Source organism: Sinohyriopsis cumingii, chromosome 8 (genome assembly GCF_028554795.1).
Source record: "Sinohyriopsis cumingii isolate HCF-2022 chromosome 8, ASM2855479v2, whole genome shotgun sequence".
NCBI lineage: Eukaryota > Metazoa > Mollusca > Bivalvia > Unionida > Unionidae > Sinohyriopsis > Sinohyriopsis cumingii.
The window spans coordinates 7381422-7507959 of NC_142968.1; the positions used below are offsets into that span (position 1 = coordinate 7381422).

Below are 126538 nucleotides of genomic sequence, written 5' to 3' on the forward strand. Positions count from 1 at the left end.
GTTTGCGAGTGTAAGGTTGCGTCCTGGCCGAGGTGCCTCTCTTGCGACTAGTTTTCTTCTGTGGACTTTTCTTTTTCTGGGGACTTTTTCTCTGTTTCTTTTTCTGCGGGCTTCTTGTCTTTTTCCGGGGTGGTGTCTGGTAAGAGGAGGGTCCTGCCACTGGAGAAGTTCTCCTTGGGGACCTGGTCTTTTTCTTCTTGGGGCTTCGTTGGACTTTTGTCTTGGGTATAACTTTGGGGGCATTAGGATCCCATCTTAAGAGTGAGCGAATGATGACCCCTCCTAGAGTACCGCTCCCTCCAGGTTTCAAAATGATTTGTTTTTTGGTTTGAGTGTCGATGCGGGGATCGGCCAGTTGGACCAAGGCGACTTTGTTTTGATCAAAAAAGCGTTTGGTTTGATTAGGAATCTGAATGATTCCTTGGAGTAATTGACGTGCCGTCACCGTGAACCATCGTAAGACTTCTTTGAGACTAGCTTCTAAGACACGAGCTCGTGTTTGTGGATCTTTTTCTCGACTGATGCCATACAAGGCACGAATCAATTTGACGGGAAGATGCGACTGAAGGGACGTCATGTTCGCGCTGAGAGTGAGACAGACGAAAAAGGGTCTGAGGTTTTTATAGATTTTTTTATGTGGAGTGAAATGAAGTCGAGGACGGAGACGTGTACAGGACAGGCCCTCCGTCTTGGCACCAGTGGTGAAACAAGTGGGTACGAAATCGCAAATCCTCGGGGGTGGTAGGTTTCAAATCGACGAGTAAATAGGCGTGTGGAGTTTGAGTGGCATCGTCGTACGCCTGAGTCAGCCAAGGCGTTCCTAACTGTTTGGCTAAGACTTGCACTTGCGATTTATCTCGAGGGCTTTTAAACAAGACCACGTAATGCGCATTGAGACTGATGGTGCGATGGGCTTTACTTTGTTGAAACAAATTTTGGGTGATGTAAACGACACTGGCATTACGGTGATGCCCTTTGCACGTGAACCACAGTTTAATTTCTTCTTCGTCTTCTCCTAACATGTCGTCGAAAATGACCAAATGGGTTTGACGGGAGTCAGAGACGATGCCATCGTCTTCTTTAGGAATGCCTTCCACAAACACGATGGAATCGCCTTGACTTTCTCGCAAGAGGCTGTACGCCGATTGCCACTCTTTGTAACACCACACGATCCATTGAGGTGGCAGATCGATCAAATGATGTTTATGTTCGATCAAACGTTTGACGAATTCGGTTTTGCCTGAACCGCTAGGTCCAGCAATGAGCATGTTAAAGGGATGGCGAAGATACAAAGCCTCCCAACTGGCACGATCTAAGTGTTCGTCGATGACTTTGACAGTAGAGGAAGAGGGAGCAGAGACAGCAGAGGTAGCCATAGTGTGAGAAATGTCACTTGTGACACGAAAACAAACAAGACAAGAGTTTATATACTTTTTTTCAGAACACGTTTATTGAATGTTTTTTTTTTCAAACATGAATACGAAAGACAAAAATACATAAAAGCCAAAGGCTTAAGTACAAGAATAAAAGGCACATGATAACCATGAACGTGGAATAAAAACAAGTGTCTGTACAACAACCACATGTTTTGGGTAAAGTTCTAACCAGTTCTATAGTAGGGGGTAAGGTCACACAAGTGTCCTCCCGAAAGGGCCTTTCAGGCCTGTCCACGACAGTCCTGTCCTGGGTGACGGGTTCTTCTGGCACCGTCACTAACACAGGTTGAAAAGTAACTTTTTTCCTTGAATAACTCTCGTGCATACTGGGCCACCTCTTGTGTCCAAGCCTCAAAACCCTGGTCTCGGTGATGTCCAACATTTGACTCCTAACCAATCTGGTTTCTTCTTCGTCAACGACATGGTAAGTTACTTCAATGAACAATGAACTATCGATCTTGCCTAGGGTTCCTTTTTATATACAGACCAATACCGACGTGACCGTACGGCAACGTAAAGTGATTGGGAAGTCGCACTCGCTTCTGGTATACAATTTGATACACTTTTTGCAAGGGTCGACTGACGATGTGGTGAGTGGGTAAACGTACAATCTTGATCGGTTGATAGGTGGGCACTTTAAAGTTTCCATCCTCTCCGGATTGCAAGGCTTCTTTCAATACCCCAAAGTTGACCACACGACTGGTACGATAATTCAGAGTCAGTCCTTTCACTTTGCACGTCGTGTGCACTTCTCCTTGTTTGTCCCGGTATTCGTAGCCGTAATTTTTGGGACCGCCACTGACGAAACTTAGAATCTTGTCGTCGGGATGCTCGTCTGTCCAGGCTCCTAAACGGTCTCCTTCGATTCAGGGTGCTGTTGACTCGGGTGATGGATGTAAATGCAACTCTCCGTGTCAAAGTACAGGACGCGTTCCCCTAACAGTTCTAAAGCTTCGTACAATTTTAAACGAGCATGAGCTGTCACGTAAGCCGCAATGATGACATTTCCAAAAGGGTCGTCTTGTACAAAGTCCAGATCTTCTTCGTAATTGACCAAGATCAAATCCTCTCGAACGACGTCCACGTGTTTCATGTATTTGGTTTTGTCGTGAATCATCTGGAAGTAGCGGGAAGGTTCTGTCAAATATTCCGTCTTGGGTAAACACGGTCGTTGTGCCATTTTACCCCACAAGCAATTTAACATCACTTTGGCAAACGATCGCCTGCCTTCGTTTTTTTCGATGTGGTCTAAAGAGATGCCTTCTTGTTCGTAGTATTTCTCTTTGAATTTTATTTGGTCTTCGGGAGTGTGACACCAGGAAGGATAGCCGCTGGCTTCTTGTTTCAGTTTCAAAAAGGCATCCACGTAGTCGGCGAAAATGCCTTTCTTAGTAGGGTCACCCTTGTGGTACTGTTGTGTCTTGGGAAAGTGGCAAATTTCGTACACTTCTAACAGTTGGTATCCCATGTCCAGAGCTTTGAACAATTCCACGCTGACCCAGGTTCCCGTCAAGGCACGTTCTTCCTGGCTGTGATGGCAAGGTTGGTCCTGGTTGCACGTTTCGGCACAAGTACGGCACAAGGGAAACATCAGTTTGCTTTGACAATGGTGAGGTAAGACGGGATGGTATAGGTTCGTGGGAGGCAAAACTTTACACTTGATCAAGCCTTCGTATTGTCGAATGTTTTTCAGGTCGATGTGTTCCGTTAACAATTGCGGGTGCCCTACAGGAAAGCGACAATATTTGCACACGTAGGGATAGAGCGAACACACGTCCAAGTATTTGATTTCTTCTCCTTTCTCTTCGTCGGCTTGGTACAGCAAACAGGTGGCATTGGTCCTTCCTCCGTACAAACTATCCCTCGGGTTCAGCGGGTCCATGAACTGGTAACCTTCCACGAGGCGTTTAAACTCGGGATCGGTTTTCATACGGCGATCGTACTCGTGTTCCCACATTTCCACCACTTGGTATCCTTCCTGTTCTAACTTTAGGCGCCGCTTACAAGTGTCCTGTTACAAGTCTTCCATGGTTCGTTGCAAAAACTGATTTTTAGTGCCACGGTCAGGGTAACAGACGGGACATCCGTGAAATAAGCAACCGTTAAACTCGTACACGATCTTGGGGTTTTCTAAGTCCCAGCCATCGACCGAATACGTTCCGATGGTCTTTTCGCCCCCTCCGTTGCGGGCATGCTGAATCCACTTGTCTTCCTTGTCGCACAAGTAATGTAACCAACGTAGGGCTTTGACCGAGTATTGACGTTTGACAAAGTGGGTCGTTTGAGGACTGATGACAGCCACAGTGTTTTCAGGCATGAATCGTTGTCGATACACTAAGGAATACGCTTTGGCAATGGTGCAAGCTTCTTTCAAAGGATCGACCCCTCCGTGTTCCATGAACAGTTCTCGAAATTTTCCACAGCAACGCCGTAAAATGTCCACGTCGGAACGACAATACTTTAGCATTTCTTCCTGAAAGTCGAAAGGGTCCGAGGCGTGAGCTTGGTACCAAGCGTAGAAAGCTTCTCGTTGTTCGGTACGCATGTTGTCGGGGTCGTAATAGTGAGCCTCAGGTAAATGGGGTAGAACGGCATGTTGATTGGCTTCCGTATTGAAAAAGTGAGGAAAGTACCCTTTAGCCATTTCTGTCATTCCAAACGTTTTAGGCATTCGACTCAAAGGCATGGCCAAGTAACTCATCGAATCTTTAAACTGCACTTGTCCCACTTGCATGAAAATGATTTTGGCTCCGTTCAAAGTCACTTTAGGACGCTCGGTGCCTTGTTCCGTATAGTATCTGAGAAGAAACTGTCCATCGCATCCGGAGAAATTGTGAGCCATCACTGTGGCATGACGATGACAATCTCCGTAACGTTCGATGTCCTCTTGGCTCCACGTCTTGTCGATGGGATCTAAGATCCATTGGGCAAAATCGGCTAGCGTGTTCGGTCCTCGAAAGATTTTTTCACGCCCTCCAGGAATCTTGCTGCAGTGAGGGCAATGACTGAAGATAGGTTCTTGAATGCACTTCTCGCACGCTCGATGAGCCACGCAGAAATTAGGAATGTGAATGCCGGTCTCTTGCATGCATTCGAAATCGAAAAAGATGAAATTGCTTTTCTTCTTGTGACCGTCCTCTTTCTCTGGTGGGGGTTGGTATTTTTGCACGTAGCATTGGTGTTCCAAGTCGACGATGTGGTGACAAATGTGACATTCTTTCTTTCCTCGACATACGTGTGCCTTGGTACTGTTGGTACGTATGCCTTGTCTACACGTATGGCACAATCTCAGGAGTTGACAAGCACATTTCTTCTGTGAACCTTGTGTTTTCAAATGTTGTTGGTAACAGGTAGGGCTGACAAACGTGCGCAGACAAGTCGAACAAGGCACTGGTTCTTCGCTCAGACAGGGTGGAGAGGCCAAACATCATGGGCATTTCCATCCACAATGCTTGTGTTGCTCTCGATTGTTATAACCATAATCACATTTCTCACAGTAATATCTGTATCCCAGGAATCCGGTGATAGTGGTAATGGTATCGAAATGGTCATCGTGATAATAAACATGAATGTATTTTCCGTCCTTAATGTCTTGGCCTCGAAACAACAGAGGTCCGCGCATTTCTTGAGGGTGCACTTTCAAGGTGTAGCCTGGAGCTAGGGCATCTTGCAATTTTTGCATCTCAGGAATGCCACAGGGTGTGTCTTTGGACAGACCAGCTTGTTGCAACAGGAGTTCTGCTTCGTTTCGTTGTTTGGCTCGGTCCGATTGTCGAATAGTTTTCCAGGCTCTTTTCCATTCTACCGTGTCGTTCTTGTTGGCATAGGTTCGTCCCACCACGATGGCTCGAGCTAAACACATCTGGTCTTGAGGGTTGTTAATTCGGACGAGACTTGTTTTGGTGTTGCGAAGGTCGTCCACCAATAACATCTTTTTGCGTCCAGTCCCTCGAGGAGGAGAGACGTGGGCCATTTTCAGTGTGGCTTTACCATCGGTGATGTCAAACTGGTCATTAGATTGTTGTACGTGTTGAACCTTGTCCATGACTTTGGAAGGGGTTAGTTCTGCGGGTCTGCTAAACTCGATCCAAACAGGGGATTTCAAACCGTCGTGATCTATGGATAGTGTCAAGCGATCGTCTTCTTTGGGTTGACATTGTCGCTTGAGTGCGGTGAGCAAAGAATCCCACATCTCGGTGATAAACCCTTCTGCTTTCTCCAAGGGTACGTCGGCCTTGAAATCTTTAAACTTCACTGTGTAGGTGTAAGCCGTGGTTCTAAATTTTCTAGAGGAGCGGTTTTCCGTCTCTCGAATGGAATAGTATTTTTCAGGGTTGACTAAGCGTGGTGAACTTGGTTTAGAGGGTTCTGATTCTGTTCACTCATGTCCTCTTCAAAATCACTGGCATGAATTTGTGCCAAGATTTCAGCCCTGGTACGAGGCGATAGATCACGTTTCTGCCTCTTACTTTCTTCTTCTTCTTCTTTCTTCTCGAATGAATAGGATCGTTTCATCTTGAGTGAAAAACGTGAAATGACTAAAGTTTAAACACCATAGACTAATTTATAGTCATGACAAACCAGCGTATATAAAAGGGTGTGTGTCTTGTCCTTTCACTATTCATTTCATGGAAGAGACTAACCAGATGGAACGTTTCGTCAGAGCTTTGCGAGGGGTCATTAGAAAATTCTCTTCAGACCAGCCTACGGACTACTCTCCTTCCTTTCGAGATAAAAGTCAGGATACTTGCTATATCTGTCAGAAGAAAGGGCATTGGTCTTCAGAGTGTCCAGACCGTCAAAAAAGAAAAAAAACAGGGGCTAAAAAAGACAAAAGTCAAGATACCTGTTATTATTGTAAAGAAAAAGGACATTGGTCTCCAGATTGCCCAAAAAAGAAACAAGAGGAGTCAGAAGAAAAGAAGGATTCTTCAGAAGAAGAGTAGGATTCTTCGGAAGAAGAGAGGGATTCTTCGAAAGAAGAGAGGGATTCTTGAGAGGAAGAAGAGGAAGAAAGAAGACAATTCTATTTAAAAGAGGCAAAGAAACAGGAGAAGAAAAGAAGAAGGGAAGAAAATGAGGAAAAAAGGGTGAAGAAATTCAAAAAACAGAGAGACTAAACAAGGAGAAAGAAGAAGTCAATGAACTTTTAATTAAAGTGTTCTGTTGTGAATTGTGAATTGGATTGTAACTATGGAGAAAAGAATACATTAATGATATAAGGTAAGTGTCTTTGAGTTTTGATTTTAAAATAAGAAGCTACACTCACGCACTCATACACAGAGACGTACTATAAGGGTAAAATGGGTGGGGTTTATTTTTGAGTTATTGGCAAATTGAAATTGTATTTCTTTTCGAGAAATGTGGGTGGCCCTGAAAAGGGCCTTTTTTCTGTATGGTGTAGGAGTGAGTTTAACCAATCAACTTTAACTGCCTTAAGCCTTTGCCACGGCCAAGGCCTACTTCTGATGATTGGGTTGAAATCACTAAGGATGGTACGATAGGCTTAGTCACAGGGTTGGCGTGTTTAGCTCGGGAAGGTCGTATTCTCTTCGGTCGTGATAAAGAAGTCTGATACGTTTGTTTCAGACGTCTTAACTCCGCTAAAATGTCCAACAGTACCGTAGCCGTTTGATTTTCACCCTCTTGTTTCTTTGCTGCTACTATTTCTTGCTGTTGTTGCTGTTGTTTTTTTCTTACCTCTTCTTGTTGCTGTTGCTGTTGCTGTAGGAGAAAAGCTTGTTCCGCTTCCTTTTGTCGTTGCATAAATTTCTCCAATTCTTCTTTCTGTCTCTGTCTAAAATTCTCCACTTGCGGTAATGAAGAATGAGACGAAGGTTCCGGAACAAATTCTTGCGAGGTAAGAAAATCCACAAAATCCCAATGTACCTCTTCTGAAAGTAAGTCCGGGTTCCCTTGGGCGGTCTCCCCTGCTGGTGCACCCCAATGGATCGTTTTCTGAATTTCCGTCATGTTGAATCACTGTCGCATAGATTGACTGCACACAAGCGCTAGCGAATCTATATAGACCAACTGACGTCACAGACTAATCTCTTCGGATTGGATGCGGGCTGACTGAATTTTGTAACGCGTGTTTGGATTGGTGAATGAACTCAATCCGTTTCAATCCTACCTCTACCTATAAATAAGCGCAGTTCAGTGCATTGATTCACTTGTTCTCGTCGCTTCAAGATGTGGACCGATGTGCAATCTTCTACGCTTGTGTCTTCCATGATGTTCCGGACGGACACACCCATGTATGTCCGATCCAAGTGGACCGTTGTCCACAGGACAAACACCAGTCTGTGGATACGTAGGATCTACGTAGAAAGACAAGGATGCCTCAAAAGAGTCCTGATTTACGGTCCTACAGTGAAACGCAGCCTAAGGACAAGAAGAAGACCAATGCGTGCCCTTTATGTTAATGGATACATTAATATAAACCCAAAGGCCCTTTTCAGGGCCAGCCATATTTCTCGAAAAGAGAATGACTTTAATCAATTGCCTACCCTTTTTTTAAATTTAAATTTAAATTTAAATTTAAAAAAATTAAAAAAAAAAAATCCCATGTTCAATTCCCCTTGAGGCTAGAGTGGCCCAGGGTTTTTTCTCCATGTTCAATTCCCCTTGAGGCTAGAGTAGCCCAAGACTATTTCCCATGTTAAATTCCCCTTGAGGCTAGAGTGGCCCACGATTTTTCTCCATGTTAATTTTCCATTGAGGCTAGAGTGGCCCAGGGGTCTCTGTAATGATAATTCCCATTGAGGCTAGGGTGGCCCCATTCACTACTGGCGAAACACGAGCAGATATACAAATCATGATTATAACATGCACACTTGCTATTTGACCTTAGAGTCAGGCCTTTAACACACTTAAACTTGCCTTGATACCCGTTATGCGCTTCAGAAATAATCATGATATTGAACAGAAGGAATAGAGACACCGAGAGTCGGCTCAAGCCATCCAACAGACTGAATTCATTGTTAACAAACGTCTCCGCTGTATACTCAATGACCAGAAACGATGAACATTATAAAATCCTAGAAACTATCCAATCAGCCACCAATCACGGTTGAGATGGAAATGGAAAGAGGAGGTGGATATAACACATACTGAAGAAGCCAACATCACTCATCAATCTTTAGAATGGAACCACCAATGCAGTAGGAAAGTGGTCAGGCCCCAAAACACGAGGAAGATATAAAGATGGCGGGAAACACACGAGGAGAGGCCCAGAAGGTATGCAAAAGGCCTTTTTTATATAAAATAGTATGGTGGAGAAGTGTTACCGTCGCCCTAGGGCGTGATAATAATGAAAATTATACTTTATTTTGGAGAAGAACTAAACTGACTTGATAACATTAGATGTCTCTACCTTACTCACTTTCCACGTCCAAGTCTCACTCCTGATGAGGTGATAGTAGCTGTAGTTTCCGCTGACGCTTACATCTTGGTAGCGGTGGTTTGTTTCTCTTAAGTTTTTCCAAATAAATTTTATTCATTTATCATCTCGTGTATGGATACTACACACGCATTGACACACGCATACACACACGCACACACACACACACACGCACGCACGCACACACACACACTTTAGTGATTCAGTTTTTGTTAAATATGTCAATCAGCTGAACAGTATCCCTTTTCAGAACGCTGAATCTAAAAATGGCTGTGCATGACTGTGTTCCACAAAAATTAAAATTTAAACCATACACCTTTATTGCGTTGACATGACAGTTAGCTGTAACTACCTTACACTTTTTCCACGTGAAAGTATAAACACTTCCTATAAGATACATTAAGTTTTATTGTTTCCAAACAGATCTCTCTCTCTCTCTCTCTCTCTCAAATGGTCAGTCTATGAACTAAACATTTGGATTTGAAACATTTATTACCCAAAATTGGAAAGCCTAATCTGTCTGACTTGATACTGGATGTTAGTTTTGGTAATAAACCTTTCTGCCTTATCAAACAACGACTACGACTGAATTATCACGTCGTAGATCTATCTATCTATCTATAAATACGTTGACACAGTCACACTTGACTATTAAGCAACGGGTGGTACGTGGTCAAAGATAAAGTAAAGATGGAAGTGATAGGACAGTCAGAAGAGTAATGATAGGAAAGGCAGAAATAAGTAAAAGTGTGTCAGTGTACGTTTTCGTCCCTTCATACTCATACCAATCCGGCTACCGTAACGGCAATGAGATATGGAACCTCAACCGGCATAGCCCTGAGAATCACTAGGTCTTACTTGTAGCTGACTAGTTCATTAGAATGTGATTTTGGAAAGCTCCTGCTTGTGAGATACCAAGTCAGGAGCTTCTGCAATTATTGATGGTAATTTGTTCCAAGTCCCTATTGTACATGGGAAGAAGCTGAACTTGAAACAATTTGTCGATGCTGACTTTAATTGTAACTTTTTCCTGTGGTTTGACCTAGTTTGGCTATATGCCAGGGTCAGGTATTTGTCCGCTGGTATGTCCACTAGGTTGTTCGCAATCTTGTACATCATGGTTAGCTGGGCCTTGGTTCGCCTGGATTCGAGTGATTCCCACTGGAGATGGTTGGGCATTGCACTGACACTGCTAGTGTTACGATATTTATTTGTGGTAAACCTAGCCGCTCTCCTCTGAACCATCTTTATCTTATTTGTTAGATCTTTACTATGTGGGTTCCACACAGTCGAGCAATACTCAAAACCTGGTCGAACCAGAGTGAAATATGCCGCACTTTTTACTTCTTCATTGTTGATTTGGAGGTTGCGGCGCAGAAACCAAGGTTACTGTTCCCTTTTTTCACTATCTTGTATATGTGCCTTTTCCAAGAGAGGTCTCTAAACAATTCCACCCCTAGATATTATGTTGCCTGCTCATTGGCTAACTTGTGCCCCTTAAGAGTATATTGGGATTGGTGATTTTTTCCTGTAAACTCTTAGGATGCTGCATTTTTCTGGATGGAACGACATACCCCAAGTTCTTTCCCAGAGGGCCAGTTGGTTCAGGTCTTCTTGAAGGATCTCACAGTCCTTGGAGACATTTATTTCCCGGTAGAGCATAGGTCCTCGGCAATGCTTCTTCACCGTAGTCTTATAGTAAAAATGTTAAACTGTAGTTTGTTTGACACAGGCATTCTAAGTTCATTAACATTGTAACCAGTATAATTCTCTCATCAAGCAGCAATATTGTCAATCAGCAACAAGGAAATCCGGAATATGGCCCCAAACTGCAATCAATGTTAAAAAAACAAGTATAAGTAAACACTTGGAACCTAATCTTTTAAAATCTTTATGTATGCGGGATGAAAAACCTCGATATTATCTTGTTAAATCTGTATTCTACATTAAATTTAATTTGAAACACTTTTGAATATTTTTAAAATATTTTTGATCGTTTGTTAGTTTATTTTTTCTTCTGTTTTCTCATTGTACCGGGTCTTGAACAAGTAGCCCGCATTACAAAAACTACTGGCGTGCTCGATTTCGATATTAGGTTTACTTCCGGCTGCTAAGTGAAGAGTGTTGAAAATTTGCTGCTTGAAATCAGTAGTTTGCCAGTGTGAGTACAAATATACCTTTATTTGCCTATCCTTATGATAGAAGAAGCGTATTTTTATACAACAATATTACATGCTAACGCACAACATGTTGGTTTTAACCATCGTTATGACACAAAATCCCGGTAGATGCATTGTAACGTAATTTCGTGTTTACAGGAGTAACGTATTTTCGATACTTTGTAAATAATTACAGCATTTCAAACCTAAAATCAGGTGTTTCTAACATATTTCGTGATCAGGTATTTAAATTTAAGACCAGGGAGCATTAGAAGCGCGTCTGTTACTATGCACTTTTCTTTATTGATACTTAAGTTCGTGTTAACACCTGCTTTCTATTGTTGATACATTACGTTTGGACTTTGAAAAAAAAGGTGCTGGAATTGATCCAGGCCTTGGTGTTATCTTGGGTATAAAATTATTTTTTTATAAAAAAGATAAAATGTAAACGTTGATGACCTCTGTATTTTAGTACAGTATACCACCTCCTTGATTCATCATTTTTGTATATGTTAATTATTGACACTGGCTGACATGGAACATCTCTGTATGTTAGTTATATATTGTCCGCGTCAAAAGATATGTTGTACTAATATTGTCCACATCAAAACATCTTATTTGTGACCATATTGAACATGATGCTGCCAATAATTGTGACCATATTGAACATGATGCTGCCAATAATTGCGACCATATTGAACATCACACTAGTAATGATTGTGAGGTTATTGAACATCACACTGCTAACAGAATAAGGTCAGCTAGTTTAATGTTATAAGTATAATATACCATAATAAGCATAGAGTGTGTTACCCAATAACAAAAATGTTAGAAATTATCATGTTATACAAGTATAAGCATAGAGTATATTACCCTATATAAGAGTAAGCTTAGATATAATACTAGGGTGTCTTTCTCTGTACCAGAATAAGCATTTGTGTCTTACTTTATATGATAATAATTTTAGATAGTATAATGTTATGTAAATAGGGTGTCTTAGTCTGTACCAAGAATAAGCATAGAGTGTATTACCCAATAAAAAAAATGTTAGAAAGTATCATGTTATACAAGTATAAGCATAGATTATATATTACCCTATACAAGAGTAAGCTTTGATAGAATCTTATGGGTTGTTTTCAGACGTCATGATTGAGTACACAAATACCCACAATGCAATTTGTGCACACCTTGCGCTGCCATTTTGAGTCTCTAACAAACCTTTGTCAACATTAGTCATCATGTATATTCAAGATAATAATTTGATTTAACTGTCGATAAGGACATTTACTTCACTGAAATGATACATAGATTATACTTGAAATTAAGTGCCCTATAGCACGAAAATAAAAATAAAGCTGGAAGTTCCCTTGCTTATTTCAAGAGACAGAATAGTGAAGTTGAACCATAATCGTGCATATTGCTATCAAATAGAATTGCAGTTATTTTTATTTTTTTACAGACAGACAATATTTACATTTTTAAAAAGTGTTTAGCATTATATCCCTAAGCTTATCATCATAAAAGAGTGTTTTCGGACAATGATTTTTGCGATACAATATCAGTCATGAATTAAAAGTTTGTAACGTGTGTTTTATGCCAGAACTTTTATGTACAAATACTTTTCATGACAACAGTTTTTGTGCCTAAGACAGCTGACAAATCAATTTAATTAGTATGGTCAAATATTGTATAGTAATACCTCGTGCATTCGCGTTTCTGGATTCGCGAATTCACAGATTTGCGAAATTTTCATTGGTACCCTCGACGTACATGTTTTCTTTATTTTATTGAATTGTACCTTCGTTATATGACTTCTGTGACATATGAAGTTTACCTAGTTTACCTTCCAGACAATGACAAAGAAAACGTCAGTCATTAAGTTTAAGTTTACAGTCCCATTCGTTACTTGGTTTTACCTTACTGTGAGTGCAAAAGAAAACGGCAGCCAATGAATTAGTATAGGGGTAATATTAGTATACATGTACCTTACTGTAAATGCACTAGTGTGGCAAATGCCCATTAGGCGATACTGTACTCTATTTTTACGTCAACCATTTATTTCTCATTTTAAGGGTAATGTATTAAGCTAACTTTTAGATGAAATTAAAGTGCTTTGGGAGCATGATTTGGGTCATATTTATGGTTTAAACCCTAGAAATAAGCATTTATTAGCATTTTTAGTGACTCGTACCAAACATTTGCGATTCCTCCTGATCCGCGACTGGTTCTGGAACCTAACCTCGCGAATGTTCGAGGTATTACTGTATTTGTGGTGGAGACGTTGGACATAGGATGATACTGAATGAAAGCTAAAACCGTTCAAAGAAGTTGCATCTTGAGTGTATTCAAACGAAACACGTGCCAAACGGAACACGACTTTGTGTCAAATGTCAAAAAGAAGTATTCCTGAAATGCTTTTTGAAATATGAAGTTATATATTAACAATTAGCCTTTTTAACTTGAACGATAACCAGATGATTGATTTCAGCTCATGAAAATTGAAAATCATTACATGTTTCTACTTGTTTGTGTATCCATTTGTTTACGCATTGGTTTATTGATCGATCTATTTTGTTTATGAAAGAATAACAAAGATGGTTGAAGTTTCAATGTTTTACTTGAAGAAAACAAGTAGAAAAGTCATGCATTCAGCCTCGTGCGGTTGACATGCACAACAGAATGTGATGTATTATTGTATTCTTACGCACAAAATGAGACATGCCATTGTAATTATGCGGGAAAAACAATGTTATTAGGTGCAGGGCTAGGGGCTCAAAATGGCGGATATGTATGTACACACGTTTTGTGACGTCACATGAAAACAATGGATACAAGTATAAGCATACAGTGTTTTACCTTTACCCATTACTTCATGTAAGTGCCTTGGATGCCATACCCCATTCTCATGGAAGTGCCTTTGGATGCCTCTACCTGATTTGCATGGAAGTGAGTTTGGACGCCTTTATGCCATTTTCATAGAAGCGTATTTGGACACCTGCTGTAAGCATCAGCCACTTTGAACAGGTTTTGTTAGTACCACCTTCGGGGAAAACTCCTTACTAGATACTACAGGGCTGAGCAAATCCCATAGCCCGACGTCCCTGACTAGTCATTTTTGAAGTCGGACAAGTAAAATGTTCCAAGTTGCTAGTCCGGGACAAGTGCTTTTTAAAAAAGTCGGGCTAGTCCTTATTTTCGTGCTTTAATCACTATATCTGCCTTTATTTGGCCAATCATGCCCTCTGTGCGTACTAATACTTGATTCTACCCCTCTTCGTGTATACATTTACGTCCTTTTACCGCTTGACTGCAATTTGAGCTAAGCAACCAAATTATTGGCAAATCAAAACATGTAAAACAAAAGAAAGCCAGTATGATCAATTAGCAGTGTTGTAAGTGGTTTTGTTGCAATGAGTTTACTCAATATAGATCATAATGAGCGGCTCACTATGATTTTAATCCAGCGAGTCAGTGTAATTACATTAATGAAAGGTACTTTACCGACATCAGTGTTGGTTTCCTTTACGAACTGATTAAATGACAGTAATGATTCTTTAATTAAAATTGATTATACAGATGATTAACTTCCACGTGCAATATTGTGTTTGAAGTGAAACAATTATGCTAATTAATGAGCTGTTTCAGTTCATATTTAAAAGAGAAAATTGATGTTATGATCACTTTAGAAGTAGTTGGTCAAGCAAGCTGATAGTTACTCTGTGGATAAAATGGGTTTGCTAAATTATTTTCACAAGTAAGGTAATAACGGCGATTCAGCGAAGGGAAATTTGTTTGAAAATGGATAAAACGTAAGACGGATACTGAGTGTGCGGTAGCTATTTCTGAGTGTGAACAAGGATTTAGTTCAGTGAACTTAATCAAGCTTCTTTAAAGAATTCCTTAAACCAAAAGAGTTTACAAATGCTAATCAACATTTCTGCAAATGGACCAGAGCTTGAGGACTTTAACCCAGACACAGCTATCAACTGCTGGCTTAGTACTGGTGCAGGTGGCAGACATATACATGGGCATATTTTGAAATAGATCAGCTAAAACATATATGAACCTGAAGAAGCCAAATGTGTAACAACCAATGTTTTTGAAAAATTAAATTCTTTTAAGAAATAATTTTGTTGTGTATGGTTTTTTTTCTACTTTTTTTCTATGGATTAAGCACATACGTCTCATCAAATATTGGCAAGTGATTGCCATTTTGGGACCAGTGAAAAATAAGGTGGGACTAGTGACGAGTAAGGTGGGACTAGTGAAGAGAAAGGTGGGACTAGTGAATTTTCTGAAACCACTTGTCCTGGACTAGTGGTTTTAAAAAAAATTTGCTCAGCCCTGTACTACATTCATTGATGTGAAGAACCATTACGTCAGATCATGTGGTCCCTGTTTTAAGCTCTTGTCATAATCTGCTATTTAGAGTAACTGGGTCGGATTTTCCACTCTCCAAAATGGAGGCTGAGGATTTCATTCAGTACTCTCTGGAGTTTGCCTAATTAGAATCATAACTATTAAAGCTTCAGAAACATAGATAAAGGCTCTGGTTTTTTTGTTGTTGGCATCAGAGTTTGTATAATTTATCAAATTCAGGTGATTTAGTGATGTGAATGCAAAGAACTGGTAAATTTCAGGTATGAGAAATGGCAGCTACGGTTGGTCACACACCTTCACTGGCTAGACAATGAATGAATGCTCTCAAGATTTTGAAGCACATAAAAAAATCTTCTATAAAAAATAATGATACAACTATAATGATCAGATTTGACTCTTAAATCTTTCTATACATAATAGATGTGTACCAAAAATGTAAAATGGTTAAAATTGATGTTGAACGTAAAATGTACTACACTGCTGTCATAGGTATCGGAAGCACTTAATCATGAGTATTTGGACATAATAACACAGAAAATTACTTCGGCACGAGTCCTCTTTATCCATGTCATAAGTGGGCTGTAAAGTTCAAATAATTGCCAGTACTGCTTCAGCTACCTGGTTAGTGGGAAAACGTGTTAATCAGTTAGCTGCACTGATATTTACAGTGACATAATTCAGTGACTGAAAGACACACTGATGTACATGTTGCCATTATAAGACTACATCAAAAGAACATGATGCAATAGTTGGGAGGCAAGTTCAAAGATTGACTTGCTCCTTGGTTTGAATAAATATGTTGGGGTTAAGCAGCAAATTGACAAAGATTGCAATGAGATTCAGAAGAGAGCTAAAGTTGCTATGACTGATAATTTGGATGGAACAGGAGCCACTCTCACTCTGATGAACTATATGTCAGTGTTATGAAGAATGTAGAAATTAAACTCATTGGCAACCAATAGTTCTTCTAATCTGCAAAGTTTTCTGCAAGCAGACTGCAACTTTTCCTGGTGGGATTCCTAATTTTACCAAAGTAGGAGTCCTGAACTCCAAGTTTTAAAATCCTGGTATAACCTCTGGCTATAATGGTTAACTGGCAGGCCTGTGTGTATGGAGTCAAATAGGTAACAGGTGTTGTGTTTATAGAGCACTGCAGTGTGTAACTCTGGTACATGTATATTAACCACCTACAAAGCCATACACTCTATGCCGTAAAGGGTTATACAACAAAGTTAGAATGTATCATTATAACATGCAGTATGGAACTTGTAATATCTATACAACTGTTTATTTGATGTTGAAAAATTTAAAATCCCCCCACCAATAATTTCCAAATGTATTTAATACAATGTTTTTAACATGATGTTGATTTTGCTGCATTAAACCACTCTTCTGAACTTTTTAAATGAATGTTTTCCATGTCAGCTATAGCAGTACATGATAATTGGTATACCTTATTGAAAATTGGTAAAATTTGTGGAAAAATATCGACTGCCATACTGAGAATGTCTTTTTAGGGTTGGCAGGTTGAGAGTTTGGGACTCAAATGCTTTAAAATCCGAGTGAGAACCCAGCTATACATCTGTTCTTTGAAATCAATGGACTCTTTCCCACCAAATGAATTTTGCCAACAGTAAATAAACAAGCTGAATTAAATTCCCAATTTGCTTATTGGATTAACCAGTTAAATTTTATTGCAAGCCATACATCATTTTTCTCACATCTTTCTGGCTGTCATATTGTTTTGAAAATGTTTCTGTCTTTCAGAGTAAAGCATTGATGGGTCCTTAGTTAAGGAACTCCACTTTCCAGACCCAAACTGTAAGGATGCAGTTTTTCAGCGATACAGGGTTTGAGGACATGGAAATTCTCCAGGTCCCTGAGTACAGACAGATCTACAAGGCGGTCCTCAAATATGAAATACAAACTTTGGTATGTGTAGAAAGAGAACACCATCCACTCTGTATAATACACACATTGTTTTTTTTAATTAGTGATGGTCATATGCATGTTTTTATGGGGCCTGATAATGCAACACTAGCATGATTGCTTTCCACCTTTGGATTTCTGTGTTTGATAAGGGGAGTCCAGCATGTAGGTGGTTTCCTCTAGATTAAACTTTTGCTGTGTGCTTTTTGTCATTGTAAAGTATAATAATTAATAATATTGAAACTTTTTTTTATACATATTGACTATATTGAAGAGCATAATAATGATTTAGACCATATTGAACATGACAATACTAATGGTTTAGACCATATTAAACATGACACTGCCAATGAATTAGACCATATTGAACATGACACTACTAATGGTTTAGACCAGTGCTGTCCAACCCGTGGCCCGCGGGCTGATTTTAAATGTCCCGCCAGAGCTCAAGCAGCTATATAGTCATTACTTTTCAGTTTTCTGCTGTTGCCCTCGGCTTGAAGAAAAACATTTTTCAGTGGCCCATGGTGTCAAAAAGGTTGGACAGCACTGGTTTAGACCATATTGAACATGACACTGCTAATGATTTACACCATATTGAACATGACACTACTAATGATTTAGACCATATTGAACATGACACTACTAATGATTTAGACCATATTGAACATGACACTGCTAATGATTTACACCATATTGAACATGACACTACTAATGATTTACACCATATTGAACATGACACTGCTAATGATTTACACCATATTGAACATGACACTGCTAATAATTTAGACCATATTGAACATGACACTTTTGATTGAGACCATATTGAACATGACACTACTAATGATTTTGACCATATTGAACATGACACTGCTGATGATTTAGACCATATTGAACATGACACTACTAATGATTTAGACCATATTTAACATGACACTATTAATGATTTAGACCATATTAAACATGACACTATTAATGATTTAGACCATATTGAACATGACACTACTAATGATTTAGACCATATTAAACATGACACTATTAATGATTTAGACCATATTAAACATGACACTATTAATGATTTAGACCATATTGAACATGACACTACTAATGATTTAGACCATATTGAACATGACACTATTAATGATTTAAACCACATTGAACATGACTACTAATAATTTAGACCATATTCAGGGTGCTCAGTAGATTTCCAAACTGAAGAATCAGTTGACCCTTGACCACAAAATCTCAAGAGTCAAAACTGAAATTTCAGAGTCAGTTTGTTTGGTCGATCATTAGCCCATATTTGTGATTCCTCATTGTTGGTGGAAACAAATAATGTTTAAGATTTCTTGTCGCATTCTGAATAATGAGAAACACTTGTACAGTATTTTGAAAGAAACATACAATCTCATTTTTATAAAAGTGTTTCTCTTTCAAACTATGTGTCACTGTGTGTATATTTGTATACAAAACAGATAGAGGATTGTTTTATACTTTATTATATTTTAAACTTCTCAACGTATTAATTATCAACTGCTCAAATCATCTTATATGCAAAAATATATCCATGCAGCTACGAATGTTATATATTATTCAGATATTAATGATGTACATCAAAGAATTGTCAGTTCATTTTCCACTCATCCATACATTTTCTAACAAATTTCGGAGATTGAGTCTTCTTCTCCTCCTCCTCCTCTGAGTTGACACTATCTGTCTGTTACTTTGGAGTCTGACAGTCAGAAATTCATCACCAGTAGGTTGTTTCCTTGACTGAGACAGAAAAGAAAATGTACTTCTTTATGCCATTGTGATTTTAAAGTTCAGATGTAATCAATTTTTTCTGAATGATCCATTTTAAATGTTTTGTGGATTGAAGCAAATTAATCACCAATATAACACAATCCCATGCTATAAACTGGCTTCACGAGAAGCCATATATTCACATTTTGTCCAACTGGTTATAATTTAAAGCGCAATCAAACAAATGCCGATATTATATCAGATATGAATCAGGTGAAGTCATAAATGGTAATCTGAATTTTTAAACATCCTGCCAGATTGTGACGTTTGCACGTATTGGGGTGGGGTTCTTCCAATATAATTTAATTAAATTATGATGAAAGTTCCACCCTGGCTCGTTAGGTTAGAAAGTTAAATTAGTGACGAGATAGATTTACAGCTCTGAGCCCCCAGTCAGCAGTGCCGAAGGTTAAATTATAGAGAACACGAAGATGAAATTCAATCAATAACAATTTAATAAATGTGATAATTTAAAATGATAACTTCCAATCACTCGTCTTTCCCTCGACCAAGTGACAGCCTAATTCATCCCGTGATTTACAGTGTGAGTTCGATTTTCCCCCTGTCCTTGCATCTACTCATCTATTTCTTCCTGCTGATTCCTTCCTTCTTTCTGTTCCTCAGACTCCTCCTTTGTCTCCGTTCCCTCTCTGCTATCTCCTCCTCCAATTTCGCTCCCAGACTTCACCTTCTTCTCCTTTCTTCTCCTTTCCTCCGTCTCTCTATCGGAGACTACGGGACCAAACTGAAACTGGTCTGTCCCTCAAAGCTTCCTTTTGAAGCTTTCTGTACTTAGAATTTCCCGCTCTAAGATTTTCCCGCCAATAACGAATGGCTATTCGGAGTTACGCTAACCTCTTCTCTGGGTAATTTCTCTCAGCGAACTAACTCTTGCCAGGAAACGCGGAGATATCATTCTACCCAAATCAAGGTCTCCCCCATCTCGATTCTGATTGGGTGGCGCTGTGCCCCTGTCCAATCGTCTTAGTGGCCAGTTCAGCCTGTCTGTCTGTTTGCAGGGGAAAGAAGTTAGGACACTCCCACTTCTTCAGGCAATTTCTTTTGATCTTGGAAACATTTCGACACCTAGGTGATAATTGGCTGTCTGTGACTTTGCAACTCCGATGTCCGGTTCTTCTATTCTAGCCACAACAATCTTACATAACGGATTAGTGCTAGCCTTCGGCAATGTTCGACATCAAACAATGGCCTGTCAGAATTACCTTGATTATACATGTTTCAACTGGGCTACTCTGGGTCGGGGTAAACATGACACAGATGAAGCAGATTGCCAATAAAACAATTAAAGTTGTCAAGTTGGTCCACTTGCTTTGAGAACCAGCTTTGCGAGTCACCATAATGATATGCTACAGTTCTGACCAGTTGATTATAATTTGATGTCCAAACATACCACTGCTAATATTTCATCAAAAGGCAGTCCATTTATGTTGTAATTGTCTCCGCCTTCTATATCATAAATTTCAAATGTAATTCAGTTGCACCTAGACCTAACTGTGATCAGAGTACAGTTAGCTCTGCCCAGTTCATATATATATATATATATATATATATATATATATATATATATATATATATATATATTCCATGGGTGCGATATTATTGGCCATCAAGATGCGAACTATTGTCAAGCAGATGTCAGTCAGTGCCTCCTACAGTTAGTCTGTTATGGACAAGGTACTCTTTGTAAGAAACTAAGCTGGAGGTGAAACAAGGTTAATTAAGATTTATACCCAGATCTACGTGCATTAAAAAAAAAGATGCACAAGTCGAAGTTTCCATGAACAAAAAATGGGTCATTGTTGAATTCCACATGTCAAAATCCAAAGGTATGCTTCTGTTGAAAACCCTGCATATTGAACAGCACACTACTGTTGATTGAGACCATATTGAACATTGCACTACTATTGATTGAGACCATATTGAACATTGCACAACTACTGATTGAGACCACATTGAACTTCGCACTACTATTGAGACCATATTGAACATTGCACTACTATTGATTGAGACCACATTGAACATTGCACTACTATTGAGACCATATTGAACATTGTACTACTATTGATTGAGACCATATTGAAAATCGCACTACTATTGATTGAGACCATATTGAAGATCACACTTCTATTGAGATATCAGAGGCCTTGGAAATGTTTAATCACGCATATTATGGAAATATATAATGTAACTATTTCCTCTATCAAGTAAATAGCATGGTTACAAGGAATGACTCATAAAAATTATTCCACTAAAATGTACCAAAAAATGGGTGCAAGGAATGACTAATGAAATTGTGGCTACAACGAATGACTCATGAAAATATTTCCTCTACAGGTAATTACAAGGAATGACTCATGAAACCATGGTTACAAGGAATGAATCATGAAACCATGTTAACAAAGAATGACTCATGAAACCATGGTTACAAGAAATGACTTATGAAACCATGGTTACAAGGAATGAATCATGAAATCAGGTACAAAAATATATTTAGCTGTCAGGTACAAAAATATATTAAGCTGTCAGGTACAAAAATATTTTAAGCTGGACCAATACAGAATAATGTTCTTGCCCTAGCAAGAAATGAACAATTACTGATAAACAATTCTGTACAAATTTTTGTATTTTTACAGTTGCAGAAACTGTCCGACACAGGCGAGGAGTCTGTTGTCCTGACGGCCAGTATTCATGATGATTCTGCCACCCAGCTGGGGTCCATTCATGGGAAGGACTTTCTTCAATCCCAAGCAAATTTACAGGGGCAGTTTCTTTGTTTCTGTAAAGGTTTGTCATTGCACTTTCGATCTTTTTGGCATATAACACGATACCCCAGATTCAACGGAATCAAGAGGTACAGTGATCCTGTGCTGTAATTAAACTAAGTCTGAAAAAGATCAGCTTGCACCACAAAATATACATGTAGAATTCATTAATAATAATAAAAATAATAATAATAATAATCATATCCTTTATTCCCCCAGGGTGACATAATTAGATAATAGGTAGTTTAGATTGTGACCTTGCAATTAAAATAAATATTCAGCATATATATGTGTAATTTGTATAAATCAACAATGTTAACAACTACTGTATAAAAGAAAAAAAATATAACTATTAATTATGCATGGTTGACTTATTTTTATCACATATATTACAGATACCATTTAAAAATGTTGTGCAGTCATGAAATCAGGAGTCCTCATTTATATATCTATAGAGCTTAGAAATTGTTGAAGTTTCATGGATAAAGCTGTCATTAAGTTAGCATTAAAGATGAACATATTAATTTTTAAAAAAAATTCACTCCGGTTGTGAGAGTCAGAGTGTGTTCTCGTATGTGGCTGGTGGTCAATTCACCAACCGTCTATTCATCTACATGAGCCTCACCATGATAGGAAGTTTTGTATAATATGTGTCTAATGTAGCACGGCATGGAGTATATGCGTATCTTACATTTATTTTGAAAAAAATATTCTAATAGTATAAAGAAAGATCGTGTTAGTAAAATTGTCATCAATATACCTCGTTTATATCCTTGTCATAAATATACCTCGTTCATATCCTTGTCATAAATATATTTCTAGTATATCCTTGACTGCTCGGGTGGCCTAGTGGTTAGAGCGTCTGTCTTGGATGTGTGAGGTCGTGGGTTCGATCCCCGGCCGAGTCATACCAAAGACTTACAAAAATGGTACTAACAGCTGCCTCGCATGGCACTCAGCACTAAGAGGTTAGTGTTTGGACTGGTCGGCCTGGTGTCAGGATAATGTGACTGGGTGGAACATGATGCTACATGTCTGCGGCATGATGCCCCAGTGCTAGACATCACTATAAGCTGCCACACTGCAGACATCATAGCGATATGACTAAAAAATTGTTAAAGCTGTTAAAAATCTAAATCACACACACACACACACACACCTGAATGAAAGTGGTGTCTCTAGGACTTCCATGTAGGACTGTTGTGGCAGTGTTCTTGGAAATCTTTTTATCGCTATTCCTTCATATTGGCATTGGGTTTTCACCAGAAGTCTACTTATAATGTCTAGTAGTTTCTAAATGAAAATGGTGCTGTTTGCACATCCACAGTGTCTTCCAATGCTGCTATCAAAAGAGTATAATTATTGATAATCCTTAATGGATTGTTGCTGTCATTACTGCCCATGTATGGATGGAGATATCAAAATTGGGTTTTCATGGATAGACTTCTAATGATGTTTGCTTGACTTTTAGTAAAAATGATCAACAAAATTATTTATTCCTATTATAATATCATTCTGGAATCATTTACTGTTGTTTTCAGTTTTAATTTAAGAGGAATAATTTCTTTAAATTATTCCTTGGAATAACACAGTGCTTATTGACCATTTAGAATAAAATCACTATTTTGGAATTATTGTGAATTAATTCAAAGACATTCTGGATTATATGATTGTGATGCATCAAGACTGTTGGTACATTGTCAAATTCAAAATTTGAAATCATTCACAGCACTCAACGTTTGGTCTTATGATAGGACTTTTAGGTTTATTTGAGATTTAATTCACAATGCTGTAAGTTATTTTAAATATTCACTTTGTATTTGAGGGTAATAAATTTGTGTAAAAGTTTATAAGACTTGTTGGTTTTGCTTTCTTTCTGTTACTTAGTATAGGACCATTGAGTCATAACAGTGCATACTGTTGCATGTCAAATACAGATATGCTATTGGTCAGAAATCATCAATGGAAAATGGCTTGAAATTTAAAACATTTGATATACTTTTGCCGATTACATAAAATTCATGACAACCGAAATTTATCTTATCCCTACTTTGGAGGAGACCAAATTTTTAGGGTGTATTTTTTTTGTTGCTTTAAACTAACTTTCGTATTATTGGTCCCTCAGAGGTAAAGGTAGAAAAAGCCAAGAGTTTAATATAAGTGTGGTGACGTTGGACTTCAGCATCATTGCTGTTTAAAGTCATCTTTTGAACATATTTCTCTTCAGCTTCCAACATTTTTGGCCTTCCAGGATTTTGATATAGTGCATATTATTCTTATAGCACCATTGTTTCTTTTAAAAATAACGTTTTCATTTATTTTTGTGAAAAATTTAGTCTTGTGTAAGGAAGATAAATAGAAAAAAATCGTTTGGAAAATACTATCCTTTTGGAATATTTGAATAGCAATGAACCAGTCAAATAACATCGTTTTGTTGCGGCTTATACATCTGCTCAAGAAATGTGTTAACAGAAATAAAAATCTCACGTGAAAAACATGCATTAATTTGACAAGTGCACAATCTAAAGCATTATATGTACAGTCTAAATTTTTAGAAAGTTGTTTTAAAATTATTGTAAAATTTTTGTAACTTTTTTATCCATGTAGTAATTCATTCATTAATCACATAAATACAGAATGGAGAAAAATCCATTCAGTCAAAGGTTTTTGCCATGAAAATATAATTTTAAACAAGACATACATTTGTGAAGTGGAAACATTTGCCACTCATGACAATACAATGTTTACACATGTGAAATATATCCTTGCAGTGTTTCCCTTTACGCATGTTTGTGTGTCAGGGACACACGGTGGAGAAAATTGACGCACACATTTTTTTGCCTTGCTTTTTTTGACACAAAGGATTAGCATAATGCGATCAGGATTTATTTAATATCCAATGCATTGGACAAGGGTGGCATCGTGTATGTTTCCAGCATAGGCATTGACTGGGTCCCCGCTTTGTTTACTCCCTGCGTTACGCTCCTCTATTCGTAAAGCAGAGTGCAACACAGGGAACATATGAAATAAGGAACCAGACTAGCATAGGCAATGTTATGATGGAGTAGCTTCCCCTACTCTCGCGAGCTCTCACGCGATTTTCATCGAGCTCAGCAAAATGTCATCCTGATGTTTAACCTCAATGCTTGTTGCACTAGAAAATGACCTCCAGGATTAAAACGTTGTGCACTAAGAACCATCAGCAAAGAAAGTGAAAGAAGCAGAACACAAAAGAGTAACTGTGGATCTAACTTTAATGAAAAATGGAGAAAATAATACCCTTGACTGGAATATGGTGCAGCCATTAGGATTACCGGTGTGACTTCTGATTACATCATTGCGAGGACTGCAAAAGTGAATAATCCTTTCGCGTCAGGGTTTAAGAATTTTAAAAGATCTGCCCTCATTCGCCACAAGATGTCTGGAGAACACATTATAACCCAAGACATTCTTTAACAACAAAGAAATCGGTAAACTTGCTGAGATAAATGCGTTTATTTGGATTACAAAGTCAGCAGGTCATTGCAGATTTTGTTGGTTTTTAACTTTGCTGCAATAAATTAGAGATCTTAAAGTTCAAATGTAACTTACCAGAAACAAGATGAATAATTAGCCTCCTTGATTTTTGGATAAATTTGTGCTAGAACGAAGTACAGTGAAACTGATGATAGTACACATTTTATGACAGGCAGTAAATTAACTGCCATCTGGTTAAAAAGATTTATTAGGCTTTTTGTTTTGGCTTATATATAATGTGTTGGTCTATAATATTGCTTCAAAAAGATTATAAAGAGACTGTTAAAAGTACGACTTGAAAAGAAAAATGAACTAATAAAATTATTCTTTAAATGGACAATACATTTGTTTGTTAATTGTGCATGTTGGTTTATTTGTATGTTTGGAGAGAGAGAGAGAGAGAGACTATGTTGCACAAGTTACAATATCCTATTTCAAGCTAAGACAAATAGGAGGAACATTTGTCAGCACATTTTTGACTCAACATTTGACCCCCAGTTCTGACACCAAGGTGGGGTTTTTTACCCTCAGTTTTACACCTCTGGGGGATACACTGTCCTTCTATCTAATTCAAAAAGTTCGAAAATGTCACTATTTCACTCAGATATGACAACCTAAATGAAACATTCTGATACGAACAACCTAAAAGTGACACCTTGCTATGAACAACCTAAATGTGACACTCCAATATGAACAACCTAAATGTAACACTGATATGAACAACCTAAGTGTGTCATAATAGTGCAGAATATATGTAGAAATGTCTCAGTTCAACATTCTGAAATGAACAAACTCAGTTTAACATTATAGTTCAACATGTAAATATATTGGTGACAGATAATGGAATGTGCGTGGAGATGAACAACCTCACTGTAAGATAATTATGCAAAAGATAAACATTTTTATTGACAGATTTGTGACAAGGTCATAATGCCACACTATGAAATGAACACTGGAACACTAATGGGAATCCTAATCCAATATTATAAGAGTTATTTATGCACATTTTTTTGAGACCTTTTGATATTTTTATGTTTTATTCCTACATATTTTTATCTTCAGACAAACTGAAAGGTCATGGATCAAAGATTCCAAGAGAAATTGTTTCTTATGAATCTGCAGGGCAGATAGGACCATCACCAAGACACCTTAATGTTGTTAAACAAAAGCAAGGTATGTACTAACCCTGATGGGTCTGGTCATAAAAATCAAGGGGAAGAAAATTTGATTCATGCCACTGTTGACTGCTTCTGTCAAGATGTGCACTTTTTATGGTCTACCATTTATTCTTTGCATCTTTTCATAATTGTCCAGCATTTTCAAACATTTCTTGAAGATGGAATTTCCTATTGCAATAATTTCTTATCACATTCAAATGGAAGAAATTGTTCATCTTATGTGGATTTCAGATGTTAACGAATTAACAAATTTTTTTATGAGAGATCATTTTTAGCAATTGCAAGTTTGTTCATGTGTCATGAGTAGAAGCAGGTTTGAAGACAGATTGCACACATTATGTGTTAAAGCCTGCGTTCCATCTTATTATCACAAATTGTCGTTGTTTTAATCGTCATCATCTTATATTCATGTTCATTGCCATCAGCGTGAGGTCACTAATTACTGTTATAACCCTGATATCATGATCATTTTCATTATCTGTGTCCGTGTTGGCATTTGCAAATGTACATCATTTATGTAGAAGTTTGCGTGCTCAATAGGTGTTTAATGTTAGAAGTCCTGTACCCTCAGTTTCCAGAAATTGGGGGTAGGAAAATTGGGTGGGTGTGGGGATGGGGGCCAGGTGAAAAAGGAATAATGAATCCATTCAAGGAAAATCAGTGCAGTATTACTTAATCAAGTCATCTTTTGGTTTCAGTTTATATCATGACTTTTTGATGTTCAAATTTTTTATTTCTATTCCTGTAATAACCACTCTTACCAAACAGATTTTATCATAATCAGTTGGGCAAAAGGTACATAGTTTCAGAAAACTTAGGGGTAATGGCTGGTAATTGGGAGTATGCTGTATGCACTTGGGGTCATTGATAAGCATTTGATTTTGTTTTGTTGGTTTTAATGGAACATTAACATATTATTATTGTATCATGGAAATGGGAGCTAAGTGACACACTAAGGCAGCCAACCACTGCTGGCCTGGGCAGGTACTGAACCTCCAACCCTTGGATTATAAGTCTGATGTATACTACCTGAGCCTAATGTGGAACCCACGAAGGCCAATAATGAGTTGAAAATGCTCAATGAGAGCTGGGTAAGCCTGTATATCAGCATGTGAGATTTACCCTCCTCTAATAGCTCCATTTCTTGCTTATCTCATGCTCACCATCACAACCATCATCACCACCACCACTAACAACAACATCGTGTAAATCATAGGAATTGTTTTACAGATGCAACATCAAAAAGTACCATCAACCGAGCCTCTGAATGGACAGCTGATTCCCTCCCTAGTACAAGTGTGACTCCTCCCAGGCCCCAACTAACTCTGGAGGGTCCCAGATCCCAGCCAGAGATGAAGGATAACTCCAACAAGGGCAGAGAGTTAACACCAGCTGATCCTGTGGATACTGGAACTACAGAGAAAGGTAATTTGTATATGATGTGAATTGAGCATTTCACATTATTAATCAAACAACACGGTATCAGACAAATTTTATATCAGGAGCCTAGGTCTTCCAAAATCATGGGGCAAATGTTTCATTCAGGTAGCCCAGGTAACTTGCTCAGTACTTTTAGAAACTAACTTGTCCAGTACTTGGCGAAAGAGAATAAGCCTTTTCAGACTTACTTAACTCCAGATGGGCAGCCATATATTTTTTTCCAGGTAGCTCTTTGGGTTAATCTCAGATTGTAAAATTTGTCAGAGTCTGTGTTGAGTTTTAAAGTATCTATCTTGCTCTCGACTCTTTAGAAGGTTGTATGAGGTGGAAATGGAGGAAATCAGAGGCATAGAGAAAACCACTGACTTCAGATTGATATTAAAACTGGGACGACAGAGGTGCCAAGTCATTGCACTACCAGTAGTTTTCAAGACCACCAGTCAAGGTTTTGTGTTGATTGCCTTTCAGGGCATTTCAAGTGCAGTAATGTACCTTTATTTGAGAGGGGACAATTATACACACAACTGGTACATTTGCACTGAAAAATAAAGGTTATTGGGGCCATGTTAATGCCCAGAATGTTGAATGTGTATGCCACATGTTAGAAACCTCCAAAGGTTTAAGACACATAAGGAGGCAGGGTGCACCTCAAAGAGGTCCTGCCTAGGGTAAATTGGATGCAGTATCCTCTTAAACATGCTGGGGAAAATGGGACAGGACTGTCCAGTGGATTGTTCATGTTTTAGATGTGAATATGTATACTGGAAGTGGTCATCTATTCCTCCATTTGGTTCTAACCTCAACAAATGCTGCAGTAGTTAAGTTGTAGGCAATATAATGACATGAGTTGTTGAGTGGATGTCTGGCATTAATTTTCAGCTCACTTAACCAAAGCTTATGGTATCATGCTTTGTCTGTTGTCCTTATTGCAAAGTAACTTTGTGAAATACATGCTTGTTAAAATGCTAGGGGCTTAAAACAGGTGTTTATTGCTGCAATGATTTTGCTGTAGTTTCTATGAAAATTCAAACCAAAAAAATGCAGGCTGTGGTTCAAGGTATCAGTTTTAAGATAGGGATAGCCAGAGTTCTGTTAATTTATTAGGCTGTTCAGCTTGAGAATGCTCTTTGTACTCAGCTCAAGCATCTGAAGAACAATGAATGAGGTCAGCCAATGGTTGTAATCCTTCGATGAATGAGGTCAGCCAATGGTTGTAATCCTTAGATGAACCCATTAATAAAGCTTTTAAAGAGATTTGTGATTTGTGAAAAACATTTGATGTTCTTAATAGAAATGAAGATATGCAACAAGAATTGCTGTGTTACATCTGTAAATTCATGCAAACTGTGGTTGAAATCTTTCCACCAGGATGCATTTTGGGATTTGTGCAAAATAGATACCAAATACTACAAAAAAGATTTATGCTAACAGTGGTGCAAACAAAGTGAACATGGTGCTTGCTGTCCAATGTACGGTGAAACTCAGTATAATCAGGAAACTCCATAATATAAATTGGCTGAGAATGAGCTCCACATGTTGTAATAGTCACTCTGAAAGTATGAAATAAATTCAGGTGACATTGAGGTAACTTCCATCCATTTTATTAAGATCTTTTACTGAAGTAAATTTCGTACTATTTGTGATTTTTGTGAGTCATGTCCTTCCAATGACTTGATATGACAATGGTTTAGTGCATTTTGCATTTGTAAAGACTGCAGAGTTTCACAAAGAGAAATAACAGAAAACAAGATTCTTTTCTCCCCGTATCATTTTTAGACCATAAGAGGAATAAACATTACCATGGATATGTTGACTGTAGTGGCCAAACAGGTAAAACCCACAAAGCCAAGACTTAATTCAAACAAAAAAAGAATTTGTTTCCATAACGGTGGAAGAAGTAAAACATTTACACACCCTCAAGAAATCACCTGAAAGCTGAAACTTCTCAAAGAGTGAGGACTAATTTTGATGCGTTGGACATGTTTAACATCTGACCCATAAAATGGAAGATTTACTTCTGGTAGGTTGTTAGAATATGGTCAGAGGCAAGAATCTTGAAGAAGGTCATTTATTTGATTTTTCATGCAAGTAAGGTGAAAAACGTATTATGTAAATGATATATAATTTTATTATTGTAGTATGATGATACATTTGGCCCACTTTTTCAAATGAAGGGGGTCAATTGAACATATTTTTCAAAACATTTTGAGGGATAGAAGGGGGAGTGTGTATCAACTGATTAGAGGATTTGATGTGCTAAAAATAGCCACATGAATGCTTTGAGGTTCTTTGAAATTGTTCATATTAGGCAACTAGGCAACCATTTTTTTTATGACAACAGACAGATGACTAATATTACGATAGTCTTTTGTGAACTAATTTGTTTGGTTCTTTTAATATTGGAACAGACTGATTGGATTTGGTAAGGAAGCTTATATCTATATCATCATAACCTTGGACAACTTGAATGTAATGCTTACCTAATTGCAGAATGCAAGTTAATTGCAGAAAAGACATGTTGGAATGTGGAAAAGATATGTTGGAATGTGGAAAAGACATAGTGGAATGTGAAAAAGATATGTTGGAATGTGGAAAAGACATGTAGGAATGTGGAGCTTTTGCATTTCTGTAAAATTCTCCAGTTATATCATTTGTAAGACTCCTTACAGAACATGAATTCAGCAAAACACATAATTCCAAAACATAAGAAAGCTCAATTTGGCATTGATTCTTTTACCATGAGATGAACTGGTTAGCATACATGTGCCTACTGATAACTGGTTAGCATACATGTGCCTACTGATAACAGGTTAGCATACATGTGCCTACTGATAACTGGTTAGCATACATGTGCCTACTGATAACTGGTTAGCATACATGTGCCTAATGATAACTGGTTAGCATACATGTGCCTAATGATAACTGGTTAGCATACATGTGCCTAATGATAACTGGTTAGCATACATGTGCCTACTGATAACTGGTTAGCATACATGTGCCTAATGATAACTGGTTAGCATACATGTGCCTACTGATAACTGGTTAGCATACATGTGCCTACAGTTTGTTACATATTGTCTAATGACTTGCTCTGCCAGTTATTATGTGTATATGACAATTGCAGATATTTTGTCTTATCTTACACCCTAAAAATGAAAAGGTTGTTCCAGATATGTTCTTGGTCAGACTGGGGAGTCGGATTACAAACTGTAATCTTAAATATCTCATTATCACATCATGCACAGCGTAAACAATAGCAAAATAGGTTTCAGAAAAAATGGGATGAATTTTGTTAATGCATCAGTAGGTTTGTTTGGGATTCAGTAATTAGTTGTGACCAATCTACGATGTTTCTTGTGGGGTAAAAATACTTAAATTTGTAACTTTTGAGCAATGAGTATGTCATAGGTATATTCATGTTGATTTCTTCTTTTTGATTTGGTCAAATTGTAGCAGAGAATTTGTGCACTCTATTTTTAAACATGTAAATAAATTTCTAACGTCATTGCTTTAAGGTCTTCCAAGACAACTACTTCAATATAGAAATCTTCCTTCTGGGTGTGTTGTCGTAATTGGATGTAGCTAATTGGTTTCTCACCTGGCTGTAAGGGCCATCGAGCTTATGATATAGCCATGTGTCCATCAACATTTACTTCCTACCACAGTGGAGTCCATATTTCTGATCAGTTTTGATCAAATTTGGATATATAGTGCTTATATAATAGAGATCTCAGGCAGACTTGATAATGAGCAGGACTCATGAATATTAAATGAGGTGATCTTGCACCCGATTGGCTTAGCTTGTTACTATTCTGGAAGCTTTATTTCTCATCTGATTTTGATCCAACATGGAATGTGAACTTATAACGTCAACATCTTGGATGAGTTCACTAACGAGTGGGTTCCATGCATGTCTAACAAGGCATTCTTGCATCTGATTGATTGAACTTGTTATCAGTTTAAAGCGGTGATATTTTGTGGCGTTTGCACGCATTGGGGTGGGGTTCTTCCAATATAATTTAATTAAATTATGATGAAAGTTCCACCCTGGCTCATGAGGTTAGAAAGTTAAATTAGTGACGAGGTAGATTTACAGCTCTGAGCCCCCGGTCAGCTATGCCGACGGTTAAATTATAGAGAACACAAAGATGAAATTCAATCAATAACAATTTAATAAATTCGATAAATTAAAACGATAACTTCCAATCACTTGTCTTTCCCTCGACCAAGTGACAACCTAATTCATCCCGTGATTTACAGTGTGAGTTCGATTTTCCCCCTGTCCTTGCATCTACTCATCTCTTTCTTTCCCGCTAATTCCTTCCTTCTTTCCGTTCTTCTAACTCCTCCTTTGTCTCTGTTTCCCTCTCTACTATCTCCTCCAATTTCGCTCCCAGACTTCAACTTCTCCTTTCTTCTCTCCTTTCTTCTCCTTTCCTTCGTCTCTCTATCTGAGACTACGGGACCAAACTCTAACTGGTCTGTCCCTCAAAGCTTCCTGTGAAAAACCACAAGGCGTTAACATATGTTTTATCGAATCTCACCTCACACTAGATCATCAATTAATCATCAGATAAGGCCATCACGGTTTCTGTCACGCATGCGTACACATCGAAATTCCCACACACTTCTTGCAGGGTAAACAATGGCGTAATAACACGGTATCAGCGAATTGTCATACAGACATCAATACATTGCATCAGACAGTATATACACATATATATTTAATCTCATCGTACTACAGTCTGACAACAATCAGACGCATGTCTGTACATTACAAGTATTCAACAATGGCAAAATCTATAATCATATGAACACATGTGTTAGTCTACTATAAAATACCCACATAGCAAAGTACAATATTAACTCTTACGACGACTAACAAGCTATATAATTCTTTACAAATATCAACTCATTTCTTCAAAATATGCAAACATATTAACAAAACAAAGTAATTCTTCATACTATGATTCTAGTAATAATAAAGTATACATACGACCTACAATTAAAATGCAGTCGCATTCCACAAAGACCAAACAAATATCCCACTGACCTTATTTGAAGCTCTCTACTTAGAATTTCCTGCTCTAAGATTTTCCCGCCAATAACGAATGGCTATTCGGAGTTACGCTAACCTCTCCTCTGGGTAATTTCTCTCAGCGAACTAATTCTTGCCGGAAGACAGAGATATCATTCTACCCAAATCAGGGTCTCTCCCCTATCTCGATTCTGATTGGGTGGCGTTGTGACCCTGTCCAATCGTCTTAGCGGCCAGTTCAACCTGTCTTTTTGCAGGGAAAAGGAGTTAAGACACTCCCACTTCTTCAGGCAACTTCTTTTGATCTTGGACAACATTTCCACACCTAGGTGATAATTGGCTATCTGTGACTTCGCAACTCCGAGATCCGGCTCTCCACTTCTAGCTAGGGCAATCTTACATAATGGATTAGTGCTAGCCTTTGGCAATGTTTAACATCAAACAATGGCTTGTCAGAATTACCTTGATTATACATGTTTCAAACTGGGGCTACTCTGGGTCGGGGTAAACATGACATATTTCTCATAAAATTTTGAGAACAATTGGAATCTAGACCGGATTAATGAAGAGCTGACGCAAGTTTGATAATGAGCGAGAGCCACACGTATTACTGTGGTGATCTTTTTTCATATTTACTGAACTAGTTACCACTCTTGACATTTTATCTCTGATAATCGGTAAACTTGGCGAATAGACGTAAATCTTCGCTTTATTAGGAGCAAGATCTATGCATATGAGCGAAATTTCGTGCCATTATAAATGGTTTTCATATTGTATGTTCATGTTGTATGCAGTTTAAATATTTAATATTTTTTAGAATTTTGAAAAAAGGGTATAAACAAATAAGTGTTAAAATTTACAAGGTATGCATTTTTAGTAGAACAGTTGCAAAAATTAGCAAAATAAAACACCTTAGGGATTGAAATTAGCACAAAAAAAACACCTTGGGGATTGAAGTTAGCAAATGAAACACCTTGGGGTTTGAGATTAGCAAATAAAACATCATAGGGATTGAAATTAGCAAATACAACTCCTTGGGGGTTGAAATTAGCAAATAAAACTCCTTTGGTATTGAATGGCTGTGTTGTAATTTTTAACTGAAGAAAAAGTGTAAAATTGACATATTGTTAGAGAAAATCTACCATTTGACCTTGAATACCATTTGACCTTGAATACCATTTGATCGAGACCTAGAATACCATTCGACCTTGAATACCATTTGATCTAGACCTAGAATACCATTTGACCTTGAATACCATTTGACCTAGAATACCATTTGATCGAGACCTAGAATACCATTTGACCTAGAATACCATTTGACCTAGACCTAGAATACCATTTGACCTTGAATACCATTTGACCTAGCATACCATTTGACCTTGAATACCATTTAACCTTGAATACCATTTGATGCAATGTTGTGATTAAGGATCTGCTTTCTTTTCACAAGTATATTTTTTATTTGCAAATGATTGTTTTCTTTCCTAATTTTGATTTTGTGTCAATGTGATTATATTCTTGTGAAAACTAAGTGCATGTTTGTGAATTGCAGAGAATTATTTCTAAAATGTTTGGCACACTAAATTCTTAAACATTTGGAAGCAATTTTGATAGGTTTTGTTTGTTTTGGTGCTTGCAGCAGAGCATGTGATCATCTACAAGACCTAATTTGTCCCTAAAAGATCATGTACAAGACCTAATTAGTCCCTAAAAGATCATGTACAAGACCTAATTAGTCCCTAAATGATCATCTAAGGACCTTTTTAGTCCTTAAATGATTATCTACAGGTCCTGATCAGTCCAAAATGATCATCTGCAGGTCCTAATTAGTCCCTGAATGTTCATGTACAGGTCCTTTTTAGTCCTTAAATGATCATCTACATGACTGGATCAGTCCCTAAATAATCGTATACTCAAAAATTAGAGTATTGGTTGACAGTGTTCACATCTCTTCAACAGTTGACATTATTCCCAAATTTACTTTACAGTTTTGTCTAGCATTTATATCTTCAGGAAACAATTAAAAGAAATTAATTTTTGAAGAATTTGTAACATCCCTTATAATAAACTTAAAGATTGTAGTAAATTGTTACGTTTTGTTAAATGTTTTCTCCATGCTTGGAGCATTTGGTTTATGCCATTTGGTTTATACTGTTTGAACCAAATGAAGATCACATTTGAAAAGGAAAAGAGCGACTTTTTCTAGGCGTCTCACTTACAGTTTTGTTTGGTAATAATGAATATAGTTTCATTTGAATGATTTGACATGCATTGTAAAGTTGCATTGCAGATTTTGCCATAGATAACTTGAGGACAGAAAATGTTTAGTCAACTTCATAGCCGATCTTGCCACTAACCCAACTGTTGTTTGGTACATTGCAGATTGGGATGTGGCCCCAAGTGATTTGGTAATTGTCAAGACTGAACACCAATCTGACATGGAAAGTACGGCAACAGAGAACACAATGGCAGAAATGTTTACTCCCAGTACAACTGAGAACTGGAATGAACTGTCACTTACCACACAAATTAGGCATCTAAAATCTACACCAAAGCCAAAACTGGCACATGACTTGGCTCCTGTTCAGGAACTCTATGAGCAAACGATTAGAAATGATGGTTCTGAAAAGTTCAAATCAAAGTCTAAGCCTTTGCATGACTCAGAAATAGCAGCGATTCAGGAATTTTATGATAAGTTAGTTGAATGTGATGGGAAATATTCCATAGCGAAGGAAGGGACAACTAGCCATAGTGAAGCACCTTTGGGTATAGTGACACAAATTACCAAGGAAAGTCAGCCATTAGATAAATCTATGTTGCAGAGAGAGCAGAGTAATGGTTTGTATGATCCACTTGTTCCCCAAACTATTCACCTGCTACCCTTAGACATAAATGTTTCTGTTTCAACTGAATCAGCTGAAACAAACCAATCCAATTTTATGGCTAGTCCTTATCCAATGCAGCAAAACGTATCAGGTGAACAGATTGTTCATAGATTGGATCATTCACACATGAACATGTTCCTGCAGAGGAGTCGACCAAGTAAAGGTTCAGGGAACAGAAAAAATTCACAGAAGACACTTTTCCACAATGATTGTTGTACTGTTTGTGGCAAGAGAGTGAGCCCAGGTTATCGTCATCAACATCTTATGTTTCACCGAGGAGAGAAACCATTCAGATGTGAATACTGTCCACGTCAATTTACTGCAGCAAATGATTGGAGAAAACACACTCGAATCCATACTGGAGAAACACCTTACAAGTGTTCCTTTTGTGGAAAGGCATTTACTGATAATAGTAATTATAACAGACATTTAAGGAGACACCACCCTCAAGAATGAAAACCTACTTCAGTATTTTTCCACGTTGTAGTTATTTCATCCAGCAGAAGACATATTCCAAATGTAGACATGTAATGTGCCCCATGATGACTCTTAAGTTGATTTTGACTCACAGCATACAAAGTTGATTTTTACTCGCAGCATCACAAAGTTGATTTTGACATGCATCATCACAAAGTTGATTTTGACTCACAGCATCACAAAGTTGATTTTGACTCGCAGCAAAGTTGATAGCAGTGCTTAAAGTGTGATATTCATATGCACTTTTCATTGATAATTTTGGAAATCAACAAATTGAAGGTGACACCATTCTCAAAAGCAAATACATTCTGTTGTAGGGAATGCAGAATGTACAGGAATAAGTACATGAGAAATAAGGCAAAGATGTACAGGCAAGCCATATAATCATTTATTTTGTTCTCAGTTGTCCATTCTGACTCACAAAACTAAATTTCAGTGTCTTATCATGGGGTATTATGCTTTTAATTGATTGATAGTAATATCTTTTGAAGTGCTAAAGTTACTGAGAGTTCATTGTTCCTTAGCCAATCAAATTGCCTCAGAAAAATAAATTCAGATGGAGTGAGGATTTCTGACTTCTCAGGTTAGTGTTGGCAGCACTCTTCGCAAGTTTTGATAAATGAAGACTTTTTATATATAAAAATTATCATTGTGTTTTAGCACCAGTATCTGCAAAAAAAGTGGAGATAAGACTGATCCTGTTATTTCGTGTTCAAGAACCCCCCCCATACTGAAGCTGACTTTCTTTTTACACATATACTGTATCTAGTCATTTTAAGTCGAGTTACGCTACAAACTGCACAAACCCAGATCTGTTGCCACATTATGTGCTGGCAGATCTGGGTCTGTGCAGTTTGTAAGGAGTAATCAGTAAGAAAAAGAGCATAGATCCTGATAGGCAGGTACATTATGCTACATCTGTGCAAGATCTTTGTTGTTTGCAGTTTGGCTCTGCTTATAAGCAAGTATATATGGTATTTCCAGTGGCATGATACATATCCTGTGACAGTAAATCTTCATGAACCAAAATAAAAATAAATACTGGACCTGCAACCAGTGATGCAAACGTGTTCTCTATTTTGTAGTAAGGATATAAGGCCATGTGGCCCACTTATAACTTTAGTTGAACATAACAATTGATCATGGTGAGTTTGAGCAACTGCTTATTTGAAGTGTGAATACCTGTTTTCCTGCCTAATTGCACCAGCTGGCCTAACAAAAAGTCAGGCCTATGTTTCCCAGTCATAGGTAAACTTTGGATGCGAATTAAAGGAACCGCTAAAATTTTATCAAAACTTAACACACAGGACAATGATCAGACAATCAGTGATGACATAATGTGCATCACAGATTAGTGTACGGATACAGTTATCTTTTGTGGAATATTTTATTTTATTATTTTGTTATTTTTGTTTTTCATAAATAGCTAAATACATGTATCTTAATAGCATACTGCTACTGCTAATAATAATGTAAAATAATAATGATACTAATAATAATGCTAATGCTATACATGCAATTAATCATGAACCAAGTTTGATATATGTAGCTGAACCTGCCTTCAGAGGTCAGACTTGACTGTCTTTTTATGTTATTAGTTTACTTTCATACATTATTTTATTTTGCTCGAACTCGGACCTTTGAACTTGTTTCAGCTGTCACATATCCACATGATCATGCTATTTAGAAACAGATTGTAGTTATACCTTGAATTTTCTTGCTGGACATAAATTGATGTGCAAACACCAATGCAAAAATCATGAGAAAAAGATTACCCAAAAATATGTACACTTGCTGTATAAATGTTGTTTTAATTTTTGGGACCCTTTGATAATCCTCATATATGGATTGTAACGGATATATTTCTATCAGGAGTATCAGATATCTTGCTGTCTAGTCTCTACAGGGTGTCTTTCTGTCTGGAGTTTATGTGGTATCTTTCTATCTAGAGTTTACAGGATGTCTTTTTATCTTGAGTTTACAGGATATGTTTATATCTAGAGTTTACAGGATATAATTCTTTCTTGAGCTTACTGGATATCTTTCTATACAGAGTTTACAAGATATCTTTTCATCTAGAATTTATAGGATATGTTTATATCTTGAGAGTACTGGATATGTTTATATCTTGAGAGTACTGGATATCTTTCTACCTAGAGTTTACAGAATATATTTCTATCTTGAGATTACAGGATATCTTTCTGTATGTTATATTACATTACAATGGTGTACCTTTAGTACAGAAGTGGATGGTGTATGTTATATCGCATTACAATGGTGTACCTCTAGTACAGAAGTCGAAGGTGTCTATTATATTACATTAAAGTGGTGTCCTTTTAGTGCAGAAGTGGTTGGTGTGTGTGTTATATTGCATTAAGGTGGTGTACCTTTAGTACAGAAGTGGTTGGTGAATGTTATATTGCATTAAAGTGGTGTACCTTTAGTACAGAAATGGATGGTGTATCTTATATTGCATTACAATGGTGTACCTTTAGTACAGAAGTGCTTGGTGTCTATTATATTGCATTACAATGGTGTACCTCTAGTACAGAAGTGAAAGGTGTCTATTATATTGCATTACAATGGTGTACCTTTTGTACAGAAGTGTGATGGTTTATGTTAGATTGCATTACAATGGTGTACCTTTAGTGCAGAAGTGGTTGGTGTCTGTTACATTGCATTACAATGGTGTACCTTTAGTGCAGAAGTGGTTGGTGTCTGTTACATTGCATTACAATGGTGTACCTTTAGTGCAGAAGTGGTTGGTGTCTGTTATATTGCATTACAATGGTGTACCTTTAGTACAGAAGTGGTTGGTGTCTGTTATATTACATTAAAGTGGTGGACCTTTAGTAAAGAAATGATTCATGAAGCCATTTGGCATTTGAGTAAATGGCACAAAATAGGGACTCTGAAGATTTAATATGGCAGACAGTTTGGGTAGATTTAGTGGTATAAACTGAATTAGAACGGGGTATTCTTTTGTATATCTGTATGCTGGTTAAGCATGCATTTCAGCAATGATGGGAGGGTTACTGCTGTATTTGCTTTTCTCTAACCTGGTTAAGATTGCATTTCAGCAATGATAGGGAGGGGCACTGCTGTAGTTGTTTTTCTGTACACTGGTTAAGATTGCGTTTCAGAAATGATAGGGAGGGGCATTGCTGTAATTGTTTTTCTGTACGCTGGTTAAGATTGCATTCAATAATGATAATATATTCAGGATTTCATTTATGAGACTTGTTCAACTCTTTGCTGTAGAGTGCTTGCTTTTTAATGAAAGTCTCACAGAGACAAGGTGTAAGTATTCATTATTTCTACTTTTTATAAAAGTAGAACAGGTGTATTAGTTTGGTATTTATCTTTATGTATGAACATATGTACATTCACATCTAATGTGTTTCTTTTACATGCAAAAATATCTTATTGTTCATAAAATAGTTGTCAAACTTTACAGGCGATTTCAGCACTCCGGTGGCCTAGTGGTTAGAGCGTTTGCCTCGGATGCAGGAGGCCATTGGTTCGATCCCCGGCCGAGTCATACCAAAGACTTACAAACATGGTACTAACAGCTGCCTCACTTGGCGCTCAGCATTAAGAGGTTAGTGTTAGGACTGGTCAGCCTGGTGTCAGGATAATGTGACTGGGTGGGACATGATGCTACAGTGCTTGACATCACTATAAACTGCCACATTGTAGCGATATGACTGACAAATTGTTAAAGCTACGTTAAAAATCCAAATCACACATACACAATACAGGTGATTTCGCTATAGTTTGTAAATTTGTAGTAAGGTTTTAGAATTTGTGATGCCAGGGGCAATGTTAAAGGTAAAAAATAGTCATAAAATGCCATTCTTCTCTGTTGATCCTGCTTTCATTTTATTTTTTTGTGTGTAAATTATTTCATGCATATAGTGTTTTGTTCTTGATGAGCTGCACTGTCCCTGGGTTGAGGTAACAGGGTCTGACTGAATAAGCGGGATGTAAAGATAGAATATATGCAAGACATGTCACAATGGGTGTCAGGGTTTTCGAGTTTTAATACTTGAATTAGACTGTAATAACCACAGATCCCTGTGGCACAAGGTCATAAGCATAAATAAATAAATCTCTTAGCTGAAAGACTGATTCCACTACAGATGTTAAGATAGGAATAAATAATTCTGATGTAAACAATCTTAATATAGAAACCAAAGACACAATAAGAGGACCGGGATGAAGGTCAGGGAATTCATTGCTAGAAAATTCTAAGCTGTAAACAAGGTCAAGTCTTTTACTTAAATTTTAATAAAGAGCATGACAAATATCAGGTAGAACAGGAATTAGTTTTAACCCAGTGTCCTGAACTCAGATCCAAGTAAACATGTTTACCTACAAGTAATAATCATCTTAAAATACAATCACCAATTATGGACAGAAATTAGCTATGTAATATGCTGTTTACAAAATGACCCTTATAATCTGTAATCTTGGACACAAGTCAAATACACAATAACAGTATGTGTATTGAATATGTATGGTTAAGGATTTCATATGGGGAATTGTGGCGGCAAGACATCAAAGTAGTCTGAACCATTTCTTAAAGCAGGTGTTTTACAGTGACATGCCGCTATCATTCCCTTGGTTTAAAATTTGGAATTGTATGTACCTTCCGATGTGTGTATGTGTTAATATTTGATTAATTTCTTTTGTTGTGTAGTATTTTCTCTCCACCATCGTTATGATCCTACAGTACTGGAAGGGATACAAAAATAGATTTAGGTAAACATGAGTTTTTTTTCAGGGTTACGTCGATTTGAATGAACCAATTCTCATTCATGGGTCTGTTGTTTATTTCCAGGCTTGATTTTGTATTAGTGCTGTGATGGTTAATGTGGGCTTCTCATTTGGATAATGAAGTTTTGATAACTGTACCTTATTTAATTTGAACTGTATATCAGATAAAGTAAATGAACTAATGCATTCTATTTGATGACTATAATCTTCATTGACTATGTAACTACTGGTTTTACATTGAATTTGATACTGTGCATTTTGGCATATGATGTATTGTCATGGTAACCAGCTAATAGAAAACTATCCTCAGTTGGAATTTAAATTTGATGAATTTGATGTAGACAGAGCATAAATGCAATCATTATTTGATGACCCTAACTGCTTACATACAGTAATTTTGGTTTTTGGTATCTTGCAGATGAACTACTGATTCCCAGAGATTTGATTGCTATCAAGAAAGAGTTTGACTCCGATCAAGAATTTTATACCACTGATTCAGATCTTCTAGTCTTTCATGGCCAAGGTCCAAGTCCCACTACCACTGCTAAACTAGAGAGATTTAACATTCCCTCATCATCTGATCCTATTATAAACCCTAGCACAAGCTCATCCTTTCAGGTGTCTAATTTTGAATCAATCCCTAAGCAGAACGAACAACCAGTCCCAAATATGTCTACAATGATTAGTCTGCCAGGTGATCGAGGACGGAAAAAGAGATGCCGTACTTTAAGTTCTGATAAAGTTTCAAGGGCAGAGAAGTTGATTGTATCAGGTGTTGGCAATTATCATCACGGTAGTAACAAAGATTTTAATTTCACTGATCCAGGAAGTTTTTCGGCTGGAAGCCATATGATTAGCCCAGTTTCCATGGAAATTGTATCACATGACCAACCACAGGAAGTGCAGCAGCATTTCCAGCTCCAAGAAAATCCACATTTTCCAAGAGAACACATTTTTAAAAATTACAGCCTTTCATATGGAAGACAATACTTACAAAGCGAAAAATCTTCGGCTGGTTCTGTGCCAGATGATACTAATATAAAACAAAAATCAGCCCGCACTAAGTACTGCGTCATATGTAATAGGTATGTAAGTGGAAGTTACTATAGCGTGCATATGAACTTCCATAGCGGGAAAAGGCCACACAAGTGTACAGTATGTGGCCGACAGTTTACAGTGACACATGATCTGCGGAAACATATGAGAATTCACACAGGGGAGATGCCTTTTACATGTTCCATTTGTGGGCGAGCCTTTCGTGATAACAGTAATTACAATAAACATCTAAAACGGCACTAAAGCTGTAAAAGTGCCTCATTCTTTTACAAGTCTTACTTGATAGTGACAATAATCCCATACTACAGACACAAACAGTGGCCGTTTTCGGCAACAAAAATTTGCAACTTGATATTTATATTCAGTCACATTCTACGCAGATGGTATAGTACCTTTTCAGATACAAGTAAATGGGTCTCCTGAGCAGTGAAATGATGTATGAAGGTCACTTTTGTGTCAAAATTTATTGATAAAACTCAAAAAATTCATATTATTCTTCATGTACCATATATGCTTAATTAAGAGTCAAGTCCGACTGCGCACCACCCTGTTCTGCCATGGCATAGTGAGGGTCTGTGATTTGTTCTACTGAGTACTCCTTAATACTGCATAGATCCAGATCATATGGCACAGTATGCGATGGCAGATCGGGGTCTGTACAGTTGCACTTGACTTGGAAATGATTCTATAAAGTAGGGAATATCAATATTTAATAATATCTTTGATATTGTGAATAAAAAATATCTGATGAAATGAACTTATCATAAATTTGAAAAGAGACTATTATTGTAATCCAAGTCAGTGAATGTTAATTTCCTTTACTATCGGTAAAGCATATTAGTGAATGTTTCCTTTACTATCAGTAAGTCATGCTAGTGAATGTTAATTTCCAATTCATGCATTATCAGTGGGCCATGTCGTTGAATGTTAACTTCCTGTACATGGTGTCTCAATATTGTAGTCGTGGAAGGCATAGATTGTTGTCATTGTTTAATGCATGGCTTGTTGTCATGTTGTAATGCATACTTTGTTTTTGGAGTTTGTAAAGTAATATTGTAGGCGTGATTTGGACATTACTGTGTTGACAACAACCATGTGAACATTGTTAAATTAACAAGAACTATACATGTAAATGTAAATCCTGAAAAAAATGAGTATTTTAGCCAACTTGAAGGGCAAAGTTTATAATGATATATGTCGAACTGCATAACTTGGGCAAATATTTAGTGCAGAAATACATTAATACTGGCCGCCATATATAGCCTATCGTGTACTGAAAAATGGCGTTAAACCCCACAAAAACAACAACAACAAATAGTGCAGAAATAATGGCAGGCAGTTTATGTCACAGAGCAGTAGTATGAGTTTTATATCTCACAACTTAGATTTTTATCAGATTTTTAAAAGTATTTGAAGCTTTTACTTATTTGTTGTTTTTTGTAATAATAAAGATGTTTTTGTTACTGGGGTCAGGTACATTTAGTTTTAGATTATTTTTTTTAAAAGTAACTTTCATGCAAGGATCTATCTTTAATGTCTATTGCTGTTAAAGTTTTCTTGTATGATACTCAGGAAGGATCATTTGTCATACGTTGTCATTGATCTTTGAAATATTGGAAAGTTTGTTACAAATAAATAGATCAAGATTTCATTTTCCTTTGGTACTGATATATTGAAAATAATTACTGCTTGAGGTATTACCATTGCATTAATTTTAGAAGTAATACTTTAATCTAGCTATTCCTAATTAGTGGAAAACTTGTTTCAAAGTTTATTTCCAAATGCCATGCTCACAGGGGGCCCTGTGCTTAAATCCAAGGTGCCTCACCAAAATGATCCAAATCAGGTCCCATATTTGCTGAGGCCTGATTACGTGACTGCATGATATATTACATTGAGATCATCACATGATGATATATTACATTGACATTATCACAAAATGATATATTACACTGAGATCATCACATGATATATTGTGTTAACATCATCACATGATGATATATAACATTGAGATCATCACATGATATATTGTGTTAACATCATTACATGATGATGTATAACATTGAGATCATCACATGATATATTGTATTAACATCATTACATGATGATATATTACATTGAGATCATCACATGATATATTGTGTTAACATCATCACATGATATATTACATTGAGATCATCACATGATGATATATAACATTGAGATCATCACATGATATATTGTGTTAACATCATCACATGATGATATATTACATTGAGATCATCACATGATATATTACATTGAGATCATCACATGATATATTACGTTGAGATCATCACATGATATATCATGTTAAGATCATCACATGATGATATATTACATTGAGATCATCACATGGTGATATATTACATTGAGATCATCACATGATGATATATTACATTGAGATCATCACATAATATATTGTGTTAACATCATCACACAGGGCCAGCTTAAGGAATGAATGTATTCTTGAATGATTAGACATATGAATGAGGTAACTAACTTTTGTTTTAAATTTGAAAATACATATTTATTACAATCATTGTTTGACAAATTGGGGTAAACAGTACAAAAATACATATTTATTACATGCATTGTTTGATAAGTTAGGTAAAACAGTACAAAAATACATATTTATTACATGCATTGTTTGACAAATTAGGTAATAAAAGACATTACAATACAAATGTAAATCTTCATCCTGAAACTGATCTTTGTTTTTTGTCCATAATATTCTATTTAGCATTCTTCAGCCGAAAACTTTGTTCAGCCTGATAAGTTTTATTTAGTTATTCAAATGCAGCATTTCACAAAATGAATATCAGACATGAAAACTACATTTAATAGTCCCTTTTTCTTATGGGAGAAATCAATACAAAATCTAGATTCTTCAAATAATTATCACATCCTTTTCACATACAGGTGATATCTTCATAGTACAAGACTGAGTATAGAGCACATTGATATGAAATTTCAACTGGCCGTAAACTGAAAGAACCTATATACTTGCCTGTTGTCTGCTGTCCATCTATCTTCTCATCTGTCCATGTATTTTTTCATCTGCCCATTTATCTTTTTGTCTGTCCATCTATCTTTTCATCCATCCATTAGCTAAACTTTTCTTTTTATTACTAATCCTAAACCACAGAGAGGATTGCAGTGAATCATTCATTTTAAGGTCCAGTTTTTCGAAAAAAAATGTAAAGGGTGCCTTCTGGACTTTCACCATGTTGGACATTTTGAAAATCATGTTATTGCTGCATGTTAACATACGGTCATATTGACTTGATGTTTTCATTGAAAGATTTCTTGTGATGTCTCATTGATCTCAAATGAAGAGATGGCGCCAGTTTGAAATACAAATGGCTGCAAAGGAGGCCATCTTGAAAATCATGCTATTGATACTCCTTTTTAAAAATGATGATCATATCAACATGGAACTTTCACAAAATGATGGTTAATCAACATGGCACTTTCACAAAATGTTGGTTAATCAACATGGAACTTTTACAAAATGATGGTCGTATCAACATGGAACTTTCACAAAATGATTGTTGTATCAACATGGAACTTTCACAAAATGTTGGTCAGTCAACATGGAACTTTCACAAAATGATGGTTGTATCAACATGGAACTTTCACAAAATGATGGTCATATCAACATGGAACTTTCACAAAATGATGGTCAATCAACATGAAGCTTTCACAAAATAATGGCTGTATCAACATGGAACTTTCACAAAATGATGATGGTATCAACATGGAACTTTCACAAAATGATGGTTAATCAAGATGGAACTTTCACAAAATGATGGTCATATCAACATGGAACTTTCACAAAATGTTGGTCAATCAACATGGAACTTTCACAAAATGATGGTTGTATCAACATGGAACTTTCACAAAATGATGATCATATCAACATGGAACTTTCACAAAATGATGGTTAATCAAGATGGAACTTTCACAAAATGATGGTTGTATCAACATGGAACTTTCCCAAAATGATGGTCATATCAACATGGAACTTTCAAAAAATGATGGTCGTATCAACATGGAACTTTCACAAAATGATGGTCAATCAACATGGAACTTTCACAAAATGATGGTCAATCAACATGGAACTTTCACAAAATGTTGGTCAATCAACATGGAACTTTCACAAAATGATGGTCATATCAACATGGAACTTTCACAAAATGATGGTTGTATCAACATGGAACTTTCACAAAATGATGGTCAATCAACATGGAACTTTCACAAAATGATGGTCAATCAACATGGAACTTTCACAAAATGATGGTCATATCAACATGGAACTTTCACAAAATGATGGTTAATCAACATGGAACTTTCACAAAATGATGGTTGTATCAACATGGAACTTTCACAAAATGATGGTCAATCAACATGGAACTTTCACAAAATGATGGTTAATCAACATGAAACTTTCACAAAATGTTGGTCAGTCAACATGGAACTTTCACAAAATGATGGTTAATCAGCATGGAACTTTCACAAAATGATGGTTAATCAGCATGGAACTTTCCCAAAATGATGGTCATATCAACATGGAACTTTCACAAAATGATGGTCGTATCAACATGGAACTTTCACAAATGATGGTCAATCAACATGGAACTTTCACAAAATGATGGTCAATCAACATGGAACTTTCCCAAAATGATGGTCATATCAACATGGAACTTTCACAAAATGATGGTCATATCAACATGGAACTTTCACAAAATGTTGGTCAGTCAACATGGAACTTTCACAAAATGATGGTTAATCAGCATGGAACTTTCCCAAAATGATGGTCATATCAACATGGAACTTTCACAAAATGATGGTCGTATCAACATGGAACTTTCACAAAATGATGGTCAATCAACATGGAACTTTCACAAAATGATGGTCAATCAACATGGAACTTTCACAAAATGATGGTCAATCAACATGGAACTTTCCCAAAATGATGGTCAATGGAATTTTCACAAAATGATGGTCATATCAACATGGAACTTTCACAAAATGATGGTTAATCAACATGGAACTTTCACAAAATGATGGTCATATCAACATGGAACTTTCACAAAATGATGGTCAATCAACATGGAACTTTCACAAAATGATGGTCATATCATGATGGAACTTTCACAAAATGATGGTTAATCAACATGGAACTTTCACAAAATGATGGTCGTATCAACATGGAACTTTCACAAAATGATGGTTAATCAACATGGAACTTTCACAAAATGATGGTTAATCAACATGGAACTTTCCCAAAATGATGGTCATATCAACATGGAACTTTCACAAAATGATGGTCGTATCAACATGGAACTTTCACAAAATGATGGTCAATCAACATGGAACTTTCACAAAATGATGGTCAATCAACATGGAACTTTCACAAAATGATGGTTGTATCAACATGGAACTTTCACAAAATGATGGTCAATCAACATGGAACTTTCACAAAATGATGGTTAATCAACATGGAACTTTCACAAAATGATGGTCGTATCAACATGGGGTTTTCAAAATGATGATCAATATATAATTTGTCCTAACTGCAAATGTTGTCTTGGACTTCCAATATGGCCTTCATCGGGGCCATTTTATATGGTGATATTGCTAAATCCTTCTGAGCAGAATCTCACATTAACATGGATTTTCAGTAAATGACTAGTAGGTGCTAAACAAAAATGCTGCCAACCTAATTAATATCCAATATATCACCATTGTGGCCATCTTGAAAATCTTGTTTTTACGATCCGTTTAATGGGCTTATTGACTTAGGTTTTCACTAAACAATTTCCTTTGATGTCTAGTGTTCCTAAATGAAAATGGTGCCTTTCCAATATATAACACAGAGATGCTACCATTGTGCGTGAATACATGAACTGCACAAAACATTTAAGGATTCGAACTATTGGAATGCACGAGAATTCCCACTAATTTCTTCAATGCCATGCATAAAAAATAGTACAATGTGCAGTATATAATTTTTATTTAGCTATTTAAATATATTAAATAAATAAGAATCTTAAAAGAAATTAAAAATATAAGGATATATATTTTGTCAAAATACCTCTGTCCATTCCTGTTTGCAAATTTATTTTAATACAAAATCATGCTTGGAAATCCCTCTAATGACGGAAATACACATGTCCTGGAGGGGTTCTGCAGTTTAAGCCCTCTCCTCTTTTTTGCGTATTTGCAAACTTTTATCCATTTCTGGAAGGAGAAATGAGAGTCTAGCTTGACTGGCAAAGTAATTACCGATACGTTTCAACTTAAAGACATTCATGGTTCAAATGTGCAAAGTAATTACTGATACCTTTCAACTTAAAGACATTCATGGTTCAAATGTGCAAAGTGATTACTGATAACTTTCAACTTAAAGACATTCATGGTTCAAATGTGCAAAGTGAATGGCAAACGAAAACATGAGTAATGAAGTGGAGTTTCTCACCACATGGATGATAATAATTCTAAAATGTAGGATGTAGGCTTTGGTGAAACACCAAAGACGGAACCAAAATTGGATGCAAAATTTCAGAAATATTGGTTTTTTAGTACAGTATGGTTACAACACTTCACCAAGATGGAAGTTTTGTGTAATTTTTGCAAACATTGTGGTGGTGGTGGTGGTGCAGAAACACTTCTGTCAGAAATGGGCTGTTTGAATTTTAGGACATTGGTTCTTATGGACACATGCATACACCAGATGAGATCACTTCATTTCAGAGCAGAGATATACAAGAGACGAGAACCTGTAAACTGAAAAATTGTACAAAACAAACTTAAAGAAGATTTCTAACTTGTTCAGGCAGGCTGGCTAGCATGCATATGGCCCACTCAGGCAACAAACTGCAAACAGTGTATTAATTCTTAGGCAACTTGCAGGGGGTGGGTGGTGGTATTGTTTGAGGATTTTGATTTCAAAGCATCAATGACTGTGGAGCTGAAGAAAGAAAGATGGATATTTAATTCATCCTGCCTTGTTTTTTTCCCCACCCCACCCATATTTTGGTAGCAAGGGGGAAAATCCTCCTTTTTAGATTAAATCATGGCAGCATCTTTGATAATATGGCTGAAATCCAATGTGACCATCATTAAAATTTTATCAAAACTTCTCCAGAATGGATGGTCATGTCAGCATATTAAGGTGTTTTGTTTTGTGTGCTAAAAACTTCTTATAATGTCTATTTGGTCCTAAATGAAACTGTTGATCATCTGAAATCCAATGTGACCGTCGTCATAGCAAACTTGAAAATACTGATTTTACTAATGTTGATCATCTGAAATCCAATGTGACCGTCGTCATAGCAAACTTGAAAATACTGATTTTACTAATGTTGATCATCTGAAATCCAATGTGACCGTCGTCATAGCAAACTTGAAAATACTGATTTTACTAATGTTGATCATCTGAAATCCAATGTGACCGTCGTCATAGCAAACTTGAAAATACTGATTTTACTAATGTTGATCATCTAAAATCCAATGTGACCGTCGTCATAGCAAACTTGAAAATACTGATTTTACTAATGTTGATCATCTGAAATCCAATGTGACCGTCGTCATAGCAAACTTGAAAATACTGATTTTACTAATGTTGATCATCTGAAATCCAATGTGACCGTCGTCATAGCAAACTTGAAAATACTGATTTTACTAATGTTGATCATCTGAAATCCAATGTGACCGTCGTCATAGCAAACTTGAAAATACTGATTTTACTAATGTTGATCATCTGAAATCCAATGTGACCGTCGTCATAGCAAACTTGAAAATACTGATTTTACTAATGTTGATCATCTGAAATCCAATGTGACCGTCGTCATAGCAAACTTGAAAATACTGATTTTACTAATGTTGATCATCTGAAATCCAATGTGACCGTCGTCATAGCAAACTTGAAAATACTGATTTTACTAATGTTGATCATCTGAAATCCAATGTGACCGTCGTCATAGCAAACTTGAAAATACTGATTTTACTAATGTTGATCATCTAAAATCCAATGTGACCGTCGTCATAGCAAACTTGAAAATACTGATTTTACTAATGTTGATCATCTAAAATCCAATGTGACCGTCGTCATAGCAAACTTGAAAATACTGATTTTACTAATGTTGATCATCTAAAATCCAATGTGACCGTCGTCATAGCAAACTTGAAAATACTGATTTTACTAATGTTGATCATCTAAAATCCAATGTGACCGTCGTCATAGCAAACTTGAAAATACTGATTTTACTAATGTTGATCATCTGAAATCCAATGTGACCGTCGTCATAGCAAACTTGAAAATACTGATTTTACTAATGTTGATCATCTGAAATCCAATGTGACCGTCGTCATAGCAAACTTGAAAATACTGATTTTACTAATGTTGATCATCTGAAATCCAATGTGACCGTCGTCATAGCAAACTTGAAAATACTGATTTTACTAATGTTGATCATCTGAAATCCAATGTGACCGTCGTCATAGCAAACTTGAAAATACTGATTTTACTAATGTTGATCATCTGAAATCCAATGTGACCGTCGTCATAGCAAACTTGAAAATACTGATTTTACTAATGTTGATCATCTGAAATCCAATGTGACCGTCGTCGTAGCAAACTTGATAATACTGATTTTACTAATCTTCCTGAAATATGATCGTTTGAACATGAGGTTTCTATGATAATATTTCTTATGAGATCTGGTTGGTCCTAAATGAAAATGGCATTTATTGGCTGTCTAGTAAAACATTTTATGTCTTGTTGGTCCTAAGTGAAAATGATGTCCATTTGCTATCTAGTAAAACATTTTAGGTCTTGTTGGTCCTAAGTGAAAATGGTGTCCATTGGCTATCTAGTAAAACATTTTATAATGTCTTGTTAGTCCTAAGTGTAAATGGTGTCCATTGGCTATCTAGTAAAACATTTTATAATGTCTTGTTAGTCCTAAGTGAAAATGGTGTCCATTTGCTATCTAGTAAAACATTTTATAATGTCTTGTTGGTCCTAAGTGAAAATGATGTCCATTTGCTATCTAGTAAAACATTTTATGTCTTGTTGGTCCTAAGTGAAAATGGTGTCCATTGGCTATCTAGTAAACATTTTATAATGTCTTGTTAGTCCTAAGTGTAAATGGTGTCCATTGGCTATCTAGTAAAACATTTTATAAGTCTTGTTAGTCCTAAGTGAAAACGGTGTCCATTTGCTATCTAGTAAAACATTTTATAATGTCTTGTTGGTCCTAAGTGAAAATGGTGTCCATTTGCTATCTAGTAAAACATTTTATGTCTTATTGGTCCTAAGTGAAAATGGTGTCCATTTGCTATCTAGTAAACATTTTATAATGTCTTGTTGGTCCTAAGTGAAAATGGTGTCCATTGGCTATCTAGTAAACATTTTATAATGTCTTGTTGGTCCTAAGTGAAAATGGTGTCCATTGGCTATCTAGTAAAACATTTTATGCCTTGTTGGTCCTAAGTGAAAATGGTGTCCATTTGCTATCTAGTAAAACATTTTATAATGTCTTGTTGGTCCTAAGTGAAAATGGTGTCCATTTGCTGTCTGGTAAAACATTTTATAATGTCTTGTTGGTCCTAAGTGAAAATGGTGTCCATTGGCTATCTAATAAACATTTTATAATGTCTTGTTGGTCCTAAGTGAAAATGGTGTCCATTTGCTATCTAGTAAAACATTTTATGTCTTGTTGGTCCTAAGTGAAAATGGTATCCATTGGCTATCTAGTAAACATTTTACAATGTCTGGTTGGTTCTAAGTGAAAATATTGCTAACCTTGCTTCCAGTGTAATGGCCAAAGTTGCCATCATGAAAATATTGTTATGGCTAGTTCTCTAGAATTTAGATTTTCACTAAGAGACTTCTTGTAATATCTAGTTGGTTTTAAATGGACATGTTGTTACTCATCAGACCTACAATATAATCTTGATCTGCTATTGCACATTGAGCCAGCCAAAATCAAGCTAAAATAAATAGCATTGACCCTATTGCACATTGAGCCAGCCAAAATCAAGCTAAAATAAATAGCATTGACCCTATTGCACAGCAAGCCAAAATCAAGCTAAAATAAATAGCATTGACCCTATTGCACATTGAGCCAGCCAAAATCAAGCTAAAATAAATAGCATTGACCCTATTGCACATTGAGCCAGCCAAAATCAAGCTAAAATAAATAGCATTGACCCTATTGCACAGTTAGCCAGCAACAATTAGGGTAAAATAAACACCATTGACCCTGATTTGCTATTTCACAGTCAGCCAGCACAAATCTAGGTAAAATAGCATAGTGCCCTGTCTTGCTATTGTACAGTGAACTAGCAAAAATCTAGGTAAAATACCACTGACCCGACATGCTATTGTACATTTAACTAGCAAAAATTTAGGTAAAATACTTCTGACTTGACTTGATATTGTATAGTGAACTAGCAAAAATCTAGGTAAAATACTACTGACCTGACTTGCTATTGTACAGTTAACTAGCAAAAATCTAGGTAAAATACCACTGACCCGATTTGCTATTGTACAGTTAACTAGCAAAAATCTAGGTAAAATACCACTGACCCGATTTGCTTTGTACAGTGAACTAGCAAAAAATCTAGGTAAAATACCACTGACTCAATTTGCTATTATACAGTGAACTAGCAAAAAATCTAGGTAAAATACCACTGACCTGATTTGCTATTATACAGTGAACTAGCAAAAATCGAGGTTGTTGTTGTTGTGGGGTTTAACGCCATTTTTCAGCACGATAGGCTATACATGGCGGCCAGTATTAATGGTGGAGGAAGAACCCGGAAAACCCCGGAAAGAACCACCGACCCACGAGAAGCTACTGGCAAGCTTTCTCACATGCCCACCAAAAATCGAGGTAAAATACCACTAACCTGACTTGCTATTGTACAGTGAACTAGCAAAAATCTAGGTAAAATACCACTGACCTGACTTACTATTGTACAGTTAACTAGCAAAAATCTAGGTAAAATACCACTGACCCGATTTGCTATTGTACAGTGAACTAGCAAAAAATCTAGGTAAAATACCACTGACCTGACTTGCTATTGTACAGTGAACCAGCAAATCATGTAAAATGGCATGGTGCCTGATCAGCCATTGCATGGTGATCCTGAAATTCACAGTAAAATAAATAGCATAGACCTTGGTTTAATATTGCTTAATGAGCCAGCAAGTCAGGGTCATATAGCTTGGACCCTGATCTGTCACTGCATGGTGAACCAACAAATCGGGGTAAAATAAAAAACATAGACCCTGATGTCACTGCATAGTGAACCAACAAATCAGGGTAAAATAAAAAGCATAGACCCTGATCTGTCATTGCATAGTGAACTAACAAATCTTGGTAAAATAAAAAACAGACCCTGGTCTGTCATTGCATAGTGAGTCAGTAAACATGGTTAAAATAATATACTGATTTAAATACAATGATTCAAAAGCAACAGATATGTCCTTTTTTCATGGATAACAAGTCAAAAGCATGGTTCAAACAAGTAAGAGCAGATGACAAAGTATGATAAAATGAAAAGCAGGGTTCAAGCATATAAGATCATTGTGGGGACCTCTCCCATTGCCTAGTGGTTAGAGCGTCAACCTCGGATGTGGGAGGTCGTGGTTTCTAACCTGGCCGAGTTGTACCAAAGACATGTTTTTTTATTTTTTTTTTATTTTTAATGTATTTTTAACAATTTTTCTGTCATATTGAAGGATGTCTGCAGTGTGGCAGTTTATAGTGATGTTGAGCACTGAGGCATCATGCCGCAGACATAGAGCATGATGTCCCACCCAGTCACATTATCCTGACACCAGGCCGACCAGTCCTAACACTAACCTCTTAATGCTGAGCGCATAGCAAGATAGCTGTTAGTACCATTTTTGTAAGCCTTTGATATGACTTGGTGGGGGTTCGAACCTGCGACCTCTCACATCCAGTGCAGACACTCCAACCACTAGGCCACTGCTCTGTTATTACCAAAGACATAAAAATGGTACTAACAGCTGCCTCACTAGGTGCTCAGCATTAAGAAATTAGTATTAAAACTGGTATTCCCAGTGTCAGGATAATGTCATTTAAGGTCATTTATGAATGCAAGAAAAAGCATTGGTCCCAAGATGAACTCTATGTTTATTTGAAGCAAATCAGATTTTACATAACCAGTAGCTACCCTTTATGACACAGATATCGTAAGAACCAGTTTAATGTAGTTCTATCAAAGCTGTAACTTTTAAATTAGTAACATCATGATCACTTTTTGGATGGGACATTTGCAGAAACCTGAATATTCTTTGTAACATCATGATCACCTTTTAAATGGGACACTTGTACAAACCTGAATATTCTTTATAACATCATGATCACTTTTTGGATGGGACACTTGCAGAAACCTGAATATTCTTTGGAATATCATGATCACTTTTTGGATGGGACACTTGTAGAAACCTGAATATTCTTTGTTACATCATGATCAGTTTTTGAACAGGACACTTGCAGAAACCTGAATATTCTTTGGATTGTAATATCTTGATAACTTTTTGAATAGGATGCTTGTAGAAACCTGAACATTCTTTGTAACATCATGATCACTTATTGGAAAGGATACAATAGTATTTGTAACATCATGATCACTTTTTGGATGGGACACTTGTAGAAACCTGAATATTCTTTGTGGAAGAGCAAGAACATGGCTAAGTACATGTTTCCTTGATTGGCAATCAGTTTTTTTTTTATAAAAAAACTTTCAGATAGTGTTGGAAGGATAGAACTATGCTTTTGTTTCCAGGGTTCAACTTGGAGCCAAATTTGTGAATAGGGTAATTTTCACTTGTTTTAACTTTTCTGGAAAATTGCCAGATTTAATGCTGAGACTAATGTGGTATATTAAGACTTGAAATATCACAGTTGAGATATCACCATTCAGATATTGTTGAGATATCACCATTGAGATATCCAAGTTGAGATATCACCATTGATATACCCCAGTTGAGATATCACCATTGAGACATCACAGTTGAGATATCACCACTGAGATATCACAGTTGAGATATAGTTTAGGTATCACTGCTTAGAGGTTGTAGATCAGATATCACACTTGAGATATCACCCTTGCAGCAACTTGTAAGATTTTTTAAACCTATTTCATCAAGTCAAGTGTTCTCCTAACATTTAAAGTCCTAAGAAGTTAAGAAAACATCATTTTCATTTACATTGTAACTTAGTTTCCATTGGTCTAGGTGGATTGACACATGATGAGTTTGATGGCGACTAAGTTCTTTGAGATACTGTCATAACAATTTTGTATTTATACTGCTTAATTTAATGAATCCTTGAATCTTATAAAAATATAACATCAACTTGAAGCTTGCAATTCAAGGTTTGGATGGACAGAAGAACAACTAGCCATTGCAAGGGTCATCGAAACTACTTAAATAATCAGCCTTCAACTTGTATTGTATTATTCTATCGCTGCGAGATGGAAAATGAATGAATAAAGTTGACTTGAGGCTGATCCCATTATTTTTAACTATGATGATAGACATCATAAATGTGGTCTTATGCGGTTGACATCTGGTTTGCATCACATTGAGATTTTATAATTTAGATATATGCATTTTAAACCTTTCATTAATTTAGCAAATTTGGTTTATTCTGGATGACAAGAAATATTTGAAATGTGCTGTTTTAGCACTTTCTCTGCATGTTATGATGAATATTTCACATTGCATTCAATGAATTTTAACTCTACTGGTCACATACTGGAAGTGCCGATGGGATGGTGTGTTTTCTGTTTTCTGTCACCAGTCCATTGTCTGTCATCTGTCTGATCTGACCTCCAGTATAGCCACCTTGGTGGACATCTTGAAAATTTGTTATTGCTGCTCCTGGTAAATGGAAATTCGTATTGACATAGGGTATAACCAGAAAACTTCTTACAGTGTATAGTTGTTCCTAAAGAAAATGATGACGACTTGACAGCCATTATGTCACCATGATAACCATACTGAAAATCTTTTTATCACTACTGAATGGATGGTCATATTTTCCAAAAAAAAGACTTACTATGATCTCTGGTTTGACTAAAAAAAATTAAAATGTTGCACATCTTACATCTAATTTAGCTATCCCAGCAGCCATCTTGAAAATATTTTTACTGCTCAAGACTATCGTATATAGTTTCACCGCTCGGCACTTAAAAAGAAAATATGGACTTATCTTGGACTCCTGGTAGTTTTTTCAGTCGCTAGTTTGTCAGTTGTTTTGATGCACTCAAGTTGCAGATTATGTTGACTTAATTAAATCTGTGAAAATTTTGTACCTGTGGAAATTTTATCATTAACCATAATCAATTTTGATTGTAAATTATGATAATGGTTCTAATGCAGACTAGATGTTGATGATGAACAGTTGATTGATCAGAGATGTGCAGCAACTAAACCATCTAACGAGTTTGTCCTTTGGTGTCTTGCAGATAGGACCATGGGGGACTTCCAGACAATAATAATCAAGACTGAACTGGACTCAGACCAAGAAATCAGTGACAACTCTAACCAAGAGATAGAGTCTTTGGTTCCATCAGATAAAAACATCATGCAGAAAAATTTAGGAAGTCCTCAGAAAATTAATGAATCAGACTTAGAAGGATTTTCTAATATCATTCATTTAAAAGGTCCGATCTGTGAGACACCAGGCAAATCGTCATTGCAAGATTGTAGTCTCAGGCCATCTTTTACTTCAAATAACGGCTTTTTGGACATATTAGCTGATCGTCAAAATCATGAAACACAAGATGGACACAAAATTACAGACCAAGTAATCTGTAAAACTCAAGATGGAGAGTTTGTTGCTGACAATATGCTTGGCAAGAACCAAGCAAGTAATTTGCTTGCAGAAAATGAAGTTATAAAAAAGGGACATAGTAGGTATTTAGTGGCAGATGACATCATCGTCATGCAGCAAGACAGTCATTCAGATTCAGGAGAGTGCACTGACGTTAGAGAAGCTGAACCAGACCCAAATATTGTGATAAAGATGGAACCAGAAATCCCGATGATAGACAGTTCTGAGTCTGATGTTTGGACAGAAATTGGGAACCTAGTTCTTAAAACACCAGATGGTCAAGTATCAGATAAAAATCCAGATGTAGTTTCAGATTTTCAAAATTCAGCTCCTTTTTTGTCCTGTAGAGGCCAAGGTCTGAGCTATAAAAAGCAGTTATGTAAACCTGGTCTTAAGCCATCTTGGAAAAGAAAGATCAGGAGATCAATTTCTGAATCTGAATCAAAGAGACAAAGGTCAGTGGCCAAAAGCAGCAAACTATATAATCAAAACTTGTTACAAATGAGAGATTCCAGCATCCCATTGGATCTTCAAGAGACAAGAAATGCATGTGGAAACATTTCAGTGCCCTACCCAACACAACATCACCTAGAATCTGGAGTACTGCATTGGCAAGGCAGGCAGTCTTCTGCCATTGAAAACTGCAATAGAATCACTTCAACAGCGGCAGAAAAATGTAAAGCCTTAGCCAGCAACAGAGGCACTCTGAGTTCAGGTAGAAGTTCAGATGAACACATCACTTCAAAGACGGTGCTTTTTGATTTATCAGGAAATATTATTCCACTGTCTAAAGCTTCCAAGCCAGATGCAGCATTTAGAGGCTCCTTGATGGGTAATGCAGACCAGATTACATCCGATCGATCTTTAGGGGCAGAAGAAATGTCTAACAGATCATCAGTAAAAATCAGTGGTGGAAAGGCCTCGTTGAGAATGAATCAGGAACAGGGTGGTTCATTTATGACCACTCGGAGTTCTTTGCCGAGGGGTGATAACCTCTTACAAAGAAATAACCCCATACTCTTATCTCACACAATGGAATCCATTTACAAAGAAGCGAAAATGTCAGGACCATCTGCATCATGTAACTCACCTTTACAAACAGACTTTCTGCAACCTGATACAGATTTGTCTGCCAGCATCGACAGCAGTACGGAACTGGAATGCACAATTGTGACAGATTCAGATTCGGATGACAGTTCGCCTGCGGCAAAGAAATTCAGTAATGATTCAACAGACAGGATAAATCTTAGGCTTCATAATAGCTCGAAAATAAATGCAATGTCAAGTTTTAGTATTCAGTCTTGTGCTCAGTCTGATACAAGGATAACGACACAGATATCAAGTCATGCCAAACAAAGGGATATTGATGGTTTAGTGAGCGAGGCACCTGAGCACCCATGTAAAACTTTGAAAGCAGGACAACCTATTATGCAGCGAGTGCCACATGAAAGTTTAGAGATGTACACATGTAATGTATGCCAGAAAGTTCTCCTTGGTAAAAATGAGAAAGCTAAGCATTTGAAATTGCATGGTGATTCACGGCCCTATAAGTGTCCAATTTGTCCAAAAAGATTTATCTACCCTCAGGATGTAAAAAGGCATGCCAGAATACACACGGGGGAGTTCCCTTACAAATGTCAATTCTGTGGAAAGCCATTCAGTGATAATGGAAACTATCATAAACATGTTCGTAGACATTTAACAAAGAAAGATACTGTTGGAATGCGTTCAAGTATTTTGCCTTAGGATAATAGGTTTGTACAAGACTTGATAAGGGCAATTCTGTAACATGATCCATATATCATGCTTTCTTAAAGAATTTACATTTTTTCACAACATTGTATTTAAAAAAATTATTTGATTCCTTTCTGCTAAGTGGACTTCCCAAGATACCCATTTTCTTAATCCTCTCACTGCCTTCTCTTTTTAATGTGTTTTATATAATATTTAATATTTTGCAGAACATGAAACTCATAGATTATACCATATGCACTGGTTTAGGGTAGGAAAATCACTTCTGAGGGGAAGAATTTGTAGTTATCAGCAAGGATAGGGACATACCTTTTAAAGGGTAGAATTTGTAGGTGGGAGCAAGGGTAGGGAAATACCCTTTAAGGGGTAGAATTTGTAGGTAGGAGCAAGGGTAGGGAAATCCCCTTCAAGGGGTAGAATTTGTAGGTAGAAGAAAGGGCAGGGAAATCCTCTTTAAGGGGTAGAATTTGTAGGTAGGAGCAAGGATAGGGAAATCCTTTTTAAGGGGTAGAATTTGTAGGTAGGAGCAAGGGTAGGGAAATCCTCTTTAAGGGGCAGAATTTGTAGGTAGGAGCAAGGATAGGGAAATCCTCTTTAAGGGGTAGAATTTGTAGGTAGGAGCAAGGATAGGGAAATCCTCTTTAAGGGGTAGAATTTGTAGGTAGGAGCAAGGGTAGGGAAATCCTCTTTAAGGGGTAGAATTTGTAGGTAGGAGCAAGGATAGGGATATCCTATATGAGGAGTAGAAACTGTAGGTAGAAGTATGGATAGAGAAATCCCATTTGAGTGGTAGAACTTTTAGGTAGGACCAAGAGTTTGCCAATCTCCTGCACACAGGTTTAGATTTTCACGATAGGATTTCCCACACCATTGTATATCTTGGGGTTATTTTGTTTCATTTCACACGAGGAAATAATGTTGGAAAAATTAAAGCTGGTAAAACATTATAATCGTTATTGGTTTAGAAATGGAGTATATTTTCTGAAATGTTTTACAGATGATAAAGAGCATAATGTTTGGCTCACAAAATGAGGATTGATAAGCGAAATATATAACAGTGGTTCTTAACCCATTGGTCGTCAAAATCCTAAACTGGATCGCCATGGTGTTTTGAGTGGGTTGCCAAGATCAAACATAATAATTAAAAATTTCCTTCCCAAGTGGTTATTTTAGCGTTGAATGGGTTGTGAGGCTAACACTACCAGCCAAATCTGGGTTGCTGCCCAAAAAGGTTAAGCACCACCAATCTACAGTGTAAGCAGGTGCCCTAATGTGATGTAGGTGTGTATCAAATAATTTTTTCACATGTGCAGACTGTATCAGACAAAAATAGGAAAGACTTGAGTGAGAAATAGCATTTGCAAAGTCACAGTATATTTTTCATGGGTTTTTAAAGTTCTTTTTAGAAATCGTTGTTTGATCAAGATGGTGTTTATCTGACTCCAGCCTTCTCAATGCACTTGGATTCACTTAAATATCATTAGATAGAGCATATTAGAAATGATGGTGCTTAGAGGTCAAATTAGTCAAAGGTCAAGGTCATAGGTTGACATGTCACAAAGTTTGGACTGCATAAATTTTTGCCAAGTCCATGTTAGTGTAAAGCAGTGGCTGTGGCATGTGTTTTGTTAAGGTTTTGGTTGAAGATTTTCATTTGTAAATATCATAGGTTCTTATCATACTCTGCTTGATATGAATCAGTATCAGTCTAAAATCTATTTAAAGTTTTAGTTAAAAGTTTTTTACATAAACTATGGCAATTCACTCTGTGGCACACTCACACCATGACCTTGGGCTCAAAGTCAGAAAACAAATTTGTGTTTGGGTTTTTGTTAAAGTTTCTTTCATTTGCTTATATTTCCAAGACTCCATGATAGATTTTCTTCATTCTTCATGGGAGGAATAAATATGAGCTAGAACAATCCATTTTGTAACATGTGCTTTCACTAGTTTGATCAAGGGTTCAAGGTCACAGTCATTGAAAATATCTGGTACTTTTGCCTTAAAAGGTTTTCATTTCTTTATATTTTTACAGACCCCCACATGGAAATTGTTTATACATTAGATGAGTTATAAAACTAAAACATTCATTCTGCAACATATTTCAGCAGTACTTTCATTATGGTCTTAACATGCAGGCCTTGACCTTCATGTTAATAATCACATAATGAAGCGACATGAGTTTTACATAGTTTATATTATACCACAACTAAGACAGAAATATAAAAGATCACTGGATTTAATACTTTACTGCCTTGGCCTACAGATTTTGAAACTCATGAGCCTGAGATTCGTGATCAACCAATCGTAAGTGATTTAACTTTTGTTACATCATTTCTGATTTGTTGATGGTAAAACCCAACCTCAAACCCAAGCTCAAGTGTTTCATGGTTTTCAGGCCTGTTGTGTGTGGTATCTGTGGATGTACCAGCCTTGTTAGAATACCATTATTGTTCGTTATTTATCATATGATAAGTCAGCATTAATGGTATGGTATGGACTCAGATCACAATTATTTTTCCTATATAGTCTCTACATTTTTTAAATAGGACTGAACTCTTCACCATGTCCAAATCCCCAAAATTCATGTTAATCTAAAATAGCTTAAAGGATGAACTCAGAGTGAGGTTCTTGTCATAGGTTAGCTAGCACTTTTTTTAGGAAGTTGGGCTGTAAACAAAGCACTGTTCAGTGGGTCACATATTTTACTTCACGATCTGCATCAGTGTCTCATTAGTTATTATGCATGGTCACTGAAACACACACGGACAACAGCATTATAATGCTCTAAAGAATGAACAAAGACTCTGTCAATCAATGTATTATACATCCTAGGAAGCTGGCAAAGAGGAGAATGTCAGTGCTTCATTTATACCAAATCTAAATGTACATAGTGAGACTCTTGACTCTTAACTGTTCAATGGGCACTATTGTAAATGCAAATGTTAACAGATTTTCAGGGTCTGTATGTGACTTTGAAGACGCTAATATATATGAACATTTAAATATGGAAATAGGATGTCAGAATGATAAAAGTAATATGGAGACAATCTCTGTGAGTACCCCATTGCATGATGACCTGTATAAAGTTCCATGGAATATGATCCAAAATTTGGATGACACAGATGAAACTCTCAGGGTGTGGACTGACTTATTTAATGGATGTAGTCTCTAAGCATGCACCACTGAAAGTACATCGAGTAAAGAATGAAATCCAACCTAATTGGCTTACTACTGAAATTCTAGACTCTATGAAAACACAAGACCAATTCAAGGCTATGGGAAACCATGTACAATATAAAGTGTGGAGAAATAAAATAACAAGTATGATTAAAAAAGCTAAAAAAAACTTATCATCAATCATTGCTTGAAAACAAAAAGAGCAACACAAACTCCATTTGGAAGTCTTCAGTGAACTCACTGGAGTTGCACACAAAGATCAGACAAATAAAATTCTCACTTCTGGTAAATGACACCATAGTCACTGATGACACTGACATTGCAAATGTTTTCAATGATTTTTTCACCAGTGTTACCACAAAGTTAAAAGAATCAGTGATAGAAAACAACTGTAATGAACTGAAAAAGTTCTACAGCAGCAAAATCTCTACGGAGGTATGTTTCTCCATCCCACCAGTATCAGAAGACTTTGTTAAAAAATGTCTCAGTGAACTTGATACCAAAAAAGCTACAGGACTTGATCAGACTGGTCCATTTCTCATTTAATCTTCTGCCTCTGCTATTTTAGATAGCATATCATTCATAATCAATTTAAGTATTGCAACCTCATCTGTCCCCAAAATATAGAAAACTGCAGAAGTAACTCCTGTTCACAAATCTTGTTCTAAGGATGAAGTATGACGTTGATAACTACCGACCTATCTCACTACTACCAAACTTGTAAAAAATTGATTGAAAAACATGTCCATGACTCATTCATGTCATATTTAACCAAACACTTGCTGTTACACCCATATCAATCAGGCTTTAGACAGAAACATTCATGTGAGACTGTCTTGATCTCCATAACTGATAAATGGCTTCAGGCACTTGACCAAGGTAGAATAATAGGATCTGTATTTGTAGATTTCAGGAAAGCTTTTGACATGGTGGATCATGAAATCCTTTTGAAGAAACTGAAAATTTACCAATGTGTTGAAAGCATAGTTAGATGGTTTACTTCATATTTAAGTGAGAGAACACAACATGTTTATATAAATAATGTTCTCTCTGAACCTGGAACAGTTAGATATGGAGTACCACAAGGCTCAATTCTAGGTCCATTACTATTTATTTTATTTATTAATTACCTTCCACTTTTACTAAGGGACTCAATATCATCTACAGATCTCTATGCAGATGACACAACATTGTCAGACATCCAAAACACTTAGCATGAACTCAAAATTTCTTTACAGGATTCCCTAAACAAACTGGACAACTGGTACACATGCAATGGCATGGTGGTAAATACTGGTAAAATCAAAATATTACTTATCTCAACATGGTCAAAAAGAACAAGTCTTGATAGTGATGAACTATGTCTGACATGGATACAAATTTGCAGATGGTGTGTCATGATAGACTGCTTGGTGTTTAGGTAGATAATAACCTATCACGGACTGAACATATCAAAGTATCAGTAAAAAAAATCAATTCAGTAGGATAAGACATTTTCTCCCTGAAAGGTACAGAAAACTATTTTAGAACAGTTACATACAACCCTATTTAGACTATGTATTATTATATGCTCATTTTTTCCCCCGTTAACTTTTCATTGCCAGAATCGTTCAATATTACCCGATACTGAACTTGTGCGACAATACACATATAGCATTCACATGCATAAAGGAACTACTTTCTATTGTAAACAAACAATGGACACAGACGCCAGCACTTTTGATTTGTACACAAATCATGTACACTCGCGTAAGAGGCTCTTTACGTTGTGGTTGTTTAAATTTGTTTCTGAATGAACTAAAACAGATGTTTCGAGGACTGCCACATACCAGCTGCTTTGGCACATTCCGCGTTGATACAATGTTACGGATTTAGGCTAGCTACATTATATAACAGACACAAGATAAGGTCCTTACAAATAACATACAAGTGACAAGTCATATACTCTCTTCTTTAGCTGGTGATAAGAATGGCAAAATAAAATATACTTACAGTTTTACATGCTGAATTTCCTCAAAATGTATTTTCTTAATTCTGCAAATCTGAATTGCATGAGCCATGTCATAGGTTTTCAATATGGGTTACACATTTCGAAATCGTGCTGTAATTTCGATGATAAGTGCAATTGCATCCTCCTTACTGCACTCAAAATGAAATAAGCATTAAATCCCATAGCGTCTTTTTGATAATTGCAATTGAAAGACTTCATATTTTTCCCACATTATGATTTCAAACATTCAATGACAGAAACAGAAACACATTTGCAGATGTAAACATGCATCTCTCGTGCCGCTTCAATCAATTTCATGTATAATTTGCACAGATGAATCCAGTCCAGAATCACAAACTTTCGTCAAATCGAAACAAAATACCAAAATCTATTCATTCCTGATCAGATGGAAAAGTTGTTGCAATGCACATTCATTCACAATATGACTCCAAATTACAATTTTAACTAGACACGCCATTTTCTTTCGAAAGTTATGTCGAGTGCACGACTAAGTTTAAATTTACCTGGGCAGAGTTATGTGCGCAGTAATAATGTTGATTTGTGTACTGATGAGTATGCGCTTATGTATTTAGTTTAAAATGCAGCATACATTCATTTACATTGTTTATTGTAGTGTATTGTATTTATATAATTAAACCTTAGGTAGAATTAAAAAAATGAGCATATGATAAAACGGTTACTGCATTTGTATGGGAAAATATGAACTCGTTTTGTCAGAAGGATATACTTCACTCCCAAGGTCGTGCAGTATTCCATCCCAAAACTCGTTAATTTTTTCCCATACAAATGCAGTAACCTATAAATACAGTATGGGGTAATTTAAATGACAAAAACCTAGCAAATCTGGCACATCTTCAAAAAAAGCGTTTGGGCTAATATCAATCCAGAAAGAAAGCAAGGAAAATTTAGCTGGTAAGTTAAAAATATTACCTATTAAAGACCGAATCTGTGTGAGAAAAGCTGAATTACTGTACAGGATATCCAATAACAGTGCTCCTGAATATTTACAATCACTATTCCAGTATAGGCTACCTGGTAATACTCCCCACCTCTGATCCATGTCTACCAAACAGTATAAAATTCCCAAACCAAATAAGGAATTATTTAATAAAAAGTTTCCAATACTCTGGAACTTGGCTCTGGAATAGTATTCCAGATGAGATTAGTAATGCCCACGCTATTTCCTTCTTCCAAACCCAATATATCCAGTAGCTTCAGAGATGCAGCTAAAATAAATTAATTCCTTTGCAAGGTAGATTAGCTCTTAGCTAATTGTGTTACCCTCCTTAAATAAAGTCCTTATTATTTTTACACCAGTATGTCTATTGAAATGGACATGATAAAGGGTGTACACCAATATGTGTATTGAAATGGACACGATTAAGGGTGTACACCAGTATGCCTATTGAAATGGACATGATAAAGGGTGTACACCAGTATGTGTATTGAAATGGACATGATAAAGGGTGTACACCAGTGTGTCTATTGAAATGGACATGATAAAGGGTGTACACCAGTATGTCTATTGAAATGGACATGATAAAGGGTGTACAGCAGTGTGTCTATTGAAATGGACATGATAAAGGGTGTACACCAGTGTGTCTATTGAAATGGACATGATAAAGGGTGTACACCAGTATGTCTATTGAAATAGACATGATAAAGGGTGTACACCAGTATGTCTATTGAAATGGACATGATAAAGGGTGTTTGCCAGTATGTCTATTGAAATGGACATGATAAAGGGTGTTTGCCAATATGTCTGTTGAGATAGTCATGATAAAGGGTGTACACCAATATGTCTATTGAAATGGACATGATAAAGGGTGTACACCAGTATGTCTATTTTAATGGACATGATAAAGGGTGTACACCAATATGTCTATTGAAATGGACATGATAAAGGGTGTATGCCAATATGTCTGTTGAGATAGACATGATAAGAGGACACACAGACAGACATTAATATATATAATTTGATAGAAGGTAAAAAATTATCCAATAGTTTACATTGTAACACAGTAGAAAATTAAAAGTTGTTTTCTTTCATGAGTCTGATTATTAATTACACCAAACATTCAGGTAGACAGTAAATTTATTCTTCCTCAAAAAACATTTTCCAGAAGTTTAAAGAATTAATTTTAAGATAATTATCACATTAAACCCAAATCACTTTTGCTTAAAATACCCCCATAAAACCAAAACTCAATTCAAATTTGGAAATATATTTTAGTTTCTCTATTCCCAACACATGGCAGAAAAGGTTAATTATGGTTAGCAAATACTGTAGTAGGGTATCTCTGAGACAAGACCCAGAAAATGCCACAAGGGCAAGTAAGTTAAAACAATACTTGGCATGCAGGCTGATACAGATTAGGGCTGACAATAGATGTAGGCTGATACAGATTAAGGCTGACAATAGATGCAGGCTGATACAGATTAGGGCTGACAATAGATGCAGGCTGATACAGATTAGGGCTGACAATAGATGAAGGCTGATACAGATTAGGGCTGACAATAGATGCAGGCTGACACAGTTAGGGCTGACAATTGATGTAGGCTGACAGATTAGGGCTGACAATAGATGTAGGCTGACACAGATTAGGGCTGACAATAGATGCAGGCTGATACAGATTAGGGCTGACAATAGATGCAGGCTGATACAGATTAGGGCTGACAATAGATGCAGGCTGATACAGATTAGGGCTGACAATAGATGCAGGCTGATACAGATTAGGGCTGACAATAGATGCAGGCTGATACAGATTAGGGCTGACAATAGATGCAGGCTGATACAGATTAGGGCTGACAATAGATGAAGGCTGATACAGATTAGGGCTGACAATAGATGCAGGCTGACACAATTAGGGCTGACAATTGATGTAGGCTGACACAGATTAGGGCTGACAATAGATGTAGGCTGACACAGATTAGGGCTGACAATAGATGCAGGCTGACACAGATTAGGGCTGACAATAGATGCAGGCTGATACAGATTAGGGCTGAAAGTAGGCTAATTTGAAGTCTTTGCACAATGAACAACAGCCAGCTTTCCAGGAAAATTATTCATAACTAAATGCTTGTACATAATCCATTTAAGAAAGTTGTTGTTTATCTGCTTATGATCTGATTGTTATTGATGCTGTTCATTTGTATATATGATCAGTGTAACATTTTTGTCTGTTTTTTAAATTAAATACCAATGTTTATTAACCAGGTATGTGGCCTCACTTCTAATGCATTTCAGATGCCAACAAAAAGATATTCAAAAAATTCAGATTCACTCAATTGATTTTTAGTGGAGAAATATCATTACATACATGTATTTAAGTTGCAGTGATTACATACATTTATTTAAGTTGCCATAATTACATAAATGTATTTTAAGTTGCCATGATTACATACATGTATTTAAGTTGCCATCATTACATATATGTATTTAAATTGCCATCATTACATATATGTATATAAGTTGCCATCATTACATACCTGTAATTAAGTTGCCATCATTACATATATGTATTTAAGTTGCCATCATTACATGTATTTAAGTTGCCATCATTACATACATGTATTTAAATTGCCATCATTACCTATATGTATTTAATTTGCCATCATTACATACATGTATTTAAGTTGCCATCATTACATACATTTGTTTAAGTTGCCATCATTACATGTATTTAAGTTGCCATCATTACATATATGTATTTAAGTTGCCATCATTACATACATGTATTTAAGTTGCCATCATTACATACATGTATTTAAGTTGCCATCATTACATATATGTATTTAAGTTGGTATCATTGCATATGTATATAAGTTGCCATGGTACAATCACAAAGTGTCTGTAATTAGCCCACTTCCCAGCTAATGCAGACAGTGAGAGTAACAATTAAGAAGATATTCCCTTGGCTAGACTGGGTCATGAATTATGATATATTTTTATCATTTTGCAATAATGTTCATATTGAGCATTATTCTGATGAATGGAAGAGTGAACATGTGTCTTGGTTTTGTGAAAGCAATCAGGTCGATGCATGAATATGATGAAGAAAATGTATGTTCTGTGCCACCTTTCCATGTCTTCTTCTAGCCAGGCTCTCGAAGCACGGACATTAAGAATTCATACATAATTTTTAAATACTTTTGAGTATCATTCATAATTTTAATGAACTTAAAATAAAAGTATCTTATTCCTCGTTAATGATGACCATCTTTCTATTTGGATCTACTGTTCATTTGGCCCTATGTGATTTTCAGAGGGAACATATGTTGCTCAGCTCATTTTTCATTAAATATTTATATAAAAAAAAACTTTCCTAATTTTGTTTGCTCTTACACACATGCACTGATGTTCTGTAATAATTACATTTTATCTCTCTCTCTGTCTCTGTCTCTGTCTCTCTCTCTCTTTCTCTCTCTCTCTCTCATAAACACTTAGACAAAACCACATTTTGTCACATCTGTGAAACCTTAAATAAATTGAAAACCTGTAAAAAAAACAAGAACAGATTGGGTCCCAAGGATGTTATTAAGTTGTGAGGAAAGGGACTGAATGGTGAGGGTATCAAACTTGCTTTGCTCCTTGCAGTCCCTAGTTTCAGTTCAAGGTTTGAACTCATTTAAAAATTATTTATTCCATATACTTTTTCACAATATTAAGTTTTCTTACAGTGTCAGTTATCAAATTTATTGTTACAGTCAAACTTGTCAAAAGCAGTCATTACTGGGAAGTGAGAAATGTGGCCTCTAAAGGCCAGTGGAGGTTTATTTCTACTGTAGAATGGTTTATTTCTACTGCAGAATGGTTTATTTCTACTGTAGAATTGTTTATTTCTACAGTAAAGTGATTTATGGGAATTTGAAAATATATCTGTTTAAGACAGGTAATTGGTTAATACTAGTGACCCTCAAAACAGATTGGACTGCATTTTGTATACTTTCATTTTTGGTGCAGTTAACTCTTTTTCATATCAAAATTTGACAAACATTTGTTGCCTAAAAATGACGATTAATATTTTTACTTTCCATTTTTTTACACTGAAAAAGTAATAAATAAAATATATACACAATGTATGACAATGCAGTGAGTGGTCCCATCCAACCAAGAAGGTGGTCATCTCTGGGTCCCATTTTTCCTGATCGCATGCCATCTTCCAAGCAGTTGTTGAGTACAAGGGATAAATTAGTAAACATCATTGTTCAGTTAAATATGAAATAATGTTTAGTAAAAGTTGAATTTGAAAAGATTAACAAATTGAAATCTTGAATAAAAATCTCTAATGTTTAGCGTTTGACATGAATGATTGATACTGACTGAGGGACCAACAGCAAAAAATATTGTACTGCTTTCCTACTTTTATGCTGGTGCTTAAATCATTTTAATTAATGGTACTTTAAATATATTTTAAAAAGGATTACCTGTATCCTGATTTACCTTCCAGTATGGCAGCAGTTACTAAAAAACCGACAAATCTTGAAACAATTTCATCTCAAGAACCACTTGACAGAATTTGACCATATTGGACAGAAGGTCTTTTAATTTGTTAAAATGGCGCCAACCTCTCATCCAATATGCACATCATTGCGACAAACAGAAAAACATCTAAGTAACTCATTCTCTACAATTGCTCAACATAATTTGACCAAATTTGACAGAAAGCATCCTCCATGATGGCCTTGACATTCTTCTTACAAATGATGCTAATCTGCCCTCAAATATGACCACCATTACTAAAAATAGGAAAAGCTTTAGACAGCTTTTTCTCAAAAGTGCTAAACAAAATTTGACAAAATTTAGCATGAAGTCTTTTCAATCATTTGCAAATGGTGCCTATCTCCCATCATAAATAAAATAATCATATTTAAAGAACTTTTTCTCTAAAACTGATTATTCCACCATCCAGTAAAAATAGAAGGACTTGTAAAATACTTCTTAAAAACTCTTTAACAGAATTTAACTAAATTTGACAAAAAGCAGTTTGGTATACAGGCCTTTCAGTTTTATACAAATGTTGCTAATCTGTCATCTTATATGAATTCAGATGTAAACCAAAATAAATAAACATTCAGGCAACTGTTTTCATCACTTATCAAAGGCACAAGAGGACATTTTTGCACAAAGCATCCAAACAACCCAGATTTCTTGACAATTGCATTATCGAATTTAGATGGATGCAATCAGTGAGATCGTATCCTTTAGGGATGGAGGGATGCAGTCAGATGAGATCATATCCTTTTGGGACTGAGGGATGCAATCAGTGATATCATATCCTTTTGGGACTGAGGGATGCAATCCAGTGAGATTGTATCCTTTTTGGGACCGAGGGATGCAATCAAGTGAGATAATATCCTTTCGAACCTCATTGAATAATCAACTTTTCAAAACAGAGACACTATTGGACAAGTTTGTCTTGCAATGTTATTGTAAAACTCAACAATGCAATGTGAGCATAAAATTCAACCACCCAATGTGGTCATAAAACTCAATCATGAATGACCGCTCTGGTGGCCTAGTGGTTAGAGTGTCTGCCTCGGATGCGGGAGGTCGTGGGTTCGATCCCCGGCCGAGTCATACCAAAGACTTACAAAAATGGTACTAACAGCTACCTCACTTGGTGCTCAGCATTAAGAGGTTAGTATTAGGACTGGTCGGACCGGCCTGGTGTCAGGATAATGTGACTGGATGGGACATCATGCTACATGTCTGCGGCATGATGCCCATCACTATAAACTGCCACACTGCAAATATCGTAGTGATGTGACTGAAAAATTGGTAAAGCTACGTTAAAAATCCAAATCACACATGCACTCATGAATGTGATCATAAAACACAGCCCTGCAAATGATGATAAGCTCAACCATGCAAGTGATCATAAAACTCAACCATACAAGTGATCATAAAACTCAACCATGCAATGTGGTCATAAAACTCAACCATACAAGTGATCATAAAACTCAACCATGCAATGTGATCATAAAACTCAGCCATACAAGTGATCATAAAACTCAACCATACAAGTGATCATAAAACTCGACCATGCAATGTAGTCATAAAACTCGACCATACAAGTGATCATAAAACTAGACCATACAATGTGGTCATAAAACTCAACCATACAAGTGATTATAAAGTCAACCATGCAATGTGGTCAAAAACTCAACCATAAATGTGGTCATAAAACTCAACCATACAAGTGATCATAAAGTCAACCATGCAATGTGATCATAAAACACAGCCCTGCAAATGATCATAAACTTAACCATGCAGGTGATCATAAAACTCAACCATACAAGTGATCATAAAGACAACCATGCAATGTGGTCATAAAACTCAACCATACAAGTGATCATAAAACTCGACCATGCAGTGTGGTCATAAAACTCAACCATACAAGCGATCATAAAGTCAACCATGCAATGTGGCCAAAAGTCAACCATATAAGTGATTGTAACTAAACCATTCAATGTGGTCATAAAATTTGAAAATGCAAGTAATCCCCGTTTTTTATTTTGGAATTCTAGCCACTGCTTACAGTACAGGAGTAATATCAACACAATATAAGAAACCACAATCGGTCGTATCTCATACTCGCATGTCAGTATAAACATCCACTATCTGACCTACTTCACATGTATGAAACTTGGCATTCAGGCTAGCAGAAACAATTTTCCATGGCTGGTTTAGGTACATTTGCAAAAACAATTTTCCATGGCTGGTTTAGGTACATTAGCAAAAACAATTTTCCATGGCTGGTTTTGATACATTTTTGAAACAAGTTTTCCATGGCTGGTTTTGGTACATTATCTGCAGTGATGTGTGTTGTTATTTCAATGTTTGATCTTCACTTAGACAAGTTTTGACTTTAGCAAATTTTTATTTATTTCAGAGGCATACTCAAAAGATTCCTTCTGCTCGATTCCACATGAGAACCAGTCTAGTATGGACAATAATAGTGAATCCGTTAGGAATGGAGGATCAGCAAACAGGACAGTCAGCACCACAGTTGTTAAAGAGCCTAGTAGTCATAGAAATACAGGCCCAAGTGATTCAGATATTCATATAACATCAGATGATTCAGAAAGACTCACTGACTCCTTCAGCTTTAAACCAGTCAGTGAGTATGTTGACTCAGATAGACAAACTATGTTTAGGACTGACTCACACATTGTTGATATGAGGAAAGTGAGCACTGAGTCAGTTGCCTTGAAAGAACAGCAAAGAAGGCAAACAGATACACAAAAGGAATTAAATGGTTCAGAGTCAAATTTAGAAGGAGTCAGCATTTCTGGAGAACAGAGCTTGTGTGAAAAACAAGGAGGCAGTGTAAGAGATGAGTCTAAACATTTACATGTTTTGCAAGATGGTGGCGAAAGAGTCAGGAATTTTGTTTCAAATAATCATCAACATGGAACATTCTTTTACAACCACAGAACAAAAACAAACTCCATGAGTGATCTACCATCATCACCAGAATCAGGAATACATTTCCAAAAGATGGATGACAAAATGAGAACTTACGAAAAGACAGATAGCAGTTTGGATCAGCGTGATAAAATTGATGCAGAGAAATTGCATTCCAAAGAATCATCTAAAGATCTTGACAATTCTAAAAAAAGAGACAATATTGATAAAGCCATACATGAAGTAAACTCAAACCAAATAAAGCCACTTCATGAAAATGGTAACATGATTGTTAATATGGAAACCACTGACTCATCCAGCCAAATAAGTTTTGATGGCAATGTAAGTAATGAAACCATGTTAGCAGACTTACAAAGAAATCTGTATACCCCAATAAAGGAAAACCAGTCAAATTTAACACAGAGAGCAAGAAAACGCAAGTCATCTGAGGTTTCCAAGTTTGACAAGTTCATGAGAGAAATGCTTCCGCAACCATTAAATGATGTTCTCAGAAGTGTGTCAGAGGAAAAGGATGCTGCCGTTTCCATGGAAATGATGAATTTGTCATATCAAAATTTGAATTTACCTAGCTTCCAAAACTGTCCATTAGATATCCAAAGTTTGGTTTCCCAGGGATACAAGCATCCTTTACCCTACAATTCAGATTACACAGTTTCAAATGAAGGACTGGATTTGTCAACTCAAAAGATTGTTGCTGAAAGATCTTTTGACCACTCTTTCCCGGTGAGTTCTTCCGCACTGGACAGGCAAAATATTGCTATGCCAAAATCTAACTCTTCAGGAACCATAGCAGTGAATTCTAATCTTATGTCAAGGGCACCTTTTCTTGAAAAGAACTGTTCAGAAACAAGCAGGATGCTCTCACATGGTGATTCAGATAGAAATATGAGTCACATGGTAAAAGAACAGGAGAGTGTGTTGCAGTCCCAAGTCATTTTGCCTGATGACAGCAGTGAAATCAACATGATCACAGAAAGGTCAGAGGTGAACCGAACCATTTTGGAGCAGCAAGCCGACTCGATCAAGGTTGTGAAAAGCACAGAGTCTGGGCCAGGAAGTAGAGAAGCACATATGTGTCCCATTTGTGGCAAGCTGTTATCGACAAGGGGAAACTGTAAGCAACATCTGAAGACCCACCTTGGTTTACGCCCACATAAGTGCAATCAGTGTGAGAAAGCATTTGCTGCTTCAAATGACTTGAAAAAACATTTGCGAACTCACAGTGGAGAAAAGCCATACAAATGTTCAATATGTGGTCGTGGCTTTGCAGATGGTGGCAATCTGAAGAAGCATTATTCCACACACATTAGAGATAGGGCTGTTGCAAATCTTCCATCTTTTAGCACCTTGGCCAGGCTGAATATGTTCCCATATCACCATGGTGATATTTATCCAGGTTTTGACCACTGGACATCTTTTGGTCAGCAGAATTTATTTAAAGACCCAGTAGTTGGTCAGTCCCAGGAGGATAGTTCCAGACCAATTAAGTCTGAACCAGAAACTATTGATGATTAAGATATGCATTATCTTGACCGTAAACAATATGTATTATCTTGGCCATAAATGATATTTATTATCTTGGACATAAATGATATGCATTATCTTGGCCATAAATGATATTTATTATCTTGGACATAAATGATATGCATTATCTTGGCCATAAATGATATTTATTATCTCGGGCATAAATGATATGCATTATCTTGGCCATAAATGATATTTATTATCTTGGGCATAAATGATATGCATTATCTTGGCCATAAATGATGTGCATTATCTTGGCCATAAATGATATGCATTATCTTGGCCATAAATGAGATGCATTATCTTGGCCATAAACAATACATATTATCTTGGCCATAAACAATATGTATTATCTTGGCCATAAATGATATGCATTATCTTGGCCATAAACAATACATATTATCTTGGCCATAAACAATATGTATTATCTTGGCCATAAATGATATGCATTATCTTGGCCATAAACAATACGTATTATCTTGGCCATAAACAATATGTATTATCTTGGCCATAAATGATATGCATGATCTTGGCCATAAACAATACGTATTATCTTGGCCATAAACAATATGTATTATCTTGGCCATAAATGATATGCATGATCTTGGCCATAAATGGTGTGCATTATCTTGGGCATAAATGGTGTGCATTATCTTGGCCATAAAAGATATGCATTATCTTGGCCATAAATGGTGTGCATTATCTTGGCCATAAATGATATGCATTATCTCAGGCATAAACAATATGTATTATCTCGGGCAAAATTGATATGGATTATCTCGGGCAAAATTGATATGCATTATCTCGGGCAAAATTGATATGCATCATTTTTGTTTTGACTGCAACAGATATCACATGTGGTCACAATATTTCTTTGTCCATCTACATGTATTTTTGCATTAAAAGTTTGGAGATAGTTGTATCTGGAAATACTCTTGATTATTGTCCATTCAGTAATTGAATTGATGTAATACTTTGCACAAAGGTCAGAGTCATTGGTCCTGAGGCATAATTTCATTGCAAATTATTTTTTAATTTTTAATTTGTGTATTCTGACCTCAGCAGATTTTCATGTACAGGAATGAATGCAATCTGTAAAAGTCACTTTTGCAGCTTGTTACAGGTGCTCTTATTTGGTTCATGGAAGAGAAATTTAAAAACTTGGATCAAATTGTTTTTCATTTAAAAATGTAAAACAGCAATATGCTAATTGGGCAACATATGATATGATCATTTCAATTTGTGTCTGTGCTTGTGTGCATTAACAAATTTCTATGCATATATTTAGAAATTTTGACATAATTTTAGATCACAGTTTGAAAGCATAGGTCATTAGTTGATGAACTTGCTTATACTAGAGCAGGAAATTAGCCCTGTACATTTGGAGGGAGAGGGGAAGGAATATTCCTCGGAAATGTGAAAATATTAAGCCCTGTAGATTTGGAGGGAGAGCGGAAAGAATATTCCTCAGAAATGTGAAAATATTAAGCCCTGTACATTTGGAGGGAGAGGGGAAGGAATATTCCTCAGAAATGTGAAAATATTAAGCCCTGTACATTTGGAGGGAGAGGGGAAGGAATATTCATCAGAAATGTGAAAATATTAAGCCCTGTACATTTGGAGTGAGAGGGGAAGGAATATTCATCGGAAATGTGAAAATATTATGAAGCACATCATGGAAAAAGCTGCTTTAAACCAACGTCCTGTTTTCATTTTAGAAATCGAAACATTTGACTGTCAGAGCCTGGTTTTGATAATAATGCTGAATCAGCACATTTGCCTGTCAAAACCCAGTTTCACTAATAAAGCTGATTGAACAGTGAAATATTTTTAGAAAATACAACAAAAACATGTTGATATCAAGGATAGTTATGAGAAAAGTACCCATTCTTTTTTAAATATAGGCACCCATGCATGTTTACATTTTAAAGGCATATCAACACAAGCATGGCTATGTTGTGCAAAGAAAAAGGTAAGTAGAAAATACTGTAAAGACTAAAATCTTGCCCAGATCCTCCCTATGATAACAGACCTCTCAAACCAACAGTTAACGACACCATGAAGCCAAAGACAAAGGTCAAACTGTTACAAAACTTCAACAAGGCATACAAAAGAAGACAAAGGTCAAGATGTTACAAAAGTCTGCTTTTATTAGATATAGACAGGAAATGTTAATTATCTAACTCTCATTGCATAGACATTAAATCAGTTAGCTTTGCAATTGGTCCATTGTTTCAGCTACCATTCTTGTATGGTTTTGAAGGAATCCATCTTGCTCAAGGTTAATTCAGTGCTTATAGTTAATTCATTTGCAAATGAATGGCTCTGTGTTCTTTATCATATCTTGTAGAAGAACACAGAATATCTTCCCAGGTCACAAACATATATCAGTTTTGACCATCATAGATACATTAAAAAAAAAAGACTTAAACGTTAAAAATGCCAACAAGAAATCCTGTTAACTGAATATTTCTGAATAGATACAGATTGGATTTGGTTAACATCAGATATACTGTAAATATTTTGTAAGAAAAATTGAAATCTTTTCTATCTGTATATTATTTAAAATTTTAATCACCTAAATACTTTCATTTATTTTTTGTAGGAAGAGTTTTTCTTCCAAATTTTTACAAATATAATGCACTTAGAGATAACAGGTGTTTTGAAAGCAGAACAGAGTTGTATGTATGGTTCTGTTCATTTGGAATAATTTAAGATTATAATAGAATATGTAATATTGTACATATATTATTAGTTTGTTGTGCGATGTTTTTTCTTTTAGTGGTTTGAAATATTAAAATGTGATAAATTTGAGTACAAGGAGTCGTCTCAGAACAGTTGCCATATTTAGGTTTTGCTACATTTTTCTATTTTAATTTAGCCATTTTTTTATGATGCTGAGTTGATAGCGGACACCAAACTTTATTGTGTATTTTACATTTTGGGTGCTAATGTTGTAACATAATTTAGGTTTTATTTTGTTGTAAATAATCCACAGTCCATCATAGTTATTTTTTTTAACCAGTGAATGGCCAGACATTTTTCTGTCAGTTGTATTAAGATACTATGTTCAGAGGTTTTGAAACCTTCACAATGATACATTGATAGGTGTATCCATATATTGATTCATGAATAGTTGTATCCACATTGATACATGAATAGTTGTATCCACATATTGGTACAGGAATGTTTGTATCCACAGATTGATACATCAACAGCTGTATCCACATATTGATACATCAATAGCTGTATCCACATATTGATACATCAACAGGTGTATCCACATATTGATACATCAACAGGTGTATCCACATATTGGTACATCAATAGCTGTATCCACATATTGATACATCAACAGGTGTATCCACATATTGATACATCAACAGGTGTATCCACATATTGGTACATCAATAGCTGTATCCACATATTGATACATCAACAGGTGTATCCACATATTGATACATCAATAGCTGTATCCACATATTGGTACAGAAATAGTTGTATCCACATATTGATACATCAATAGCTGTATCCACATATTGATACATCAGTTGTTCTATTTAACTAGAACTTTGTTGGAATTTTACTATAGGTGTAGAGTTTATACAATGATAGGCTGGAGGTTCCTGTCTCATGTTCATGAGGAATTATCATATTGCCATCTATTACTTAACCCCCCCCCCCCATCAATATCTACAGACCACCATTGCTGGCAAAGTTGTGAGCAATGTGTGCTTTAAGGATGCATGGGCAGCTTGTTAGACATAGAACCTAGATGTCACCTGTCTGACTGCCACCATATTTCAATTTTAAATTGACATCATAACTTTTAAAAAATTCCACCATTTTTCATTGTACACTAAAAATGAATGCCAAATATCAACATAAAATACTTTATATTTTATGTTTTGCTTTGTTCATGAGTAGGGTAACATCATTTGTGATTGGTTGAAAAAAAATTCCAAAGTGAGAGTTGAATTCAAGAATTTTATGGTTTCCAGGCCATAATCCCAGAACTGTTCCCATGCAAGATATTATTTTCTGTGGAATATTTCCAGGTCATACTCCCAGTGCTGTTCTCATGCAAGATATTGTTTTCTGTGGAATATTTCCAAGCCATACGCCTAGTGCTGTTCCCATGCAAGGTATTGATTTCTTTGGAATATTTCCAGGCCATAATTGCAGTACTGTTCCCATGCAAGATATTGTTTTCTTTGGAATATTTCTAGGCCATACTCCCAGTGCTGTTCCTATGCAAAGTATTGTTTTCTTTGGAATATTTCCAGGCCATAATCCCAGTACTGTTGCCATGCACAATATTGTTTTCTTTGGAATATTAATAGGCCATACTCCCAGTGCTGTTCCCATGCAAGATATTGTTTTCTGTGGAATATTTCCAAGCCATACACCCAGTACTGTTCCCATGCAAGGTATTGATTTCTTTGGAATATTTCCAGGCCATAATTGCAGTACTGTTCCCATGCAAGATATTGTTTTCTTTGGAATATTTCTAGGCCATACTCCCAGTGCTGTTCCCATGCAAAGTTTTGTTTTTTTTGGAATATTTCCAGGCCATAATTCCAGTACTGTTTCGATGTAAGATATTGTTTTCTTTGGAATATTTCCCGTTCATAATCCCAGTACTGTTTCCATTTAAGATAGCTTTCTTTGGGATATTTCCAGGTCATAATCCCAGTACTGTTTCCATGCAACCCATTGTTTTCTGTGTAATATGGAATTATTGTTATTGCATTCTAGGCTGTAAATGCCATTACCACATTACTGTTTTCATGCAAGATACAGTTTTCTGTAGAATCATTTTGTGACCTGAATCTCAAAGAAGATCAATGCTTTAAGTTTAACTGCTCTGAATTATGTTGTTTTTTTAAATCGTTTGTACATTGTGAGGAAAAATGACTGGAATAAAAAGAATACATGCTTTTCAGTTGTAGAATTTCTTTATGCCCCTTATGCTATATAGCAGCCATCGCAAGTTGATATACTGAGTTTTACATGTGTGGCTGTAGTTTGCATTTCTTCTTACATGAAAGGACTGTGTTCCTCATTTAATGTTCTTCACATACTCTTATTCCGAATTTAAATTTGTTAAATGTTACCTCTTTAACCCTTGATCCATTAAACTAGGTCACAGTGATCAACCTTCTAAGTAACAGCAACTTAGTTACAAATCAAGGTCTGTTGTTAACACTCAGAGAGAATCAGCTGGAATCAAGTGTGAGTATGCCATACCTTACTTTTTGCTTATTTTTATTTTCATATTCAGGTGGTGTTCAAGTTTGTTTTTATAAAGCATTATTTTATTTTTGTTTATTTTTATTTTCATATTCAGGCAGTGTTATTGTTAGCTTAATGCATCATTTCATTTGCTGTTGATTAGGTTAATGTTTAGTGTCGCACACTCAGAGTGTACATGGATCATGTTTACAACTGACGCAAATCATAGAGCCTTTGGTTCTTGGGATATGTGACTGGTATTTGGGACATGTGACTTTGGTACTTGGGACATGTAACTTGGGTACTTGGAACATGTGACTTTGGTTCTAGGGACATGTGACTTTGGTATTTGGGACATGTGACTTTGGTACTTGGAACATGTGACTTTGGTTCTAGGGACATGTGACTTTGGTTCTAGGGACATGTGACTTTGGTACTTGGGACAGGTGACTTTGGTATTTGGGACATGCTTTTTATTTAGCAAATTAAAATTGTTTCCAGATAACTTCAGTTAAACTTTGACTACAAACATGATGATCAAACTTGACTTGCACCTTATTTTATATTAAGACCCGTTCATGAACTGGTTTAATTCCTGAAACAGCTCTAAAGAGGTTACCAAGAATAAAGGAAATTCAAGTCAAATCTGCAAGTCAAAAATTGTCCTTCCCAGACCAAAATTTTGTTGGAATATGTGAAATCAAATGAGTCTTCCCTGATTGAAATTTCTATGGGAAAATGTGAAATCATATTTTATCTTGGTCTTATTTATATCAAGCCATGTGCCCAACATGGCTTCAGTCCATTAAAACAAAAAGTCATTGACCTATATTTCATTCTTCATTGACTTTGGTTTAAATCCGTTAAAACATAGTTATTACAAGGGAAAGAATTCAAAAGGTAATGACAAACTTTTTTATCAAAGAGGAAGCTTGCCAAGACAAGTTTCACCGAACTAGTCCTTGTTTTCAGTTGATATATAATGTTCTATGATTAATGAACTGGAGCCAATGATATGATTAATGAACTGGAACCAATGATATGATTAATGAACTGGAACCAATGATGTTATTAACTTTTATTTGATTGGTTGGAGAAAAAAAATTTCTTCATGGAAATGTCACAAAATTCACAGAACTAATACTGTTGCCAAATTATCATACAAAACTCTGGAGGTCTGGATTTCATGAACAGTGACCAATAAGAGATGGGCACATTCAATTATTTGGATAAACCATTACACAGAAAACTAAATCTCACATCTCACCTGTAAATGGAGTTGAAATTCTTGTTATAGTCAAACCGGTCTTGAGCAGTTACCTTTTGGAAAGCTAGTTGCCTCTAAAGATGGCTGGAAGTTTATTTTCTACATTAAAGTGGTATATGGTAACTTGAAAAAAGTGTCTGTTTAAGACTGGTTATTGCTTAACACAGGTAACCTTTAAGACAGTTTGACTGTACTGCTGTCATTTGTAATTTACCATACACCACCAGCCCAATAAAAAGAGGCATCTAGCATTTGGGTTCCTGTGGTGGTATGAGAGTGCAGGTGCATTTACAGACACACCCACGCAAACCCAAATGCTAGATGTCTTGAAAGTTGTCCACACTCATACAGAAACACAAATGCTAGATGTCTCGAAAGCTGTCCACACACATACAGAAACCCAAATGCTAGATGTCTTGAAAGCTGTCCACACACATACAGAAACCCAAATGCTAGATGTCCTGAAAGCTGTCCACACTCATACAGAAACTCAGTTGCTAGATGTCTTGAAAGCTGTCCACACTCATACAGAAACACAAATGCTATATGTCCTGAAAGCTGTCCACTCATACAGAAACACAAATGCTATGTCTTGAAAGCTGTCCACACTCATACAGAAACTCAATTGCTAGATGTCTTGAAAGCTGTCCACGCTCATACAGAAACCCAAATGCTATATGTCCTGAAAGCTGTCCACACTCATACAGAAACCCTATTGCTAGATGTCTTGAAAGCTGTCCACATACCCACTGAAATTCAATTGCTAGATGTCTTGAAAGCTGTCCACCCACCCACTGAAATTCAACTGCTAGAATACTTGAAAGCTGTCCACACACCCACTGAAATTCAACTGCTAGATGTCTTGAAAGCTGTCTACACTCGTACAGAAACCCAACTGCTAGATGTCTTGAAAGTTGTCTAAACAGCCACTGAAACTCATTTTGCTAGATGTCTTGAAAGCTGTCTACACTTGTACAGAAACCCAATTGCTAGATGTCTTGAAAGCAGACTATACACCCACAGAAACCCAATTGCTAGATGTCTTGAAAGCTGTCCACACTCATACAGAAACCCAACTGCTAGATGTCTTGAAAGCTGTCTACACAGCCACTGAAACTCATTTTGCTAGATGTCTTGAAAGCTGTCTACACTCGTACAGAAACCCAATTGCTAGATGTCTTGAAAGCTGTCCACACATACAGAAACCCAATTGCTAGATGTCTCGAAAGCTGTCTACATTCATACAGAAACTCAATTGGTAGATGTCTTGAAAGCTGTCTACACTTGTACAGAAACCCAACTGCTAGATGTCTTGAAAGCAGTCTACACACCCACAGAAATCCAAATGCTAGATGGCTTGAAAGCTGTCCACACTCGTACAGAAACTCAATTGCTAGATGTCATGAAAGCTGTCTACACTCATAAAAAAAACTCAAATGCTAGATGTCTCGAAAGCTGTCTCACTCATACAGAAACTCAACTGGTAGATGTCTTGAAAGCAGTCTACACACCCACAGAAACTCAATTGCTAGATGTCTTGAAAGCTGTCTATACACCCACTGAAACTCAATTGCTAGATGTCTTGAAAGCTGTCTACACTCCCACCAAAACCCAATTGCTAGATGTCTTGAAAGCAGCCTACTCATACAGAAACTCAATTGCTAGATGTCTTGAAAGCTGTCTGCACACACACAGAATCCCAGTTTCTAGATGTCTTGAAAGCTGTCACACACACAGAATTCCAATTGCTAGATGTCTTGAAAGCCGTCTACACACACACAGAAAGCCAACTGCTAGATGTCATGAAAGCTATCCACTTATACAGAAAGCTGTCCATACCCCCCACAGAATCCAAATTGCTAGATGTCTTGAAAGCTGTCCACATAACCACTGAAACTCAATTGCTAGATGTCTTGAAAGCTGTCCACACACACAGAAACCCAATTGCTAGATGTCTTGAAAGCTGTCCACATACCCACTGAAACTCAATTGGTAGATGTCTCAAAAGCTGTCTACACTCATACAGAAACTCAATTGGTAGATGTCTTGAAAGCAGTCTACACACCCACAGAAACTCAATTGCTAGATGTCTTGAAAGCTGTCTATACACCCACTGAAACTCAATTGCTAGATGTCTTGAAAGCTGTCTACCCTCCCACTGAAACCCAGTTGCTAGATGTCTTGAAAGCTGTCCACACACACACTGAAACCCAATTGCTAGATGTCTTGAAAGCTGTCTACACACACACACAATCCCAATTTCTAGATGTTGTGGAAGCTGTCACACACACAGAATCCCAATTGCTAGATGTCTTGATAGCTGTCTACACACACAGAAACCCAATTGTGAAATGTCCTGAAAGCTGTCCACACTTATACAGAAACCCAACCGATAGATGTCTTGAAATCTTTCTGTATCCCCCCCCCCACAGAATCCGAATTGCTAGATGTCTTGAAAGCTGCCCACACTCACACCCACAGAAACCCAAATGCTAGATGTCTTGAAAGCTGTCAAAGGGTCAAGAATTATACTGGGGACACATTTTGGTTAAAATTTCTTTCCATCACCAATACTTTCATAACTTCATACTTGATCAGTAATTTACTTCTGATTTCAAATGTATTATCTTCACATTCTCAATACTCTTTGTACCACCCCTGTCCATGGGTTCTGTCCTTGAGTGGGGTCACAGGGTAAATAATTATGACTGGGGTCAAGGGTAAATATTTATGACTAAGGTCATGGGTTAAATAATTATGATTGGGGTCATGGGCTAGATAATTATGATTCAGGTCTTGGGCTAAATAATTATGATTTGGGTCATGGGCTAAATAATTATGATTGGGGTCGGGGCTAAATAATTATGATTGGGGTTATGGGCTAAATAATTATGATTGAGGCACATTTTTGTTAAAGTTTATTTCATGTTTCAAGTCATTTTTCAGTACTTGCATCATAGTAAAACCCTAACCAATTCACTTTATGTTTGAAATATATCACATGACCTTTTATCTCAATAGCACTCTATCACCTGGATTGGGCCCCATAGTAAGGAATTATGATGAGGACACAGCTGTTAGTTAAAGCTGTTGTTTACAGTGTTTTGATCACTTATATTTTCATAACCTTTGTACTAATCCACTTCATATTTGGAATATAATGTCACCGTACACACCCCTTCTGTTGATACCATTCCTGCCCCTGGGTGTAATCATGGGATCAAGTATTATAGACACATTTTAGTTTTTTAAAAATTCAATGCACTTGTAGCTCAGTAATCCTGTATCCATTCATGTCCAAAAAATGACATCACCACCTACACCCCCATCTCTCACTGCCACTCCTTCCCTTGGGTGGGGCCATTGGGTCAGTAATTATAATAGGGACACACTTTTAGATGTTTTTTGTCTGCTCATTTTCCCTTAACACCATCTCCGATTAAGTTCAGATTTTGAATATAATATCATCACATGCTCCCCTTCTCTCAGCACCACTTTTGTCCTCAAGTTTGACTGGCTAGTGTGGTTCAGAATTACGTTCAGGATACATTATGCTTACAGTAATTTCATTCCTTTTTTCTCTGCAACTCCTTACCCCATGCACTTTATGTTTAAAATAAGATCGTGTTACATTTAAAATAAGGACCATCACATACTCCTCTCCCCTCAGTTCCACTCCTGCCTTTAGGTAGGGCCATGGGGTTAAGAATTATATTGGGGACGACATAGTTTGGTTTAAGTTTTCTTTTTTTTCTTGTTAAATGTTATACATCTTTTATGCTATGGGAGTGTGTGGGTAGGTAGGTAGGCAGAATGTCAGCACAATGTTGGTTATGAAATGCCAATTTAAGTTCAAATGTTAATAATTAAAATGATTAAAAGTTCTAATGCAAAGATAAAAGATAGCACCAAAAAAATCTTTCTTTAGAGAAGGGACCCAGATCCTTTTTGTCTGAATTTATTTTGTGCATGATAATGTTTGCACTGGTTTGTGCATGATAATGTTTACACTAGCTACTGGTGACAAGAAAAAGTAGAGGTGAGCACAGATTATACTCTGCTTTAACCGTTCATATTTTTTAGTATTCTTTTACCCCATTTACTTCACATTTAGAATGTTACACCACACATTTACCTCCCCTTTCTACACACATTTACCTCCCCTTTCTACTCTTAGCCCATTGTCAAGTCACAGGTCATGTTTTTTTTTTTTATGTTGGATACTTTTAAGTTATTCAAGTTTTTATTCCATTGGACACTAACTAGCAACAAATCTGCTCAAAATTTGAGAAGAAAAAAAAAGATAAATTAGGCCTAACAAGCTTAGCCAGTCAGGTACAGGATCATTTCAGTATTATGTATAGATCATTCAGAATCATACACATTTGAGATTTTGCTGATACAGTAGAACCTCTCTTGAAAGACCACTCCTTCTGCCAAATAATAATGGTCTCTCAAAACAGGTGGTCTCTTAAGACAGGTCAGAACACTATGTACTATATAAATCCATACACTGAGAATTTGGTTTCCCAAGACAGGTGATCTCTCATAGCAGTGGTCTTTCAAGACAGGTTTTACTGTATAAGCCTATTTACCATGTTTAATCCAAAACCTTTTTATTGGGAGTTAACAAGCTCAGTACATTAGATGCAAGATCACCTCAATAATATGGGCAGGTCATGGAGTCATAATAGCACAATCAGCTCAGAAATATCTCTAGAGTGGAGAAAGGTCACCTTCTCGACATATTGATATTTCTTGCTCAAAATAAAACTCATTCAACATCTTAATATAAGCCTTATCACCAAGTTTGTTCTTTGCATATTTGTCAGATAAACTTGTATGTGATCAGCTTAGCTTGTTACCAATCCAGAGATTTAATTTCAATCAGAGTTTGCATTTAGCAAAAGGTTTTCTACCTCATAAACCATGGGTGACACCCAGGAAGCAATAGTTGCTTAAGGAGATATATATATATATATATATATATATATATATATATATATATATATATATATATATATATATATATATATATATAGAGAGAGAGAGAGAGAGAGAGAGAGAGAGAGAGAGAGAGAGAGAATGTGTGTGTGTGTGTTAGTTTCTTTATTACATTGCTGTATACATGTCTATTTACCCAGGTCTTAACCCCATAGTAATTGTATACTGTGAGAGGGATTAGAAATCAATCAGCACTGCATCACTGTTAACATAACTACATACAAAACACTTGACAAAGACGGAATCACAAGTGACAATAGCAATTATCTTCTTGTCCAGCAGCTTCAGGTGTAATAAATACCTAATTACAATTACAACTGGAGATAACTAGGTTCCCAAAAGCATCTATACTCATAATCAAAGCTCTTCAAATTTGCTGACAGCCAAATTTTTCTGTCCCAACACGAGTCAGGGCTTGATTAAAGGAGGGTGTGTGTGGGAAAATCAGGTGTCCTGGGCCACCTACTCATAACAGCCCCACAGGTTACAACTTGAATGACTTTGGTCAGGCAGCATTTTTAACAATATTAACGCTTACAAGTATCACACTCACAAAAGAAAAAAATGAATTTAACTGTGTGTGCCCATCATGTAGACAAGACCCTTTGTATTATGTTCCCCAGGCCCCCAAAGCGTAAATCCAGCCCTGAAGTCCAGTTTAGTGAAGTTTCAAGGTACATGGTATGAACAGGTATCTATTTAAAAGAGTAATAAATATTATATAAATGAAGAACAGCAATTTCATATATGGCACTAATTTATTTTATCTAATGTGTGCTTGTATGTGTGCAAAGATAGTCGACCGGGGATGGCTGTTTACAAAACTGTAACCATGAGGCAAAGATCCAAGAAGTTAGGAATGGAGTATTTAAGTCAATAACTGAACTTACAGCCATCAATCAACTATTGTATAACAGTCATTCTAATGTCTTGCTAACCAATCAAATGATCCAGCTTATGTGAAAAAGTAACTGCATTCGAACTCCATGTGTTTGGGTTGGTCAAGTGGTCAGACATTTGTCTTAATGAAGCTTTAAATATGTTAAAACTACAATTTAAAATCTTAACTAATGAATTTTAATTAATCTATCATCCAAATTTTGATAAAATTGTAACCTCTTAATCCTCCTGATTTTCTGTCAAGGAGGAAAATATGATGTAAAGAAATGTGCACTAATCATTGGACAAAGCTTTCTCCATTTTTCGAAGAGCTTTATATGACAAAGCACAGCCTGACAATATTCTTTAGCATAAATACATTGCATAAACTTCGATAAAATAGTATCACATCAATGTATGTACATCATTTACAAGTTCAAGTAGACAACACTGATATAAGATACGTGCAATGAAAACCGAATCTAATTCTTGATAAATACTGCCAACCAAAGACTTGGCATAGCAATGAAGGGTCATACATACATACATGCATATTACTAAAAACACCTGAAGTACCTCTACAAAAAACGATTTTGATTTAATATGACAAGTGCTTTTTGTAGGCCTTAACTATGTAAAATGTTTGTCTTACAACCAAAGTCAACCATAATTATCCCATTCAACTAGTTTTGTTTTTAAGGAAACTTTATGTTGTGACATGAAATTCATTACACTCAGTGATGTGTGTTTTGGTTATCCCTCTTACTTTTACTATACAGTGGAACCTTTCTTGAAAGACCACCCCTTCTGCCAAAACATAATGGTCTCTCATGACAGGTGGTCTCTCATAACAGGTTATAACACTATATAATCTCTAAATCTGTACATGGAGAACCTGGTCTCTCAAGACAGGCGGTCTCTCAAGACAGGTTTTACTGTAGTGTAAATTGTTCAAAATATTTGTCTTCAAGAATCCAAATCATGCCATGATTTTATCTCAACTTATGACTTGTGGTGGGAGTGGGGAAAAGCAACATCAAAAGTGTTCTTTTATACATTTCATTTTTGAAGTGAAAAGAAAAACTGACACAGAGATATAATAATGTGACTATCAGGTAAAAACTATCAAGTTTTGTTTTTTTACATTATTATGACTATCGATCATAATTTCTACCAAAATTATTATTGCTCTAGTTGCAACTAAAACAATCAAAAATACAACAAAACCTAAAAATGTAAATGCATACCAGTAAATGATAAAAAAAATAACTGGTTTTCACAAAGAACGTTATGAAAACTACACTAAAATATGTTACCCAAAAAATGAGTCTAAAAATGATTCAAACCTTTCAAAGTAAGGTTTGTAGCTCTAAAATCCAAGGTAAAATTGGAGTAAGCTGAATATTTGACTAAGAAGGAAAAGACCTGTACAGACAAAGTAATAACAGTGCCAGTGAGCTTTAAATTCTCAAAGGATTTCATTGACATGAGCCAAGGTTGACAAGTCAAAAACTGACACCATGGTTGACATGGATGAAATTAACATGGGAAAAGGCTGACAAGGTTGAAATTGACATGGGCTAAGGCTGACAAGGCCAAAATTGACAACAAAGATGACAAGGCTAAAATTGACATGTGCCAAGGCTGATATTGTCATGACCAAGTATGACAAGGCTGAAATTAACAGGGGCTAAGGTTGACGAGGCTGAAATTGACATGGGCAAAATTGACATGGGCAAACACTGAAATAGGCAAGAGGTTGACAAGGCTGAAATTGACATGGGCTAAGGTTGACAAGGCTAAAATTGACACCAAGGCTGACAAGACCGAAAGTGATATAGGCAAAGGATGGCTTTCAAAAATATATTCCACACTTCTGTGTGTGTTTATATGAACTTGACTGCATACATATGGTCCCTGAACTGCCATTACACAGTGTGCTATCACATTAAGGCGTATAGGATTTGTTTCACCTATAGGCCAACAACAAAGGCAGATCCAGCTGGGATGCTTAGTTTACATTAGTAAATATGCTATTCAAAAATCATAAATTAGATGGATGTACAAAAAAAGGAGAATGTTGTCACTGATGACAGGTGTGCAAAGGTGTGTTCAAAGCTCCGTCTCAAATCACACAATTTCTTTCTTCAATGTATGATATAATTGGAGTTTTACAAATGCAACCTGCCTCCAAAATTCAAAATGTCCAAAATACCCCAAACAACATTTACAAGTTTTTAAAATACATTCAAGTTTAACCAGTTAATCAACATACTCATATAAACAACCAATCATATTTCTCTTGCTGAGAACAAGCACGATTTAAGTAATTGTTTTATTCAGAGTTTTATTACAAATGCCATGCAAAAATGTGCAACAAAAGAAAAAACTTTAAATAAATAGAAAGAATGACTTAAATGAACTGAAAAATCAAGAATAAAATGGACACACAAAAATTTCTTTAAATGCCCCGAAACCTGAATAAGATCTTATATATACGGAGGGCCAAGTGGTCTGAAGCACTTGCCTTTGCTGATCACTGCCATCTAACTGCTGTCTGTAAGGGTCAGAGTCTAAAGTTTGGCCAATGTGGGTATGTAAGAAAGTTTGCCAGTAGCTTCCCATGGGTCATTGGTTCCTACTAGGGTTTTTTGGGTTACTCCAACATCAGCTATATTGACCAACATGTGCTGAAAAATGGTGTTAAACCCACCATGACAACAACAAAAATAATAAAAAGACACAAATTACTCAGTCTAAAAATATAAGAGGATAAACTATATCTGCAAATAAACACACCAAAATAATTTAACTGATCCATATCTTGTAGTTTCCATGACAACATACTAAACTTGATTTGAGATGATACAGAGATATGTCCTCTTCTACTACAGTTCTGCATAACATGTGAACAGATTTTTTTATACATTCATTATCATTTTTATGAAGTCAGCTTGCAAAAATATATTTAAATTCTTACCTAAGTTATCCAAAAGACCTAATGTACCCAGTATATCATTTCACTCAATTAACTCAGTGTATCATTTTACTCAATTAACCCAGTGTATCATTTCACTCAATTAACCCAGTGTATCATTTCACTCAATTAACCCAGTGTATCATTTCACTCAATTACTGATTAATGACTTAAAACTAGTATGGTTGATGAATACCCTCTTCTCTATCACTCAATATTAATAAACAAAATACAAATTAATTCACAGAAAACAATGTTATAAAAAAATGTTTCTATTAAAATTCATTCCTATTGTTTTAAACTTAAGTTCATGTACAATGTAAAAACATTTCTAAAAATTGCAATGCAGCAGTACTGGAAATGGATGCAGCTTAAGAAAATAATTCAATGTGTTTTAATACACTAGCTACTTAATACAATTACTACACAATTAGGATAATATATACACACACATGAATAATATACACACGACAGGCACAATGTACATATGACTGTACACAATTAGGATAATATATACACACACATGAATAATATACACACAACAGGCACAATGTACATGTGACTACACAAAATGCTTATACATGAATAATAATATGCATAAAATATGTACACATAAACGAAAACATGCTGGCATGGAAAATAAGCCAAAAAGAGCCTCCTGTATTATTGTAACAAAACAAAAAGCATACATTTGTGTGTAGAGAAATATGAAGTCTAAGATTTATGATGACTTCCACATGTCTAAATAAGAGCTAGATGCTTCTCTAATTACTTTGTTTATATTCTGCAAATTCTTTCTTTCTATTGCTCTGCGATTTATCATCTTTATTTATGATTCTATTTAATCTGGTTGATAACCATTCATGTCAAAACTTAATAATAGATCCATACTACATTCCACCATCAACCAACAAATATAACCTTTGAAAAGTAAGAGTATAATCCTATATTTCTGATTTTACACTTTCATTTTCTTAATAAAATCTAATTTCGAGTTAATACTATCAAAGGACTCTTTGTTTGGCATACATGTAAATAAGATCAAACTGCTCAAAGTCTTTGAAACGTTTTTCACACTGAATTGTATCGGTGAGCCCAACAACATCAAAAACAATGATAATCAGGAAAAAAATGAGTTAAGAAGCAACGTAAAAGTATTTTCAGATGGCCTATCAAATGATATTAGAAACTCCCATGCATCGTTTTGCATGGAATGAGAGCGATGACCTCCATCTGTAAATTTTGTTACATTTGTGACACCTGTATGTCTTCCCACCATGTAACCCCCTTATGTGCTCCATGAGACTTGTCTTACAGTTACATCCTGTGCCACAGATTTTACAAATAAACATGGCTGATGGGTTTCCATGAAACATTCGCTCATGTCTCAGAAGTTCTCGGCGTGACATAAATCTTTTATCACACCTTTCACAACAGTATGGCTTTAGAGTTGGATGCGAATTCATGTGTTCCTTCAGATTTATTAGGGAACTGAAGTTCCTGTTACAAATTGTACACATATATCTTGATGATCTTTCATGAAAAGTCCTCAAATGGACTTGAAGACCAAGCCGGGATTTGAACCCTGTTCCACAAAAGTCACAATGTATAACTTCTTCCTCTTTAATTGCAGCTAAAATAGCCAGCTGAGAGGGAGAAAGATCCAAAGCTGGTGGTTCTGAACCTTGCAGATTTAAAGTTTCCTGACCACCGCTGAGACTATTTGTAAAATCTAAACCAGTCTGCTGCTGATTAAATGCACCATGATCTTCAGAGTAACCTCCCCTTAAATTAATCTGACCTGAACTTCCTGGGCTAGAATCATTTGAATGCCTTGTATTAGTTTCTGTCCTTGTTCGGTTATTGGATGAAAATAAAATTCTTGATGATAACTGCTCATGGGATTTTTCTGGTGACTTATGGATAATGCTTTCACTCCTTATTAAACTAGAAGTAGGATGAGTCCCAGGTGGACCTCTCTGGTCTCTTTCTTCCTGACTCTGGATACTGGGTAATTGGTTTGTGGATATTGAAATGCTAGACACTGTATCAGTGGATACTGGTATACTAGATGTAGGGTTTGTAAAAATATCATCTGGCTCAACTCTTTGCAAAACGTGGGAATTAGACTCTGGAAAAACTGGTCCCCCTTGATTCTGAGATAGATTACCTTGATTCATGCTCAAATGCAAGGATAAATCCTGCCTTCTGTCAAAATAGAGAAAAGGGTTTTGACTTTGGAAACAGGTGCTCTCAGTTTCATTATGATGTCCATACGATAAATGTCTCTGCCGCTTTGGACTTGATCTTTTGGAAATGGATTCTTTTCTTTGTTCACCATGGGATCGGCTGAATGCTGCTGCAAAATGTGGCAGAAAAGGCATGGATGAAAAACAGTGCTCAAAATTCATTGGCTGACCCATCAAAAGATTTCTTTCATCAGATCCCTCATCAGGGTTGTGCATTTCACCAGCCACTGGACCACTTTCATATCCATCTACTGATACTGTCCTGTTTTTATTTTTTAAATTGGCCAGAATTTTTTGAACTGTCTCCGCAAGTTGCTCACCATTAATTCTTTTAACTGGTCTTTGCTCCGCTGTATCAACATTTGATAAATCAATTGTGGTGACAATGCTGTTGTCTTTATTTTGATTGGTTGCTCCTTCATCGCCATGACAATGATCTCCAGAATTAACCTCTGGCCTGATATGAGATGACACAGTGGAAGACTTATTTGACAGATCAAGCTCTTCAATCTCCATAAGATCCTCACTAATCTGGCATGGTTTTGCTATTGAGGACACTGAATGCTGGGGTGGGACGGTCTCAAGCAAGTGATCTCCACTGTGCAGAGAAAGATTAACTGCCTCATTTACGGGCTGATTTCTGTTTGTCATTGACTGGACAAAGCTGGATGCGATCACAAGATCTTCTGAGTCATCTGAAATAAAGACATGCCATAATTATCTTCCTTATACTTAAGATAAGTGGAATCTGCAGACTGCAGCTTGAGCCAGTGTGCCATAAAGTAACAGCCTATCAATCAATATACAGATACATCCTAGTATTTTCCTAACAATATATCTGTAATATTATTTTGACAATGACAACTTTATGATTGAATCATGTGATGCATGAACTATTTTTCCTCAGATCAAAAACCTTGTTCTTAATGTTGACAACCATATGATGATCATGGTATGTGGATAATCTGATCATTCTACCTGTGAACCAAACAATTCAACAACTCAATGTCACCAGGCATGTCAGAAACTCAATGTCACCAGACCTGTCAGCAACTCAATGTCACCAGACATGTCAGCAAGTCAATGTTACCAGACCTGTCAGCAACTCAATGTCACCAGACATGTCAGCAACTCAATGTCACCAGACCTGTCAGCAACTCAATGTCACCAGACATGTCAGCAAGTCAATGTTACCAGACCTGTCAGCAACTCAATGTCACCAAACCAGTCAACAACTCAATGTCACCAGTCATGTCATCAATTCAATGTCACCAGACATGACAACAATTCAGTTTCACAAGACATGTCAGCAATTCAATGTCACCAGGCCTGTCAGCAATTCAATGTCGCCAGACATGTCAGCAATTCAATGTCACCAGACATGTCAACAACTCAATGTCAAAAGACGTGTCAGCAATTCAATGTCACCAGGCCTGTCAGCAATTCAATGTCACCAGACATGTCAGCAATTCAATGTCACAAGACATGCCAGCAATTCAATGTCACCAGACATGTCAGCAATTCAATGTCACCAGACCTGTCAACAACTCAATGTCAAAAGACGTCAGCAATTCAATGTCACCAGGCCTGTCAGCAATTCAATGTCACCAGACATGTCAGCAATTCAATGTCACAAGACATGCCAGCAATTCAATGTCACCAGACATGTCAGCTCCTCAATGCCAACAGACATGTCATCAACTCAATGCCACCAGACCTGTCAGCAATTCAATGTCACCAGATAGGTTAGCAACTCAATGCCACCAGACATGTCAGCAAGTGCCCCATGTTCAATGCAATCAGCTGGCTATAACAAACTCATATACATCCTTGTGCACTGAGCCATATAAACTGCTTTGCAATTTTTCTCTTTTTTTTTCTCCAAAATGAGCTCAAATAAAGTGAACACATATACAAGATAAAGTTTTATTACAGTGACAAAGGTGTATTATCAAAACAGTTGAGCTTTGTTGATTGTCAGGAACATACCAGTAACAAAATGAACATAAATCATGGCATTCTGCATGGACTTTATTTTGCTGGACCTTTAAATTCATGGTTTGAAGCAACCACAAAATCCACAAAAATTGGTACCTGACAAAAAAATAGAATATTGCAAATTTAAATAAAGCCAAATTATTGCTTAGAAATATTTTGTTGGGATAAATACTGAAGGTAATCTGTCATTATTGTAGCTCCTCCTCCCCAGTTTTTGGATGGTAAGAGTGTGCTGATGGTCACACTAAATGTTTTTATGAGTAAAGATTAGTAAAGAACAAATTTGATCAAATCGATGGCTTCTGTCAGTGTTTACTGTATGTTATAATAGTTAGGGGATCATAAAATCATTACTTTTATTAATTGAAAAATCAAGTTCAGCTTTTAAACACTACTCAATCCAGTTGGAGTGGATTGTAATATAAATAAAAACAAAAACAGTAGGGTACCAGCTAGAATATTATATTGGTATTGAATAGTCTGCATAAATCTGTACTTAAAACATGCAGTGTTGTCTGAGAAAAATGAACAGACATCCACACTGTACATATCAGATCTTCATTGAATATCCATCCATGTTTAAGATGACAATGCTAATAGAAATTTAATCATTAGGCTATTCTCTTTAATAATGGACCAATACTACAGTCACTTTGCAAGGAATGGTTTGACAAAATAAACAAGACCACAGAACTGAGGACAACAACTTATGCACATATAAGAGCAAATACATGATGGGAACAGTGTTCACAAGTCATTGAACAAAGATGACAGGTCAATCATTGGATTGACTCTTTTTATGTGGAACTCAGGTTTGATAATTCTATGACAGCCAACTACAGCTGCAAAACATAAACAGCTGAGTTAGCTATTTCCTTACTTACTACAATAGAACCTCTATTGAAAGACCATCCCTTCTGCCAAATAATAATGGACTCTCAAAACAGGTGGTCTCTTACAACAGGTCAGAACACTATGTATTAAATAAATCCATACACTGAGAATTTGGTCTTCCAAGACGGATGGTCTCTCACTTGTAAATGTGACCAAGGAGAGTAAAGGAATCAAGCAAAAGGTGTACTCAGTGACTGAAAAGCTGTGCATCATAGAGAGGGTTCATGATGGTGAAGCGAGAGCCAAAGTTTGCAATGAACTAAATATTGCTGAGTTGACACTTCGAGTTTGGCTTAATGATGAGCAGAAACTTCAGGATTACTTACATGATATTGATTCAGATGAAGGGTTCAAACAAAAATGAGCACGGACTGCACAAGATACCAAATTAGATGATGCTGTGTACACATGGTTCACACAGCAACGTGAACAAGGTGTTCCCATCTCTGGAACAATTCTGAAGACCCAAGCAGAGAAAATGGCAAATATTATGAACAATGAACCTCATTTTAGGGCAAGCCAAGGATGGCTTTGGAGATTCTAGGCCGACATGGAATTAAACAATTCGTTGTCAGGAGAGATACGCTCAGCGAATCAGGAAGCTGCATGTAATTATCCAAACCAGCTCAGAGAGATAATCATCTGTGAACAATACAAAGAAGACCAAATGTTTTAATATTGCCATACGGTGGCTGGAGACCCGAAATGTTGACTATGGAAAGATCATACAGTTCAGAAATTTGTGGGATTTTGCTCGACGGCAGAGAAATCAAGGAGTAACGCAAACAAAATTCGCTGATTTTTTCAAAATGTGAAGTTATATTTGTCAAGCATTTCACAAACGTCAAGTATTATTGTGTTCAAATTTACATTGTTTTAAACTTGTAGATCCATTAAATTCATGTTGGTAATGACTAACCCTTGTGATTTTTTTTCTTCATTTTACTTCTACCACAATCAAATCTATCTATCTATATATCTATCTATCAATGTTTCTCAAAAAGAGTGTCCATCTTTTGTATTGAAAAAACCCATCTAAGTTGGATCAAGCAATAAAACTAGAATATATCCAATTCTACACACAAATTAGTGATGCAGTACTCAATGTGTGAAGTGGTACACATCTTAAGCAAACGGAAACCATGTGGAATAATTTTTTGATGATCTCCTCAATATACTGTAATTTATCCTGAAATTAATGTTGCTCTATGAGGAAAAAACAAAGTACACCGTTATGAAGAGATATTTATTCACAGTTAATCTCAGCTCAATTATAAATTGAGTATTCAACACTCAAACCTGCCAATCCTCCTCCCCCTTTGCCGTTACGTTGATCCCTTATTGGTTTTGGCTTTTTTTAATAGGTCCCTCGATAACTCGCACCTCACTTATAATGCGGTCATTGTTTTTGTGCGTGAGTTATCGAAGGAGAGGGGTGTGTGTGTATATATATATATATATATATATACACACACAACACACACACACATATATAGAGTTTAAATGTTGTTTTTTATGAGTTTATTGTGGTATAACTGTCAGCTGCCGAATCACAAAGTAAATAACGCCCAAAGGGCATTATGTAACTGTGTGAGTCAGCAACTGACAGTTTATACCATGATAAACTCAGGAAAAAATGTTAAACTCTTATAATTGCAATTCTTTATAATTTTTTAAATTTTTTTTATTGTTATTTTGTTTATAAAAAAAAAAGATATCAATTTTAGTCTTGTTTAATGAATTCTTGTTAAGGGCATCTGCTACATAGCTATTTATAGAAATGGGGATTGTCCATTTGCAATGTAATAGCTATGTCTACACCAAACAAAATAATTCTACCAATGGTAGGTGATCTAAGGTTTTGAACGTTCCACATCATGGTCTTAATCTTTTATCTAAATTGGCATGTTTTCTGAGAAGTTCAATATTCAGAGCAAAGGATGTGTTGTTTTGCTTCACATACAAATGACTCTTGGATTTGTTTGACACTCTTATGAGTTCATTGTCACATGGCCAAATCGTATATTGCCAGACATGTGAGTAACCAATTTTTGCTTTTTTAATCTATTTATTTTGGTGTTCACTAATAGCTTAGGCTACCTACAAGGCATACTTACAAATGAAATTAAGACTATTGGTAAATAATTATAGTGATGGAGTCCAATAGTCAAACAGTGCAAGACACTGACCATGACAGTTATGATGCGGAGTAGCAGGATTTTTACCCCCACCCTCCCTATCGTAACAATTAAGGTCAGTGCCTTACACTGTAGGACTGTGAATTTGATTGTTATAATGTTAGTATCTGACCCACCCCCTCCAATCCCATATCCCATTTACCTCTAGTTTTAAATTCATTTGTAACTAGCCACAGTAAAAGTGCTGTACAACATGGCTACAACGTTCTTCTTGGAAGATTTTGAGTTTCCCATTTTTTTTCCCCCAAACCTAATCAACGAAAAAATTATTTATCTTCAGAAAAATTAAAAAGATTTGTTATCTGGTTCTGTCAAATCAATTTATTAAATTTTCTAAATAAAATATAAACCCACCATTTTTATTTTGTTTTAAAAGGCATGCAGTGTGTATGCCTTCCTATTCAGTGTGGACATTAGTTTATTTGCACGAGACACTATTTGTAGAAATATAAAGCAGTTCTTCTTACAGTTTTTACAGAGATAAATGCAACTGGGTGGGTCTGATCACATGGTTTGATCTGACCAATTGAAATCTTCCCTACATTTATTCAATTATCTTTTGAACAGGACATTATGCTAATAGCCTGAAGCAAAAATAAATAAGATAATATGTAACAGTGATAATAATAATATTGATAATGGTATTGTTCAAATAATAATATTGATAATGGTATTGTCCAAATAATAATAATGATAATGGTATTGTTTAAATACTAATAATGATAATGGTATTGTTCAAATAATAATAATGATAATGGTATTGTTCAAATAATAATAATGATAATGGTATTGTTCAAATACTAATATTGATAATGGTATTGTTCAAATAATAATAATGATAATGGTATTGTTCAAATAATAATAATGATAATGGTATTGTTCAAATACTAATATTGATAATGGTATTGTTCAAATAATAATAATGATAATGGTATTGTTCAAATACTAATATTGATAATGGTATTGTTCAAATAATAATAATGATAATGGTATTGTTCAAATAATAATAATGATAATGGTATTGTTCAAATAATAATAATGATAATGGTATTGTTCAAATAATAATAATGATAATGGTATTGTTCAAATAATAATAATGATAATGGTATTGTTCAAATAATAATAATGATAATGGTATTGTTTAAATAATAATAATGATAATGGTATTGTTTAAATAATAATATTGATAATGGTATTATTTAAATAATAATAATGATAATGGTATTGTCCAAATAATAATAATGATAATGGTATTGTCCAAATAATAATATTAATAATGGTATTTGTTCTAAAAGGTGAACCAATATTCAGATGTCACTTGTGTATGAAGGTCTTTTCCCTTGGGTGACTGTGATTGACAGGTTTTAGTATATATACTTATCACTATCACGAATTCCTGAATCGTTTGCCATAATAATGCAAATAATTTGAAGTAGCCTAGGTATGTATTTATGGAACATTGGTGCACAACCACGGTGACGGAATTGTTTCAATGGAATCCTGAATTTGGTAAGGTTGGTCCTGTACTTTGTTATTTAAAACACACACACACACACACAGAGTTGTATGACTGTTAACCTCAAATAAAAATATCTGACAGAAAACTCACTATTTGTGATCATTATCAGGGTGATATAAATAACTAATGTATCATACATTATCTGGGTGATATAAATAACTAATGTATCATACATTATCAGGGTGATATAAATAACTAATGTATCATAAATTTTAAGGGTGATATAAATAACTAATGTATCATACATTATCAGGGTGATATAAATAACTAATGTATCATACATTATCAGGGTGATATAAATAACTATGTATCATACATTATCAGGGTGATATAAATAACTAATGTATCATACATTATCAGGGTGATATAAATAACTAATGTATCATATATTATCAGGGTGATATAAATAACTAATGTATCATACATTATCAGGGTGATATAAATAACTATGTATCATACATTATCAGGTGATATAAATAACTAATGTATCATACATTATCTGGGTGATATAAATAACTAATGTATCATACATTATCTGGGTGATATAAATAACTAATGTATCATACATTATCAGGGTGATATAAATAACTAATGTATCATACATTATCAGGGGATATAAATAACTAATGTATCATACATTATCAGGGTGATATAAATAACTATGTATCATACATTATCAGGGTGATATAAATAACTAATGTATCATACATTGTCAGGGTGATATAAGTAACTAATGTATTATACATTATCAGGGTGATATAAATAACTAATGTATCATACATTATCGGGTGATATAAATAACTAATGTATCATACATTATCAGGGTGATATAAATAACTAATGTATCATACATTATCAGGGTGATATAAATAACTAATGTAACATACATTTTCTAAATAGAGCTGATGGCAATCAAATTTAAGCACTGTACCTTCTTGTTTAAAGTCTGTGACAGTCTCTACAATATCAGAATCATGGGCAGTAAAAACAGTGTCCCCATTTTTCATTCCTGAAGGTGATGCTATTTGACTCTGAGAACTGTGTACATCCTGGGTGGCATGTTTTTCAACATGAAAAGTATTAAGCGAGCTTGAATTATCTTTCATGTCAGATGTCAACAGGCTCGTTGATGCCTCATTTGAAGTCTTGGTCTTTTGAGACTGCTTCTCTTCCAGACCTTTCTCTGAAAAACAAGGTCATCATATGTTTATGCTGTATTATGTACATGCAGGAATCTAACAAACTTATTTTTTCTTTTGTCTTTAAATGAGAACAAGTGAAAGAAACCACTTCAGATATTCCTTATAAAAATGTGACTTTTGTATCCTCAGACCACTGCCATAACCACCCCACTTCCTTCCCCTATGGCTTCAATGTAACCACCCCACTTCCTTCTCCTATGGCTTCAATGTAACCACCCCACTTTCTTCCCCTATGGCTTCAATGTAACCACCCCACTTCCTTCCCCTACGGCTTCAATGTAACCACCCCACTTCCTTCCCCTATGGCTTCAATGTAACCACCCCACTTCCTTCCCCTATGGCTTCAATGTAACCACCCCACTTCCTTCCCCTATGGCTTCAATGTAACCAACCCACTTCCTTCCCCTATGGCTTCAATGTAACCACCCCACTTCCTTCCCCTATGGCTTCAATGAGAATCCAAGACCTTGGTCGTCATACATCACAAAAATCAGGATGATTCTCCATGTAGATGGAGTTCATATAATCAGGAACACCAACAGACAGATCAGACCATGCATCGGCACAGAGAGTTATAAGTGACTACAATATTACGCACTAAATTTCAAATGGAGCTCATGTAATCAGGAACACCAACAGACAGATCAGACCATGCAGTTATGCATCGGCACATGTGGACAGAGAGTTATAAGTGACTACAATATTACGCACTAAATTTCAAATGGAGCTCATATAATCAGGAACACCCATAGACAGATAGAACCATGGAGGTATGCATGAACATACATGAACAGACAGTCATAAAGTGACCAAAATATTATGCATTAAATTTCATATTTCATAATCAGCTTTAAAACATCCACTGGTCCAGAGAAACACAAACGACTAGTTTTAAGACTTAATGGATGTGGACATGTTCAAGTATAACAAAAATATCCATAGAAATCAATTAGCTTTTAACATAATTTGGAATATTTTTCCAGTACTTATTTGAGCTTTATTACAATCTGTCTTCAAACATTTATGTGCAAAATTTCTTAATCCCTATTAAATTCAAGACATTTTATGCTATGAGAGCAATAATACATCTGTTTTAATATTTTGTTTAGTTTGTAACAAGGCTAAAGTGATGGAAAAAGGAAAGAGATAGACAGCATCTATTCTAGAACTGAAAATGTAAGAAATGCACTTACAATTTAAAACAGGAGATGCAAGTGGGCCTGATATCACTTACCTGAGTAACTGACATATCAGCTTACGAATTCAAATCACACATTTATGGAAACTGAACATGGGAAATAAAAGTTTGAAACATATTTACCACATTGTGTATTAATGCTGGTGCCATTTTTTCCTAGAACATACATACAGATACAATTTATCTACCTTCTTTCCTAGACCATGCATACCGGTACCATTTATCTACCTTCTTTCCTAGACCATGCATACAGGTACCATTTCTCTACCTTCTTTCTTAGACCATGCATACAAGTACCATTTATCTACCTTCTTTCCTAGACCATGCATACAGTTACCATTTATCTACCTTCTTTCTTAGACCATACATACAGGTACAATTTATCTACCTTCTTTCCTAGACCATTCATACAGGTACCATTTATCTACCTTCTTTCCCAGACCATGCATACAGGTACCATTTATCTACCTTCTTTCCTAGACCATGCATACAGTTACCATTTACCTACCTTCTTTCTTAGACCATACATACAGGTACAATTTATCTACCTTCTTTCCTAGACCATTCATACAGGTACCATTTATCTACCTTCTTTCCCAGACCATGCATACAGGTACCATTTATCTACCTTCTTTCCTAGACCATGCATACAGGTACCATTTCTCTACCTTCTTTCCGAGACCATGCATACAGATACCATTTATCTACCTTCTTTCTTAGACCATTCATACAGGTACCATTTATCTACCTTCTTTCTTAGACCATTCATACAGGTACCATTTATCTACCTTCTTTCCTAGACCATTCATACAGGTACCATTTCTCTACCTTCTTTCCTACACCATACATACCGGTACCATTTATCTACCTTCTTTCCTAGACCATGCATACAGGTACCATTTATCTACCTTCTTTCCTAGACCATACATACAGGTCCACGTTCTCTTCATAAAAAGGACAAGTCATTTATACAAGTCTCCCCTGGATCTCTCTCTGTGATGGAGGCAACTAGTCAAAACTTAGAAACTGTTGATAACCCTACCATTAAAATAAATATACTTGCCTAGTATTTATAAGGGGGAATTAATTTGTACAGTCAGCATGATTCCTGAATCTTTACTTACCCCCCTCCATCCACTGCAGTCATAATTTGGAAACCATTGAGACTGCCACCCAAGGGAGTTGGGACTTATGATGAAAAGGTTGTGGGTTTGATGCCCTCAATCTGATCATTTTAGATTCTCATTAATATGTAATAATCTTGCTCATAATTAAACTCATTTGAGATCTTGATTATACAAGCTTACAAACCAAACCTACCAAAATCTGAGACAAAATGTGGCCTATACAGTGCTGATATGCTCACTTAGTAAATGAAAAAAAAAAAAAAAAAAAAAATCATAAACATGCCTGGATGTTGTTTATATCCCAATATGTCAGAGGTCTTGATATAAATATACATACAAAATATGATCAAAATGTGATCAGAAATAGAGCTTCTAGACTGTTCAAAACATTAGCCAATCAGATGCAAGATCAAAGTACTAATATATGAAGATCTCACTCACAATCCCACTGATATGAGATCTTGATGACTTAAATTTACATAATGAATCCGAATAAAAATGAAGCCTAATGGCAAAGGTCGCACCATAATCTCACTTGGCCTTTGGCTAGATGTGCAACAAAAGGGAAGAATTTTCTAAATATTGGAAAAAATTTAACAGACTCAGGGAAAATCTGTCACTTTACTTTTTAATTTAATTTTAGAGAAATGAGAATGAATTCCACAATTATGATTACTAGAATAGACTTGGAAAAGAAATTATGAACAATGTATGTAAAACCCTGTATAAAAACCTGTCACTTGGTTTTCCTTCCCATGTTGTCCCGTACAACTCTGAGGGTCATTTGATTGAGTCTGCAAGATATCAGGTTCATCTGATCTAGTTGAAGTGTCTGTTGTCCCTTCAATGCAATCAAGAATTCTTGATTCTGCATATGCTGAAAAAAATATATATATATATATACTACATGAATGGTTGGAGGAAATCCATGCTCACAATAAAGGCTAATGTGACCCATGTATAACAGAATTAAAGATAAAAGAACAAACTACTAATTCCAAATTCTACTCTTTTTCTTTTGATTAATACTGAGAAATGACTTTCATTAAACCAGAGACTTGAAATTGTTCTTACTAGCACCAGTCTAAAATTCAGAGATCAAGGACACTGCAAAGAGTGTCAGCACCAGTCTAAAATTCAGAGATCAAGGACACTGTAAAGAGTGTCAGCACCAGTCTAAAATTCAGAGATCAAGGACACTGCAAAGAGTGTCAGCACCAGTCTAAAATTCTAATATGAAATATTGTCATGAATGACCCAATTTAGGTACAACTGTTGAGTGATGTACACTTTGATACATACCCCTTACCAACCTCCTTGAGTGTGAGCTGAACAATAATTGAGATGTTTAACTTTTGAAGCTGATGACTAACCAGTCAATGGTAAAGAAGCAAATAATTAGAGCTGCCAGTAAAAACTGGTTCAGAGTATGTCATATTTGTGAGAAAATCACAAAATAAGAATTTTAAAAACTCATGTCAGCTGGTTTGCCTGAGTAAAGTGAGGCCTATGTTAAGACAAGAAACCAATTTATTTTAGTAAAATATTTTTCAATAATACTCGCCCAATTATAATACCTTAGAAGAACTACTATTAACTCACAAATTCAACCCTCTCAGAGTAAAACTTTTAAGCTAAAAAGCTACAACATATCTGCCCACCTGGGTGGCAGCTAGAGTGATCTCCCCTTGATATTGGGATTGGTGCCAAATCACGTGAAATTGTCAGTTACTACTGGAGTGCAAGGCAAACCCTCTCTATGGATATAACTGGGGGAGGCTGGGAAGGTGTATGTGCAACACGATTGAGTAAGTATTATGATAGATATTATGAGGAAAACTGGTTTCTTCTTCAATAAGTTACCCAATCAAAATACCTTACGAGAAGAGGTAAGAGTTGGAGGGAGATATATCCACTTACCCAAGAGAGATCATCTCTATTCACCTATGATATGTGAGATAGTTTCCATCCCACAAATCATGTAGAATTTGTGAATCCATGTCCTTATAAGGCTGCTGAATGACCCAGAAATGCTGGCCTTTGCATCAGAATGAGTAGAGCCATTTAATATGAAATATTTCTGTAGTAAAAACCGGTGAAGTGTGCTCTCATCTCCATCCCATTGCAAGTATGATAACAGAAAAGTTTCACTCATATGCAATGATTATGGTGACTTAGTGAGCCAAGAAAATTCATTGGTGTGGGGTTATTGATACAAACGTGTCTGTGTTGATTCACGATCCTTGCCCTCATTTGCAATGATTATGGTGTTGTTGTTTTTTTCGATGATTGTATTTTTCTTCTCTTTAGACAATATTAATTGGTAACGATATAGACATTATTGCATTGTCTGGCATTACATACATTGTTTTGCTTTTAGTTCTACTGCCTACATTTCAGCCTTGATTTTACCATTCTTATTTTAAGGAAATGAGAGAGATCTGTTTTTATGATGACTGCAAATGTCCTAAGTGAATACTGCAGATGTGAGGACATGGAAAATTTAGCTTACACGAAAAACTCTAGTCCTAAAAAGTGTTGAGTTTCTTTTCTTTCCTGTTAGTTCGCTCAGCCACATACGCCTCAAGTGATATTATCTGATTATTATTATTATTAGTAGTAGTAGTAGTAGTAGTAGTAGTATTGTTGTTGTTGTTACATCTTTACCTGTGACCATTAATCATTTAGTACTTTACATGTATTTGATAGTTTTTTTTTCTTCAAAGTCTGTTCCAAATCTTTAAAATTTCTTTTCTAATTTCTATCCTTTTAGCTTGTAATAATTCGTGTTTGTATTTGGATGGAAGAGTTATCTTCTAATGTTTTGTGTATGTATGTGTGTGTGTGTGTGTTTTTTTGTGTGTGCAATTTTCTGTACTAAAATACTCCAAGCTTTACATTAAATTGGTGCCATATAGCCATTACTGTCTGACGTGCCATCAGAAGGGTTAATCTTCCTATGTTTTTTTAGGGATGGTGGGGGTGGTGGAAGGATTTCATTTCCATGGCTTATTGTCGTCTACTTTCTTTCACTCTGATTATTTCTACTTACATTTCTAGAGTGAAGTGTGCTTTCATCTCCATCCATTTGAGGGCAAGAAGAGGAGTGATGTCCCTAAAGGCAACGGCTCAGAATACCATTTCAGAGCTAACACTATAGTTGACCTTGAGATAAAGTGGCCAGACAGGAAATACTACTAAAGTCTGATTATGCATGAACAGTAACCTGTTCTTGACAATTAAAGCAGGGGAAGTCATGAGTGATACTGATCCATCTTGTCAGAATTGCATATAAATGGGTACACAAATATAATATATATTTGCTGAATCTGCCTACTGTTCAACAATGTGGCAAAGAGGGGGGACTTATATGAGACGTGAAACAATGAAGCTCTTGAGAGCAGTTCAAATGGTGTCTTGTTCTGCCAGGTTAGTACCAATGATAAATTCCACTTCGGGTAAGGATCCAGTGTCATTGGACATGTGAAACTTAGATGATGTGAAATGTTTCTGGTTAATCCAACATCATATCTTCCATGATAATGCAGTGTGACAATGATCATGGAATGATAGGTTTTAATTGTGATTGGTGCCATTATCATGAAGTTAGCTATTTTGGGTATGGATGCCTGCAGTTTTAAATGTAGTCTTGCATACACCACTGAGAACATACTCCAATGCTTTTAAGGTGGATGGGTCATCTCACTTGAGGATTCTCCACCACTTGTTGTGAGAACTGTTTGTTCCTTAGGGTGAAATTTAATAAAATCCAGATGTGCAGGATCAGTGACACTGGTCTGGGATGAAACACAACCATCATGGTTGGTTAAAGCACATGAAGAAAAATCTTCAATTCTTGGCAATAATGTTGCAAGATTTATGAGCTTGATCCAAGATTTCCCATTTGAGTCGGGTAATCAGGATGAGGAGGCACTTAGATTCTTTTGATTCCTGAAGCACCTTCAGAACCTGAGGTTTGGATAATTATATATTTAACTGTTCAAATCTATATAAAAAGCACTGATTATCCAGAAATCTAGGAGCGGTGAGACAAAGGTTGGGATTTTGGACTTCCACACTGTCGCCAATAGGTTCAACCTCCATTTAGATCATAAGCTGATGCCATTGGGCAACAAATGAGTGAAAATCAAGGAATGCAGAGACCATTCTGCTTGTAAAAGTTCCTTCTTGTGGAACAATGAGTCCACCAACAGATTAGCCAGCCAAATATATGTTGAACTTGGATTTGTCACTGAGGATACCACTTTAGAAAATTCCAAACAAGGATAATAGGTCTGGGGACTTGATTTGAGACAAGTCACCAGAGTGGAGTTGTCGGACAGAATAAGAACTCTGATCCCATGTAGGATCTCCAGGCACCAATGAAAAGCTATCAAAATGATTTTCTTCTTGAGAATGTTGATATGTAAATAACGATCCTGAGGGGGCCACACTCCTCTAACATCATAAAATGGTAGGAGACTTGCTCCTCCCAGGCTTCTCTGTGTCCAGTGTAGTTTCCATGCCTTTGAGAGGCAACGTTATATTGTACAGATTGTGAAGTTGGTCCAATTTTGAAAGGTTCAACATGCATTTGGATCAATGAATCATTGTAATGTAAGCCCAAGAAGCCAACCAAGGGCCCAAGAAGCCAACCAAGGGCTAAGATGTTTGCTGCAGCATTGAGCAAAACCCAGCAAAGGAATTCAGTAGCAGATGGATTTTTCCATACAGGCAAGCAATCTTCCTTATTACTAATTAAATTCTTCTTCCTGGGGGTGGGGAGACACTCTGTTTACTAGAATTTTCTAGTTCCAGACCAAGTTGACTGAAAGGGTACGAGGTCAGAGATATCCTTGCTTACAAGGAGACTGAGAAGGAGAATGAGGGTGACAAGTGATATCATGTCTTGCTCCAAAATATAACTAGCCTGCTGTTTTCTAAATGTGAATCACATGACTATGAGTGGGAACATGAATGCATGTCTCTTGCACGTCCACACTTATTGCATAGTCTTCCCAATGGACAATATTTAGAACCTGTAATTGCAAAAAATCACTCACCCAAGAGCATAACAATTTTGAACACGTAATTGCAAAAAATCATTCACCCAAGAGCATAACAAGTTAATTGTTGGAAGGCCAATTAGTTTTTCGCTGTCTGTACAGGTAAAATCACTGAAATGTCGCTTACAGTAACTACGTATACGACAGATGCTGAGTAAACCATGTTTAGAAAACTTACCTGTATGTTTCCACCATGGCTAAAGCTATAGAGTACTATAAAGAAGTTATCTAATAAAAAAGTCATTGAAGCATCATTATTAATACTTACAAAGTAGATGCTACAATATTCATTGTGAGACAATACAGTAACGTCCCAATGACGTTCTAATGAGGTAAAAATTGGTAAAATGTCATGTATATAACTATGAAGTGAATGCTAAGACAATATAGTAAATTTACCAGAATGAATGCCATGTAGTGGAAATTATACAGCAATACTAAACGAGTTTTCTATATCACGCACTAGATATGCACATATCAGTATGGTTATAGTTATATGATGTGATGCCATCATGACCCCTGCAGGTATGTACCAAAGGTACCTAAGTGTGTGAAGATGGCAAACTGATAGCACTGAAAAGTTTAGAAACTTTTTCATCAATGATAGAAAGAACAGAAAGTTGGAAATTTACAGATGGAGTGTACTTCCCTTCGAAGATGAAACTCCTCCAAATTGCTTTAAGGAAGAAAACTTCCAAACTGCTTGTATGGATTTTGTGAGTCCTCTCAGTGTGGGAGTCCTCTCAGTGTGTAGAAAGCATGATACTCTGCATGAGCAGAAGTAGTAATTGACAATTTCATGGGATTTGGCAACAATACCAGTATCAAGGGGAGATCACTCTACCATCTAAGTGGGCAGATAACTTTGAGTTTAAAAACTTTTATTTGGGGATGGCTGGATTTGCAATGTTGTATTAGTTCTCCTAAGGTATTAATGACTGGGTAACATAACTGAAGAAGAAATAAGTGTCAATAAAATGTAAAGCATATTGTAATCTCTGTTGAAGAGGAAATAAAGTCAGTCAGTTAGTCATACATACATACATACATACATACATACATACATACATACATACACACACATACATGCATACATACATTTTCAACATCCCAGGACCTGCAGGGGTATATAACACATGCCAAAACTGAACAGCATTCTTCATGCAGATCTGAAATTCAATACTAAATTATGTCAAATATGAGTGAACAGCATTGACTGTGATCACCTTGTAAATTAAGTAATGACAGATCTAAGTGAATAGCATTGACTGTGATCACCTTGAAAATGAAGTAATGACAGAACAGCATAGACCCTGACCTCCTGATTATTTATGTAATGACAGATTTGAGCGAACATTGCTGACCTAATCTCCGAGTTCATTATGTGATAGCTGATCTGGGTCTATGCTTTCTGCATTTAGGTGTGAGCTTTTACACCAGTAAAAATGTTAATGCAAAACACCTGCACAGAAAGACAGGAACTGTTTTTCTAGATCTTCATACAGCTGACACTGGAGAAATCCTGTCCCCTTCTGGGATCCTAGATGACTAGTGCTGCCATCAGATGAACTGGCCATTAATACTACTGACTCCTCACCTGTCTCAGATAGTCTCTCCAACTGAAATTAAAATGTTCAATTTAAATCCATGATGGCTATTAATACAGCCAGGAGTGAACTGAATGGACAGCATTCATCATCATTAAAAAATAAATAATTTAAAATATAATAACAACTTGGGATTACAGTTAAAAAAGAAAAACATTAGAGAACTAGGAAATTGAAAAACTGGATATTTTACTCCCTGGTTTGAAATCTGATGATGTATTTTGTGAAACACAGCAAATCACAATCATAAAGATCTTGCGTTTTGAATGCACCAAGGCTAATTCAGAGTGTGTTTGATGTTTTGAATGCACCAAGACTAATTCAGAGGGTGTTTGATGTTTTGAATGCACCAAGACTAATTCATAGTGTTTGATGTTTTGAATGCACCAAGGCTAATTCAGAGTGTGTTTGATGTTTTGAATGCACCAAGGCTAATTCAGAGTGGTGTTTGATGTTTTGAATGCACCAAGACTAATTCAGAGTGTGTTTGATGTTTTGAATGCACCAAGACTAATTCAGAGTGTGTTTGATGTTTTGAATGCACCAAGACTAATTCAGAGTGTGTTTGATGTTTTGAATGCACCAAGACTAATTCAGAGTGTGTTTGATGTTTTGAATGCACCAAGACTAATTCAGAGTGTGTTTGATGTTTTGAATGCACCAAGACTAATTCAGAGTGTGTTTGATGTTTTGAATGCACCAAGACTAATTCAGAGTGTGTTTGATGTTTTGAATGCACCAAGACTAATTCAGAGTGGTGTTTGATGTTTTGAATGCACCAAGGCTAATTCAGAGTGTGTTTGATGTTTTGAATGCACCAAGACTAATTCATAGTGTGTTTGATGTTTTGAATGCACCAAGACTAATTCATAGTGTGTTTGATGTTTTGAATGCACCAAGGCTAATTCAGAGTGTGTTTGATGTTTTGAATGCACCAAGACTAATTCATAGTGTGTTTGATGTTTTGAATGCACCAAGACTAATTCAGAGTGTGTTTGATGTTTTGAATGCACCAAGACTAATTCATAGTGTGTTTGATGTTTTGAATGCACCAAGACTAATTCAGAGTGTGTTTGATGTTTTGAATGCACCAAGACTAATTCAGAGTGGTGTTTGATGTTTTGAATGCACCAAGGCTAATTCAGAGTGTGTTTGATGTTTTGAATGCACCAAGACTAATTCATAGTGTGTTTGATGTTTTGAATGCACCAAGACTAATTCAGAGTGTGTTTGATGTTTTGAATGCACCAAGACTAATTCAGAGTGGTGTTTGATGTTTTGAATGCACCAAGGCTAATTCAGAGTGTGTTTGATGTTTTGAATGCACCAAGACTAATTCATAGTGTGTTTGATGTTTTGAATGCACCAAGGCTAATTCAGAGTGTGTTTGATGTTTTGAATGCACCAAGACTAATTCAGAGTGTGTTTGATGTTTTGAATGCACCAAGACTAATTCAGAGTGTGTTTGATGTTTTGAATGCACCAAGACTAATTCAGAGTGTGTTTGATGTTTTGAATGCACCAAGACTAATTCAGAGTGTGTTTGATGTTTTGAATGCACCAAGACTAATTCAGAGTGTGTTTGATGTTTTGAATGCACCAAGGCTAATTCATTGTGTGTTTGATGTTTTGAATGCACCAAGACTAATTCAGAGCGTGTTTGATGTTTTGAATGCACCAAGACTAATTCATAGTGTGTTTGATGTTTTGAATGCACCAAGACTAATTCAAAGTGTGTGTGATGTTCATATGGCATTATCTGAGTGAGTGTTCTCAAAGTGATGAACAATTATCCAATGTGAATGGAATGTGTGGGACTTAAGTGGCAGTATAGTTAAGCAAGCCATCATACAATATGGACGGTCCTTATGGCACTGACAACTCTGAGTTAAATACTGAACTATTAAATGCACTGAAAAAATTCTTTATTCATTTTGCAGTAGATTTGTAATAGTGCGAATTACACATTTCTCGTGATAAATCATGAACCCGCTTACAATATGGTGTCAAGAGTGCATCCAGTTCTCTTCCAAGAAAATTTAAAAACAAAATGTTACACATGTTTTGAACGTGAACAATAATGTGATCAGAATTGGTAAATGAAACCTTGATATTCTGCTTATTTAAGACTGAAAAAAGCGGGTAGTACACAAAGATTTAGAATCAATATCGTGAAATTTTCAAGTTTAAATAAGAAATCACATATTTTGTCAGATTTTATTGGAAAAGTATTTCTCGGTGTCATGTTTACCCCGACCCAGAGTAGCCCAGTTTGAAACATGTACAATCAAGGTAATTCTGACGGGTCATTGTTTGATGTCAAACATTGTCGAAGGCTAGCACTAATCCGTTACGTATGATTGTTGTGGCTAGAATAGAAGAACCGGACATCGGAGTTGCAAGGCGCCCGATAGCCAATTATCACCTAGGTGTCAAAATGTTTCCAAGATCAAAAGAAATTGCATGAAGAAGTGGGAGTGTCCTAACTTCTTTCCCCTGCAAACAGACAGACAGGTTGAACTGGCCGCTAAGACGATTGGACAGGGGCATAGCGCCACCCAATTAGAATCGAGATGGGGGGAGACCTTGATTTGGGTAGAATGATATCCCTGCGTTTTCCGGCAAAGGTTAGTTCGCTGAGAGAAATTACCCAGAGAAGAGGTTAGCGTAACTCCGAATAGCCATTCGTTATTGGCGGGAAAATCTTAGAGCGGGAAATTCTAAGTACAGAAAGCTTCAAAGGTCAGTAGATATTTGTTCGGTCTTTGTGGAATGCGACTGCATTTTAATTGTAGGTCGTATGTATACTTTATTAGTACTAGAATCGTAGTACGAAGAATTACTTTGTTTTGTTAATATGTTTGCATATTTTGAAGAAATGAGTTGATATTTGTAAAGAATTATATAGCTTGCTAGCCGCCGTAAGAGTTAATATTGTAATTTACTATGTGGGTATTTTATAGTAGACTAACACATATGTTCATATGATTATAGATTTTGCCATTGTTGAATATTTGTAATGTACAGACATGCGTCTGATTTTGTCAGATTGTAGTACGATGAGATTAAATATATATGTGTATATACTGACGTGACGCAATGTATTGATGTCTGTATAACAATTCGCTGATACTGTGTTATTACGCCATTGTTTACCCTGCAAGAAGTGTGTGGGAATTTCGATGTGTATGCATGCGTGGCCGAAACAGTGACAGCTATCTGATGGTTAATTGTCGTTATAGTGTGAGGTGAGGTTCGATAAAACATTTGTTAACGCCTTGTGGTTTTTCACAGGAAGCTTTGAGGGACAGACCAGTTAAAGTTTGGTCCCGTTGTCTCAGATAGAGAGACGGAGGAAAGGAGGGAAGGAGAAGAAAGGAGAAGTTGAAGTCTGGAGCGAAGCTGGAGGAGATAGTAGAGAGGAAACAGAGACAAAGAAGGAGTTAGAGGAATGGAAAGAAGGAAGAATCAGCGGGAAGAAATAGATGAGTAGATGCAAGGACAGGGGGAAAATCGAACTCACACTGTAAATCACAGGATGAATTAGGCTGTCACTTGGTCGAGGGAAAGACGAGTGATTGGAAGTTATCGTTTTTAAATTATCACATTTATTAAATTGTTACTGATTGAATTTCATCTTCGTGTTCTCTATAATTGAACCGTCGGCATTGCTGACTGGGGGCTCAGAGCTGTAAATCTACATCATCACTAATTTAACTTTCTAACCTAATGAGCCAGGGTGGAACTTTCAATTTAATTTAATTAAATTATATTGGGAGAACCCCACCCCAATACGACAGAACGTCACACTCAATACACTGTAAATGGTAATATATGACAAAATAGCAATCAATAAAAAAAATTGGTAAATACTGATGTGTGCGAACATTAAAAGAAATAAACACCAATTAAATATGTCTCGTCAGGTGAAATTCATGTTCTGATTTTTGAATTCTGTTTCAATGTACACAGTATAATTATGGCATGTTCTCTTCTATTAAAACATGAAAAGAATCGATTGATCATTACATCGATACTTGCAAGCACTTCTAGGAGAACCTAATTAAGTGCTGAAGGTATTTGATCTACAACTTGGGAAAACGTTTGTTTGATTAAAGACACCCGTGTTGTTTTGCCAAATTAAGTATGTCTTTTGTATCAAATTTAGTAAGGGAGGTAAGAGATGCAAATCCTATCTATATAAGCTCCTGTGATTACTATCATGTCTCAGAATCAGTCCATTTTATTTTACCAGTTGAACATGGTTTCAAATTGTATGTACTTAACATCATTAAAGTATATATATTAATCAGTAATGGACTGTAATCATTTGAAAATGTGTTCACAGACGGCAAAGGAATCGAGTGAAAGGTGTACTCGGTGAATGAAAAGTTTTTCCATAGATAGGGTTCATAATGGTAAAGCAAATCAAAAGTTTGTTGTGAACTCGAAATTGACGAGTTGACACTCCAAGGTTGGCTCAAGGGTAAGTCGAAATTTTGGGATTACTTGCATGATGTCTATTCTGATAATGGGTTCAAAATGGGCACAGAATGCAAACAATATGTTATTAGATGATGTTGAGTTTAGCTGATTCACACATCAACGTGAACAAGGTGTTCCCATCTCTGAAACATTTCTAAATGCCCTGGCACAGAAAATGGTAAAAGGTATGGACGGTGAATGGCTAATGAGATTCCAGTGCTGACATGGAATAAAACCAAATTTTTTGTCAGGAGATTTAAGCTCAGTGAATCAGACCATGAAATGCGAAGTGATATTTGTCATGTGTGTCACAAACTGGAAATACTATCATATTCTCATTGCTTTTCTTAAGAATAATTTCTTTTATGTTTACTAATGACTAAACTTTGTCAATTTATTTTCCTGCATTCCACTGTAACTAAATCTATTGATTGATCAATTGATCTATCTAGTGACAGACTGATCTATCTAGTTACAGACTGACCTATCTAGTGACAGATTGACCTATCTAGTGATAGATTGATCTATCTAGTGACAGACTGATCTATCTAGTGACAGATTGATCTATCTAGTTACAGATTGACCTATTTAGTGACAGATTGACCTATCTAGTGATAAATTGATCTATCTAGTGACAGACTGATCTATCTAGTGACAGACTGATCTATCTAGTGACAGATTGATCTATCTAGTGACAGATTGACCTATCTTGTGACAGACTGATCTATCTAGTGACAGACTAATCTATCTAGTGACTGACCGATCTATCTAGTGACAGATTGATCTATCTTGTGACACAAGATTAAACAAAATGAAAACACATAAGTTTCAACAATGTTGTTTCTTGGAATGAATGTATATCTTTTCAGAAAAAGAAATGTTTAATTTCAGATGAAAACTAAAACTAGAATTATCCAATTCAACACAAAAAGCAGTGACATAATACACAATGTGTAGAACGCTATGCATGTCAAGTGTATGGAAACCATGTGAAATAATGCTCATAATGATCTCTTTGATATACTTTATCCTGCAAAATAAAGGTACCTAATTGATGAAGAAAAACAAATACATCATCATAAAGATATCTTTATTCACAGTTAATTTTAATATGATTACAAAATGAGCATTCAACAATGTAACCACCCCCTCTCTGCTTTTGCCTCCTTCCATTGATTTCCATCCTATTATCAGTTTTTTTTCTCGAAACCATGGAACCTTGTGACTCATGCCATCGTTTACTGTGTGGAGCCATGTGACTCATGCCATCGTTTATAGTGTGGTCAATGTTTTTAGACCCCATTGTGCACATTTTTGAAGAACCAGTGTAGTTTGCCCAGGGGACACAGTATTAAGCATTATCAACAATTTGACTCCTTTAACTTTTCTTTGATGTGAATTTTATTCTTGAACCCTGCTAAATACTTTGGGGATGATTCCAACGATAAAAACTTGGTGACACATCACTAGAATTGAAATGTTTTGTTGCGAAATTCATATTTTGGAGAAGTTTAGACTGTTTGGAAAATGTTTAATGTTTAATAGTAATTTTTGTTACAATTTATTTTCAAATGTCCCTTTATGGCAGATTAAAACATTATATTTTAAGACTTTATTAAAATGTAAAGCAAAATTAGTTATAAGACTTTTTTATAGTGTAAAGCAAAATTAGCTATATGAGATCTTGTTTTGTATTGAAGGTACTTTCTTAAATAGCATTTGCAGTAGAGGTTGTTGTGTTTGTGACATAAATTAGCTTTTTGTCAGGCCTGGCCCTAGGGCAAAGCAAACAAGGCAACTGCCTTGGGCCCCGCACTTTTAAAAATCAACTCTGCAATGCAATTTTTTTGGTTGGGACCAAGTTCATCGCTTGCTGCCTTGGGGCCCCGCATGTTGCCTTGGGCCTCACACATCCTTGGGCTGGGCCTGCTTTTTTCAATAACAAGTCCTTAATATAAAACAAACTTATATTTTTATTCATGAAACATAATATAAATTTAGGCTCCATTATAATAATAACTATTTATTACTTACAAAGTGCTGCTGGAATAAAGGTGCCCAGTGATCATACGGCACAGTTCATTTCACATCAAATTATTAAAAGTTCTGTTTGAAAAGATACAAATCTTTCCAGCATATTTGCCAAGTAACATGTCAGCAAACTAGAATACTGAACACTGTTAAATGCCATCGGGCCCCTCAAAGAGTTTCTGGATAAGGACTACTGGACTCTTCACTCATGGATCTCAGGAGTCCCCAGCCTATTTCTGAGGACTTTTCCAGTAGAATATACTTGGGACTCAGGGAAGGCACTTTTAATTTGGTGTAGTCACCCATATATGCAATTTCAAATGTATCATTTTCATATGAACTCTTTAAGTAATCAGACCAGAGCACCATGTATGGAACAGTTCTGAGAGTCCCTGGTATGAACAACGAAGTCCATCACTTTCAAATGGATAAAATGGAAAATGAAGTCAAAAGGCATGCAAATCCTAACTGCACAAGAACTGCTGGTCAATCATTTGTCAGGTCAACTCATTTAAATTGATCAATCAACATTTATAAATATTATTTTGTAAGTAATATAAGTAAACTACCGGTACCTTAAACTTGCTTACTCACTAACAAATGTGATCACAGACAGCATAGCACTCAAGTGAAACAAGTACATGGTGACAGAAAGCTAGTTTCACATTTACAGGTCTTTATGGACAATGAGTTCCAGTGTTTGTAGTGTACTTAAAATTCCAATTGGCATTCAGAGATTTCCTCAATGATGAAAAAAAAGTTTCATTCCTAATTGCAATGATAAAACACTTTTTAAAAATTAGATTTTCCATGTTGATTCTGATTTTATGAAATAAATGTCAGTGGTCTTTGAAAAAAATATATCGTTTTTTTGTGAATCAACCACAACAAATGCAGTGATGTAATACACAATGTTTCTGCATGTACAAAAGTTTTGCATAACTATTTTGAAAGATGTTGTTAATGATCTTTTAGATGTTTGCTATCCTGAAAATAAAGGTATTTTATACAAACAATTGAACAACAAGCTCTTTACTGACAATTATTTCCAATGTGGATTACAAAACAAGTATTCAGCCATTAAAAAACCCAGCCCCCCCCTTTCCTTTATGTCCAGTGGGGAAGAAATAACTTCTTAATTTTTTGCTGGTCCCTCTGTAACTTGCTCCCATGCATATAGTGAGGTCTATGTGTTTTGGAGCACACTGTGTGCAAGTTATTGACAGGTGTATATTCAAATGTTTTTCTTCAAGACTTACCAAGCTTTGTATCTCATACTTGATGACAGACTGTAATACTGCTTTATACTCTGGGGAGTCCTGTAAATTTAATCTACGTTGTCTGTCTGATCTGTTAGTCTGCATGCTCAAATCAGCCTCTGTCAATTAAAAATTCATTCCATTTGTTGTTCAACCTGAAAAAAAAATATTATCTTAATTCACTATGTAATTTATACCAGCTGCTGCAAAAAGAGAATGAGATTTGTGCTGTTTTTACAAATGATACCTTCCACTTTCGTCTAAACCCCTCCATCACCTATCTTTGAATCAAGGATTAGAGATAACTGAGAATTTGCAATGTACTTTTAAAAACTTCTATAGGCACATGGATGAACTGCTGGACTGAAGGACAGATCACTTGTAATTCAATGTTATTTTGCAACTTTCATATAAGTTTATATCCATATTTACAGCTATATTACGTAAAAAAGAAACAGTGTGTGTCAGTGTAAAAAAATGTTTAAGTATAAATTTAGGTTTCTGGCCAAAATTATGGCCTTCATGAATGACAGGAATGATGTCACAATGCAGTGGATGAAAAAGAATTATTTAAATCTGTTAGGAAACCAAATGCTTTTTACTGATATCAACAAACATCTCTTTCATCCATGCAAATTTTATATTATTATTATGCCATCCAAATAAATAGCCATCTGATCTAAAAAGCTCGTAGATCCCAGAAGAACATCAAAGAGGTTTGCTCCATAGTAATAGTGGACAGCAAAGTATAAATTTTAACTCATTAACTCCATGTGCCACATTTGCATGTCATGAAATTGAACCCTACTTCCAAGCTTGGTACTGTTAACATAATTTAAGATACATCAAAGTGGGTGGTATTACAGAAAAGTAGACTAATGTAGGGCTACAACATGAACAAATAATGTAGACTTTCTACCTGCACTACAAATACAGCGGGGAAAACAAAAGTTTTGACTCCCAATATTTAAAGGCAAAAATTATTGGTTGTCAGAACCGGAGTTTGTATCTGGATTTAGGCTTTCTGACCTGCTATCTAAAGCAAACTTGTCTTAACTGCACACAGACTGGTGAACCTTTGCAAAAAGTAGGATACGTTTAAAATTGTGAATAAAAAGTGGCCAAAACAAAAATTATGGGTCCAATAAAATAAGCAACCCCCTCCAATTTTTGTCCCTCTGCAGATCCTTAAGTGAAATAACCAATCCAAAACATCTTTAACAAAACTAGACATTCAGCTAAATGAGAATCTTTTTGAAGCAGATGCATCTGGATACCAACATTTCAGGTGAAAATGACAAGAATCTCGAGGGTTGTTATTTATATTTGATTTAATTTAGAGTTAATTTAATTTATATCTGATTTAACTGTTTGTTTGTTAGTTTTAAATACTTTTATTCCATTAATGCAACTGTAATGTAACTTTATTTATTGGATTGGATTGGACATTGTCTAGGAATTCAGTTCAGTTCTGTTTGACGTGTTTTTTTGTAAACAACTAATAATAGAAACTTTGTATCTAATGCTGACCTAGTTCCTGACCTTGATTCAGAACCAGTAAGAGTTGAAGTAAACAATTTTATTATTTATTTTTTATGATTCTTTCTCAGAGTAAGACTCATAAAGTGGAACTGAGGCCATACTTTGAGTACTTGACAAATAACATGTAGCAATTGTTACAAACACTGGTTTTTCCAGAGGATTGACCCACATCTGGGCATCTGTTTGCCATCATAGCTAGATTTATTGTTGATGTTTTTAGAAAGAATAGTCATTACTTGCCTTATCACATGAGAAGTTAAAGTGTTTTATGTTGTCACCACCTGTTTTTGGGCTAATTATTTTATTTTCTTCAAATTATCTGGATGTCAGAATTGTTTTCCCTGGAAATACTAGAATGGTAAATTAATTCTTGGACAAGGACATTTATCGAAATTTACACAGAATTCAAACACTGGAATATTATTTTCTGTGGTTCAACAAAGAACTACTGACAGATCGATACGACGCTGACCAAAGCATATATCATCACCTCCCATTTTGGATTTCATCGGGATTCAAACTCAGTTTCATTAGGACCTTTTATTACTAGGACTTCTATTTTTTAATTCTTGGATTATTCTTGGATTAATTTAGGACTTGATTCATAGAACCGTAAGTTCTTTTTCTCATTTTTACCTTGTTTTTCTAGGGAAATAAATTATTTGTTAAATTTTACAAAGCTTGTTGTCTTCATACTTTTTTTGTTACTGTTTGTAAGAGCCTAAACAAGTAACAGGGTTAATGAGTTCAATGAACTTTAGCACTTGCAGTAATTAAAAATACTACGTTAGATTTTACTTTAAATCACAACATAACACCTAAGTGAAGGAGAGTCGAATAAACTGCATTGGAAATCATTATTTTTAATTGTTCATTTTGAAAGAATCAAATGCTGAATATTAAAAATCATTTTGATTCTGGTTACTCATACCTGTCATCCATTTCTCATTTCACTAGTCCAACTCCAAATGGAAAAATAAATTTAGCTGTTTTTCTTCTACATGAATGTATGTTAAATTTTTGTCTCAATGAATGAGATAATCTAAGTTTCTTCTTACCTATCCATTTGAGAAATATGGACAATTACATGTGGGTGGAAGGCCTAGAGAAGTGTTTTGATACTGGACCCAGCAAAGTCAAGCAACTTAACTTTATGCATTGACAGGAAGATTATTCACTTTCTCTGACATAATTAAAATACATGTAACCTCTTTAATAAGTTGCCATCTGAAGAAAAAAAGACAAAAATACAGATTTTATAATCTGTCCCTTGTACTCAGTAATTTCTCAAACTGCTTTCTCGTGTGATTCAAACTCTCAAGGTTTACATTTTCCTTGATGTCAGAGGTCCAACAATGGGATAAAATAACATAAAAATGGAAAAGGATAATGAAAATTCAAAGGAATTTTAATAAGTAGGCCCATAAAGTTGGCAATCATTTGACTAAGCAATGTTACATCACAGAACATAATCTGTTCAGTGCAGGATAATCAGCTCATATCAATGTGCAAATCAACTACCTAATTCTGTAGTTTTGGTGAATTCAACATTTTCAAATGGGTATTTTGTCTGATCTCTCATTTAAACTAGACCAACAAGTTTTTCTCCACCTATTTTATAATGACATTACTGATGGAGAACAACTGTATGAAGACACGATTTGTGCCATAGCATCAACGCTGTAATTCAATGTGTCATAATGGTACCATGCATTAGTCAGTCAACAGTGATACAGGCTTTGCTATACCATTATAATGCACTGTTCATCTTGGGATGCTGCTGCTCTCCACACAATGCATCAGAAAGTCAAATCCAAGGTTAACAGCCAATAAATACACAGGTGTTCTGTACTAACAAGGATTAATACTAAAACAGTGAGAGTTCTAAAACATCTACTGCAATGGATGAATAAAAGAGGGACTATACTTACTGTCTGGATATGTTACTCAAACTAAATTAATTAGTACCCTGTGGCCCAATTATCCATCCAAATTATAAAGTTGAAACTCCAGCATGAACTGTGTCTTCAGTTATTCTCTGCCACCTGCCATGTTACCCACCACAACCAACACCAAAAAAGGCAGAGAACAACTTGTTGGTCTATCATTTCAACTTAAATGTCTAGTTATCTAACAAAAGGTTGGAATGACAGTGTAAAAATATGGATTATGATAATCCAGTAGAGAAAATGACAGATTAACGCCCAGTACATTTTAAAATCATACATGAATACAAGTCATTTCATAAATATCGATTATCTCGCCTTTGTGAGCATGCCAGTGTTACATTTTTTTAATACAACAGTAGTTTTGGTGTTGACAATCATTAGTGCCTAGCATCTAAAATCACTTCTTTTGAATACACTTAAATACTGTTTTGTTACAACAGATTTGACGAAAAAAAACAATTCTCTTTTAAATAATAAAATGAAAAAGGAATCACCTCCGATCTTAAATTTAGAAAATATTTAGGTAAAACATTTATTCCTCAAATTCAAAAGCAAAATAGTTATCTCCCTTGTACATCATTATCTACAAAAGATGCATCGCGAGATAACTACGAGGACTTTATCTTACATAAAACTTCAAACTTGATCAAAACTGTTAATTTCCACAGTAAAGGACCATCAGTATATACATAAACTGCACAAAAAGTTCACAAAATATAACACAGGACGCAAAAATATTGATACACACAGTCCATTAATCCTTCTCATCGAGAAGCTTTGAAAAGTATACTAGTTATGAAGCAGGCTCAAACATGAAACGGAATTAAGAGCAAGGTTAGGAATTTTTGTATTATTGTTATTATTATTATTATTATTATTATTATTATAATTATTATTATTATTATTATTATTATTATTATTATTATTATTATTATTATTATTATTAAGTTGTATGATTTGTATTATGACGTAGAAGAATTTATTTTATTGGGTAAGAAGTATACGTTTAATGGGATTAAATATGTATGGCATTAAAATCTAATCTCTGACTGCAGCATTTGAATGTAGACCATCTGAATGATAAACTACCTACACATGAAACTAATGCCTATTAATACGGCTTTTGATTAGTTACAGTTTCTAATCTGTGCATACGTACACACGTGACAGGTCTGTAATGCAACTGTCGTTCCCGGTGCAATATCCTAGTAGAAGTTTTTGAATTAGCCAATAACCATTCATGATTCACATTGTTCCGATATTATTTCTTCATGAAGAAAAGAAATAATATATTACGTTAATAATAAACGATGCGAGAGTGTATTGGCTGATTATTTTAAATAATTTGGGGAAAAAGCTGAGAGATATCATATTTGCATAGAAAATGTGCACAACGGCTCTTTGCAAACCATTTTGCATTATGTTAGATACATACATCCAATTTACAATATGTATACTCTAGTATATCGAAATTGCATTGAAACAAATTTTAACTAAAGAATGTGATTATTTGCCAATGCTGAGAGTATAAAATGAAAATCAAATTTGCATTAGCTTTTAATTTACTTAATGCAGAGTTAATTAATTATATTTGGAGAAAAAAGTGATGAATGACAAAATTGTCTAAATAATCAATAATTAACTGACTAAAATGATTACAACTTTAATACTTATGACAAAGGTCAAGAAAGAGCTTTATTACTTCTGTTCCACGAGATTAGATCGAAACCTATTAGTTGTCCCATCTTTCAAAAATGTAAGGGTATTTTTCTGTCACTAGCAAAAGTCAGCGGTACATTTGTGAGCAAGCAAATATACCGTTACGAAGACTTGTACCTCTGTGGCCAAATATAGCTAAAGAGTAACAGAAACTTGTTCTATGCAAATGTCTGATAAAACTGAAAAAGTTTGCTTCGAAATCTTGTCAAAGTAAGTAGCACACAGAACTTTTAAGTTTTGCTGTCTGAATCATTGCGATCTCAATCTATGAGGACTGTTTGAACTTGGCAGCTTTTAGTATGGACTTTGTGACATGTCTCCGGACTTTAGGATGGGTTCATATTTGAGTCAATAGTTCTAGCGCAAATGTACAATGTTATTAATTCTTCCCAATATAATGTGAAACGAGTTAACGAGGCATTACACCGATAATCGAACTATTTCCTTTAGCTGACTAGCTGATCCATACTTTGCACATCAGAAACCAGGCATGAGAATATTAGCCACTTTATAAACCAAAAAGGTGCCAAATTAAGTTAATAATCAAATTAAAATTCAAATGGCACACAAATTAAAGATTAAATTCAAATTCAAATGCCACTTAAATTAATTATTAAATTCAAATTCATGCTACATTAATTAATGATTAAATTCAAACAAGGACCTGATTAATCAGAATTATGCCCAAGTTTACCATGTAGTTGGACTAAATCTTGTTTGGTCGGCATCAAATGAGAATAACCTCTAATGGGGTTGTAGGAATATACATAATTAATGAATCTGGTGACACGCTTTAAGCGGAGTACACCCCACATGTTGCGACAAAAAAAAAAAAAAAAAAGGCGGACATGATTTTTATGTGACTATGAGTCCTTCCGCCGCCATATTTAATCCGAATATCTTTGGCTTTACCGTCAAGTTGAGACTGAAACCTTGAACGTCATGCGTCACTATTCCTTACTATACTCTGAACTCCCTTTCACATGGAACGGTACGGCAGCGGAAGACAGTCCCACCTGGCACAATCTCGGCCTTTGCTGTAGTAACATATGTGGTGCACTGCGCCAGATTAGAATCACAGGGGCTCGTATCGTTCCTTACAATTGATCTGTCACACATGTACCATATAATAACTACAATGGAGGACACTTGTCTTCTTGCTCGCGCAACCTATTTAAGAATAAACGGTGATATTTCAGTCTACGTTTTGCGTAGCTTAATAAATCTGGTACCAGGCATTAGACTGTGTATCCCTATCAGAAGTTTGACTTAATATCATATCTTTAAGGAATGCCAAATCATTTTCCCACGCTACCGCTCGATATGGCCTTGATCGCGCTCGCTTAATATGCAAGAACAACGCGCTGAATGGAATTCCACCTTCTCATTGGCCAACTGAAAATAAGATATAAATAAATACAGGACGTCATTTTCTTTTAACCAATGAGAGGACAGTATTCCATTCAGTGGGACCTCACTTGAATATCGGTCCTCTCTCGCTGGTGTACATCGTCCAAACTGTTTTTCCAGATCTTGGTCACCTCCCTGATTAGATCTGCCTATCACATCGTCCCAACCTGATCACCTAGCCACTTCAAATAATCGAACGCGGCAACTACTTTATCAGCGTTAACCCGTTTGCCCAACGATTGTAACATGATGCTGTAAAACGTTTCGCTGATTTTTTGTGCTTCCCGTTATGTTGGACTAAATTCCTGGGCGGTATTTACTCCTTCAACTGTTTCGTGTATTGCTTCATTTCTGTCTGGCAATGTCATAACGCTCAAGATCATATCCACATCCTCGTATTCCAACCCAGTGTATGGGAAATATTTTCTTTTATCGATGTTGGTGTGTACATTTTTATCACCTCCGAAATGTTTTCGAGCCAAACCTTTGTCCATGAAATCGTGATCCTTTTTGTGCGCGTCGTCATCGTCTGTGTGTTCAAATATACATAGCTTTATGTAACCAGTTTTTACAATAGCATCAACGAAATCGGTATGAAACTCGTTTACGATTTGTTGCACAATTTCTTCGACGTTTCTGGCGAACCTGGATGAGATCGTAATCATTGCAAAATTTAAAAACTGCAATGTGCTCCTCGATGACATCTCGTCGATGCTTGTGTGGCATTTCTGGTATAGATATTAACGATATCGCTTGAGCATTATCACCCAAAACGGCATAAGCAGCCGGTGATTTCGTTGCAAAATTTCTAGTATAATTTATTACACAGTATGTCTGTTTTTGATTTTTTAGCACTTATTTATCATTGGTGGCATAAGATGCATCCTGACGATTACTATTGTTGAACAGAGGTTGGTAAAACTCAATGGCGATCCTCACTAGTTCTGGCATTTACAACAGTTCAAGCATTTGTCAATGTTTATTCCACGTAACCTTCAGCACACATTACCTTGGCATGAGTTTCCTTTTGCCTCTTACCTGTTTCGTATGGTAGAAGTCCGCGTGTTATTATGTACACGATCGGGATATAAGCGAACATAAGATAATTAGTTTTGCAATTTTCTTCATATTCAGTGGTTGATGGTGGGCTCGTTGACATCTTAAACAGTTTCTTTAAAAACATACTTTAGGAAACAGAGAATTCATTCTGATCTTGAACTGAATGAGTTATAGGAATAAGAAATGTTAATTAGCTATTTCCCCAACTCTGTCTACTACACGTGCTATTTCCCCAACTGTCAACTACACGTGCTTTTTCTTCAACTCTGTCTACTACACGTGCTCTTTTTCCCCAACTCTGTCAACTACACGTGCTTTTTCCCCAACTCTGTCAACTGTACGTGCTCTTTTTCCAACTCTTCCTACTACACATCCTCCTACTTGAAGCCCATCATTGTATTTTACAAAATAACAAATAACCGTAATCTTTATATTATCAATTGCAATGTCTTGTCTTATTTATATTTTGATAAGTTGTTTATTTAACAATGCTGGGCAAAGCATTTCGTTTCTAAAACATCACGTCATATATATGCGTTAGAGCAGCTTGGGCATCTGGACAGCAGGACTTTGCATATTCTCACTCACTTTGGCTTCGTTTTACTTCTCTTCGGTTGATTGTCGATTTGTGCATCGGCCTATATAACAAAGTTCTTTTCTATATCGGTATTAACATTTGATTTCAAGTACCGTTTGAATGAGTCGGTGGATTTCTGTAAATTGTACTTCATAATATATCATATTTTCATAACAAGGTCACTCGATAAAAAAAATATCTACTCCATCACCTCCAACATTCTAACTTCACCTTTGTCTTTCATTGTTTAATTTTTACCGTAACGTTTGCATCTGTGTCGTATACTTACTGTCTTAAAATTAGTAAGTTTACTTAACTTCTGAACAATGTCTGATACTATTGTATAAAAGATCAAAGATATGTTGTTTGACCTGTGCGTCTAATATACACATATCACGTGACTTTAAATTTCGATTCAGTATAGATATGCCGTTACCTGTTAATACAGTGTTGACTTTCAGATATAAGTAAGTTCAACTTGTTTTCTGCTTCGTTTACAAATATGTTTTGTGTGTATGGAATCCTGATCATATAAAAGACCCCACCCCACCCCACCCCGTTCAGCAACATACTGGTCATGGTAATGAGATCTTCGTGTTTAACTAGCCAATTATTATCCTTATCGTGTTTTCAGTCACGTGAAGGCGGAGTTCTACAATTGTTGGGGTCTATGTTCAATGTTATTATTGTTGTGATCATAATCATTTTCACCATGTAATAGAATAGAACACCAGTCAGCAGTTTTCTAACATGTAAATATTAAATACGTAAACAGATTTAATAAGTTTCATTATAGTAAATATTTTATGTCTTGGAAACGTTTGATCTTTGGAATATCAGGATTAGGATTAACAGAAAAACTTAATGGCAGCAAACGCCATTTTCTCTATTATTGTTTTAAAATTATTTCTGTAATGTTAACATTAATAATTAGCTCAATGAGAAAGTTGGTGTGCCTTTGACACATTTGAGAAGAATCAAAATGAAACTGACCTCTATTGCAAATACATTCAGCTTCCATTTACTGTTTTTCCAGTCAGATCTCACTCTTTCTTGATATCTCTCCATAATATTTTCATTTGCTCCATGCTGGAAATTGTTTAGTATTAAATCATTTACGCTCTCTTTACATATTTGGTACCTTTTTTTCATTTTTCATTTCCTACCTTAGTTTTTCCTCGGTGCATTTATAGCATTTTGCAAAATAGGTGTTTTTTATTATAAAGGAAGTAAATTCTGCATTCTGCATTTTATTTTTATAGTTCTGATTTTAATTGCTACTAAACGTGAAACGTTCTGAGTTAATGAATCTTAAAAATCGATATAAAGCTTGATTTTGTGTATTTACCGCCATGCACGTGGCGTGAAAGCTTCAATCCTATCAAATGATTTAGGTTTTATAAAAGATTCTTTGTGATTGAAGGTTTGATACACGTGTTAAAATTCTATATGATAAATATTTTATTCATGAAAAGTATATTGCTGATCGTGTAGATGGTACGTTTGCTGTACTGCTTGCTGTACTGTGTTTGAATAAAATGTGAAAGAAGTATACATATCTCCAACATAATATTAATACGTGATTTTCATAGCCTTTAATTGTTCAATCAAATCACATGGACTGACTTTTCCTTTGCTTCTCTGCATTGCATGTGTATTCAACTTTGTTTCAAATGTAGCTGGAATCAAGAATATATTTTTCAATATATAGTTTCATTTAATTTGCCATGATAATTATTAAACTTCTAGGACAGTGTATACATTGCAGTCTATCAGATTGTTTATGTGTACCATTATGTTCATTACTGGTGACGTTTTGGGATGAACGTTCCTTTTATTCCTCTGATAGTTTCCCTATCAGACATATTTTAATTCCTTCTTTTTCTATTATACTGTTTTGTCAACATCTCACACATCCTAGAAACTCGCTATCTTTCAAATATTCAAGATAAGATGTCCGTCTGAAAATTAAAACAGAATTATATTTTAACTTTCATTTGTTGTATCGACAGAACTTTCATCCCT

At 35.9% G+C, this 126538-nt stretch overlaps 3 protein-coding genes and 1 pseudogene across 4 annotated transcripts; 2 read left to right on the forward strand and 2 right to left on the reverse strand.

Annotated features, from left to right (window-relative positions):
• Window positions 1–8360: 8360 nt before the first annotated feature.
• LOC149792921 (uncharacterized) lies at window positions 8361–79003 on the forward strand. 2 transcript variants are annotated; one of them, XM_089966753.1, is made up of 6 exons: window positions 8361–8675; window positions 17145–17309; window positions 21764–21914; window positions 26471–26581; window positions 27817–28011; window positions 72003–79003. In XM_089966753.1, the coding sequence occupies exons 2-6, from the start codon at window positions 17205–17207 to the stop codon at window positions 74051–74053; spliced, it is 2613 nt and encodes an 870-aa protein (XP_089822879.1). In that variant the 5' UTR covers window positions 8361–8675; window positions 17145–17204; the 3' UTR covers window positions 74054–79003. The 2 variants fall into 2 exon arrangements, with proteins under 2 accessions (XP_089822879.1, XP_089822878.1); XM_089966752.1 differs by lacking the exon at window positions 8361–8675 and adding an exon at window positions 10928–10999.
• On the reverse strand, window positions 9478–10410 carry LOC149792922 (uncharacterized; annotated as a pseudogene).
• On the forward strand, window positions 35530–61044 carry LOC149792923 (uncharacterized). Its single transcript, XM_089968900.1, has 3 exons — window positions 35530–36106; window positions 41624–42290; window positions 56711–61044. Exons 1-3 carry the CDS (start codon window positions 35530–35532, stop codon window positions 58908–58910), a joined length of 3444 nt encoding a protein of 1147 aa, XP_089825026.1. The 3' UTR covers window positions 58911–61044.
• Window positions 79004–86767: 7764 nt separating the features above from the next.
• Window positions 86768–120506, reverse strand: LOC149792924 (uncharacterized). The gene is made up of 6 exons (XM_089966754.1): window positions 120377–120506; window positions 116258–116412; window positions 108338–108494; window positions 102543–102686; window positions 99214–99465; window positions 86768–92368 (listed from the first exon to the last, which is right to left on the reverse strand). Exons 2-6 carry the CDS (start codon window positions 116360–116362, stop codon window positions 90597–90599), a joined length of 2430 nt encoding a protein of 809 aa, XP_089822880.1. The 5' UTR covers window positions 116363–116412; window positions 120377–120506; the 3' UTR covers window positions 86768–90596.
• Between the last annotated feature and the right edge of the window lie 6032 nt (window positions 120507–126538).

Excerpts from the sequence above, each read along its gene's own strand:
- LOC149792924 (XM_089966754.1), bottom strand. The coding sequence starts at position 116,362 with ATGCAGACTAACAGATCAGACAGACAACGTAGATTAAATTTACAGGAC. Across the intron at positions 108,495-116,257 it reads AGTATGAGATACAAAGCTTG|TTGGAGAGACTATCTGAGAC; the intron begins GTAAGTCTTGAA and ends TTTTAATTTCAG. Across the intron at positions 102,687-108,337 it reads GTTCCTGTCTTTCTGTGCAG|CATATGCAGAATCAAGAATT; the intron begins GTGTTTTGCATT and ends TATTTTTTTCAG.
- LOC149792923 (XM_089968900.1), top strand. The coding sequence starts at position 35,530 with ATGGCAGAAATGTTTACTCCCAGTACAACTGAGAACTGGAATGAACTG. Across the intron at positions 36,107-41,623 it reads CCTGCAGAGGAGTCGACCAA|ATGAACTACTGATTCCCAGA; the intron begins GTAAAGGTTCAG and ends GGTATCTTGCAG. Across the intron at positions 42,291-56,710 it reads TACTGCGTCATATGTAATAG|ACTAGATGTTGATGATGAAC; the intron begins GTATGTAAGTGG and ends GTTCTAATGCAG.
- LOC149792921 (XM_089966753.1), top strand. The coding sequence starts at position 17,205 with ATGCAGTTTTTCAGCGATACAGGGTTTGAGGACATGGAAATTCTCCAG. Across the intron at positions 17,310-21,763 it reads AATATGAAATACAAACTTTG|TTGCAGAAACTGTCCGACAC; the intron begins GTATGTGTAGAA and ends GTATTTTTACAG. Across the intron at positions 21,915-26,470 it reads GTTTCTTTGTTTCTGTAAAG|ACAAACTGAAAGGTCATGGA; the intron begins GTTTGTCATTGC and ends TTTTATCTTCAG.